Below are 129,560 nucleotides of genomic sequence, written 5' to 3'. Positions count from 1 at the left end.
ATAAACCCCAGATATAAAAATGAAATCTAATTAATAGTAATGAAAACATATTGGATGAAGATGTTAATTAAGTTACGGATCCCAATATAGTACGAATATATGTGAGCGATTGGCCGAGAACACACACGTTGTGATGATTCGATATGCTCGCTTATAAATCCAGTGCATCATCACGTACAAGGTAAACAAATTATTATTTAATATTAATTGCTTATATATTTTGATCTTTTAAAAATGTTTATTATGATGCTAGAAGTGGTTGATACGGATACTGTAATAAGGAGTTAAAACACTAACGTTTATATTTTATCCAATAATTTTTAATCTTTAGAGCCTGTAGAGTGTAAAATATAATATTATCCTTACTTAACTACATATTAATTCCATGATTTGTGTTTATCTATTATGTGCGAAGTTATTTCACGCAGATTACAGAAAACAATAGTGTATTAGACACTCTCGTTATGAAGTGTTATAGGTAGGGAACGGATTCGTATGTATTTACATATTTTTTTCTAGGCAATTCACAGACGTTTTTCAACTAGAAGTATTCATACTGACACTTTTTAAGCCGTTTGAGTCTACTTTTATTTCACATATTTCCACATATTTGGATGTTATCGCATATTTACACATATTTGATTAAAATAAATAAATATTTCTACATATTTAATCAAAATATGTACATATTTTTCATTTTGGGCATATTTTCATAATTGGGAGATGGTTGACAGGAACTGTGAACCACAGATTGTAGGGCCGTGAATCACAGTGGGTACAATGGTTATTGTAATTTACACAGAATGCTGCTATAAACAGTGACGGGCACTTGTTAGTTCTTTGAAGTTGTCTGACGTTGTCTGTTCTTTCTCGTTCGTTGAAGTGTCCAATTCATTCCGTTCGGTCACTTAGTGTATTCTTTTCTGTGTGAAATGCCACGAACATCGGCCTCAAACAAACAACTGGTTGCTAAATATCTTCGCGAGTTTCCAGCAGAACTTTTTCGAAGTGATGGAGACATTTTGTACTGTACAGCTTGTGACAAGCGCGTTTCTTGCTCTCAACGTTCCCAAGTTACCCAACATATTGCCACCGGATCGCACATAGAGAATAAAAACAGAAAGAAAGAGAGGACGACCTATCAAGCCTTCCTTACATCTCCATCATCAAGTAAGTCTACTCTGAGTACAGATCTGTGTCGGGCTTTGGTTAGAGCAGATATCCCTTTCCACAAACTTAAAAATCCACATTTCAAAGGATTTTAGTCGTTACAAGTCCATCTTACGCCCAGATCGTCGTCACTTTACGTTTCAACATTTGAAATTTCATGTGGTTGCAAACAATTTCGAAGAGAGAAGTTTTCAAAATTGAAAATTTAACACATCTTTTTATAAATAGTGAAAATGTTCTTTGTTGTATAAATCATTATAACTTGTAAAAACAAATTATTTTGTTCCTAATAAATTATTATAAATTGTAAAAATGTTCTTTTCTTGTATAAATAATTATAACTTGCCCCCCCCAAAAAAAAATCCATTTTCATAAAAAAAAAGTCCATTTTACTTAAATATTCCAGAAAATATTTTAAGAAAATCACATATTTTCCACATAATTGACGAAAATAAATGCATATTTTAATTAAATATTTGGCATTTTTAAATACATAAAAATCCGTTCCTTAGTTATAGGTATTAAAAGAAAAATATGGGTTTTGCTTTTTATAATAAAAAAATAAAATTGTAGAAAAAAGTATTATCTTGAAAAGATGATAAATAAAATTTCTCATTTAAATTCTGAACATCTTTTCATCGTCTCATTTTTTTAAATCCATTTTTAAACCATTTTAGCTGGGTGATGCTTGCTCGACGTTTCGGTACTCCCTTCGGAGTTGAAGGGTGGCCTTTTTTTTAGGGGAGCTTCCCTTGATGCTTACGATCAATCAGTCAAAGTACTTTTCTGTCAAAGGGAAAGCTTTGGAAATCTGATATTAATGAATATATTACTGAATCGAATTTACGGATTTTGGAACTCTTTCTCCATTTTATTACGCTACCTAATGAACTCCCTTCAACAGAAGGGAAAACTAATCGCAGACACAAATAAGTTGGTGTACCTGAAGGTCCAAAAAAATCTCTTCAACACATAATTTGAATTCGTCCATCAGCGAATAATAATTTAATGCAGGGATCATAATATTGAAGGTTTTATTGAACTTTTAAGTTGCGAAAGATTATTGAAAATGATATTTAAAAACTTGTTTACTAAAGAACTTTATCCTTATAAGATTAATAAAAAGTTTTAAAGGGGGAAAAAAAATTAAGAAGCACAAAAATTAAGGAATAAGGCTAAAAAATAAAGGTAAGACCTTTTGGTCTTTTTAAAAGATAAAATATTTACCCGCGCGGAGATTCCGGCTTTGAATTTAGCTGTCTACCCTTAGATTTGTCTGTAAATTTTATAATCACAATCAAGAGCAAAAAAAAAAACTTTATACTTTATTTTTATTATTAACAAGCTCGGAGTGAACTTAGAACTTATTGAAGAAAAACTTTTCATCATTAAAGTATTAGATTAACTTTTATCGAAAAATATTTTTCTTAATAAGTCCATAAAGAATTTTTTAGAATAAAACTTTGTCACAAAATTTTTAGGAATTTTTCAACCCCTGGTTTAATGCAAAAGATAAATCAGTCATAGCATCAAATAAATACAACCACTTTTACTTTTTTCAGCATATTATTGCTCTATTTCATTTTGTTTCACTGGTATTTCCTCTTTGGTGATCTTCATTTCTGTAGGTAATATATTAAATGTCAAATATAAAGTAAATGCCAAAAATAAGCCACCAATCAAAGCGTAAGCCCAGAAATATATATTGCTATAGCTATCTTTCGGATCTCCCACACTTTTGTCTGACACATCATCAAATCGTTCTGTCATCACCTGTAATCAAGAAATTAATTAGGTAAAATGAACGTCATTCTTTCATTTTAGTCATTAATAATTCTTAATGACTTTTAATGAGTAAACAATGGATGTCACGATGTCAGGTACTAAAAAAAAAGTGCTAAAACAATAGGGCAAAGTTCGTGAATAAAATTTTCACAAAACAATTATCTGTGAAGGTTTATATGATTAGAAAGGTTAAACAAATTAAAGTTATCATGATGGTTGTGACTAAAACAAACACAATAAACCTTTAAAGAGAATTTACTAAAAAAATTAAAATCAATACATGAATTAATGAAAATAAGTTGTTTTTTAAGAGAATGAGGAATGTAATGGTTTTTAATTCTAAAAAATTTTGAAAGTTTTGCCAGTCCAAACTATCAGTCAGCGATACTGATCTTATAAAGGCCTATTGTGGAAATTCTAAGCAAGACTAGGTCTAAGTAAGATCGGCAGGAGCAGCTTCAGTTTGATGTAAAGGCTCAAGTCTTTTAAGGACTGTAGAGTCAATCAGTATGAATGCAAATACCAGTTTACATTTATCAGTTTTACCCAAAATATCATTGAATAGTTTCTTTCCATGATGGATGAGATATTTTAAATTTTCCTCACTAGTTCAGTGCCTTGGTAATCCTCATCATATTCACATTTTTTTATACATCCGCTGTTAATACCTTTTTTAGAAAGAGCTGAATCAAAAAACTAAAGTCATCACAAATAGCGTGATTAGTCGGATAAGAATACAGCATCCCAGTATTGAAATTGTTGTTTATCTGGGTCAAACAGTTTCTTTTCAAAACAGGCTCCCAAAAGAGATTCAGAGGCGTATCGCTCTCTCTTGGAGAAAATATTGGTCCTTGAGGTGCATAATGAAGGCAAACATAGACATTAAATGGAATAGTTATATATTCAACTGCAATATACTTTCTGTGCTGACGTATGGATGCTAAACTTGGTCGACCACAAAAGCAGTAGAAAAGAGAAATTTGGCAAAGAAGCGTTGAGAGAAGCATGCTAAACATAAAGAGAAGAGACAGGATTAGAAGCCAAATTATAAGGGAAAGAACTTCAGTGAGAGACGCCGTTCGGTGCTGTAAGAAGTTAAAGTGGGAGTGGGCTGGACATTTGGCCAGAACGGATACCCACAGATGGACAAGGATGGTTACGGAGTGGTTACCTTTAGAAGGAAAAAGGGAAAAAGGTAGACAGTGCAAAAGATGGTCAGGCGAGATAAGAAAAGAAGACGGAGACAGCTGGCTGAGGAAAGCGGAAGACACAACCTACTGGAATAAGAAGTGCGAACAGATGGAGAAATCAGGGAACTCTCATTCTTAGGTACGGCTGGTTACCGTCAAAGGACCAAAACTCCCTAATAGGAAGGCCTACATATTTTACAGCAAAATGGATCAATGAACAATGATTTATATCAGTGTAGTTTTAATAATTTATTTTTAATTTTTGTCTTATTTAAACTGAGCAATGGATATTTATTTGTGTTATTATTTTCTTTTTCAGTATGTAAATAAAGGATTATTATTATTATTTTTTTTTTTTTTGGCGCATCAACAGTTGAGGTTATTAGCGCCCGGAGCTTTTTCCAGTGCACTGCCGGCCTCCGGACAGTGTTCTCTCGTTACAGACAACACTGTCCATCACCGGACAGTGAGCTGTAAGAAGCTCCTAGGAAGAGAAAATCTAAGGGTCAGCTGCTGGATTCGAACCCGGGACCTCCGCGTGGGAGTCCAGTATGCTAACCTCACAGCTAATCCCTTCCCTTTTATTATAATAAAGGATTATTATTATTATTATTAATACCTTTCAAAAATTGTCAGATATAATAATAATGCAATTACGGAAATTAGAGGATGTGTTCTTCATCGGCTATTTGAAAATCTCCCCTCTGAATGTTCCGATTAATGCTACCTTCCTCATTAGAAACCTTTAAATATAAGTGCCCTCTAGATACAGAAAACAAATTAAGTAATTCTGTTCTTAAGGCAAGTTTTTTTTTTGCGCCGTTTTCTTGAAGAGCACTTTTAACCAATTGTAGACTCAATATACCTATCCAAAAAGAATGTTAGACTTGTTCAAAATCTGTTGATAGTTTACTTACAAAAGTAAATTACTGTGTAATGTTAAATGTACCAATTCAAACAAAAAAATTTTTTGGATAAGGGCGCTCCAGAGAGAGGAGGAGATACAAAGAAAGAAATATTGTTATTAATGCTATTTATTAAATGGTAGACAGATGAGATATAAACTACAGTTGGTAGAGGTTGTTAAATAAAAACCAGTAGCTCTGTTGGAGACTCGTTTTCAAATTAGAAGTACGACCATGAAGAGTGGACGGGAGTAGGACTATGTAGTTGCCACTGTGTACAGTGGGGTCTCGGATTATGTTCGTCGCCCAGTCTAACTATCTCACTTTATCAACCTACAAACATGTATCCTTTGTAAGAAAGACGTAGACAGAGATAGTAGAAAACATAATTACTAAAACAAGATCACCGTGGCACGGACCAAACCTGATCTCTAACCGAATAAAAACCTTCCTGTTAGTTATATTAGCTTGCTACGGCTATTATCCTGGATATCTTCCTAACCAATGTTACTTTGGACTTTTTATATATTCTATATCTAGGAGGGCTTAAGTTATTATTTCTCATTAATTTCATCTAAATATGTTGTGAAACTCTTCAATATCTGCGATTCTCGCAGTACAGTCACATTAGTTTCTTAAAAATAGGAATTTTACATCTGCATTTGTGGGCCAAAAATTGAAGGAAACATATGCCTTCACTTCGTCAGTGGCACAATCAACTTATACCTTCATCTTCAACAGCGCTTCACTTCCCTAATGGGTCTTGGCCTCCACTAAGAGCTTTCGCCAGTTATCCTGGAGTAGTGATTTGACATCTTTAATCCAATTGATCCGGTGAATCTTTGGGCACCCCGTTGGATGAGTGCCAAATGTATGTATGCCTTCTTGTCTTTTTTTTCTTGCATTTCTGCATAGCTTATTCGAACTTCATGATCTGCCCGCCGACTGAATATAGATGTTCTAACGGTATTCGTTTCATTAAACATTGAATAAGCTCAAGGTTGTATCTCCAAACCAAACTTGACCCTACTCTTAAAAGCTCAAGTAAACGCTGGAGTATTTTTCTCTAATACTTTTAGTGGAGTCCACGTTTCGGACCCATTCATGAGCACTGATTGAATCTATAAAATTAATTATAAAGCCTCATCTTGTTTGCTTAGGTAAGGTGCCCACTTTTTTATCAGCCTGTACTGCCTAAAATGCGTTTTTTTAGCAGAAAGAATTCCCTTTTTAATGTGGAAATGTTATCATGGACAGTGACAAGGCTATCAAAAAACTCACCCAGTCAAGCAGGTAAGAGGCAAAGTGGACTTCTTTTACTGTACCAAAGTCCAGTCCTGCACCTTTTTAATGTAGTATTTTACTGTAATAAAGGTTTTAAAACTCTTTCTGGAAAGTCAACGATCTAGTAATTGGTCATGGAGCTATCAACGTTTCTGGCGTCTGGGTGGACTACCAGGAAGATTGATGGTAGAGAGGGTTTTCAACTGTAGATTTGATAGTTGGGAATATGGAATTTTAGATAATAGGATTCTGCTATGCCAGAAAGGTAAGAAAATATAAAGTCATTGTGTATATTTTACTTAGTGATGCAGGAAAGAGCATTTATTAGCATATTTAGGATTCTGGACTAGAGTGATAAGTGCTGGAAAAATCTTAAAGCAACCAGTGTTATCAATGGTGGAGACTGCAAGAGATAACAACTAAAGATTCAGATAAAAGTTTTTAAGAAACTTTGTCAATCACAATTTTAATATGAGAAAATCGTAGTCAAAAAGGTGCGTCAACACCTTTATTTATCGGCATCTGGAGTCTTTGAGAACACTGTTACCTCAAAAGCTGTAAAAGACTCCTACCAAGAAACAAACTAAGGGCAGGGTTAAAAATTGATTACTGTTTAAAGTTGCTAAATGAAGAATTAAAATAAATATCTAGTAATTTAAACTAGCCTGTGCTTCAGCGAATTCACATTCCCCAAGGAAAGCACCTTCATCGATATCCTCCTCTTCTTCCTCGTCCTCTAGATCCTCAGCATCGTAATCTGGATCTAGTTCTTCCTCAACATCATCATCATCATCATCTTCCAAATCTTCAACATCAAAATCTTCGATATTGATGTCTCCATCATTCAAGAGCTGTAAAGATACAAGTGGTTTAAAAATGTTTTTTCATCTTTTCTGAAATCATAAAGATCACAATTTTGCTTATTATTATTTTTTTTTAAGTAGTGTATTATTTAAAAAAAATAAATAAAGAAAATTATATATTGGTAAAATATACAAAAACAAACGATGTAGATCATACTGTAGATCCTTTGCAGATTGTTGATTTTCCAACATTTTGATGCTTTCTAGCTTAGTGCACGAAGATTTTATTTTAAACTAAGTGCTAACTTCATATTTCCTGTCTTCATAAACTCAATTACCTGCAAAATATTTATGGCATAACCTGAGCAATAAGAAAACTTACTAACTCGACTTACTAAACCTCATTTCATATGGTAACTTGAAGTTCTCTCAGAAGATACAAAAGCGAATTCTGCCGGAATGGTGTACAGAATCGATATCCTAGTTTAATAGATAGTTATCAATAGATTAATTATTATTTTAAACGATAAAAATAAAAAAAAATAGAAGAATTAGAATTTAATAGAGATGACCAAACCCAATTTAGCTAAGTTGAGATTTTAATTAACAGAATCAGTTGAAAGGAGCAACTATTTTCAACTTTTGTTTGACTTTTGCCCGTTCCAACCTAATGTAGGCACTTAGGGACTGTAAACATAAAATGGCTTCAATAAATAAATTATAAATGCTTACTTAAGGACAATCCGCTGTGATGTAAACAAATCTAAGTTCACTAAAATTCTAGGGGTAATTTCGAAAAAACAATCAAACAAATAGGTTCATTATTTTGTTATTAAAATTATGTAAATTAATTCTGGTTGTTAATAATTTACATTAATTTCTTACATTACTTTTAGGACCCGAAGATGTTATATTGAGGCAGTCTTCAGCGAATTTTTGATCCTTTCCTTCTTCTTTTTCTTTGTGCTCCTTTCCAACACCCTTATACTTGTAGTATGATGGCTCTTCGAACTCTACTGACCATCGCGATGAACCTTCTTGATCTAATTGCCATTCCTCATATTTGTGTTTTTCTGGTTCAACATCATAAGTCAATCTACTTACTGGTGCATCCCCACATTCATTAAATTTTTCAACGTCCTTTTTTTTGGTTTTATCTGGTTTCCTTGAAGATGCTGCATCATCTCTTCTCGTTCTTCTTTTGTGGCTGCTGCTTTGCATAATTCTTAAATCGTCCTTCTTTTTCTTTTTTGTTTAAAAAAAAGAAAAGATAGTTTTTCTTTATATACTTTTTCCTTTTTAGTTTCTTCAGTACATTCTTAACTCTTATCAGCTTGTATTACCATCTGCAAATGAAAAATTTAGTGTTAAACAAGCAAAGAGTTGATAAAAAATAATCAAAAATTGATTTGAATCAAAACTTTTGATGAGAAAATGTTCATAGAAGCTTGATTAAACATAAATGATGATTGCATTTTACTAAAACTTTTAGTTAAACGACTCCTTTAGACCAAGAAGATGAGCGTTAAGGAATCTCAGAAAAAAAAGGCATTTTGAGACCATTTGTAGGTTAGATTTAAAATTTTGTATTCTTGTATCAACAAAATAACTAAAACAAAAGGAACCACTTCAAAAAGGCCAGAGGCAAACGGATTAACTTAATCAAACTGCACTGAATGCAGTTTTTACTTCTTTGATAAGAAACTTACATTAGTAAAAATGCTTGGAACAGTTGTCTTTTTTGGGAAAGCCCTTTGACTTAGAGTTATAAGCTAGGATTCTCTGTACTTAATTATAATTTAATTGTCAGGTAAACCCTAAGGTTATATTACAATATAACTGCCACTTGACTGTTGCACTATTTTATGGAACTAATTAAATGTACCTGAAGTTACAATCCCTAAACAATGCTAAAGTAGATAAATTGACTCTACCCTGCCTGAAACTAATACTTCTGTGAAAATATTTTTTGTTAGAATAAGGAATGCAGTACAGAGATTTTGAATAAGTGAAGGTGAAAGAATAAAAAGCATCGTTAATTACTAAAGTTATTTCCAAGACAACTTGGTGACTTTAATTTCTGCAAGATAATAAATCTTCTTCATAAAATTCGTTCATCAAATAAATATACTTGTTTTGTAATACCAATAACTTTCATTAAACTCAGGATGGCTAATTGTTGATATAAAAAGCAAGTCTTCTCCTTCCTACTGGTTTAGAACAGCCAGGCGTCCTTCTCAGTTGCCTTCTTTTGCGACGATCTAGTGCTTATAACCTTCAAAACGTCCTCTACATCTTGGAGTCATCTTAAAAGAGACTGTTCTAGTGGCCCCTGCGGACGCTCTTCTAACACAGTTCCACCGCACTGGAAGCACTAACCAGCCCAGATTACTTCACAGCAGATCTTCTTCTGCGTAGCTCTCTATGAATTCCCTGTACTTTGTGCTCCTAACTTTCAGTAACTATTTCCTCGCACCGAATTTGAGACTCTTCTCTTTCCATGCTAACTCTGTTAGGCGTGATCATTCTGCCCAAGTATCTAAATTTATTTACAGCCATTTTTTGCTGCTTCTTAAACAGTCTTTTAGTGCAGTCTACGAGCCTTCGACTTTGCGAAACTATTTTATATTATATAATTTATTTATTATAATGAATAGCTACTTATATTTTATTATCTTATTTTCAGAGGTCTACATTTTTTATAACAATAAAATTGAATCCACACATCCAAGTAGCGCAAGTGTAACGCTGCAAGTGGTGTTAAATGTAACTAACTGATCATATTATCAATTTAACTTCTAGAAAATACTCTTTAATGGATTAAAATCAATAGATTAGCAAATATCCAGTTCAAACAATGCTAGAAAAAAATAGAATAGTAGTAACAGAAAGTCGAATGAGTGTTTAACATCAGATAATTTTGTTGACTGTCATCAGAGAAAGGCTTGTCATCAATGAATTATGCTGTTGAGTTGATCGATCAGTTCAAAATGTAATTAGAAATTCATTGAAATAAATGATTATCTGTATTAAAAAAAATAACCCACACTTTTATCAACAACTTGTTTTCTAAAGAAATTGATTTATAATTGTTGTATAAGTAATGAAGCTTGGTTTAGATATACATAAATTGAACTCTGTATAGTTTGGTGTGACCAAATAATTGTTATAGTATTTAGTTTTGTAACAAAAGCTTTCATAAAAATAATTAAAAAATTTCTCTCACTGAAACCGTTATGGTGATAGTAAAATTAAGAGCATCCTACGAAAAAAAAAAATGAAAGGTCATGTCTTCTAAAACCAAATTCATAGACAATACAACTTACCTATTAGAGAAATTATGTAAGTAATTATACAACTGGATTCAAAGAGATTTGAAAAATCTATTTTACAAATACAAAACATATACTATTGTTTTCATACCTAGTTTTTCAATGAAAATTTTCCTAAATAAATTTGGATAAAATATTAATTTCGTTTTTTATTTAAAAACAAAAAAACATGTGATTTTAAAGTTTAATTTTCATGTCATGTGGTTCTTGTTTGGAAGTTTAGTAGTCATAGAGCTTATTACCTGGATATTCTATGGCTCTGTAGAACTATTAAAAATAGTTTATTTTTATTTTTTGTTAATAATATGTTCTTAAGCAACTTCAGCCTCCTCATTTTTTCTCTTTTTTTTAAGAGACTCTCAATTGAAATAAACTGCTCCTACTTCAATTTGATAGTTTAGTTCCCAATGCTGGATGGCCAGAAAACTCTGCTCTATTTTATGGATGAAAGATTGGTTTCGGCCTCTGTCTGTCAGGATACCTTGATTATAACAAGACTATAGGAGGGTAGTGGCATAGCGGTTGTGAAGTGAAGATTTTTGAGTGGAAGATCCTGAATGAAATGCAGAATAGGATTAGTAGATAACAATTGATAATGTTCGAGTCTTGCGTTTTTGTTTTTTGATTGATTTTTCGGCAGTGTTTGACTATGAGGATGGCAGTCACTTTTATTTAAACTTAGCTTTTTGGAAAATCTTCAAATTATCACAAAAGGCTTAAATAAGGAACTTCTTTCATTATTAGCAATATGTAACTCAATGGCTTTTAACTGTCAAAGAACTCCTAAGTCTGTATTTCTTTGCCTGTTTCCTAACTGATATGCATGACTCGTGTTAGGTTAAGCGACAAATGGATTAGGGTATAATTTTGCTGTTGCTTCATTCTTGACAAATGGTTTGGGACCATTGTCCTAAAATATTTGTGGATTATAAATTTATTTTTTGGATATCTAGGTAAGTGCATATGTTTTTCTATTCTTATTCATTTTTATGGAATATACAAGGATTAAAAAAAAAAAAGAAATGAGAAAGCCAGAAAATTGAATAGTTGAAGCAGTAAATTGATCGTCAGTTGATTATAAAATGCAAAATAATGTAAACAATGGATTAATGTCCTTTTAAAATGTTTCCTTGCCTAGTCAATTCCAATAAGGAAGATAATGAGAAACATTCTCAGTTGGATTCAACTGATAGAAATCTACAGAAGTCGGTTTACACTTGGATCAATTAAATTTAATAATTTCATGACACTATCGCGTTCCAAATATTTTCGAATTGGATAAATAAGGAGCAATAATCAGAAGCGGCAGTAGAACAACTAAAGCCTGTTTCGCCAAGTTGTTAACAATTTGTTTTAAAAAAAAAACAAAAAAAGAAAGAACTAAACTGATAAATGATGGCAATGTATTATGCCGTTTAGTTCATTAGTCAGAAAAGTTCTTTGATTTTTATTGGCCTGTTGAAGGCAGAGTTATTGACTGATTTAGAAAATAATCTTGCTAAACTATTCTCTCTTACCGCGGTCAACCTTTCTTCTTTCGAACCAAATAAATATACCTTGTTACCCCGTATTTCTTAGCCTACTTCTTTTTAAAAACTAATTTTGGAAGTCCTATGATTCACTGAAATAGATTCAGTTTTCAGAGATTTCATGGGAAATTGCTTTAATTGTAAATGTATTTATTAATGGCGGATTAATGAATATTTTATTGCTTTTATCGTGAATTAATCCATATAAATTCTTCAGTTTTTACGAGAAATCGGTCTGTGCAAACATTTAAAGCTAGTAGATCAATTTGCAACACTTGCGTGTTCTTTAAAACTCTTAGGACATAGTTAGTGCATTGCCAGCTCCTGTGTAGTGTTCTTTCTTTACAAACAACTCTTGAAATTTATCAGTAAGTATTGTATAAGTAAAAAAAAAGTAGTAATCTTACAAAAAAAAAAAAAAATCCACAGAGAATAACAAAATAAAAAAAGAGTAAGATACAAACACCCAGCCAATCACAGATTGTGTTGAGTGTGAGAGGATGCTAGGTTTTAGATCTTGATAAGAATAAGTTAATGATGAAAAAGATTATATTGTTTTTCTTAAGGTTTTTGCTAGATTTGTTCAAACTTCGGTGATTCTATAGTGGCACAGTCCTTAATCTGGAATTTTGTCATATTCTCTTGTATGTTGCTATTATTATTCTTCTTTGAGGTGGCTGTCTGGGCCCAGAATGATTTCTGGATACGTATAAAACCCCACTGACAAATAATAATATAACCGTACATCTCAGCCTCTCAATCTGAAATTGGTTTTTTACTGTTCTCTCTCTCTCTTAGCACTATATACTATACTCGTTTATTCAGAGGGTATTTCTTTTTAATTTTTAATTTCATTTTGCATTAAATCATTTCAAATAAAGTTTGAAATAGGATTGGCCACACTTTGGTCTCTATATGCGTACGTAAACGGTAAGTACGGCTGACAGCCATGAATATTAAGTAGCCATGTTCTTTATTTCTTAAGATGGGAACTCAACTTTGGTAGAAGATTAAGAAATCAGAATTATACTTTTAGAACACTATCGATACTTCCTACCCATATTGAGAATATAGCTGATGACTCAGTGTATAAAAGATAAAGTTGATACATAACCTGTATGATAATCAAAGATGGGTTCGTGAAAAAATTTATTTTGACTTTATGATAATTGCTTAATTTTCATTTTTCTTTTATTATCTATTTACTGTGGCGTCTTCGGTCCCAATTGAACTTCTTTCTTTTTTTTCAATAAAAAGATCGCTTCATTTATTTACGAACTGCTAACAAAGTAACAAATAGTGAAGCTTTGGTATAACACAATCGTAATTTAATCAATTTTGTTTTTTGCTTTTTCATTTATTTTTTGTTTTTTTTTTTTGAAAGATTGAACCGATTCAGTCCGAAGGAGTGGGCCATAAAAATAGATAAAATCTGTACGCGTAGCGGCCAAGAGGTCGATAAATCTCTGGCTGTCTGCACAATGCCAAACTCTCTGTAGTTCCAATTAGATGCGAGATAATCTAAATTAACTTTCTAACAGCCACCAATACAGTCACACACTTTTATATATATATATATATATATATATATATAAACATGAATTCACTGGAGCTACCTACGAACCATTTTTTCTTTTATTTTTTGTAACAGCATTTGATGAATTGGTCAACCTTACAGCACGCTGGTGTGCATCCGGCTTAATATTTTACTTGTCCTCTTCTTTTATTTATTTTACATTTAATTAATCCTATTTAAAAATACGAAATAGCTGACAAGTGAGTGGAGTAATTAATGCTTTTTTTATTCTATAAAGGAATGTAAGATATTTAGCGATAGTGTAATTGTTTTGTGAACAAGTAAATTATTATTAAACATTTTTACGCCATTGAAGGCATTTCTGGCATTAAAGCGCACAGCTTAATAATATGGAATTGGATGGAAAAAGAGTTGTCGTGATGGAAAAGGACTTTTTTGTGGGCCAATCGTGGGCGTTTTTCTTGCAGCTCGGTTTTCAAACGGTCCAATAACGATGAATAATATGCACCTGTAATAGTTTTACCCTTTTCCAGATAGTCGATGAGGATTATTCCTTGCGAATCCCAAAAGACAGTCGCCATAATCTTTCCGGCCGAAGGAACGGTCTTCGCCTTTTTTGGCGCAGATTCCCCCTTGGTAACCCATTGTTTAGATTGTTCTTTGGTCTCAGGAGTGTAGTGATGTATCCATGTTTCATCCACAGTGACGAAACGACGCTTAAAGTCCTGAGGATTCTTCTGGAACAGCTGCAAACCGTCCTTGCAACACTTCACACGATTTCGTTTTTTGTCAAGCGTGAGCAATCGCGGCACCCATCTTGCGGATAGCTTTGTCATGTCCAAATGTTGATGCAAAATATTATGTACACGTTCATTCGAGATGCCCATAGCACTAGCAATCTCACGCACCTTCACTCTTCTGTCATCCATCACCATATCATGGATTTTATCAATGATTTCTGGAGTAGTAACCTCAACAGGGCGTCCAGAACGTTCAGCATCACTTGTGCCCATATGGCCACTCCGAAAATTTTGAAACCACTTATAAACTGTTCTAATCGAAGGTGCAGAGTCACCATAATGTTTATCAAGCTTCTCTTTAGTCTCCTGAGGCGTTTTGCCTTTCATAAAGTAGTGTTTAATCAACACACGAAATTCTTTTTCGTCCATTTTTTGAAAATCACTCGACTTCCTCGATTCAAACGAATGCCAAACACAAAGAAATAGACCTATCTGGCTGAAACTTGGTGTGTGTTCTTCCAAGAGATGCTACTAACTAAACATAACCTCGATACGCGCCAGTAGTGCTATCTCTCTGACTTTGCACGGACTTTTCAAACGACCCTCGTAATTGTCTTGAAAATCAGAAATATTTATTCACAAAAGACCTTATTACCATACACTTTACAATAAACGGATACTGAATGGAAAGAGATTATCTCAGTGGTAAGCAACTGTAGATTCCCAACCGGAATTTCCGAGCCTTTACATTTTCTCTTCCTGTGAGCTTTTTACAGCTCACTGACAAGTGGACAACGCTTTTTGAAAAGATAGATCACTTTCTTGAGGTCGGCTTCGAACGCTCATGACCTCAGATGAAAACGCGCCTTTTATTACAGAAAATTAAAAATAAAAAAGGTACAGAATTATTTAATTGTGTTAGACAGTACACCATTCAACTTGTTGTTGAATACGTTGAGTTGTCGTCATAATCAAGATGCAGTTTTGATACGACAAGTCTTTCACAAAAAAAAACCTCTCAAATTCCTGATTTGATTCCTTACTGTGCATGGTGGTTTCACAAAACTCGCCAGTCTTTAGTAACACTCAAGACTCGTTTATTTATAGAGCAAGATACTCAAAATGTCTTCTTTTTTTTTTTTGGTCATCAATGCTAAAATATAGGTAGTTTTATAAGACAAGTAAAAGTAATGTTAAGTCCAGCACTAATAATATATATGTATATGTATACGAGTAACTTTAAATTAAATGAAAAAAAAAAATTAAGTCAAATCTCTGACTTGATTATGTATCAAGGAGGCATGACATCACATCCGGTTAAAGCCAGCTAGCACGAGCCATCTGTCCAACGCCACGCCCACTTCCGCTCACAACTCTCTTCTTGTAACGCGTGCTCTCCTTCTGTTACATACCCCCTTCGATCATTAGCCACATTCCATAACGTTTTTTTTATTTATCTATTTATTTATTTATTTATTGCATTTATTGTGACAAAATAATAAATTACGCCACATTTACTTGAAAGATAATATTGTTCATACTGAACATTTCATTAGGTTAAAACAAAACAAGAAAATAACCATTTCTTTAAGCTTAAGTGAAAATCGCTTATTTAATTTAAATACAAAAAAATATACTATCATTTAACTGAATCTTTGATCTGGATGTCTGAAAAAAGGCACGTTCTGAGGAGAAGAAAGACTACATTATACGAGGTGTGGCTATTAAATAATGAAACTATCACTGTAAAACATTTTATTTTAAATTTAAACATATTTAGTTATTATCACCTTCAATATACACCCCTCCCCTATCCCTACATCGCTCCATGCGAATTTACCATTGTTCAAAACAGTGCTGGAAGTCTTTTTCTGTGAGCTCCTGCATGACGCGTGCTGCTTTTTCTTTCACAGCTTCAACGGACTGAAATTCGTGTTCCTTTTAATGCAGATTTGACTTTGGGGGAACAGATAAAAGTCACATGGGGGCCAGGTCAGGCGAATAAGGCGGATGGCCTAAAACTGGGATGTTTGTACTTGGCTAGAAACGTCTTTACAGACAATGTAGTGTGAGCCGGCGCGTTGACTTGATGGAGAACCCATGACTTGTTCTTCCACAAATCGGGTCGTTTTTTTTTTTTCCTTACTCTTTCACGGAGTTGAGCAAGCACTTCACGGTAGTAATGTTGATTAATTATAATCGATATTTTTCATCCGTTTTGGACGTGGAAGGGCGACCTGGGCGGTCATCATCTCCGACGTCTTCTCGGCCATCTTGGAAACCTCTTGAACCGCTCAAAAACTCGCGCACGTGATAAACATTCATCGCAATAAACTTCTTTTAACAAAAGATAAGTTTCAGTAGCGGTTTTATCAAGTTTTGATGTGAAATTTCACGACAATTCGTTGCTCTACTACATGTGTAGTATCATGTTTTCGGCAAAATGAAACTAACACCTCTTACACAAACGGCGGTTCCGGTCAGACAGATTTCTCTACAAACACTTGAGACGCTGCAATCGAAAGAGAAGGCTTTACGCTGCACAGCTGTCGCTCGTTAGTATTTGGCGCATGCATAGTTCTTCTATAGCAGCATCAGTCTCGTTATTTAATAGCCACACATCGTATTCCTTCTATTGCTATCCCTCCGAGATTTTAGTTATTAACTAAAATAATTGTTAGGCTCAATTTCGTATCTTTTTAAAACTACAAGTTCGTTTAATAATAAGATAAGTGACCGTAAACTACGAATTATCTTCTTTTTTTAGGCACAAGAAGAGTCTTAAGGTACCCAATGGGATCTGGGCCACGAGTGTGCCCATACCTATCCGACTGAAAAACCTAGAAGATACTACTATTACTTCGGTCAGTTCCTGAAGAAAGGAACGACTATTTAGATCAGGAGGTCTGCTGGTCAACAACAAAAACACAATAGGTTTATTATCGTACATATCGTTAGCTTTGTCCTTGGCTTGATAGTAATCGTTTTAAATAAGAATAATTTTGAGAGACTTTAACGCACTTAGAAAAGTAAGCGCAAAAAAGAATGAAATTATTTGAACTGTGATGAATGTTATTGATTAACTCGTTCGTTTCCATCACCAATCATTCTCTGATGAATGTGTATTCTTTTAACTATAATGCCTCAAGAAAAAAAAATAGAAATGTTACTCACTTGACAAAATACAAATTAATAAATTACAAATTTACAATGATTTCCTAGTGTAAATAAGATTACATTAATTTAGTGTTACGAGCTTATTAAATTCGTGCGCCGCCTTCGAAGTTCGACTCCAACTTTATGTTTCCCTAAAATCACTTAAATACAAATAAAAACGCACAATTTACAGATGTAACGAGACTCTGTTGCTGTTTGATTCCTTACTGTGCATTGTGGTTTCACATAACGCGCCAGTCTTTAGTAACACTCAGGACTCGTTTATTTATAGAGCAAGATACACAATTTTTTTTTTTTTTTTGTCATCAATGCTGAAATATAGGTAGTTTTACAAGACAAGTAAAAGTAATGTTAAGTCCAGCACAAATGATATATACGTACGAATAACTTTAAATTAAATTAAAAAAAAAATAAGTCAAATCTCTAACTTGATTATGTATCAAGGAGGCATGATTTTAAAATACCTTATTAATTTGGCACGAAAGAATAATTTATTTAGGCCACGAGAATTAGAAACTAAGTATTTCAGAATATAAACTTTAAAAAACACTTTTACATAACTGATTTGACTAGAATAATGCGAACAACTTACCAATATAAAATACAAAACTAGTTACGACAGTATGATGGCTAGACAAACTGGTATTGATTCTGCATAGTAACGGTTAAATTTAGACTCTTGTTTCTGATGGCAAAGTTCTCCGTATTTATTATAAGTTGCTTTCATTTTTGGGTAACATTTTCATGTTTGGGTAAACCGTTTTGGGGAAAACCACTTGGTTTTTGGGGAAATTTAATAGGTTTGGTTTTTTTGAAACAGCCCAACTTCATTTAACTTCAGTTTTAGTGTTGCACATTTTTTAAAATTTTTGATTTCTTATTTTAAATTCTCAGTTTTTTATTTGATTTTGTTGATAATTGTTTCATTTTTCAAAAAAAATTGTGAGACATCGTAGATAGTTTAATATGCACACACCTTGCAGCCCTCATTCATATGCAAGTGCGTTGAGTGTGCCAGCAAGTGCTAGTCAAATACTCTAGATCAAATTGATGTATTTCTTCCTTGTGAAAGATGAAAATCCGTAAACTGACAGAGTCAGGATAAATGTGTGTACTATTGCGACAAATTATTGTCATTAAATTTCTCATTCTAAATGCTGCTCACTTAAAATATCACTCACTCAAACGCATACGAATAAATTTCAGGCATTCTAGGCCAAGCAGGATGTTGAACTTAACTCTAAAATTTATGTTATTTATAAATTGTAATTGAATTATTTACAATTTAAAAACAGTTGTACAAATACATATATAATATACAAAAGGAGGTTTCAGACTGCAGTGCCTATATACTCTCCACAACTTTAATATTTACATTGGTTAATAAGTCGAACTTAATACTAAGGCAAAAAAAAAACTTTATGTTATATAACTTACACGTAATTTAAGTACACTTTTGTAATAGTTTGGTTTCATTTGTTGTGAAGAACATTTCTATCATGTGATAATATAATACATTTGTTTGAAAGAAGACTAAATACGTACTAAATGTAAGCGTAATGTTATAGCTAAATATTAGCGAATATTCGCGTGATTCTAAAATTGAATTTAAATGGTTTTAAAAATATAAATTTTAACCCAATGGAACAAAATCGCAACACATTAACTCTAAACTTCGGCTTCCGTGGGTTGTTCATAAAAAAGAAATTAAATTAGATTTCACCCAATAGAAAGAAGGATACTACTGAATAATAAAGTATTTTTTCCCTCCAAAATAAAAGATCTTTCATTAAACCAAAAAAAAAACAAAACACATATTTACCTCCATTTTAAAAAACCATCTGAACGTAAAACCTATCTTAGTTTCCCAAACATTTGTGAACATCTGGCACGTTTTCATTTCAAGATCATGATTTCATGAGAGGAGTAAATAAATGGAAAAAAAAATACAGTTACTTGGGCGGGAAAAAAAGAAGCAAATAAATAAATTTGGAAAAGAGTCCTTCAGAAAGGTCGCCCACTTGATTGCAGCTTGTCTGTTGCTGAGAATACCGTTATATACATGTGTAAATAATTTGCTAACATATATAATAGATTAATGTATTGTATAAATACATAAAGGGGGCAGGCGCCCCTCTAATAGCCTTCCATATTTTGTTTTCTTTACTTTCCTTAACATCTGCCCCTTCTTTGTTGCAAGTAGTTTCTCCTCCCTTACTGTAGTACAACAATAACAATACAACTAGGAAACAAGGGAAGCAAGAATACTCAAACGCGCATGAGCAAACCCATTCTAACTCTTCCATTGTTTGCTAATAGGATAGAAAATTATTATTATTACAAATTTTTACTGCATTAATAATTAAGTTTTACAGAGATAAATCATTAAAATAACGTAAAAAATACTGCCACATGTCACAGAACAACAGAGAGAAAAGATATCAATGCTTTAGTCCGTCCTTGTTTTTCCGTCTATTGTTGATTTAAGTATTTACAAGTCTGTATATGAACTCCATAACAAAAACATACTTATATATACATAATTAATATGAATACCCAGGCTAGAATTTACTATCTGTAAAAGATATGCTGTAACGAAACACTGTTATTGTTTCATACAACAAAGAGGATATAATTAATTAAAACTATAAAAACAGCTGTAACATTTTTAATATTGCCTAATAAGTAACATATGTTTAGTTTGAAGTTTCAGTATATTGTCATGGCTGTTACAATTGGGATGGCCGTGACAATAGCTTCTTAGTGAGAGCATTTGCTGGCTGATAAGTTTCAGGACTGTACGAGGGTCGTTTGAAAAGTCCGTGCAAAGTCAGAGAGATAGCACCACTGGCGCGTATCGAGGTTATGTTTAGTTAGTAGCATCTCTTGGAAGAACACACACCAAGTTTCAGCCAGATCGGTCTATTTCTTTGTGTTTGGTATTCGTTTGAATCGAGGAAGTCGAGTTATTTTCAAAAAATGGATGAAAAAGAATTTCGTGTGTTGATTAAACACTACTTTATGAAAGGCAAAACGCCTCAGGAGACTAAAGAGAAGCTTGATAAACATTATGGTGACTCTGCACCTTCGATTAGAACAGTTTATAAGTGGTTTCAAAATTTTCGGAGTGGCCATATGGGCACAAGTGACGCTGAACGTTCTGGACGCCCTGTTGAGGTTACTACTCCAGAAATCATTGATAAAATCCATGATATGGTGATGGATGACAGAAGAGTGATGGTGCGTGAGATTGCTAGTGCTGTGGGCATCTCGAATGAACGGGTACATAATATTTTGCATCAACATTTGGACATGACAAAGCTATCCGCAAAATGGGTGCCGCGATTGCTCACGCTTGACCAAAAACGAAATCGTGTAAGGACGGTTTGCAGCTGTTCCAGAAGAATCCGCAGGACTTTAAGCGTCGTTTCGTCACTTTGGATGAAACATGGATACATCACTACACTCCTGAGACCAAGGGGGAATCTGCGCCAAAAAAGGCGAAGACCGTTCCTTCGGCCGGAAAGATTATGGCGACTGTCTTTTGGGATTCGCAAGGAATAACCCTCATCGACTATCTGGAAAAGGGTAAAACTATTACAGGTGCATATTATTCATCGTTATTGGACCGTTTGAAAACCGAGCTGCAAGAAAAACGCCCACGATTGGCCCACAAAAAAGTCCTTTTCCATCACGACAACGCACCAGCTCACACCTCAGCAGTTGTGGTCGCAAAATTAATGGAAATAGGGTTCCAACTCGTTTCACATCCCCCCTATTCTCCAGACTTGGCTCCCTCGGACTACTATTTGTTCCCCAATATGAAGAAATGGCTGGCGGGAAAAAGATTTTATTCAAACGAGGAGGTGATTGCAGAAAGAAATGGCTATTTTTCAGACTTGGACAAATCCTATTATTCGGAAGGGATCAACAAACTAGAGCAGCGTTGGACGAAGTGTATAAGCCTAAAAGGAGACTATGTTGAAAAATAAAAAAGGTTTACCCCAAAAAATTAAGTAGTTTTTATTTTTGCACGGACTTTTCAAACGACCCTCGTAAAGGTAAAGTTCTCTGTATTTTAGAACGTAATCATTATAATTTTCATCTTAGTAAAACAAAAATCGATCATCAACACCAAACATAATTAAAAATGGATCCCATAAAATCAATCCAAATATATGCTTGCCTCTCAGAACAGACGCTTTGAAAGTATGATCACCGGTGTATCATTTGTGTAGTTGAACGCTTTGCGTAAAAGTGATGAAATGTAAATTATAGAATATAATTTCAGCCCGCTAGGTCATCTGCACAAGTTGAAAGTGTATTACAAACAATGAATAACATGTTGAGGTCTTAAAAAAGAGTTAGGATTGTTAAATTAACAGTAAGGGCTTATGTGAGCATCAAAACAGAATCGTTTCTACGCAATTAAAAATAACAAAAAGAATTTTTCAAGTAAGTTCATCTATTTAGTAAATACATATTTGACTCTTTTTAATAAAATTTCATGTTCAATTTAAGAGCAATTAAAAATTATTACTGCAGTATTTTTATTTAATTCGTAACTTGTCCGCTTTTTGCTTTTGTATGCAGCGTTGATGATGTTACTTCATGTTTTTAATAATCTCTCAACAAAATTGTTAAGATTTGAGGAAAAACTGTGAAAAAAATTAACGTGTGGCTGAGTCATGGACACGGCCGTGTGTTGTACGTGAATACCTTTACGTAACGGGTTATATTTTTTATATAAAATATTTTTATTTATGTATTTAGGATGAAAGCAGCGGTAAGTGTTTTTCTTTTGTTAGCTTCAATGAGCGCAGAAACCATAGACGATCACACACATCACACTTATGTCCGAATGGATTGTTGACAAACGTCGTAGTGAAACGTGCACTAGCTGCTGCCCAATGTGTCTTCATAATCGACGATCGAACACAATCTATGCCTATACAGTCCATTGTCGATTTAGAAGCGATTTCATCATCCACTTGCATAATTTCAACCGGCCCCAGCTGAAGATGTACTGACACCGTCGTTGATCCGCTCGGCCGCATTCATTCTTTTACGTTCCCGGCACACAGCTTGACCTCGGTCATGTGGTGTTTTATTATTACCATTCGATTGTTCTTGAGAAGCCCTTTCCACACCGTATAAGATCTCTGTATTTGGTTTTGGCTTTTCGACGCGTATAGGCCGACATTATATATTTTTGATAATATTTTTTTATTCTAACACCTTATTATATTCATTGTCACTATTTTACACTAATGTTTTATATACAATCGATAGATTGTGACGACAGCTGACGATTAAAACTTAAACGAACATCGTAGCTTCTCCAAGTCAAAAGTTATACTAATTGCAAATCTCGATACGCAGCAAAATGATCTCAAAATGGCGGCGCTTCCCCCTCCCCGTCACAGTCCTCGCTTATCGTAAAGAATTCTTTGATCCTTTAGCTATCCAGTGGTCTAATTTAATTTTGGATGTAGACGATAGATTCGAAACTATAATGCCAAACTGTATCCCCCGATTTTGTTATCATTAGGTTTTTTGAATTGCCTCCATATGATAGCAAATTTAAAGACGTATTCACGTCAAAAAGGAAAAAAATGAGTTAAAAGTTGAGGACACCTACTTAAGATTTAAAAATTTTGAATTATAATTATAGTTACTGAAAAAAAACAAAAAACATTCCGCTATTCAACAGAAGCCACTAAGAAAGTAAAGTATCGCCATCCAATTAAGGATTAAAGATTGACTCTAAACTAAACCTGACAGCAAAAGATGTGAAGAAATTATACCTTAAAACATCAACACTATTTGAACTGGTATGGATGGTAAATCTAAGAAGACATAATTGTGAATGATAACTATCTAGAATCCATTTTTAAGGAGCCAAAAACAATATCTTAGTAGTGCCTTCTGTAACCTAGAATAATCTATGACTATCGACATTATTTATTGTACAATAGTACAATATTTGACTACTTCCGTTCAAGGAACGGTCGCTAAAGAACTCAGTAGTTTTACACGACTTTTTCCAGCTAGATAGTACATTACCAAGATCGCAGCAACTCTCGTTTACTCTCTGTACAAGTGTTTTTAGAATTTCGTAAAAGAATCTTTTTTTTTATAAAGAAATCTTTCTTATTAAAACATCAACAACCACCTTTTCTTAAAAAAATCTTGAATCATTTTCAAGGAAATTTAGTCATTAAAACTAGTTTCATTTAGTTCAACTAGCTGATACAAAATGTGCAGATAAATTTCGGAAATAGCAGAATCATGTGTGGCGAGTGATTGCTAAATATAATTTTTATTATTCACGTTAGTTAGCCACAAGTGAAAATTATTCAAAGATATGAAAAGATCTAAAGAGATGTATGGATTTAGAAAATTAGAACATCGAAATTACTAATATAATGACTAGAATAAAGCGATCAAATAACCAATAGAATAACCTATAAACAAATTATAGTACTATATAAAAAATTATAAAGGGCTAAACAAAATGGCAGCAAAACAGCGTAACCATAAACGGCTCAAAATATATTCTTATTTCTGCTTTAACCTCCTCGAATTGGACAGTTAAACCTTCCCAAAATACCTCACTCTATACTCGGCAAGAATTGGGCACACAGCCAGAAAATGGAGGAATATCTTCTTTAGCTTTCAAGTTGCACATGGTACAATCCCAGTTGGCTTCAGTGGACCATGGCTTATAGTTTAGAGCCAGCATATGACCCCTCGTCCGGAATACTAACCTCATCGTTGATAGCTTCTGCTCATCTGAAATGTATGACACAAAATCTACATATGAGAGCAGCTCTTTATAAAGACTGTAGCGCTCCGAACGGGATGCCCAAAGCCATCATTTCCTCACTATGACCACGACCCATCAGCTCCACAATCCTACCCATTCTCACGGGCAGTTCCTGGACATTACCGCTTACATTTTCTATATCGTTGTCGTACTTCTCACGTCACTTCCTGTACCAATAAAATTTCCTATCCATTACTTTATTGGCTATTTGTTGCGTAATCCTGGTATTCACGTGTTTTTAAAGTCTTTATTATGTATATAAGGTGCAGTCGCAGGGTATGTGCATGCATAGATTTTAATGCCGTTTCCAAAAAAAAGCATTTAATTTGGGATACGCTGGGGCAAGGCGAAAAGCTTCTTTATAAAAATAGCACTGTAATTTTTCCACCGCCGCATACTCATCGAATCCCCATATTTGGGCTCCATAACAAATAACTGACCGTGACACTGCACTAAATAAAGTATACTTTGCCGATATTGGGATATCATTCACACTGATATATTTATTCCACGTACAGTTAATGCCGTATTTAGCAGGTGGACAACTTCTCCTGAAAATGCCGGCCCAATCTAAGCTGCAGAGAGACCCTCCCAAAACCATTTTTTCATTCCTCGCTAATATGCCACCATTTCTAAAAATCATAATTTTTGATTTTTGCAAATTAACTTTTAAATTCCATTTAAAGGAATATGTATATAAATTATTAATCATTTCTTGCAAGGCAGTGGGATCCGAACTGATCAGCACCAGATCGTCCGCGTAAATTAGGCACCTAATATTTAGATCATCAATATTACAGTTCTAGTACCTCGAAAACGCAGTATCTGAAGAAGTTGAAATTTATAAAATTACCTGATGGACAAGTTAGTGAAGGAAACCGCTCAGAATAAGCTTCTCAGTGTTTATTTCTGAGTAATTTTTTGTTTGGTTATGCAAACTGATTGTAATATTACTGAGAATTACATTATTTAAATCATAATTAAATATTCAGATTATTGGAGAAAATTTTGGTGATGGTGTGAAGATATTTTTTTTATATTTTATTCAAAGAGATTATGCCCAATTAATTTCTTTACTTTCGAGTAAACGGTACTCGCTGCAGTTCAGTTGTGCAACACGAGTAGAACTGGAAAATGTTATCGCAACTAAATAGTTTTGTATTTTCAAAAGTTGCTTGCGTACCAGCTTCTGATGAATTCTAGCGGATGTAGCTAGCTAATGAATGGGGATTGTACGGCAGAATGAAGGTGCTGTTCTAGTAGGAACTGTTGCTCCATTCTCTCCCTACTCCTCTGAAACATTTTTATGACGATGAAATCATTCATAAAACAACAAGTAAGAAGAAAAAAATTTATAAGAATGAACATAATAAAATAATTAATGCGTAACTTTGACTGAAATTTATTACCGTTGATGCAAGGTAATATTTTTATATTTATTTTAAATTTTTTTATTAACATAAATCGGTTTAAAGTTTCGTAATACGGGTGTAAGCAGCGTTGCAGTAACGACATACAGACAGTGACGTATCGATGGGGAGGAAGGCCCTCAAGAGGAGAGAGGGTCCTTGTTAACGTGTACTTGCAACACACTTACACCAGGCTCACACTGACGAGCCACCGCACCTCCTTCTCCTTCCACCCATAGTTTATCCTACCTTGGGACACCCCCTTTACCCATTAATTCTTCATACTTGTGTGTGGTGGCTCGTGTTCTATTTTTAGAAAGTCCTTGTACACTAGAGAGCCGGTCTAGAGAGAGAGAGAATGCGAGAGGTTATGACAAGAAGAGTGTGGCGTTCATTCATGCGGCGTTTCGTGGCTCATTCAAAGCGCACGTGCTCCCATTATCGCAAATATCTAGCCGTGCGTCTAAAATATCATTTCAATTGTATTAACTACATTACCAGCTAATTGTAATAAATCCATTGATATCACTTTTTAATGGCTTCCTATTTTGATAAACACCTAAATTTCATTATAAAAGGTTTTAGTTCAGTTTATTTTTTAATATCCTGGATTCTCTTTTTCATCATACTATCTCTTTCTTTCTTTTATGTTTTATTTTTAATTTATCATGTCCAGAGTGTTGGATATAAGACCGGAAACTGGATGTATTTGAGCAGCATATTTCTAAATCTCGCTTGTGTCGTAGAAAATATATACAGCCATAACTAATCAATAAAATGAAAATGAGATGCCTAAGATGTTTTAATTTATTGTTTGTCTTATTTATAATTTACATTTGAGCATGCTAGTGACTACCAGCGATGAACAGCTTCCCAATTGCCAACATAACTGCTCTGGGACATCTTATTTTGTCGCAGAATATTCTGACCAAAAGGATAACTAAGTACAATCGATTTAAGACAAAAAGAAATAAATTAGCGTTTTATTAAAATTCATTTTTCATTATAATCACGCAGAAAATCGATTTTTTAAAACTTGATTATAAATTTGGAAAACACTTCTTATACGACAAGGCAACAGGGCTAGATAATTGTTACAAATTATCTTTTAAAAAAAAGAAAAATTCCAATCATTTTGCAACTAATGTTAACATTTAGATGGCTGTGTTGTTGATTTTATCAAACTTATAAGAATGATCGGTGTAATAATATAGAAGACTTTACCTAACAATAGTTTCGAAAAATAATCATCTCGTTCTACTGGTCAGTAGGTCTGTAAATTAAGTAATGAGACTGATTTTTTAAAAAAAATTTATTCAAAAAAGAATTACAATTCTATATTTTCACCTTCAAAATAACTTCCTTCAGAAGCCACACAGCACTGGAGACGTTTCTTCCATCCCTCATAACAGTGCTCGAACTCCGATACTGGAATAGCCTTCAGCTGGTCGGTTACAGCCGTTTGAATGTTTTCGACTGTCCCAAAATGGCAAGTGGAAGAAAGTAGAAAACTTTAAAAATGAAAGTAAATTGTTATGTATTTTGTATTTAGACAATATTACCGGATAAATTTTTGTAGTAAGAACAATAACTTTTGGTTAAACTGAAAATTCTTTCCATCTTTCTCACTAAACGTTTGAAACATTGTGTTTCTTTTACATACCAATACTGTGGATGAAACATGGATACATCACTACACTCCTGAGACCAAAGAACAATCTAAACAATGGGTTACCAAGGGGGAATCTGCGCCAAAAAAGGCGAAGACCGTTCCTTCGGCAAGGAATAATTCTCATCGACTATCTGGAAAAGGGTAAAACTATTACAGGTGCATATTATTCATCGTTATTGGACCGTTTGAAAACCGAGTTGCAAGAAAAACGCCCACGATTGGCCCACAAAAAAGTCCTTTTCCATCACGACAACACACCAGCTCACACCTCAGCAGTTGTGGTCGCAAAATTAATGGAAATAGGGTTCCAACTCGTTTCACATCCCCCCTATTCTCCAGACTTGGCTCCCTCGGACTACTATTTGTTCCCCAATATGAAGAAATGGCTGGCGGGAAAAAGATTTTATTCAAACGAGGAGGTGATTGCAGAAACGAATGGCTATTTTTCAGACTTGGACAAATCCTATTATTCGGAAGGGATCAACAAACTAGAGCAGCGTTGGACGAAGTGTATAAGCCTAAAAGGAGACTATGTTGAAAAATAAAAAAGGTTTACCCCAAAAAATTAAGTAGTTTTTATTTTTGCACGGACTTTTCAAACGGCCCTCGTAAAACCCTTCTCAGAACTGTTCTAAAACTAATTAACTTTAGAATTGTCTTTTTGAAAAACGATCTGAAATGTTTTTTGCTTTTTGGATCAATGTTTGGCGCTGAATATTTAATTAAAAAAAAAAATTGAACACTAAATACACATTACGTCAGAGATTTATTTTATAAAGACGCTTCAAAAACAAACAAACTGAATTTCAAATTACATAAACTGTTCTCTGTAACAAAATGGCCCAAAGTTACGTAAACTGTTGCCAGCAATATGGCCAAACTGTCATCATGCAAGAAATTCAACCCGTCAGTAAATTTTGAAATACTATAAATACGTCATTCTATTTTATAACTTTAAAATGATTATAATTAAATTGAATAGATTGCAATGATAATCAAGATGCAATTACTTTGAAAGCAATAAAACAAAAATTGTGTGCAGTTACATTATTAGCTTTATTGCATCATCCAATGAATAAATAAAATGCATAATTTTACATATTCCATTAGTTTGTATATTTTATGAATGAGTAAAGGATACGTTTGTGGCGTGCGTAAGTAGAATTTATGTGTCGGTCAGCACAGACGGTAGTCTTCTGTAAAGTGAAAAGAATATTAAAAAATCTTCCAAGGTCTTGAAACTTGCCTTCTATTACACACATCGCACACTTCTACATTGGAAGACAACTTATCTGCCTGGGTGTTCGTTTCATTAATAATTTTCTTATAACATTTTAAAAGTAAACTTTTTTTTTTTTAATGTTTAATTAAACAAGCCCAAAGTCTATTTTTCAATGATTAAGTTTACTTGTTGATATACTGGATAGCTCGACACGCTCACCTTGGCAGTGTTTGTTCCGGTTTTGCTTTAAGTTTCTAATTTATTCTCATCGACAGTCTGGCTAAAGTATGACGATTGGATTTGGAAATATAAACACCGTTTATACATTTTTAGCTACTAACTTGTATGAAACAGAAAGTACTGAAAATGATAGAATTGAGGCGAAATCAGAAAGAACCGCTTGTGACGTTTAAAAAAAGCATTTTGGGCAATCCCTTAAGAAGTCTACTTGCAGATGCAATCTTCAAAGCTAGATCTCACTGGTCTTTTTTGCGACATGTTCTTTCGTCTCAAATTGCAAGAGATCTCATTCCGATGCAATTCCGGCAAACTTATAAGCCATCGAGATCTCTTTCTAACACAATCTGTACAGTCTGCAAAGAGGATCAACTCTTTCCTAGAAAAAGGGGTACTTGTAACGATCTCTTAATGTTCTACAAAGTTGGGTTTCTTGCCAGTCATTTTTGCCGATTCTTTTCTCTGGTCTCCAAGTGCAAGATACTTCACATCATACACTATCGATTTCGATGCAATTTTAAAAGGTTTTTTTAAAAAAAGTTTTCTCTTCTTCTCTCATAGTCTTCATAGTGTCTGAACTCATCTACAGCGAAACTCCGTTAGGAGATGTTTTTCTAACCAATCGTACTAACCAGAAAAGATATAAAGCGAAATTAAGTCTGCCTTGGTATTCGGCTTCATCTTTCGACCAGAGTAACCACTAGAATACCTTCTTGATTTGACATTTTACCAGCAACAGCTAGTGAGATGAACTTGAATGACGCATGCTGGCTCCAACTATCTTTCTAGCCCAAATGCTAGGGTCCACTGCAGTTGGAAGGGCATTTCCTCGCCCAAGGCCTCTAATATCACGAATTATCAAGAAGAAGCGAACAAGGCTCCAACTTTTTAAACTTCTATTTACAATCATAACGTCCTATCAATTTAGGTTCTAGGCATTTTCCTCAGATTATATTTTCTTCTTTGCGAAAACACATTTTTAATGTAACGTTAAGCGAATATAATCTATTCCAACAGTGGAATAATATTAAAACATGACTAAAATCTAAGTTTCGATGAGAATCGTTCAAGAAAAATGCGACTTTTCTAAAGGGATTCTTGAATATACGGAACAATGGTACACAGAGATTGTAACGTTGATTTTATCTAGCTTTGTAGTCCGAACAAACAAAAAACTAAAACCCTTTGAAACATTTTTAGAAGAAATTTTTTTTGTTTTAGAAGACTTTTGGGAATCTGAGAAGTAGTGAGTGAATACTTTAATCTAAAGCCTAGCGATTACTTGAATTTCCAGTTACCTAGACCTACTTTTAACTTAAAATATTTCATCTGTGTGAATTAGTTATAACTTTGTTACGTTTTGTTGAAGGCTCTCCATGCCAAGATTGGCTCGAACGTAATTATATAATAGGTACCAAAATCAACTACGTTTGCCCCAAATTTATAATCAATACAAGCTCAATAATTCAATTAGAAGTTTTGAAATAAATGCATTGGACAGTTGAAAATTACTTACCGTACATTTCTCTTAACCAATTTTTAATTTTTTTAACTTCCTCTGACTGGAATTTGATACAGTAAAAATTAAATGATTTCCAGAAATCGACTGTGTTCGATCGATTTCATTTGCACTTCATGAAACCAAGAGTTCAACAAAAAATAGATCACTTTTATTTAAACAATATTATTCTAGAAAATATTGTTTAAATGGGGAGTTCTGTATTAATAGATTTAATCCTAAATTTGAAATACTTCTTGGGTTTGAAGATGAACCCTAAACTGTAAATAGCGGGCACCATAAATCTGATACATTTACTGTAAAATAAGGCAGGCCTTAATAACTTCCTAAAAAGTTTTCGTTTACTTCAATTAAAATTACAATTAGCGCTTAAAATTAGAAGTTTTTTGTTTTTAGAGAGGTGGCAATTTCTAACTAAAAATATTTTTATAAACAAGAAATAAATTTCAATTTTTTCCTGACATTTAATCAAACCTTATTTTTGTATAACAGGTAAAATTTTTATGAATGAAAGTTTTTAGTGAATGGAACGCCTACGTTGATTTTTTTTTTTTTTTTTTAAGGCTACGGTTTGACGACGACGCGATGTGTTACGAAACTAACGCCTACCTAGAAATGTTATAAACGCTACGACAGTGGTTTACTTACTCTCAAGGAGAAGCGTGTTTGAAAGCGCTCTCTCCCCTCTCTCTGAAGAGCTCTCAACATGAATGAACTGCAGCATCAAGGATACTTGCCTAGATATCTCCATCTCTTACACACGCACACACATGCACATCCTGGCTAATTATTCATTTAATTTTCACCTTCTTAGCCACTATTCATAATAAAAACCATCTGCATTTATCTGTATTTTTTCCTTACCAAAAAAGTTTCTAAATTAGAAAAATGAAAGTTTTATAATCATTCGAGTGAATAACGCAAATTTTCTTGATATTTACTGGCAGAAAGGACCTTTATTGAAGGAAGTACTTAGCTATACGGTGCTGAGGCGCCACGGTAGCCGAGCGGTTAGAGGCGACACCTGTAAAGCTAATATGTATTGAGGTACTGGGTTCGATTCCCGGTCTTAGGTCTTGGATTTTATTTAATGGTTAATAAAAGAAATTTACAGTAAAATATGTTTGCTAGTCGCTTCCGTCCACGGCACCTAATTGCTAGTTGGACGTTAAGCCCGCCTGTAAAAATAGGCAATTACTTTTCTTCTTATTATTATTGTTATTATTATAACCTTTATTTAAATAAATACAATTATAGAAAAGTGACAAGTGCACAAGGTATACCAATGCCGTCTGCTGGAGTAACTGCTTATAGAAAATAAATGAAAAATACATTCAGATAAATGAATTACTAAGATATTTTAAGAATGCTGTGTTAATTCACTAATGAGAACGAAAAGAGAGCGGAAAAAAGACATAATATACAATTATAAAATGAGAAAAAAAAAATAAGAAATGGCTTATACCAAAAGATTTTTAATTCTCCTCTGACAAAGAAAAGAAACTAAATATTTATACTAAATAAAGTTAATAATTGAGGTGCTTTAATAATCTGTAGTTCCAGGGCTAGTTTAGCAAACGTAATGACGGATCTACAATCCGGAAGATTAACTATGTGATAACCTGCAGCACTAGATTTCCCTAAACACTGAGATCGAAGCTCCGTTAATACCGGACTTTACTTTACTTACTTACTATAGAGTTCTAGTAGCTTTAAATCAATCGCCTTTTACCATCGCACAATGAACCTAACTACTTAGTAGCTTACTTTAAAAACTCAGCAAAACACTAAGGCTGGGAAGCTGAGGCACTAAAGGTAAGCAAGCTATTTCCTCCAAAATCTTGTTTAAAAATGAGTACAGATTGATTGCAATTTCTGTCACCATACACTGGGGGCTTGCTTAATAAAGTGCATAATTGCAATTTCTGTCACCATCTACAGAGCTTACTTAACTAGGATGATTGCAGCCTTATAAATTTTGATTCGTGATACCCTATGAAATTGTTAGAGCTACTGTTCTCTAGTATGGGAAGTGAACCAAACTAAATTTAAAACTAAATTAACCCTCCATCGAGCGCATTTAATCTGTGAGATGAAAAGGGCATTTTTCTATTGATAGAAACTCGGGGATTTCTTAGAATGAGCCATGGCCCTCAGTAGCTTCCACTTTTACCTTCTTCTAGCCAAACGTTCTGTCGATGGTGTTACGTCGTCTTATTTAGCGTCCGCGTAACATGTTGCGCCCGATGGGTAGAAAATTTTTTCAGGTTTTCTCATCAAAAACTCTTACAAAGTAAGTACTATCATCTATGAGACAGTTTCCCATTCATTGATTATTTCTGCAATGAATGTTTTTGTAGAATAACATTGAATAGAAGAAAGAGAAGGAGATACAGACTCTGAACAAGAAGCTTCTTCTTTTTTTAGACGAACATGATGCGGATGAATTAGAGTGGGTATGTACAGGATAAAGTAACCAAATTGTTGGATAAGAAAACCTACTTCTTCAGTTAGGCGAGGAAACCATAATATTTTATGGTGTTTGTCAGGTGTAGTTGGTGACAAAGGAATACAGAGTGTACAGAAACTTTCGGAGATGGCTCATGATCATTTTTTTCGCTCTTCTGAACAAAGCGGACACCAATACGTACCGAATTTCTTGGATAATGATGCTAATAAACTATCCAAACTCCAAATTAGGGATTTCTGTGATTTTTCTATTCACATTAATGTTCCATTCTCCTTAACAAGTTTTTTTCTTAAAGAAAAATTGAAATAAACTGACATTTTTCATACCTTTTCAAAACATTTTTAATGAAATTAACAGTTAATTAAATTAATTTGGTCATTAGTTGCGCCCGATGGTGTTTTGCAAAAATATTGCGCCCGATGAAGGGTTAAAACTAAAATTAGTCTTCTAACTTCACACAAACAGTATCTGGGTATCATCTGCACCCTCAACCAAGTCGAATGCACCAGCCATGAGAGCTCAAAGAAAGAGATGAGAGAAAAAGCAAACATTATTCAAGAAGAGGCTTATTGTTTAAGATTCCACAAGAATTTTTAAAATTATCCTCAGTATAAAATACTCGATTTTCTTATAGCCTGTAGCTTTCTAACAGGATTCAAAGTACTGTTCAACAAAATTACCAAAATGGAAACAAGTTAAGCACAAAGTAAAATAATAAATTATAAGATTTTTTAACACAACATTTTATCGACAGATAATTTAGGTTAATTAAAAATAAATAAGAACTCTTGTGCATTGAACAAAGGACAAAACCTTCCAGAAATCCTTTTCCTGGAGACAAAGATAAGGATTAACATCAAAATTAAGAGGATCCATTTGTACCGTGATTTTTTTTACCTTGGTATGTGTATATATTCGTTAATTCTGTTTAAATTATGCCAGTTATATCTGTAGTTATAAATTACACTTTGTGTAAACAAAATTATTTCTATTGAAGATTAATATAATGTATTGTTTGTTTATTTTGATTATAGAAAGCAATATGTAGATATGGATATATATAATCGTAAACTAATAGTTTATTTTACATAGAGTGCGTCTTGTTTAGATTTATATTAGATGTGAGACCCGTTATTCTGATCGTATATTCCGATTAGAAAAATAGATAGTAGAGATATCGATGGTGATATGGATGAGACAAGATGAACAGGGAAGGATCGATCTGAGATTAGAAGAAGAGGTTATGGGGAAGACAGCGTGAGCAAGAGGAATTGATTAAGAGAAGAGTGGGATAAATGAATGCTAATGCCCTACGACCTAACTCACGATCGCTTTAACATTATGAGAGTGTGCATTGCTGTTGTTGTAGTTTAGTTTAATTTTTAACATACACAAACACATCTAAACAGTCTCCTTATGCGAGTTCTATCCATAATTACTAGGTGGACTTTTTTTTTTTTTAAAGCAAGTTTAGGGGGGCTGTAAGTCCACCCTACAATTTACCTATTGTCTCCATCCTTTTTGATTTATAAGCATATCCATGGTATAATGACTCTCCCAATGTTGCACACATTAAATAGTTTTTGTGATGTACGTTTGTATGTTCTCTGGAATAAACTTTACTCTAAGCGAATGCGATTTCATTTTATCCTCTTTTACACATTATCTAATGAAGCAACTTAAAGTGTTTTATAAATATAATACCACCAGATTCTAAGGTTTGTTGATTTATTTCATTTCATATTCTTTCCCAGAAGGCATTCTATCTTAAATTACCTTACTAAACGATATAATTATTAAATACTTAACCCTCTCAAAAATAAACCGTATAATTAAATTATAATATTTAATGATAGTCATTAAGCAGAACTTAGAAATAGTATATAATCAAGTCATCACTATTAATATGTCATTTCTGTAAAATATTGTTTGTTTAAATAAAATCTTAAACTACAGGCCTTTTAGTACGGAGTCTAGGCAAGAGTGTACCCTGTGTAATCTATCTGAGATAGATTGAAGGGATAGATTGAAGACTTTTCCACTTTATTGGGATATGCCCCATCCTGGCTCCTTATAGATTACAATATCTGGGAGGCAAAAAGTTAGCACAGGAAGACGTCATTCTTTTTCTTAATGGGAAAAATTGGGTCTACTTATATAAATATTTAATTTCAGTGAATTTATTTTTTGGTTAATTTTATAAATTACTTTGCTGTAACATACTATCGATGATGTATTATTTTGTTGTATTTCGATGTAGCAACTCGGCAGACGGATTTTTATCCATGCTGAAAAGTGTTCTCTCGTTACAGACAACACTGTCCATCACTGGACAGTGAGCTGTAAGAAGCTCCTAGGAAGAGAAAATCTAAGGGTCAGCACCTGGATTCGAACCCGGGACCTCCGCGTGGGAGTCCAGTATGCTAACCTCATAGCTAATCCCTTCCCATAATATTATTATTTTTTTTTTTTTTTTTTGGCGCATCAACAGCTGAGGTTATTAGCGCCCGGAGCTTTTTCCAGTGCACTGCCGGCCTCCGGACAGTGTTCTCTCGTTACAGACAACACTGTCCATCACCGGACAGTGGGCTGTAAGAAGCTCCTAGGAAGAGAAAATCTAAGGACTAGCAGCTGGATTCGAACCCGGGACCTCCGCGTGGGAGTCCAGTATGCTAACCTCATAGCTAATCCCTTCCCTATTATTATTTTTTTTTTTTTTTTTTTTTTTTGCGCATCAACAGCTGAGGTTATTAGCGCCCGGAGCTTTTTCCAGTGCATTGCCGGCCTCCGGACAGTGTTCTCTCGTTACAGACAACACTGTCCATCACCGGACAGTGAGCTGTAAGAAGCTCCTAGGAAGAGAAAATCTAAGGGTCAGCTGCTGGATTCGAACCCGGTACCTCCGCGTGGGAGTCCAGTATGCTAACCGCATAGCTAATCCCTTCCCTCCCTCCCTATTATTATTATTATTATTATTATTATTATTATTATTATTATTAGATTATTATTATTAAGGCTGCTAAAATGTCAGCAGCATTAAGCCGGCTAATGGCGAATTGCAGCGGGCCGCAACCTTGCAAAAGGAAGCTGCTTATGTCTGTAGTACAGTCCATTATACTACGTATTTGGGGCGGAAGTATGGGCCGACAAGCTAAACACCGCATATTACCGGAAGAGACTGTCTGCAGTGCAACGAAGTGGGGTCCTTCGGATAGCTTCTGCTTTCCGAACAGTTTCGGTAGACGCAATTATGGTGGTGGCCGAGGTTATCCCGATCTACCTCCTCGCTCAAGAGCGAAAGGCCATTTATGAAAGAACAGGAGGAAACCTTTTGGCTGGTTAAAATGGAGGCCAGACGAGACACTCTGAAGAAGTGGCAAGAAGAATGGGAGTCCTGTAGCAAGGCAGCATGGACAAGATTGTTGATTCCCAGGATTGAAGGATGGTATGATAGGAAACATGGTCAAGTAAATTTCTACTTGACCCAGTTTCTAACAGGTCATGGCTGCTTCAGAAAGTATCTGTACACCATTAGAAAAGTAGAAAGTCCTTGCTGTGTGTATTGTAAGGAAGTTCAGGACGATGCACGTCACACATTTTTCGAGTGTAAGAGATGGGGCCCAGAAAGAATGGAACTGGAGTTGGAGATAGGGAGCATTACCCCTGAAAATATCGTGGGCAAAATGTTAGCTGAGAAGTCCAATTGGACTAAGGTGGACAAGACCGTCTGCTATATTTTGAAAAAGAAGAAAGCTGAAGAGGAACACTTCAGCTGAAATGAAGGAAAAATGACGGAGGTTATAGTGTTACTGGTCCAGCCTGAAGTAATGTGATAAATGGTCCCGGGCTGGGTCCATCAAGGAAATCGAGGAAGTGAGGTTTCTTAGTGGGTAGGAATCCCACATAACCGTTCGCATCGGTACCTTTATGAAGGTTTCCCTCACTTATAAAAAAAAAAAATTACTATTATTATTACAAAATCTTAAACATGAGAGTAAAGAAATATATTAACTATTGTTAGTAGTGGAGAAATGCTTTGATAACAATTTCATTATATAAATAAATCTAGGAGATAGTCCAATGAATTTTTCTTATTATAATGTGTCATCATTTTAGTTGTCCATTTATTTAATTTTATTTATTTTATACCTATCCCATGTTCAGATTTTCGCCGCACGAAAATGGTTTTTAAAACAAAATGGAGAATCAAAACCAACGTTTCTCAGACGGAAAATCCTACCTCCTGTCATCTTGAACCAAACTCCTATACCAACTGTGGACAAAGTACGCTACCTTGGACTGAACCTAGACAAACGGTTGACATGGAATCCCCATACTAGACTGAAAAGACAAGAAACTAACCAGCGCTACAAACTTCTCGCCAGACTACTTGACAAACGATCGAAACTTAACCTAGACAACAAAAGACTCTTATATCTAATGTTACTGCGACCCATTTGGTCATACGGCATCGAAGTATGGGGATCGACTAAGCTTTCCAACTCACTACGTCTCCAGACATTACAGTCAAAAATACAATTCGAAAATTTCTTAATGCTCCGTTCTATGTATCTAATCTCACCATCCACAATGATCTCAAAATCCCTTTCATTACAGATCTTGCTAACACTCGTTTCTTCAAATTTCATTCCTCTATAGCAGCTCATCCTAACCCTCTCATAGAACACCTATCTTCTTCCACATTACCAGGTAATCCTCTAAGGAGATTGAAGAGATAGCCTCGTGATCTTCTCTCATCGTGAGAGCAGTGTAGCTGAGCACGTTACTGGAGTGACACCACTGGGTGCCTTCTCCAATCATGATTTCCTGTTATTTCTTTTCTCTTTCACCATATTTGCATGTTGCAACAACTGTTGCAGTGGTAAGTTACAATAAAAGATTAAAAAAAAAAAAAAAAAAAATGCCTTTGACGGAATGAAACAAGGAAAATTTTGAATCATCAAAATTCCAGAAGGTCTACAAGCTTCTATACCTTCAGTTTGACTTTATTCCTTACGAATTCACAAGAACTTAAGAAGTCTCGTATGATGGTGAATGAACGCCAGAACCATCCCTCACATAGTGATCTACCAATTATCTTTTGAAATGTTAACCATAAAAGAAAATTGGGTTTCATAAAGCACAAGAATTTATTGACAATTGAACTGAATTTAAATAAGACTGTTTGGCTGTCAGGAAAAGATAATATAAATAGAGAAAATGTCCGTTAACATAAAAACTGACATATCCTTGAATCCAAAGATCGAAACGTACAAAATTAGTTGTTTTAATACTTAGCAGTAAATTATTAGCATGTGATAGTTCAAGAGACATGCTGAATTTATCAGGCATATTTTGATGCGTATATTGTCTAATTTAATAAAAATATAACCAGAATGGTCTCTACATATTATAAGATATATTTATGAACCATTATACAACATTTATTTCCTTCAACTTACAAGTTCAAACTACGTGTAGGCGCACGCCGTTTTCTACCTCTATCGGCACTTACATTAAACAGTTTAACTGCCCTAAGGTCTCAATTACAGCTGGTCATATATTTAGCTTATTCATAAGTGACATAAATCACCATTGCTAACGAGACACAATACTATACGTACAAAGTACATTTTTACCTTTGTCGTATGTACGCAGGAAAACCATAAGATCCTCATTCTAACCTTCAAGATGAAAAAAATAAGAGACTTATAGTCCTTCCAGTACGTTAATCTTTGATTAAAATTGATTAGATTGGCCTTTTATGAAGGTAATTTACAATCAGTTGTAAGTAAAAGCTAAGATAACATAAGGTAATAAGGCTATTCAACATTTTATGCTTGTTAAATTGACACAAAGTTTCTGTAATCCTTTATTTGAAAGATGGTAATTGTATACAATAACAACAACAATCTTATACAATGTCACTTAAAATAATAACTAGGCAGAAAACCTAAAGCGCCTAGCCTAATGGGACATTCTAAAATAAAGAAATATCGTTTAGCGTCTACTATGTCACTATTAAATATAATCGAACAGCAATGCTGCAACCAAATTACGATTGGTAGATTTCAAATATTTATACATTCGATTGTTACATTCACTGAGTAGATAAGAGAAAATATTTCTGATATATCTCAGGAAGTTTTAAGATAAGTTTAAATGTATCACATGTTTTAACCTGTAGAGATATACGAGTATGTACCTATGAGGTTATTGGCTTTGAAAACCTGTTTTTATGGCATCTCTAACTTTTAAGCCCTGACATTTAAGCCCTTACCCTAAAAACAAAACTCTTCCAACTGGACAATTTTAAAAATTTGTACTTCCTTTGACTTTTTGTTTTGAAACAATCTATACAGTCAAATTATCAGAATATACTCCTCAAAACATAAAATATCTGTTGTCTTGTGAAACCGAAATGACATTAAGGATTCCAACCAAATTCTAGAACCTAAAGAACTCAATCTGGGTGCCCTGAAGGAAATTAGTGACAAAAATAAGGTCTTTCTGGTTTGGGTACCTGGTTATTCAGGACATAAGGGAAACAAAGCGGCAGATTTATTGGCCCGGGAAAGCTCTGCGGGACACTTCGTTGGCCCGTAGCCCTGTTTTGGGGTTTCGAAGTGTGTTAAGTCTGCGGCCACTAAGTTATAGGTGCAGAGTAGGGCTCAAGAGTGGTGGCTTGCCACCACTGGGCAGAGACAGGCGAAGGAGTTCATCAGAGGCTATTCGCCGAGGCTGACCGCAGAATTAATCCGTCAAGGCCGTGGGGCTATAAGGATAATTGTAGGCCTATTAACTGGCCACTGCAGGCTCAGAAAACACATGCATCACATGGGCCTGGCAGATGATAGCCTTTGTAGGTTCTGTCAGGAAGAAGAGGAAACGGCACTGCACGTGTTGTGTCAGTAAGGATGTTATCTCAGACTTGGCCTACCTCTTCTTCTGACGCCTCCGGGCTTTCCATATAAAAAGTGTTTCGGGATTCTATTCTCCACCATCCTCTCCATATGTCCTAACCAACTCAATCTTCCTTTTTTTTTTAATGCATTCAACAATGTCTGCTTCACTATCAAGAATTTGCAGTTTCAAGTTTGTGCGGATTCTCCGTCATTCTCCTTCGTTTACAGGACCATATCTCTTCCTCAATACTTCACTTTCCCATATTCTAAAGGCTAACTTGCTCTCTTGGGTTAAAACCCAGCATTCGCTTCCATAAAACAATACCGGTCTTATCGGGGTCTTAAAACAATTGCGTGTTATATTTAAAAAGGGTATTTATGTCCTTACTAAATAAGTAGATTTTAAGTTTATTAAATGTATTATTTTTTTTATCCACACTCGCAATCTGTGTATTTTGGAGTATCGCCTAGGGAGGCCTGTATATTTCTCATTTTATGTACCCAATTATAAGGGAAAGAAACAAACTCTGTGAGATTTAACAGTTTTAAAAGGGAAAATTTTGGTTACTACTTATCTAGCATAGATTGGTAACTTACCCATCAAATGTAAATTCTTTTGAACATAGAAAATTTTGTACAGTGGGATCTTTACAAATAATTAAAGTCTTTGTGAGTTTTTGTTCTTAACATAAATATTCACAGTACAGTTGGAAGTTTGAAGATTGTTGTTCATTAGACGTCATGGTTACAATGAAAGAAAGTCGTTTAAACGAGCTTTTTGTTTTGTAGTTTGAATGTACAACCAGTTGGACACGTGAAGCAGAAGCCGTTGTCGTGCCAACAGATTGCCTACATTCCTCTAGGTGGGATAGTAAATGCTGAAGGCAACAGAACATCTTAGAATGCTCCTGACCGTGCTACTGGCTACATATTGGCCAAGACAAATGGTTTGTCTGTACAGTGGACACTTCGTGCACTACTCCAACTTATTGCAGCTCACATCTTGCTAAGCACTTATCCCAAACCTTTACCATACCTTCTGGCTTCTTTTCTGCATAATGTGACAAAGTTTACAACAGTCTGGCCTTTTGTTTATTTCTTTAGTATTTTATTGTTCTTTATTTCCTCTGGTGTTCACAAGTTCATAGTTTTTTAATCTTTTTATTTTTTTGTTTTCTTGCAGCTCACGATCTAACAGTGTCAACAAATAGAATTCTATCTTACCTCCATACACTCTTTTACTAAATTTACTCATTATCCAGCGATGGCAATCACTACTTATTTATTGCAAGACCATGTTCCCTCTATTTTTTTATCTGATATTTTTTTACTTTAGAAGAAATAATATCATAATATATAATAATAAAATAAGATCATTCCAAATATGAAACTGTGACATATACTAACAGCGGTATTTCTTATTATTCGTCATAACTCATAAAAAAAAAATAATCTTTTTTTTAGGTTTTCAAATGCCAAATTAAATATATTCAATAGAAGCAACATACTTGCTGTTTAGTTATGGCTAAATTTACCCAAAATATCTTACTTATTACCAAGTTCATGCTGTTGAGCCAACATCGGAGTCTATAATTTGAAGAAGCTTGCGCTAATCGACAACCAAATTCACAAGGAATGCTAAGATTATATTATATTATCTATATTATCAAGATGCACAAAGTAAAGCTATATTGCAATCATTGCTCAGGCATTGCTGAAATTTTATCTATAATAAAAAATTTCTCTTTAAAAACATTTGCTTTATAGTTTGTCCTATATAGTTTGTTTTTACTTTATATAGTAAATTTGCTGCAAGAACTGAAGCTATTGTATATTTGCTCCAAATCATCAGTATTCTTTATTGCCCATATCTAACATGAACTTATCAGTAGAGCTTTAAATATTGACTAAAAGCTTCTTCCTTTTAAAGATTTGTGGCTGCCATAACATTTGAAAAGACATTCTTGACATGATGCAAATTACCTTTACTTATGAAATACTGAAGAGCGGTTCGAAATCTTTTCGTCCTGTTGTGGGGAAATCACAAGTATATATGTTTGATCTATTTCTAAAAGAACTGGCGGAATGTTTTAGGTGGTTCTCTGTTTAAGAAACCCGTTAGTATAGTATTTTGCACATTTAAGGGGGCGTAAATATTTGCCTAAAAGGGTTTAACTAATTTTGGACAGCAAAAAAAGAAGGAAGTTGTTTATAAACCAACAAAAATTTGTGCAGGTAACAAAGAAGTAAATATATTATTCCAAAGAGAAATAAAGTTCATTAACACATGTCTGTTGTCAAAGATATAACTAAATAATAATAATAGTAATAATAACACATATGTTTTAAACAATTTATTTTTAAAAAAGGTGGTACGAGGACAAAGTAATTAATATTCAAAGAGTTGACTTATAAACGCGATAATGTGTACGTTGTTGATGCATTCATTATTGATTAATGGACCAAGTATCCGTTCTTTTTTGTATTTAATACATGATATTTATCGGGGTACTAATTAGTGTTGGTTTGTAATGTCTTTTGTTATAAACAGCCGAGGTTGTTGTTTCTCTGTCCAGTGAAGTGCGTTGTATCAGACCGGATGTAAATGACAGTCTCTAGGCAAGGAATGATGGTATTATAAAGTGTTTAGGAACCGGTCATCTTTAGATTGTTTTATTTTGAAAAGAGAGAGAAAAAAAAATCTTAGATTCTAACACCTACAGAGAGACCTGCTTCCCTGCAATATTGTAAATATCAGGTCAATATTAAATTTGGATTAATTCTTGTAAAGAATCTAACAATATTCTATAAAGTTCATTAAAATTCAACTAATTCTAAACCATTATTTTTTTATTTAAACTTTTTTTTTAAAGCGATTTACGAGGGTCGTTTGAAAAGTCCGTGCAAAGTCAGAGAGATAGCGCCACTGGCGCGTATCGAGGTTATGTTTAGTTAGTAGCATCTCTTGGAAGAACACACACGAAGTTTCAGCCAGATCGGTCTATTTCTTTGTGTTTGGCATTCGTTTGAATAGGAAGTCGAGTGATTTTCAAAAAATGGACGAAAAAGAATTTCGTGTGTTGATTAAACACTACTTTATGAAAGGCAGAATGCCTGAGGAGACTAAAGAGAAGCTTGATAAACATTATGGTGACTCTGCACCTTCGATTAGAACAGTTTATAAGTGGTTTCAAAATTTTCGGAGTGGCCATATGGGCACAAGTGACGCTGAACGTTCTGGACGCCGTGTTGAGGTTACTACTCCAGAAATCATTGATAAAATCCATGATATGGTGATGGATGACAGAAGAGTGAAGGTGCATGAGATTGCTAGTGCTGTGGGCATCTCGAATGAACGGGTACATAATATTTTGCATCAACATTTGGACATGACAAAGCTATCCGCAAGATGGGTGCCGCGATTGCTCACGCTTGACCAAAAACGAAATCGTGCGAAGTGTTGCAAGGACGGTTTGCAGCTGTTCCAGAAGAATCCGCAGGACTTTAAGCGTCGTTTCGTCACTGTGGATGAAACATGGATACATCACTACACTCCTGAGACCAAAGAACAATCTAAACAATGGGTTACCAAGGGGGAATCTGCGCCAAAAAAGGCGAAGACCGTTCTTTCGGCCGGAAAGATTATGGCGACTGTCTTTTGGGATTCGCAAGGAATAATCCTCATCGACTATCTGGAAAAGGGTAAAACTATTACAGGTGCATATTATTCATCGTTATTGGACCGTTTGAAAACTGAGCTGCAAGAAAAACGCCCACGATTGGCCCACAAAAAAGTCCTTTTCCATCACGACAACGCACCAGCTCACACCTCAGCAGTTGTGGTCGCAAAATTAATGGAAATAGGGTTCCAACTCGTTTCACATCCCCCCCATTCTCCAGACTTGGCTCCCTCGGACTACTATTTGTTCCCCAATATGAAGAAATGGCTGGCAGGAAAAAGATTTTATTCAAACGAGGAGGTGATTGCAGAAACGAATGGCTATTTTTCAGACTTGGACAAATCCTATTATTCGGAAGGGATCAACAAACTAGAGCAGCGTTGGACGAAGTGTATAAGCCTAAAAGGAGACTATGTTGAAAAATAAAAAAGGTTTACCCCAAAAAATTAAGTAGTTTTTATTTTTGCACGGACTTTTCAAACGACCCTCGTATTTAAGATAATGCTAAGAAGTGCTAAGTACTTCAGTTTCTTTCTAAACTGTCATTTTGGAATTCAAAGTTACCATACTTTAAGAACATTATGAATACCTGATCTCAGTAGTTTCTCGAAATCCTAGAATTGTTTTTTGAATTACTATAGCTACTCAAATTGAAACTACCTGGATTGCTGGTACCAATGATATTAGATAGAATATTTTTAATCTTACCAAGAATAGAAGACTGCTATAATTAATTACATTCATAATTAGTATATTCAAAGTATTTTTGGAAAACCGTTCTCCAAGATTTTTGGATTTATGGAATTTATTTGGATTAAAGCGGCTTTAAAGTTTTTATTTGAAATTGGTATGTCTAATGTCCAGTGTAAAATCAGTTAAAATCATTTTCCACTGGTCGTCGCCTCTCAGTGAAATTGAAAACCTATTCAGGTAGAGTATTTATTCGCTTGGTAATTCATGATTTTGTTTTTTGTTTTTTTGTAAAATTTCACATTTATTGGATCCAGATCTATGGTTCAGAGTGTTTCCTTAGTTAGAGAGAAAAATTAATTATTTTCTTACAAAATATCAATAGTTGTTCTACACTTAGTTCTACCCAGTACTTATCTGACACTAAAATGCTACCATTCTCAAAGTATTGTGTAACTTAGCCAGTGTTTCTGTAAAATTTGTATTTATAAGGCACGTGTTGGTAACCAAAATAAAGAAAAATAAGCAAATACATGTTAGTGGTGTGGTGCAGAGAGTACAGCGTGGTCGCAGCAAGTAGATGCCACCAGATAGGTAAAATAATAAAAATAAAGACAGAGCACCCAGTACTGGTTAGGCGAACAATGCGTCCTTTAGTTGTTATCAGATGTTGAAGGCAGATGGTATCTTTTGGGGTACACTGACTGGGAGCAAGGAGGACAGTGAAGGAGCAGAGTGAGATCAGTATCAAGATGCTTGGTAACAGTACCATCTATACTGGCACCGTACACAGTGCTACATTGCTCGCTGCTTACATTACCATCTACCTAACAGACACACTCATAACTGAACTCCCACGACAATTATACCCAAACTCTACTACAACTAACGGACATTGAATATAAATCCAAGCCAGAACACCAATTACAGTCCACTCTGTACAATCTATTCCACTTCTTTTTTCACCTCTTCTTTGCCCCATATTGTCTCTTTAATCTTTTCTTTTTTATTTCCTTAGTTCTGTTTTTTTTATTCAATTTCGCAAATTATTTATTTCATTTTTGTGGTTAAGGAACATTAGCTTCTTTTTCTTGGCGGCCGCCATTACTTCTTTAATCAAATCTGCAATATTATATTTCATATAAAGAGTTCCAACACATTCAGTTTTAGAGTTATATTTATTTATTATTATTATTTTATTTATAAATCATAAACGTAGCCAAAATAAATGTACAAAATAAATAAAGCACTGGCAGAGCCGTCTGCTTGAGAAACTGCTTAAATATATTATAAAAGATACAAAATATTCAATAAAATAAACAGTAGGTAAATAACTTAATAATTTCCTTCCCATTTCATCGAGATATAAGATATTTAGAGTTATTATTTATTTATTTATTTATTTACAAGCTTATAGGTAAATAAATACCTTTAGCTGGGAGTTGTAACAACAATTCACAAAAAGTAAAATAAAATTACATTAATAAAGTATTAAAATAAAGGAAAGGAAACTATTCTTTATGAGGTAAAAAAGTGGAAAACTAAAACATAACTCATTGCCATACGTACATAAGTGAAAAATAACTTATTTAGTTAAACATAATTTACTCAACAGTTACCACTCTTAAGAGCAAAGAGCTTCTGAGCTTCAGAGCTTGGTACGAAAAACTGTAAATTTCGTTAATTTGATTCACACTATTTATATCTAACAAGTTCAGAAACTTTTCATTTATAGAATCATTTGAAGACTGATACGAGTTAAGAAAATGACTTCTAATGGGGAAAAGTGAGGTACATTCAAAAAGGAAATGAACAACTGAATCAGGAGAAAAAGAGTTACAAATGAGGCAAAGATTGTTTTCATCAAATTCATAATAGGTGTCATTAATATAGAACCTTGGACAGCCTTAATTGCACTACTATTTAGAGTTATATGAAATCTACTTATTTAATATCCTCCAATGAATGGTTCCAATCCAATAAATATGTTACAACCAATTAGTTACTAGTTATCAGAACCTAGAAAATGATCAGGCTAGAATTAAAGGCAAAAATTGTATAATTAGTCCATAATAATATATTAAAGTTCTTGATTTACTTCTTAAGTTTATTGGATGGCTGACAGGAAATATACCTTAAAATTTAATCGTCTTAAAAAAATGAAGCTGTAAAAACTAATAATTCTAAAACAGCACACACCAGTTTAGTTCAAAGATAGGAAGCATGCTTTTAGAAGTGTCTTAGATTAAATGAATAGTCTAAAGAAATATTCCAAACTTAGATTGTTAGATTTTATATTTTTAATTGTTGTGTTAATCTTTTAAACTGTCTCTGAACAACAACCTGTTGGTATTTTGTTCAGCGTGGGAGAGGATTAGTTCATAGGAAACACAGTAAGCTATGGTTCACGAGCATCATCAACAGGTGGCGCTAACTTCAACTGTTGCTGGGACGGCTAGAGGAAACCTCAATCTGTATCAGCTGGTTTTATGTCACCTCCATTCTCTACTCTACAGCATGTAGCCCTTACAAATCTTCAGCCCACGCACTCTTTGCTTTAGCCCATTTACGGTTTGGAATTACATCATCAGTTGGAAACCCACCTGTTGTTGGTTTCAGACATGAACACGTGGTTTTTTTTCAAGAGGCTTGGCGGTCACGTGATAAGAAACATTTATTAACATCAAGTATCCAAGATAAGTACATTTCATACTAAATTATGGAATAGTTGATCCAATATCTTTTAAAGAAAATAAATTAATGTAACCTAATATGGGAACTTTTGTACTTCAGCCTTTGAGGTAAACTTCCAAAACAGAAGAGCCCCTGTCCAACCTTTTTTTTTAGAAAATATTTGAAAAATGCCCTAATAACTTTATCATTCTCACGTCCCTACATTTGCCCTTAACCCTGAGGCCCTACTAGCCTTTACAACCTTTATGAAAAGCTCAGGAAATCCATACCTTACAGTTAAATTATGTTTGAGGCTGCAAACAAAATGACAATCAGTGTCTTCTCTGTAATTATATTACTAGTTCTTAGACTTACCTTTTCGCCAAAGAACGACAGATCTGAATATCTTGTTTTAAAACAACTTTTAAATACAGGAACTGAGAAACTGGATTTCCAACATAAGGGAAACTTTCCGGTGGAGAGAACGAGAAAGATTAAATAACAGAAAGTTGCTTTCAGATAATGGACAAGACTGAAATTTAATAACAGTATGACTGCGGTTTGTGGACACTTGATGATCACTTGCTCCTTCAAAAGAACATTATTTGCTCTATTCGTGCACTTTTAGATCATCTTGGGCAATTAGTTCCTACCAGGTCAACTCAAGACTGGTTTGGGACTGTCTGGGTGCCCTGAAGGAAATTAGTGACCAGAATAAGGTCTTTCTAGTTTGGGTACCTGGTCATTCAGGACACAAGGGAAACGAAGTGGCAGATTTATTGGCCCGGGAAGGCACTGCGGGACACTTCGTTGGCCCGGAGCCCTGCTTTGGGGTTTCGAAATGTGTTAAGTCTGCGGCCATTAACTTATGGGTGCAGAGTAGGGCTCAGGAGTGGTGGATTGCCACCACTGGGCAGAGACAGGCGAAGGAGTTCATCAGAGGCTATTCGCCGAGGCTGACCGCAGAATTAATCCGTCAAGGCCGCGGGGCTATAAGTATAATTATAGGCCTACTGCAGGCTCAGAAAACACATGCATCACATGGGCCTGGCAGATGATAGCCTTTGTAGGTTCTGTCAGGAAGAAGAGGAAACGGCACTGCACTTGTTGTGTCAGTAAGGATGTTACTTCTCGGGGAGGAAAAACCAAGGCCTCAGAGATTTTTACCCAGGAACCACTTTCCAGAATTAAGAGTGTGATTAAGCGGACGGGTCTGGAGGGTGAGCTCTAAAGTCGGGGAGCCACAATAGATCCATAGGGGTCGCGGTGGCGTAGGCCTTGAGGCCGCCCTAATTTAGTCTATTCTATTCTAGCTTATTGAGTTTAGCTATGACATTAGTGACGACATTAGTACCTTTTGCTCGGAAACTAGATCTAAAAATAGGCATTGAAAGTATTTAGATGAAAAGAAGAAGAAATAAATATTTGTTTTTGCCTTATAATGTAATGTAAACAAAAACTAATACAGACTATATAGTTAGTAAAAGTGTACGATAGTACATCTATATGAGAGATTGTTGTTAAGTTTGTTGAACATCCTATAGCAGTTTCTGTCTTAGTCGTCGGCGGCCTTTTTCCGCCCAAGTCGGTGCAACTCTCCTACTTTATCAGATTCATGAGAAATTTGTTAACTATTTGTGTCCAAAGTCCTTGAATGTGGGTTAGTCAACACCATGTGGGTAGGATTGTCTTGACTTCTTTAATATTCCTCCTTGTTCCAATGACTTTACACGTTTTAATAGAACTGAAAGACCTGCTAAAAATATAAAGTTTGACTGCGCAGTACTTCACTACCTGCAACTTGATCATTTTGGCCTTAATTAGCTACCATCCACATAGTAAAAGTGTAAATCAATAAAAGTTTGAGTTGTTGCCTATAGAAAAACAGGAGCATTGTAGTTTCAGTTGTGTCCGCCGGTTAATTGGGATAGAGCTGCCTGATATGGTAGGCTTGTCTTAATTTCCATGTTATGTGTACAGTAAGATGAAGAGATAATTATTATTATTTTGGTAGCAAACGCCCACAGTCCAGACGCAGAAGGAGTGAGTTCAAACGAAAATTTAGTTTCTTATTTTATTTTAAATAACATGATTTAAAAACAATTTCCAAAATATCTTACTTTCCTCAAAAGCAGTAGGATGTGAATCTAAAAATTTGCAATTTGGATTTGGGTTGGGTTGGTACTTTTTCTTTTGTTTTGTTTTATAATATGCTTAACATGATTTCTGTGCATGCCAGCTTGTAAGAATACAACGATATTTCTTGGCCAGTCAGGAAAGAAGGAGAACAGTTCATCCTAAAAAGGAAATACAAGGGTGCCCCTCCTTGAAAGTACTGGGGAGTGGCTCCGCTGATGTCCAATGAATGGTTAGCCAACCACGCCCAGAAATGGGGTGAACTGCCTAATTTTAAATTAAAATGTAACATTTGTACTCAAAATGAAGAAAAACATACAATGTTAGGCAGCCCCTTTATTATCTAACTGAACACCTTCAGGTGAAACCTCGCCAAGACTGTACAGTTAAAACATTTTAGCTTTCCAATTCTAGCCAAGCATGATATAAGTATAAATAATTTCTCAACTTATATTGCTGAGCTTTTACATAGACTATAATAAACTCCTGCTTATCAACTTCAATGTAAAGTTAGAACACCTCTAGTCTTCAATACTCCTTGTTCCAATAACTAAATGTATTTTGCTCTTATTATTAGCATTTACAGACTTGTATATTATATAAAGTCCGATTTTTATATTCTTTTTATCTCCTTAAAAATATAATTTCTAATATTCTTACTTAAGTAACTGAATAATATCTCACTTTAATTGCTTATTTTTGACCGAATTCGTTATTAAATGCTTTAATATTCTATATTTATTGTGTTTAACTTATGTTTTATAATTCTCTTATTTTATTTTCATTGATCTTTTTTTTTATTTGGTTTTTATATTTTGTAAGATAGTTGTTTACAAGTTTAGATCCTTCTGTATTTCAAGATTAATTATTTTCACTTAGTTTAACCAGCTACTTTATAGTTTTGTAGGCTTTTGCCTTTATTAGTAAATAAATAAATAAAGATTAATCGTACATTTTAGTGATGCTAGTATTCTGAATTTAAAGATTCAATTAATAGATAGTTCAGCATAAAAGAAACTAAGTTATTGAACAAATTGTATAATTTTTTGAAATACAAATATGCATTAAGCATCAATTAATATATATAACTAGTTATGTACTTACATTTCCAAACGTTCAGGTTTAAAAATCAAAATACGAGTAACAACTCTCTTTTAGTAATTGAAAATAATTTGTTTATCAAGTATGCATTTGTAAGTTCAAACTTGGCTAGTATACAAATGCAAGGAAGCAATGTTTTTGTTTGAGTCTAGTCTAGTAGTAGCTACGCTACTGCATATTTTTCCCTACTGGCCCTCTCAGTTGGACATGTGCATCAACTTGCAGACAGATTTGTTTTTCTATATAAATTAGGTATCATTTTGCTGATCGTAATTTTCTCTTCCCATGAACCTCTTACAACAGAGTTGTCTGTAAAGAGAGAACAATGTACTGAAGCCACCAGTGCACTACAGAAAAAACGATTCCAGACTACAATGGTCACAGATTTAGACACATTTAGATTTATTGTAATCGTAATATTGTACACGCCAATGAACTGTATCCATGGACAGTCCCAAATCTTTAGAGTATACAAGAGAAGTTAAGGACACGGTCCTGGAAGCGTTAATATTCGCTGAAATTCATACATTAAATATTATATTTATATTTCACTTTACACCTTGTATCTTGTAACATCTCAAAACTTAGCTGTATTTTATTGACTCCAAACACAAATGTAACCATAAATTATTAATGTTATAAGCGATTTCATAACCGTAGATCTCTCTAATATTTCACTAGAGTAAATGTTGCTTGCCAAAGTGAAACTGTTTTCATCTGCACTTCAGCGTTTAGTCATCCAAAATGGACCGAAAAAAGTAAATGGCCTCGATTTACTAAAAAAAACAAATCTGTTTATTTCCCAATATTGACAAAAGAAGTAATTTAAATAAATAAATAAAAAGTAAATATTTATAATATTGACAATCAACTGTTTATATTTGAATTTTAATACTACAATTTTGTAAAACCAATTAAAAATGTGTTTTAAAAGAAATAATGTCTAGAGTTGATCAAAAAATATATATATACAGGCAGCAAGCTTTGGTTTACCAAAGAATAAGAGGTTATAGTAATTCCGTGAAGATTTTAAAATTGATGATTAGGAAATCTGTTGGGATGGTAGCTTAGTAAATAGGAAAATTAATACTGAGAATAATAGGGAACGAAATGCTTATCATATGTAAATAACTCAATCTAAAATTGGGCGGATCTGCTTTGAAGGTGTCCAAATATTAAAGGGTTAGACCCATTCTCTTTCCAGCCGTTTTTATTGTAATCTAAACTTTTATATATATATTTATATATGTGTTATTTTTCGGCAGCCACTAACTACAAGTTCTTTTTATTATTTCTTGTTCGATTTTGACAAAGTGATAGTTTAAATAAAAATATAATAAGAGAGTTTGGATGTGCTTGTATTTAGTTAACTTGTTTATTGTGATTGGTTTTACCAGGATAGGTGTCCATCGGCATAATGCTAATCACAGGCTTGTCGCCTCATCATGTGTGGCAGGTGTTCTCCTTTATATAACTTTTATTTACATCCTTAAATGGAATATACTCCCACATGTTTTTCTTTCTTCACAAAAAAAAAGTATTTTTTTTATAGTTTTATTTTACCAAATAATTAAAACACAAAAAAAAATTAAAAGAAAAATTAACCAGTAAAAGGAAACAGTAATTTCAAGGTAAGGCAATTAATAGACACCGTATATTATAAATTATATTTTTTACATGAAAGTTTGTAACGTAATAAAATAAATAAAAACAAATGTTGCAGAGAACAAATCTCATATTTTAGAAAAGATATCAGGGACAAAACAATTATTAAATTTATAATATCTTAAAGTATAAAAACGTTTTAAACTCTCTCACACCTTTTTCTTACAACTAACTATTGTATTTTTCTCACAATTAAGGGTACGAATTAGCGTTATATTTGTAAATTAAAACTAAGTCATTATTTAGATAATGATAGAAATATAAAAATGATAAATTTAGATAATTTAAATGATAATTGAACTTGTCAGGCAGCGTCTCTGATTTCTGTTCTCCCAAGTACTTGCACAAAACTTCACCTTAATTTTCAGGATTAATCCAAATGCCCAGAATGATATTCCAGAACTATTCAAAAATATTTTTTTCCGTATAAAGTTTTCAATTAAAAAGTAGAGGTAGCAGCGTTACATGACTGTGGCGTTGTTACGCACTGCTATATTCGTATGTAATCATAAATATTTCTTTTTATGTTTTAGGACGTTAATAATGTTTTTATTGAAATCACAATAGATTAACATCAAAGCTATGTACGCATTCGTATTTTATTCATGTGAGTTTTTTCCTTCCCTGTGATACTTTTTCTTTTTTGGTATCATATCAGTTGTTCCGTGCGTATTGCTAAGGAGTATCTGGCTTCAGTATCAGGTGCCGCCGCTTCAATAGCGTTGGATACCGTGGTGAGGTTCAGTCGGGCTCAGATCAGATTGCCCACTTCCCGGTACAACCGGAATACTCCTTTATTTCGTTAAGAGTCCTAGCCACTTTATTTATTTATTTATTTATTATTTACAAGCTTATAGGTAAATACCTTTAGCTGGGAGTTGTAACAAAAATGTACAAACGGTAAAAATAAAAATAGAAGTAAATAAATGAAAAATACAAAATAGAAAAATAAAATAAAGCAAAATAAATAAATAAAATAGCATTTCATTAATATAGTAATAAAATAAAGGAAACTATTCTTTATGAGGTAAACAAGTGGATAACTAAAACATAACTCATAGACACATGTACATGAGTGAAAATAGCTTAATTAGTTAAACATAAATTACTCAACAGTTATCACTCTAAGAGCAAAGAACTTCTGAGCTTCAGAGCTTGGTGCCTAAAACTGTAAATATCATTAATTTGCTGCACACTATTTATGTCTAACAGCTTGAGAAGGTTATCATTTTTAGATTCATTTGAAGAATGGTACGTGTAGAGAAAGTGACTTCTGACGGGTAACAGTGAGGTACATTCAAAGAGGAAATGAACAATTGAATCTGGAGAAAAAGAGTTACAAATGAGGCAAAGATTCTTTTCATCAAATTCATAACAGGTTTCATTAATATAGAACCTTGCCTTGGACAAATTGCACAGCCTTAATTGCGCTACCACTCTCACTTTTTTAATATTTACTTTCCAATCCAGATATGGCTCTGGTAATGTCCTAGCCACTTAAAAAAGGGCGACACAACCCGAACAGAAGGTGTGATCAAGAGAGAGCGATTGTGCGGGCTGGCCTTACTCTTCTGGCATGCAACGCAGGCACGTACCCTTCATGTAGAGCTACTCGAATGGCAACCATTCGGGCTGGCGCTTTCGGTCCGGTATGTCGTTCAATGCCTTTTTACGCCAACTTACCAACCAACAAATACTTAAAAAACATGGAATTTAAATTATGTAATGTGCACAATAAGAGAAAAAAGTCATTTCACACCAATTTCTCCTTATCAACTATTTCGCGTGCTGATTTTGTAACTAGAATATAAAGAAGCTTACATAAAAATAAATTATGGAATTATGAAAGCAATTAAATGGCGCCGTCTCATTTTAAACAATAATTCTAACAACTTTTCATTCTAATTATTAATACAAAAAAAAAAAAATAGAAAAAAGTTGTTAAACAAAAAAACCTACATGAATGCAGCAGTCAGACCTAGGAAGCTATATCAATGTAAATTAAGAAGCGGAGGACCTATTTGTTGAGAATCGCTGGTAATAATAGGTTTAGAGTAGAACTCATTCAAAGTCTTGCTATCCATTAATTTGACTACCTATCTAATTTGGATGCTACCAGATGGTGTGAGCTGTAATGGAAACAGATACAAACAAATTAAATATTAGTATTTAAAAAAAAATAAGAGGCATTTTTTATTATTATTGTTATTTGAAGCTAGAAATTAGTAATAATTATGTCATGTCAAGTTTATTGTGTCAGATAATTTATTTGAAAAAGAATTACATCATTAAAGAGCTAATGTTTAGGTTTATTTGTAATGACTGTGTGTAAATTAGTTAGAATTTAGTACTTCAACTAACATGGAGTTAGAATTTAGTGCTTCGACTACCGACATTCAATTCTTCTTCTTGAACACATTTAAAACTTCAAAGACATCCTATACACAAATTTACACTACTACATTTTAATTGCACTGAGATTCATTGTCTAATACCAAGCTGCTCCCTGGCAACTTTATCATGCAAAGAATCGTGTATGCAACTAGTTTTAACCCAAAAGCGTTGTACTATCTATTATCTAAATACCTTCAAGTAGCCTCAAGTGATCTGCAGCTGTTTACGCAATAGTTCACATTTCTTTGGTCCCGATCTCAAAAAAAAGAAAGCAGTTAGATTCTAATCCAGTTCTGTCAATCGACTTTCGCAAAAAGTTAGCAAGGGTGAGTTTCCCATATATTTTGTACCTCGGAACCCAATCCAGAGTGTTACATTTTTTTATTTAAATTTCTATGGAATATCATACCGTTTTTTCCTCCTTTGCTTAGCGTAGGAATCACTAGGTCCTCAAGTGTGTAATTTAGGTACAAAGCTTAAGGTAAATCATTGGAGCCACTATCTAAACACTCTTTGGAAAATTTCGAAGAAAAAATTGAGTTCTCTATTGGTAAGAATGCTCTTGTACAATCTTGGTAAGTCGATTACACATTTAAGTTACAATAACACTTTTTTTAATCACATCTGTTAACACTAACCAAGCGAACATTCAAAAACATTTTCATAAACACTTGGTGGAATATAATATAGTGTTAATTATTTAAATTTTTGAGCTAAAATTAAATACTAGAAATGATGTGATGGTAGTTACATGAACAATTTGACTATAGAGTAAGAAATGAGTAACGGTTATGTGGCGATGGGCAAATAAAAGTCTTGATTGCAGAAGATTCCAGACGATTGTTATGTCTGTAGATAGATTAGCTTGTGAAGTTATAAGATTATCTTCCTTCTGTTCAGGAGGTCTCTTATCAAGTTCTTCAGTTTTGTAAAAGGGACAAAAGAGAGTATTTCTACCTCTCCACAGCACCTATTTCATTTTTAACAGCTTTTGTTGCAGATGTAATTACTTAAGGAAGGTAATTTCCATGTTTCTCATCCATTGCAATTTAAAGACACGAATTGGTGGTATCTTTTAAATTCGGTTTAAAATGCTCAGCTGGTATGAATATTCAGTTTCTTTATTAATAATCATCGTTGAAAAGAACAACACTGGATCTTCATTTAAACAGCTTGAGTAGATCTTAACATTTAGAATTCTAGGTTATCTTTCCTCAGCTACAGTACTTTAAAAGTTCACCTTTTTAAGCAATACACGATAATTTATAACCATATGCATTACTCTTATACTATAAATATAACTATGAGTTAAATACTGTTAAGCATATCATCAAAATGTCCCCACCGAAATAAAAGGTACTCTACCTGCTTCTCCCGCCACTGTTCTCTTATAACTACCATCTGGGACACCTGTTACCCTAACGTGGGCAGTGGTTTTCGCCCACTCTTGAGGATGACGTGTTTACATTATCCACCCTGTTGTTTTTGCAAGTGTAACATCCTTTAAAAAACATGTTTGTAGCTTCTAGGACTAGTAACTAATAAAACTTGCTAGTCTGCATTTAGCAAAACTGCATTCTTTCAGGAAAAGAAAAATATTTCGATAAATAGATTTATATTTACTTTCTTTTCCTTTTGTAAAAGAAAATAAAATAAAAGTTGAATTTTCAAGTGAAAAACATGCTGTTCACAAAAAAAACGATCTTTCCCTGTGTCTCTGTTTGAATGGATAATACGCCTTTAAAAAAAAGTAAAATTGCAAAATTAATTTTTTCTAACGAGGGATATGACGTCAAAGTTTTGGCCAAAAATCAGAATTACAACATTTTTCATATTTTAAAAAACGGTTCCCCAAAATTTACTCATCTGCTGTTTTGATTTGGAACAATTATCCACATGGGGCTCGAAGAAAGTGAGGACCCCATACTTTTCTTCAACTCTGTTTATAAAATTACCAAGTATAAATATGCACTAAATGCCTTGCGAAACTGCGAGTAAACTCCTTCATGTGAGGTTCCAATGAATTGCCGATTTCTTTCTTCAGTTAAAGAGTTTGTTGAGAAAACATGGTGCTATTTTGGAAACCTCAGAGAACATTGATTACTCTAACGAGTTGGTTTGATGTGAAAATCGCTTAAAAGTTCACGATTTAGTGGGATATAATTTTTCATCATTCAGTCTTTTATTTAATAATAATAATAGTAATAAATTTATTTACAATAGTTTGTTTATGTTTGTACATTTTTGAAGTAATACTGAGGTTTTAAGCTTGGAACCTACATACGCTCAACTATTATTTAGTACAGATTAAAGAGAACGTATCTGCATATTAGGAAAAAAATTAAATAAAAAACGTTAGCTTGATATAGAACAGTTTACTTTAATTTTAACTCTTTCGCATTTTATTGAAACCGTCACTCATAGCAGTTGTCTACGTATTAATTTCAGAAAATAACTCATTACTTATTTTATTCAAAGAAACAGATAATTTTGATTTCTGACCTGCCGTGCCTAGAAGTTCAAAACGGCGAACAAAACGAGCCAATGTTTACGATTTTAGGTCATAAATAATATAAAATTGGCATTTATTGCCTAGCCTTACAGAAAATCTACAACTCATAACTCAGACCCAGGTGTAAAGCACAGATTAGGAGACTAACTGCACCATAAGGTAGTGAAGTATCGAGAGAGTAAGTAATAGTGCTTAGGGCAATAAGTGTAATAATCTATTTATGTTCGAAGCAAAGGCTGCATTCTAAAATATGGTAAGATGCAAACTGATCGTTTTATTTATATTTTTTAATTTAAAGATGCTTCAAGTTAGCCACTAATGAGGTGGATACCTTGCTATTTACAGAGTCGTTAAAAGTTTTACAAAGAAAAGATTTTGTGTTAAAAAAGAACAATAAAAAGAACAAAAATCTTTTTAGTTTGCCTGGAAGTGTATAAGAGGTAAACTAGATGGAACATGTCAGCAGCAGCGTAAAAAGAAAAAAGAATGATATGCCTGACAAAAGGGTAAATAACAGCTTAGCATCACCACGAGTGAAGACTGGACAATCCGGCTGTTCAACTGAACAAGGTTAGCTGAAGTGTTCCAAACACCTTTTCTCTTCTAGCGATATGCATCATGATGATTTCTCAAAATAGACTTCCATTCTTTCAGTTTATTGCTTGCACTTGATATTCTAAGTGGTAATATTGCGTTTCTGCTAAATATTTGAAAGCGAGAATGTTTTGAAGTATTATTGAATTCGATAATTTTGTTGATAATTTAGCTAATTATCTATTTTTCTAAATAGATAAATAAATAAATGTCTTTCAATGACATTTATTAAACTTTCTGCATACTCGAATTTGACATTACGGTACGAAAATCATAGCAAGTAACTTTTTAAGTATTCAGTAAAAATCCGTCAACCAAAATACAATTTCTCTACTTTTTATTTTTTACTTTAAAGCTCAAACAAATCAATAATCAATAAACATTTCCTAGGTATTGTTTAAATGAGAAAATTGTTCCAGACATGTCACAGAGAAAAATATTCCAAATAAATTAATTACACAAAAATTAAATAAGAAATAAAGTAAGTAACGTATAATTTAAGCGCAATAAAATATTATAATCACGAAATAGAGATTAATATTTGTAAACATATGTGCATATTTAATATTTAACTCACATTACTCAGGTGCTGTAACAACTAGGCTTAAAAGTTGAAAAACAAATGTCATTTCTGAGAATCTCTTAAAACAAGCCCTTGCAAAAGTGAAGAAACAAAGCGCCTGATTCATTTTATTTAGTGAATAATATATGAGTGAATGTATGAATCAACTCGTTCTTATCGCAACATTCAATTTTCATGTGGTTTTGTTGTAATTTTTTTGTTTTAATAACAAATATTGGGATCAACATTTCTGAATTTGAATTTCTCCTGAACCAAACAGCTATCAATCTTCAAATTTGATTCCTAATTTAATTTCTATTTATGATGTTTTCATCCCACAATCAGACGTTAAGTACCAGAAACTATTGGGAATTAAACAATTATTTTTTCTTACCTATCCGAAACACATACAAAACTAATTTAGGAGTAAACTATTTTTCTGGAATGAAAACAGAGCATTCTATATGATTTTTTCAATTTACAATCACCGCATGTATTCATGAATTTGCGCCTCGCTTTCCACAGGTCTTATAGCTAACATTCCAAGGAGCCTTTCAAGAAAAAGAACTCCCATCTGCAGGAGGATGAGACAACAACTAGCCTTCGGGGTGATATTGTAAAAAAAATTATGTTCTAGTCTAGACAAAGGCTGTATGCTGCGAAAATTGATATAAATTCAACAATTTTTTTTTCGGGGAAAAAATTTAGGTTATTCCAAAAGTGAATAATGAAATAATTAAGCTCTTTCAATTTTTAAGTTTTTACATTTTTCTAAATTTCCTCAATAAATGATCAAACTATTAACATTTTCTTTAAATTTTGTACTTTAATTTTGTATGTTTAAAATCTGTTGGAAAATTGGATTTTGGAGACCAGACAGTGTTTCAAGTTACGTTTTTAGGGCAGAAGTATAAAGTGCCGCATTTACATTCTTTTTTACATTTGCTAAGTACTTATCAAAAAGACAATCTGAACACAAAAAAAATCACAAGCCGAATAATTAATTTTACGTATTCGTTTTAAATCAACCAATGGATTAAAATCCAAAACCGATGAGAAACAAAACCAAAAAGTTTTCAGAGATGAATAAAATCAACGATATCAAGTGTGGTTATACTCTTCAATAACAAGTTCTTTTAGAAACTTTATTACAAGAAAACTGATTACCATGATGTAATGAAAATATAGGAAGAAATCACAGCCTATTCACTACCACTACCACTGAACACAGTCCTAAGAAGTGTCTTTCTGATTGTATCAACGGATGGCTTCTCCATCACACATTTGTTATAAAAACCTCACTTTCATACAATTTTGGTAATTGTTCAAAGATGTTACATTTACATTTAAAAAAAAAATACATGTTTCTTTAAATAAATATACTTTTAAAGTAATACTCATTTGAGGGCCATCTTAAATTATTTCACAACGTGGAATTTGAATTTTTGTGTCCTGTTACAGATTTATGGCTGGCTGGAGTCGAACCAACAAGCAACTTCATTTGTTGTAACGCTTTCACACCTTTGAACGTCTGTTTAAATAAAGATGATTATTAATTACAAGGAAAATTTTGGTATAAAATATTCACCAAGAGAATAAGACAGTTCTAAGAACTAAAAGGGAACTTACTTATTTATATAGAATTACGAGGGTCGTTTGAAAAGTCCGTGCAAAGTCAGAGAGATAGCACTACTGGCGCGTAACGAGGTTATGTTTAGTTAGTAGCATCTCTTGGAAGAACACACACCAAGTTTCAGCCAGATCGGTCTATTTCTTTATGTTTGGCATTCGTTTGAATCGAGGAAGTCGAGTGATTTTCAAAAAATAGACGAAAAAGAATTCCGTGTGTTGATTAAACACTACTTTATGAAAGGCAAAACGCCTCAGGAGACTAAAGAGAAGCTTGATAAACTTTATGGTGACTCTGCACCTTCGATTAGAACAGTTTATAAGTGGTTTCTAAATTTTCGGAGTGGCCATATGGGCACAAGTGACGCTGAACGTTCTGGACGCCCTGTTGAGGTTACTACTCCAGAAATCATTGATAAAATCCATGATATGGTGATGGATGACAGAAGAGTGAAGGTGCGTGAGATTGCTAGTGCTGTGGGCATCTCGAATGAACGGGTACATAATATTTTGCATCAACATTTGGACATGACAAAGCTATCCGCAAGATGGGTGCCGCGATTGCTTGACCAAAAACGAAATCGTGTGAAGTGTTGCAAGGACGGTTTGCAGCTGTACCAGAAGAATCTGCAGGACTTTAAGCGTCGTTTCGTCACTGTGGATCACCCTCGGACTACTATTTGTTCCCCAATATGAAGAAATGGCTGGCGGGAAAAAGATTTTATTCAAACGAGGAGGTGATTGCAGAAACGAATGGCTATTTTTCAGACTTGGACAAATCCTATTATTCGGAAGGGATCAACAAACTAGAGCAGCGTTGGACGAAGTGTATAAGCCTAAAAGGAGACTATGTTGAAAAATAAAAAAGGTTTACCCCAAAAAATTAAGTAGTTTTTATTTTTGCACGGACTTTTCAAACGACCCTCGTATTTAAAATCTTTTTTGTTTGTTTTGTTTTCCTACTCTTGTTTCAGAAATGGAAGATACAGCGAATTTATTTTTTAGTTTTCACCGAAGTACACGTTTTGAAATCACCTGAGTGTAAAATTGTTAAAAAAAAAAAAAAAAAAACAGTTCCAAAAACTCTCAAAAACAAAATATAGTGGGAAGTTAAAGTTTACTGTTATGGCTAGATTCCATAATCATCTCATCGAAAGGAACAATTAATAAATTTTTTTTCAAATTTTTAGAATGTTGTCTTTAATTTTCATATTCTCTTTGTTTACATGTTGCTATGTGTATAAGCATTGCTTTGCAAAATTTTTCAAAGTAAATCCTCAAAGAGAGGTTAAAGACTGTTTGGAATTATTCCCTCTATAGCAGTGGTTCCCAAACTTTTTGACCCATGGACCCCTTTTTATAGTCAAAACTTGCCTATGGACCCCTTTTTAAAACTTGCCCACAGACCCAAGTAAAAAAATCTACTTAAATGCATAGTATAAAAATTACAAATTTAAAAAAGCATTTTGTTGAAGAAGTATTTGTTGAAATTATAACTTTTGTTTAAAATAAAATTTAAAACAAATTAATAATTTGGATGAACGTGATGAGATGTTATGAGTGTATTTATATCCGGCTCAATGTTTGTGAGTAGCAACCGCAAATCCCCACGAGTAATCTTTGGTTCAGGTCTGCATGAAAAGCCGTTAGGTGTTCGTCAGTGAGCAACCAAATCTTCATCTCTATTTTGCAATTTCGAAAGATTTGGAAACTGAGAACATTCTCCTCTTCCCCAGTTTTGTTTTTACAGAAAAAGTTTCGCAACAGACGGAGATATAACGCTTTTAGTTTTGATTAAATTTAATTGGTGACCTTGTTAGTTTCTAATTTCCATAATAATAAAAATGGATCGCAGTTTTATTATTTTATATTGAACCTCGCGCGGACCCCCTGACGTTTTTCAGGGACCCTCAAATCAATTTTAATTTTCCATGGACCCCCTGAATGATACCGGGGACCCCTGGGGGTCCGTAGGGACCACTTTGGGAACCACTGCTCTATAGTCTAATGTAAATGCAACGTTAGGCCTCATTACCTGTAAACTAATAATTGAGAATAAACGTATAAGTGAACTTTAAAATTTAAAAAAATATGAATGCTTTCTTGATTGAAAAATGTTTTCCTAACGAATTATTTTGTTATTATTATTTTTAATAAGTAAGGTCCCTTCAAATGAAATATATATATATTTAGATGAACATCCTTACTTCTGTATGGTCTTCAGGAATATACATGGTTAGATGGTCACCAACCGACATAAAATTAGATTCTGAAACGTTCATTAAATTTTTTAATTCACAGGTTGACAGATTTACCATTAAGAGTTTGGCATGACTAATATCAGCTGGATCTTCAACAATTTTAGTTTCTTCTGGTTTTTGTTCACTCTGACCTGTAATATTTACCCCTCTCTAAAAAAATGAATAAATAAATAAATAAAACACAAATGAAATCATTTACAATAAAAATTATATACCAATTTAAACTTTTCTTTCAAAGTAATTTGTACTTTTTCTTTTTTTTTAATGTATTTTGAAAGTTAAAACAGCGCTAGCTGCACAATCTATAATTGAGGGGAAAATTACCCAACGGTAACACTCCCTAAATCATCTCTAGGATTAACTCTCTCTTCAGCAGAGAGAAAATCGCGTGGCCACTGGCGTTTTAATCACCTCGGAGGATGATCTAGAATGCGACGAGATGACAAATAGCTGGCAACAGGATTGGAATGAGACTGTAAGTTCTGATAAACGTTTTTATAGCGATTTCGAGCAACCTGACCTACAAACGGAATTACTAAGTCTATGTGAATGGTTAGATTTGAAACATAAAATGGAGCGTTCATGATAGGGCGAAGAATTTTCGACGGAAGAGATGGCATTCTTTAAAGATTAGAGCGTTTTCATTGAACCCCCATAGTTCAATACCGTTTAATACAGTTCAATAGCGGAGTAAAGAGAGTAAAAATTACAATAAATTCTAAATTCGAATAATTTATTTCAATTGAATAATAATTCTAATTCAATTAATGTTTAAGGAAAACAAGGCTCTCTGGGTGAGACGTCCTAATAAGCATAGGGCGAAGAAATTCTTTAGGACGCCATATAGTGGAGACAAAATTGCAATGGTGGAGTATGGAACTTACCTTGATATGTTTATTTAAAAATAATTCTACATCAGTCAAATTATATAAGAATCTTAGGTATTGGAGATTTTGATGTCTTGGGAACCTGCTCTTTATCTGCAATCGTGAAAATAACAAAATGTAAGTGAAGAAATTGCATGTTAAACACGCTCAATGTATCCATAAAGTCAATGTCCAAAAATGGTTTCATCAATCAAAGAATAAAAAAATTATGTTTACATCGTTACTTTGGTTGGTTTCATTACCACAAGTTCTTGAACTATTACACAGCTCCTTTTTTTTAGGAGCTTTATTACAACAATTTGAATCATCCACAATAATTTCATCACCATCCTTGCCGTCAGGTGTAGGATTTTCCATTACACAGTAAACTTTTCGAACACGTTCGCCAGTTTTATACATACAACCTGAACAAGGCCCCCATTTACTCGCTTTCCAACTGTAAACAAATGGATAAATATTTTTTATTACATTATGCTATATGTTAATTGCGCATAAAGGAAAAGATAATTATAATGCCTCTTACTGGGTTTTACATTGGTGCTTGTTACAATCCCTGACGATCGGTTCTGGTTTAATATTTTTTTCACAAAATTCATCTTTCACTTTACCATCACGTTCTTCTACACAACTAGGTTTACTAATCTATTTAAACAAATTATGAGGTCATTAAACATAGTTTTTCAAGTCATTTAATTACTTAGTCATTATGCTTTTTATTTTTATTTAAAAAGGTGTGTAAACTTCAGAAGTTAATAGCTTATAAGTGCCAACTCAGCACGATAAATGTCCTCCAGTCTGTATCCATAAATTCACGCAGTAAAGAATAAATCATAAATTATAAAATATTTTGCCTTTTAAATTCCTGACGACCATTAAACAATGAGTATTAAAGCATGCCTTTATTCTTGTATAAAGGCTTCGAAAGCTTAATCCAGAGATATTAACAGTAAGGAAACATAAATGGAGCTATGGCTGATTTTATTTAAAGGCGGAAGGACATGAGAGGTGTAAATAAATTCTTTAAAATCACCAATTACTTCAAAAGAAAGAGAAACGGCATTTCCACTCTTTCAAACTTTAATTCTTCGTTACACGTTACAGAAAATGATTAACCTGTAATTAAAAATAATAAAAAAGTTGACATACCTGTGTACCGCTACCACAAACCGCTGAACATTTTCCCCATTCAATGAATTCCCACTGATATTTGGGTTCGTATTCTCGTCCAGCTGTCGGGGTAGCATAAGAATAAGTAACTCCTGGATTCTCTTTTTTAAAATAAGTGTACTGCAATCGTATTTACAAATATTAAATAATTCACTTATTTAAATGAATAGGATATCCGAAGAAAATTACTGTAATGAAGTGACAATAGGGATTTTATACATACATAAAATAACTTTTGATAATTATAATGTTACCTTTGTTAACTAAATAACTTAAAGAGACCTAAATAAATAAATAAAAAACACGCTGAAATCTGAAAAAATAAACATTTTTCATACAGTATACAAGGATGTTTACATATATTTTTCTAAGGTCCTTTTAGAAATCTTATTTCCCATCAAATGTGATGGTAAATTCTATTGAAAATATTACAAAATATATCCACCATTCAGTAATACACATTTTCATTATTCTGTACTACTCCATTTTCAAGGATTCGCTTATTAATTTAAATTTAACAAAAAAAAAAAAAAACAGAAAATATTTGTTTAGCAAAAGTTCAAACTACAAAACAATGCAGTCAGTAAGTGCCTATTTTATGCTGGAATCTTGTACTACTTCACGATACAACTCTTACAAAACCCATCAAAAAATCAGCTGTAACTGAAATGCTGTAACGAATCACTAATTAAAAATCGTTAAACACCAACTGCTCAATTATTATCAATTGGCCATAACATAAATTTTGAAATGCCTGCTATTAAATAACATTTGGTTTGATTTTTGCAGGATTACCTTTTTTGAAACGTAATGATTTATTTTACTCACAAAAACTGTAATATCTTCTGTAATTGGTCCTCTAATAAATAGTTCTTCTCGGTTCTTTTCAGGTTTTGTGTATAAAGCATTAGCACCTCCAATTTTATATTCTCCAGCAACTTGTTCTTTACTAAAATAAAAGAAAAATTAAATAAACTCTTGTGCTGGTAAAAACTATATTATTTTTTTAAAATTGTTTTGTACCTTTTTGTTTCAAAAATCGAGATACCTACTATTCACCATTGAAGTATTGACCACCATCGTCACGACCAACTGCTAACATATTTTCAGATCCTTTCAGTTCTTTAATTTTGATGTTTACACTACCTTTTGGTATTGTAACGATTTTAACATAACCTGGAAAAGAAAAGTAACTAAAGGTATTATACTATTTTTTAAATTTAAACCACTAAACATGATATCTAATAATATTTCGGAACTATACGGATCCATGTAACCCTTTACTTCTAGCAGCAAAAACCTTACTTTTTACAAAGTCCCAGGGTTTTCGCACCAATCGTTTTGTGCCTAATCACCTCTGATATTCTAGTGCTGGAGGACTCTTATTGCAAACTAGCGATTGTAACACAACCAGATTGGATATAAGAGGCTTTTCGAGTAAATGGAATCGCCAAATGCTGGTTGACCAACGAGGTTGCTAGCATGCCTGTCCAAAAACTTAACTCTAATAACTAGGTTTTGCTTAATCTTCGCTATACCAACACGCCACAAAAATGAAGATCATTGTAAAATTAGTTATAAATGAATTTTAAAAAAACCTGCTCCATCTGGATTTTTCATAGTATCTTCTACAATTTTACAATGAGTTCCATCGCCGCCACAAACACCGCAGACATCTTCTGCAGCTGTTGATTCTACCTTCCAGTCACATCCTACAGGCTGTTAAACATTTTTTTTTTTTTTTTAACTAAAATGTAATGAGCTATTATTGAACATTCAATTGCATTTCTCTCATTGAAATGCTAACATTTTGCATTAATCAAATATTTTTCTATCTTGAAATCTTTATGCAACATTAATAGCATTTATCATTATTAATAGAAGGGCATGCGTTTGTTTAGTCCAAAGAAAAGGTAATCTTAATCTTAGCTATGAATTTCAGTAAAGATTTTCATTCGATTTCTAAATATTCTTATTTGATTATACAAAGAACAACTACTTAATTAACTTTTCTTTTTTTTTTTTTAAGAAAAATAAGCAAATATTTGCTTCACTCTGCTCACTATTTTACTTAATTTCACCTTATATATCTAGGTAATTAAACCGCATTTAAGTATAGAAAAATATTCTCTCTCGACGGTCAGTTCTGACCAAGAATAATTTTAAATTCGCCGTTCAAATTAAGAACGATCTGTATAACGTCAAAAAACGGTTCATTCTGAAAATTTAAAGTTCTAAAGCAATATGTGAATAGGAAATTAATGATATTGATTCAATCACATAACTAACAACGTAAATCTCACCACGCATGCACCTTGAATGCAAGTGTCTTTCTTTCCAGGAGAACATCTAGTACCATCTTTAACTCTTGGAGAAAGTTTCACCAAAACATTTTTATCATTCTTGCAATAAAGTGCACAAGGGTTTGCTGCGATAGATGTAGTTTTGTTTTTACATCTTATAGAACTTTTTGAATTAAAAAAAAAACAAAAAACATAGGATGCAAACTTACGATCACTTTCTGGTGCTTTGTGTGCTGTCCATTTGTACAGTTGCCCTCTAAAAGGCTTGTTATTATGTTCCTCACATTGTAACTCCCTAAATCTAGTGCTGTTTTCTGGACACGGCTGAAAACGTAAACTGGAAAGCTAAAAATTTTGCAACCTATTGTACGCCTGCATATTTTTTATAAAGTGCCTATGTGAATTTTAATTTCTTTACACACTACCTCTCACAGCCTGACTGGTCAGATGATTATTTTCACTTATTGTCGACCTTCCACGATTCTAATTTCACAATGTAACTGGAATAATCAGTCTATTACGCCATTGTAGCTTTATTAGCAGATGAATAAAAACTCCAGCATTTCCCTCAAAACAACGTATCAGCCTTACTGTATTCAAAGCTGTTCAAACTTGTCATATCACAATACTGCTTAATCATAGTGATCAAATCATCACAGAGTTCTCATATTTAGGATTACCTTCATGTAGTTTTTTACCTTGTACTATTGAATAACCAAGTCCCAATATAAAAATGTAAGCACCCCAGTCCATTGCTCAGGGCCAAAATGTGGATTTTTCTTTAAAAACCCGAATGTCTTCTGCCAAAGAAGAAAGAGCACTTCCCCCCAAAAAATTACGGAGCAACATTTTAAGATAATATTTATAACTACTTTTCTATTTGTTACTAGTACTCAATTACCTCTGTACTGCAAATGTCCACTTCTTTTCGCAAGCCCACACAGTATTTACCATTGTGCTGAGGCTGTGGATGATCGCATTGTCGTTCCCTCATTTTAACACCACCACCACAGGTGCGTGAACAATCTTTCCAAGGTCCCCAATCCCCCCAACCACCATTTACAGCCGCTGGACGTTCACCAATTTCAACGCACTTACCTTCAAAGCACCACTGTAAAAAAATCAATAAAAATACAGAAAAATCTTCAGTAATGAATCAAAAGTATTACTTCTACATATAATTTATTTTTATTTTGTATCATTTTTATTATTAAGGGCATGGATATCATTGGTTTTTTACTTTTTCTGGACCACAGGATGTCCCATCAGCCATTTTATCTCCTTGAGATGAGCACGTTTTAGCTCCAACCTTTTTACACCATAATTTCTCACATTGTGAGTCCTGCAAACAAAGAAACATCTGTTTTCAATGCAAGGTTAATAATAACTTTTCAACACTTAATTTAAGCTGCACAAGCTCACAAACATTTGATGAAAAAATTCTAGTTTGTGCAAATCTCATTAAGATTAAAAATAGTTCGCACACAAATACCTAACAAGTCACTATAAATGAAGATGAATTTGGTTGTCTATTGAAAAAGGTTAAAGTTCTATCTGAAAGACTAAGATATTGTTTCAAGAAATAAAATATAAATCTTTCGAGAATTCTAAAGAATTTTTTTTTTAAATGTCTCAAAAATTATTTTCTTAGATTGAAGTAGCCTCTTTTCTGGTTTAGTTCAAATGATAACGGTGGGCATTCCATCTATCTGCCTTTTACATTATTACGTTGTTCAATACAATAGGAATTAATAATAAGAAGGATGTTCACGAACGTAAATTTAAACAAAAAATTTGATTACCTAGAATATTTATTTGACATTAAGTTAACTTGAATTAAAATTTCAATGATTTAATAACTCATTATTTTATGTAAAGTATACATTTATGTATCTCATTTTTTCCCCAAGGTGTTGACATTAATAATTGTAATAAATAGAAAGTATTCTGTAAAAAAATTTTTTTTTCTTTGCAAATTAACTTAGTATATTTTACAGAAGAAGTAAAGAATTTTATTCTTCATTCACCACATTTCAAAAATTTTCTTACATTAATTCTACAGCCCAAAATAAGCAATTCACTAGAAACTAGTAAACTGTTTTCCAATCTTCTCCAGGATTATTATGATAAACATGAATGAAAAACGGTGCAATTCACATTCCAAGTAGTTTATACTATACAATATTCCATAAAAATGTACAAGAAAATGTAGTAAAATATTTTAGGTACAACAAGAAAGGTCAAGTTAATCTTTCCTACCAACTTTAAATATTAGAATCTTATCTACTTCAAATAAAATAGGTCATTTTTTTTCTTGACAGTGTGTAAAGAAAGATAAATATACTGATGATTACCCCTCCAATTGGACATTTGACATAATCATTTCCAAAAATAAATTTACACTGTTGATCAGCATCATATATTGCACCGGTCAACATTGGCTCTTTTTTATAACTATGTTCTTGTGGTTCATCGATCAAACATTCTCCCATCTGATTCCTTTAAAAGTGGAAGAACTTTAGAAATTTTAGAAAATTTAGAAAAAAAATTTAATTATTAAATAATTTTTTTTTTAAATTGCAACTTCTTTAGGATTTTAATACAGGAAAAGCTTGCTGCGTATCGAATAAAGGGCCTGCTGAAAAAGGTCTATGCCTGAATTCCTAAGGGAAAAAACAAGACAAAATTTAGTCACGCATTAAATAAAAATTTTGGAACAAAAGAGCATTTTTAAATTACTGAGGAATTCTGTATTCAGAATTCAGGCACTTTAAAATACGTTCAACTATTTTCTGAAGACTTACTGGAAAATACTTGATTAATAATAATAATAAAAAAAACTAGTGAATGTAAGGGTCCAGCTTTTGTCAGAGAGAGAACATTAAATTTAGGTATTTTAATTTTCTGGGTTTGTTTTGTAATTGGGGTTCATTATCTTATTTTAAGAATTAGGACGTGGGAAAAGTGAATAAGCTATTCTCAAGGAGGAAAATCAATAATTAAATTACTAAAGGTGTGGGAACCGCTGAGTCGACTCAGTATCGTATATACTCGTAAAAACTGGACTACTCGCTGGCCCGGGTCTCACTTTTTTCGGAGGGGCCAGTTGTCCAGCGGAGGAGCCAGTTGTCCAGCGGAGGAGCCAGCCGCCCTGCAGAGGAGCCAGTGGTCTTGCAGGGGAGCTCAGTGGTTCCGGCGGAAGGAAGACCCATGCTGTGGAAGAGGTTCGTCGGCTGGCTTGTGGCTGGTGAGTTGTAGCCCAGTAGTAATTTAATAGCGGTATTTGTTTAGCCCCGGTATGGTCGACTCAGTGGTTGCAAAGACTGAATGGGTTACTTGTAGGTGAATGAATGAATTAATTAATTTATTGATGTGTGGGGATACGTATTAGAATGTATTAGAAGCGAGGTTTGATAGATAATTGTATAGTATATTCAATTGGGTTGGTTTATGTAAGGGATGAAGCATAGGATATAATTACTTTGGGTGTTTGTTAATAATGTGTTTGTTGTTTTTCTATTTTAATAAATGCTGTAATTATCTTGAGTTGTGATTGGAGTGGCCACTTCCCGTTTCCTCAAGGTACGCGCGAGTCAGGGGCGGCCGGAGCCCCTTACAGAAGAAATCATGCATATTATGTGTAATAACTACATCCCCTTTTTCTTATAGATTCCTGACCAATGTTTGTTGATATATTCACTTTAGAATGATGTTTTACGTCTTTTTCACGTGGGCTTCCATTAATGAACAGTTTAGCAGTACTCTGGGTACCACCAGTATTGATTCGGAAAATTAACATCATTTCTTGTAATTGAAATGTTGCAAGGAGTTTCACCTAGCATAAAAAGCTATAAAAACACCTCTGTAACAATTTATGTAAATCATAAAGATTAAATAAAGAAGAATGTAATAAAGCGGCCAGCGCCCCTTACATGAACATTAACAGATAGTTTATAAAGATCAAACAATAAAGACCTAAACTTTCCTCTCCCAAAGTCCTTTTATCTAAGTGGAATGCTCAGAAAAATACATCTAAATCTAAGTGTTCGGGATAAAAATGTAACATTGAACAAAAAGCTTACAATAATAAATTATTAATAAATTCTCGACTACAATTTGTCCATCCTGATACATGTTTAGATGCTACTGGTGCCATAATTGAATTCGTACCGTCTGCGAATACAGGTGAACATCCAGATTCTTCTAAAGAATCATGCGAACAACCCATACTGAAATATGAATTTTGGATGTTAGACGGCAATACAATCAATCAATAATCTCACTTATCAATCTCACTCTTAACCATTACATTATTTTGGAATTAAGATTTGTGAATTTTATATTTGAAATGTTTATAAAGTTAAAAAGTATTTGAACTTAAGAACTGTGTTTATGCATTTGTGCAATCTAATGTACAATCATGCCACATAAATTTTTTTTTTTATAATCTTTATTTAGATTTTTACAACTGCACAGAAATCAATGCAACAAGCAAAACAGATGGTCGATAATAGAGTGTGCTGATAGGCTAGGCCAACAAGCACACATTGACATGACTGATATGAACGACGGCCATCCAGCGATAGCAGTCGTAATATGCCATAATAGCAGGAGAATCACGACTGTCACACTAGACAGCCGACGCTACATTCGCAGATGGTCGCGAGGCCACCGACGCCTCAACCGTCGTGGAGGATTAGTTGGGAGGGTAGAGGTTGAGAGGGCTTGGACTAAAGGATTCATGTGAGAGGATAGTTGGGAATGGAATTTTATGTAACGGGATTTGGCGAGGACAGAGACGAAGGGAATTTTAAGGTCATTGTGGATAGTATGGTTAGAGACGTAGAAAGGAGCATTGACAAGGGTACGAAGGATTTTGGATTGAAGGGATTGGATACGATGAAGGTTCGAGTGTTTGGCTGTCCCGTACAGTTCTATTCCATATGTCCATATAGGGGCTAGTAATGTGTAGTACAGCTGTCTTTTGTTACGTAGCGTCAGTTTTGAACGTTTGTCTAGTAATTTTTTTAATAGTTTATATCTGTTATTTAACTCAGTTCGTTTTAGTCGAGTATGAGGATTCCAGGTTAGTCGCTTGTCGAGGTGAAGTCCAAGGTAACGTACTTTTGTAACGGTAGGAAGAGCAATATGGTTGAAATATATGGAAGGGAGGGTTTTCCGGTTTAATGTGAAAACTATATGTTTGGATTTTTGTTGATTTACCTTAATTCTCCACTTTCGTAGCCCGGGTTCTAGGATATTAATATGGGATTGAAGATGGCGAGTTGCCATGACAGGATCATTGTCAGACGATAAAATGGCCGTGTCGTCAGCGAAGGTAAAGGTAGCAGTATTTGGATGCAGTGGAAGGTCAGCAGTGTTAATTGTATAGAGGAGGGGTGCGAGAATACTCCCTTGTGGGACACCGGCAAGAATAGGATATATAGGAGAAAAAGAAGTGCCTTGTACAACCATGAAATATCGATCAGCAAGGTATGATTTTAAGATGAGGTAGTAGGTTGAAGGAAGGATGCCCTTAAGTTTCCACAGAAGACCCGGATGCCATACCCGATCAAATGCTTTAGAAATATCTAGGAAGGCTCCCGGGCAATACTGTCTCCGCTCAAGGGAGTTTGCGACGGTGTCAACAACTCTGTGAGCCTGGTGGATGGAAGAGTGGTAACTACGAAAGCCAAATTGATGGTGAGGAATTAAATTGAGTGGAGTTAAAATAGATTGGAGACGGAATAGTAAAAGTTTCTCGAACATTTTCCCTAGAAGCGGAAGTAGACTAATAGGTCGATAAGAGGAAGGAGAATGAGTTGGTTTGTGGGGTTTATGGATCAGACGGATTGAGGAGAATTTCCAAAGAGTGGGAAAGTGAGTAGTTCTAAGGATAGCATTGTACAAGGATGTTAGGAATACAATGGCCTTGGTTGGGAGCTGGAGAAGGATGCGGGTGGTTATTAGGTCGTATCCAGGACTTTTTTTCCTGGGGAGATTTTGTATAAACCGTTGAACTTCTTTAGGAGTGAATGCTTTGGGTGGCAGTATGGACTAAGCTAACCTCGGACTTATGATCGCCAGAAAGCTCAGGGCGTTAGTAATTATGGTTATTACCCTAGACATAGCAGGTTCAGCAAATGGTAATTTGGATGGAGTACATTATAATGGAACATACTGTAAGCATCTCGACTAAGAACAAAGTAGGCATGTACATAGACTCTGAAATTGGTGGGCTAGTTTTACGAAGAGTAATTCCAGTGGTACTCCTAGAAAATATCACTTGAATAAACAATTCTCAAGAGTACTGTTCACTAAAGGATTGTTGACATTGCTATATGACCCAAATTTCTTGACCTTAGAGTTGTCAAATGTTACGCTGCTACAATTTTTTTATTGGAAACAGAAAAGGAAAATACATACTAAAATTTTAAGTAGAACAAAAAATATATTTATCATATATACTTATGTCCCATTTCATGTGCAACTGTGAGCGCCAAACCTAAACCATTATCTTCATTTATTGCACAATTTTTCTGAGGATTGCATACAGTACCAACAAAGGCCAAGCCTAGCAGGCTGCAAGCAGCTTTAGAAGATGAACATATGTCATACCTAAATCATGTAACCATATTTTTATTTTTAAAAAAAGTATTAATTAATAGCCCGGTAAAATTAGAATTTAGCCTCGGAATAGAAGATAACAAGCTATAAACTAGTATAAATCTTTGTTTTGGCATTTTATAAATAGAACATTGTATTTTTATGACGAGTATATATTAGGTCGACTGATTTTGTTTGTTGAGATTCAGAAAAAAAGCAGAAAATACAAAATCTTTAATAATTTGGCTGGAACTTCCTTAATTTCTGTCTCGAACATTGTATTTTTATGACGAGTATATATTAGGTCGACTGATTTTGTTTGTTGAGATTCAGAAAAAAAGCAGAAAATACAAAATCTTTAATAATTTGGCTGGAACTTCCTTAATTTCTGTCTCGAACATTGTATTTTTATGACGAGTATATATTAGGTCGACTGATTTTGTTTGTTGAGATTCAGAAAAAAAGCAGAAAATACAAAATCTTTAATAATTTGGCTGGAACTTCCTTAATTTCTGTCTCGAACATTGTATTTTTATGACGAGTATATATTAGGTCGACTGATTTTGTTTGTTGAGATTCAGAAAAAAAGCAGAAAATACAAAATCTTTAATAATTTGGCTGGAACTTCCTTAATTTCTGTCTCGAACATTGTATTTTTATGACGAGTATATATTAGGTCGACTGATTTTGTTTGTTGAGATTCAGAAAAAAAGCAGAAAATACAAAATCTTTAATAATTTGGCTGGAACTTCCTTAATTTCTGTCTCGAACATTGTATTTTTATGACGAGTATATATTAGGTCGACTGATTTTGTTTGTTGAGATTCAGAAAAAAAGCAGAAAATACAAAATCTTTAATAATTTGGCTGGAACTTCCTTAATTTCTGTCTCGAACATTGTATTTTTATGCCAAGCGTATATTATACACACTAGGTCGGTCAGTTTTGTTTGTAGCGATTCAGAAAAAAAGTAAAAATCCACATCCAAATTTAATTCTTGCATTGTTTGCCTGCTCTCCTTCATCTACAACAGAGTTACAATATAAACTCACATGGCTGAAGATATTTTCCTCAAATACGCAAGGAAAATTCCAATTTAAGCATGGATTTCACAGGTAAAATCTAGAACGAAGTGATAATGATTGAAAATTTGTATTTAGAAATCACGAACAAAGTTCTCTATCAATCGGGAATGCCATCACCGAATCTATCTACTGCTGCTTCTTTCGATGTAGAATTGCGTTGAGTAACATATACAACACGGGTGATTTTGTGTCGTATGCAATCAAATATACTTAAGCTATCGCTTGAGCAAAAAGGCATTTATGATCAAATAATGCAAATACGGCTAAGCGTCTCCCACTCTTCGAGCTCAAGAACTGTTGATTGTATGAAAAATTGCATAGAACCAAATTTATAGAGAATTTAATGCTCTACAACTTTTGTAATCTTTAAATGTCATTTAGAGCAAAGGAAACAAGATATTAACAAAAAACAATTTTCGAGACCTTTGACCACTGATTTCCGGTGATGCGTATCGAGATTCAATGAGACTTTTGAGCTAACTTATATTATGCCAAAACCATGATTTATGTAAGTTTATAGCTTATTATCTTCCATTAAGAGATTTACCCCTTTGTTTTACCTAATTTGACTGGATTAAAATTGAATTACACGACATGCCTGCATAATGTCTGTAAAAATTTGATGTATCAAATTTGATTATGGATATTTTGAGAAGGTGTGACAAAGCTGACGGTGCTGTGCTAGAGTTTACTACGACCACACAAATCGTAATTGTACAATTCAAATAACTCTAAATGAGAAGATAATGAAAATATGATTTGGCAGAAAGATTTCCAGAGACTCCAAGATCTATAAAAAATAATAATAATAATGTACTTGGTAAGCAAAATTGCTAGATCATGATGACTAGGATGTGACGGATCTTTTGGATTCAGGGGATGTTGCCATTTACAGAAACTGTCCAGAGTAACGGTCGCATTACTACTAATTTCGAGATCTATCTGTAAATAAATAGAATAGAAAGATACAATTATAAAATTTTAGAAGAATAAAGTAAATAAGAAACTTAGTTTACTTCTTCCTCTTCTTTATGCAGATAAATAATTCTGACAACAACTACATCTATCAAGTTACCAATGGTTGCATCTCGGTAATAGTCAGAAACCTGAAAGAAAAACTGTGGGCAAAGAAGATTCTAAAGAATAATATAATGAAAAGAATTATAATTTACATATCTCGTTTACCATGTTCATTATTGTTAATATATATTCTTCCAAGTCTAAATCTTTATGATGTTCGATGAATTTCTTGTCAGCCACTATCATTACTTCAATAAATCTTGGAATACTTTCTCTAATATCAGATCTCTTTGTCACATTAAGTTGGGTTGTAGATTTAGCTAATAAATAACGCATTTTTGCAAAATACATCTCCTCAGCCCATGCATTCCACCAATCATCTTAAATGAAGCGTTAAACGTCATTTCTTGATTAAATAGTAACATATTCTACAATCATATGACAAATACTAACGTCGGCTTTCACAATGTTTTTCATCATGTAACAATGATCTTTTATAAATTACATGTAGGTGTTCTCCTGTTTTTTCTGGTTGTTCTTCAGAAAATGGTTCAAGAAAATATGAATTATTTTGTATTCTTAGCGTGCCCGTCTGTAAGTAGAAGCCACAATAAAGAGCTATGTCAATGAGTTTACTGCTTGGAATATGAAAATATGTTCAAGGTTTGATGAATTCGCTGCTAACACTTTTTTTTAAATACTTGTATAAAACTAAAAAAACTTCATTGCCAACGCCTATGTTTAAAATCTCTAGGGCAACAAGTACCTCTATTTCTAATAAATGAGGCTACTTAAAAGTACACATTCTTAATTAGATAATAATGGATATATTGGACTATATATTTAATTTTTGAAGTTTTGAATCATAATCAGAGTAAAAATATTGGTTTAATGTTAAAGAAGCAATGTTAAAGATATTTAAAGAGAAAATAGAAATAAGATATCTGAGCTAACTCTTTTCTCAACTTAGATACCAGTAGAGGGGAAATCCCGGTTCTGGCACACCTAAAATGTACACCTTTTTTGTGCAAGATGGCCGCCATCCCCACTCCGCCCAACCCTACCCCCACCCATCCTTATTGATTAATCATCAAATTGGACAAAGGTTTGAGCCACGCCCCCCCTTCTTATTGATTAATCATCGAATTGGACGAGGGTTTAAGCCATGCCCCCTACCCCCTCATTATTGACTAATCATCGACACACCTAAAATGTTCAAAATGGCTGCCCTCCCAGGCAATCATCGATTTCGACGACATCACCTTTACCCCCACCCCTTCCTAATCGACCAATCAGCGAATTCGACGACACCACCACCCCTACCCCATCCTTCTTAATCGACCAATCAGGAACGTGGATGAGGGCTTTAAGCCACGCCCCTTCCCCCCTCTTAATCCATTAATCGGCGAATTCAACGACACCACCTTCACCCCCCACCCAGCTCTACTTACATGATACCTACCTTTATCCCACCTCTCAGTCGTCATATTCATTGGCCTATCAATCCTTCTACAAGATGGCTTAACCGCTGTAGTACACAAGATGGCGGACCTCGTATTAGCTGATGACGTCAATATAGCGGGCTTCATACCACCTGTAGTACTCAAGATGGCGGATCACATACCAGCTAATAAAACATAACTCCACCCCCTCGCACACTGATAGATGGGAGGGTGCATTTTTTTTATTTATTTCTTACCTGAGATTCGATCCTACAACCTTCGTGTTGGAAGACACGTCATCTTCACCAGTCGGCTACAGTAGCATACTCGAGTTATGAACGATCTCTTCTTTAACCTCCACCCCCTCACCCGCCGATGGGAAGGTTTTCTCACGTGGGAGTCGATCCTACAACCTTCGTGTTGGATATTACGTCATATTCACCAGTAGACCACATAGTCTCGCTTACTCTAGTTTTGAATGTTCTCTTATGTTTTACCTTGGAATTATTTTTTTTTAAAATCTAACCCCCTTACCAAGAATGTTTTTTTTTAATTTAAATTGCCCCCACTATCACAAAAATATTCAACTTAAATAAAAATGTATAACCTTACTTTAGGTAATAGAAAAATTTATTTACTTACCCCCTTCACCCGGACTGCTTCCTCTGCTGATGCCGCGACCTACACTCACTGAAAATTAAACGCTAACTAACACTTGGGGTATCCTACCAGCTAGCTTCTAGCATTATCCCCCCACCACAATTACGTCACACTCTAACTAGCCAATAGAATTGCGTCTTTTTTTCCAAATGATTACCTCTCTGGACATGCCTCTGTAGCAAGACCCCCTCCAATCAACTACTTTATATTTTCTATTAATTAATACATGTGCCAACAGCTGTTTTTTAAATATGAAAATGATTTACACTGATAACTTAATCAACTGCGCATGTGTAAACTTCAGTTGTGTGAGACCTTAATACAAAAAGCAATTGCACCCCAATATATATGCGCTGCACTTATTAATATTTTTGAAAAATTAAATAACTGAACTTATTATGACGCAACTTGTAGCAACCTTAACTAATTAGCATATATATTATTATTTCTGTGTACTGTGTAGTCCAAATAGAAAAACACATATTCATTCCATTTATATTTAATAGTTAATTTCCTGTACATACCCCAACAAGTCTGGACATGTAGTTAGTTTTTTTTTTTTTGTTATTATGAAGATAAAAGTAAATTGAACATGAAATGGTTTTGCTGCGGAATTACGCCCTTATAACTCCCACAGTAAACAACAGATTATTCGTATGAAATTTTGTGCTCTAACAGACTCTATTTTACAGCGTAGTATGCTGTAGTTTTTTTGAGTAAAGAACCATTAGTTGAGAAGATATTGAGAGTTGAAATTTTTTTGGGTCATGGTTTTGCTGTGAAATGGGGCCCTTGCAACTCCCAAAGTAAACAACAGATTATTCGTATGAAATTTTGTGTTCTTACACACTCTGTTTTACTGAGAAGTATGCTATACTTTTCTTGAGTACAGATCCATTAGTTGAGAAGATATTGAGAGTTGAATTTTTTTTGGGTCATGGTTTTGCTGTGAAATGGAGCCCTTGCAACTCCCAAAGTAAACAACAGATTATTCGTATGAAATTTTGTGCTCTTACACACTTTGTTTCACTGAGAAGTATGCTATACTTTTCTTGAGTACAGATCCATTAGTTGAGAAGATATTGAGAATTAAAATTTTTCTGGGTCATGGTTTTCCTGTGAAATAAGACCCTTGTAACTCCCACAGTAAACAACAGATTATTCGTATGAACATTCGTGCTCTTCCACACTCCGTTTTACTGAGAAGTATGCTATACTTTTCGTGAATACAGAACCATTAGTTGAGAAGATATTGAGAGTTGAAATTTTTATGGGTCATGGTTTTCCTGTGAAATAAGGCCCTTGTAACTCCCACAGTAAACAACAGATTATTCGTATGAACTTTCGTGCTCTTACACACTCTGTTTTACTGAGTAGTAAGCTATAATTTTATTGCGTATAGAACCATTAGTTAAGATGATATTGAGAGTTGAAATTTTTATGCGTCATGGTTTTGCTGTGAAATAAGGCCCTTGTAACTCCCACAGTAAACAACACAGATTATTCGTATGTACTTTCGTGCTCTTACACACTCTGTTTTACTGAGTAGTAAGCTATAATTTTATTGCGTATAGAACCATTAGTTAAGATGATATTGAGAGTTGAAATTTTTATGCGTCATGGTTTTGCTGTGAAATAAGGCCCTTGTAACTCCCACAGTAAACAACACAGATTATTCGTATGTACTTTCTGGCTCTTACACACACTGTTTTACTGAGAAGTATGCTATAGTTTTCTTGCGTACAGAACCATTAGTTGAAAAGATATTGAGAGTTGAAATTTTTATGGGTCATGGTTTTCCTGTGAAATAAGGCCCTTGTAACTCCCACAGTAAACAACAGATTATTCGTATGAACTTTCGTGCTCTTACACACTCTGTTTTACTGAGAAGTATGCTATACATTTCGTGCGTACAGAACCATTAGTTGAGAAGATATTGAGAATTGAAATTTTTCTGGGTCATGGTTTTCCTGTGAAATAAGGCCCTTGTAACTCCCACAGTAAACAACAGATTATTCGTATGAACTTTCGTGCTCTTACACACTCTGTTTTACTGAGAAGTATGCTATACTTTTCGTGAGTACAGAATCATTAGTTGAGAAGATATTGAGAGTTGAAATTTTTATGGGTCATGGTTTTCCTGTGAAATAAGGCCCTTGTAACTCCCACAGTAAACAACAGATTATTCGTATGTACTTTCGTGCTCTTACACACTCTGTTTTACTAAGAAGTATGCTATAGTTTTCTTGCGTACAGATCCATTAGTTGAGAAGATATTGTGAGTTGACATTTTTTTGGGTCATGGTTTTGCTGTGAAATGGGGCCCTTGCAACTCCCAAAGTAAACAACAGATTATTCGTATGTACTTTCGTGCTCTTACACACACTGTTTTACTGAGAAGTATGCTATAGTTTTCTTGCGTACAGAACCATTAGTTGAAAAGATATTAAGAGTTGAAATTTTTTTGGGTCATGGTTTTGCTGTGAAATGGGGCCCTTGCAACCCCCAAAGTAAACAACAGATTATTCGTATGAAATTTTGTGCTCTTACACACTCTGTTTTACTGAGAAGTATGCTATACTTTTCGTGAATACAGAACCATTAGTTGAGAAGATATTGAGAGTTGAAATTTTTATGGGTCATCGTTTTCCTGTGAAATAAGGCCCTTGTAACTCCCACAGTAAACAACAGATTATTCGTATGAACTTTCGTGCTCTTACACACTCTGTTTTACTGAGAAGTACGCTATCCTTTTCGTGAGTACAGAACCATTAGTTGAGAAGATATTGAGAATTGAAATTTTTCTGGGTCATGGTTTTCCTGTGAAATAAGGCCCTTGTAACTCCCACAGTAAACAACAGATTATTCGTATGTACTTTCGTGCTCTTACACACTCTGTTTTACTGAGAAGTATGCTATACTTTTCTTCAGTACAGATCCATTAGTTGAGAAGATGTTGAGAGTTGACATTTTTTTGGGTCATGGTTTTGCTGTGAAATGGGGCCCTTGCAACTCCCAAAGTAAACAACAGATTATTCGTATGTACTTTCGTGCTCTTACACACACTGTTTTACTGAGAAGTGTGCTATAGTTTTCTTGCGTACAGAACCATTAGTTGAAAAGATATTGAGAGTTGAAATTTTTTTGGGTCATGGTTTTGCTGTGAAATGAGGCCCTTGCAACTCCCACAGTAAACAACAGATTATTCGTATGAACTTTCGTGCTCTTACACACTCTGTTTTACTGAGAAGTACGCTATAGTTTTCTTGCGTACAGAACCATTAGTTGAAAAGATATTAAGAGTTGAAATTTTTTTGGGTCATGGTTTTCCTGTGAAATAGGGCCCTTGCAACTCCTAAAGTAAACAACAGATTATTCGTATGTACTTTCGTGCTCTTACACACTCTGTTTTACTGAGAAGTATGCTATACTTTTCTTGAGTACAGAACCATTAGTTGAGAAGATATTGAGAGTTGAAATTTTTATGGGTCATGGTTTTCCTGTGAAATAAGGCCCTTGTAACTCCCACAGTAAACAACAGATTATTCGTATGAACTTTCGTGCTCTTACACACTCTGTTTTACTGAGAAGTATGCTATACTTTTCGTGAATACAGAACCATTAGTTGAGAAGATATTGAGAGTTGAAATTTTTATGGGTCATGGTTTTCCTGTGAAATAAGGCCCTTGTAACTCCCACAGTAAACAACAGATTATTCGTATGAACTTTCGTGCTCTTACACACTCTGTTTTACTGAGAAGTATGCTATACATTTCGTGCGTACAGAACCATTAGTTGAGAAGATATTGAGAGTTGAAATTTTTATTGGTCATGGTTTTCCTGTGAAATAAGGCCCTTGTAACTCCCACAGTAAACAACAGATTATTCGTATGAACTTTCGTGCTCTTACACACTCTGTTTTACTGAGAAGTACGCTATACTTTTCGTGAGTACAGAACCATTAGTTGAGAAGATATTGAGAGTTGAAATTTTTATGGGTCATGGTTTTCCTCTGAAATAAGGCCCTTGTAACTCCCACAGTAAACAACAGATTATTCGTATGTACTTTCGTGCTCTTGCACACTCTGTTTTACTGAGAAGTATGCTATACTTTTCTTGAGTACAGAACCATTAGTTGAGAAGATATTGAGAATTGAAATTTTTCTGGGTCATGGTTTTCCTGTGAAATAAGGCCCTTGTAACTCCCACAGTAAACAACAGATTATTCGTATGAACTTTCGTGCTCTTACACACTCTGTTTTACTGAGAAGTATGCTATACTTTTCGTGAGTACAGAATCATTAGTTGAGAAGATATTGAGAGTTGAAATTTTTATGGGTCATGGTTTTCCTGTGAAATAAGGCCCTTGTAACTCCCACAGTAAACAACAGATTATTCGTATGTACTTTCGTGCTCTTACACACTCTGTTTTACTAAGAAGTATGCTATAGTTTTCTTGCGTACAGATCCATTAGTTGAGAAGATATTGTGAGTTGACATTTTTTTGGGTCATGGTTTTGCTGTGAAATGGGGCCCTTGCAACTCCCAAAGTAAACAACAGATTATTCGTATGTACTTTCGTGCTCTTACACACACTGTTTTACTGAGAAGTATGCTATAGTTTTCTTGCGTACAGAACCATTAGTTGAAAAGATATTAAGAGTTGAAATTTTTTTGGGTCATGGTTATGCTGTGAAATGGGGCCCTTGCAACCCCCAAAGTAAACAACAGATTATTCGTATGAAATTTTGTGCTCTTACACACTCTGTTTTACTGAGAAGTATGCTATACATTTCGTGAGTACAAAACCATTAGTTGAGAAGATATTGAGAATTGAAATTTTTCTGGGTCATGGTTTTCCTGTGAAATAAGGCCCTTGTAACTCCCACAGTAAACAACAGATTATTCGTATCAACTTTCGAGCTCTTACACACTCTGTTTTACTGAGAAGTATGCTATACTTTTCGTGAATACAGAACCATTAGTTGACAAGATATTGAGAGTTGAAATTTTTATGGGTCATGGTTTTCCTGTGAAATAAGGCCCTTGTAACTCCCACAGTAAACAACATATTATTCGTATGAACTTTCGTGCTCTTACACACTCTGTTTTACTGAGAAGTATGCTATACATTTCGTGAGTACACAACCATTAGTTGAGAAGATATTGAGAGTTGAAATTTTTATGGGTCATGGTTTTCCTGTGAAATAAGGCCCTTGTAACTCCCACAGTAAACAACAGATTATTCGTATGAACTTTCGTGCTCTTACACACTCTGTTTTACTGAGAAGTACGCTATACTTTTCGTGAGTACAGAACCATTAGTTGAGAAGATATTGAGAATTGAAATTTTTCTGGGTCATGGTTTTCCTGTGAAATAAGGCCCTTGTAACTCCCACAGTAAACAACAGATTATTCGTATGTACTTTCGTGCTCTTACACACTCTGTTTTACTGAGAAGTATGCTATACTTTTCGTGAGTACAGAACCATTAATTGAGAAGATATTGAGAGTTGAAATTCTTATGGGTCATGGTTTTCCTGTGAAATAAGGCCCTTGTAACTCCCACAGTAAACAACAGATTATTCGTATGTACTTTCGTGCTCTTACACACTCTGTTTTACTGAGAAGTATGCTATACTTTTCTTGAGTACAGATCCATTAGTTGAGAAGATATTGACAGTTGAAATTTTTTTGGGTCATGGTTTTGCTGTGAAATGGGGCCCTTGCAACTCCCAAAGTAAACAACAGATTATTCGTATGTACTTTCGTGCTCTTACACACTCTGTTTTACTGAGAAGTATGCTATACTTTTCGTGAGTACAGAACCATTAGTTGAGAAGATATTGAGAGTTGAAATTTTTATGGGTCATGGTTTTCCTGTGAAATAAGGCCCTTGTAACTCCCACAGTAAACAACAGATTATTCGTATGTACTTTCGTGCTCTTACACACTCTGTTTTACTGAGAAGTATGCTATACTTTTCTTGAGTACAGATCCATTAGTTGAGAAGATAATGAGAGTTGAAATTTTTTTGGGTCATGGTTTTGCTGTGAAATGGGGCCCTTGCAACTCCCAAAGTAAACAACAGATTATTCGTATGTACTTTCGTGCTCTTACACATACTGTTTTACTGAGAAGTATGCTATACTTTTCTTGCGTACAGAACCATTAGTTGAGAAGATATTGAGAGTTGAAATTTTTATGGGTCATGGTTTTCCTGTGAAATAAGGCCCTTGTAACTCCCACAGTAAACAACAGATTATTCGTATGAACTTTCGTGCTCTTACACACTCTGTTTTACTGAGAAGTATGCTATACATTTCGTGAGTACAAAACCATTAGTTGAGAAGATATTGGGAGTTGACATTTTTTTGGGTCATGGTTTTGCTGTGAAATGGGGCCCTTGCAACTCCCAAAGTAAACAACAGATTATTCGTATGTACTTTCGTGCGCTTACACACACTGTTTTACTGAGAAGTGTGCTATAGTTTTCTTGCGTACAGAACCATTAGTTGAAAAGATATTAAGAGTTGAAATTTTTTTGGGTCATGGTTTTGCTGTGAAATAGGGCCCTTGCAACTCCTAAAGTAAACAACAGATTATTCGTATGTACTTTCGTGCTCTTACACACTCTGTTTTACTGAGAAGTATGCTATACTTTTCTTGAGTACAGAACCATTAGTTGAGAAGATATTGAGAGTTGAAATTTTTATGGGTCATGGTTTTCCTGTGAAATAAGGCCCTTGTAACTCCCACAGTAAACAACAGATTATTCGTATGTATTTTCGTGCTCTTACACACTCTGTTTTACTGAGAAGTATGCTATACTTTTCTTGAGTACAGATCCATTAGTTGAGAAGATATTGAGAGTTGAAATTTTTTTGGGCCATGGTTTTGCTGTGAAATGGGGCCCTTGCAACTTCCAAAGTAAACAACAGATTATTCGTATGTACTTTCGTGCTCTTACACACTCTGTTTTACTGAGAAGTATGCTATAATTTTCTTCAGTACAGATCCATTAGTTGAGAAGATATTGAGAGTTGACATTTTTTTGGGTCATGGTTTTGCTGTGAAATGGGGCCCTTGAAACTCCCAAAGTAAACAACAGATTATTCGTATGTACTTTCGTGCTCTTACACACTCTGTTTTACTGAGAAGTATGCTATACTTTTCTTGAGTACAGAACCATTAGTTGAGAAGATATTGAGAGTTGAAATTTTTATGGGTCATGGTTTTCCTGTGAAATAAGGCCCTTGTAACTCCCACAGTAAACAACAGATTATTCGTATGAACTTTCGTGCTCTTACACACTCTGTTTTACTGAGAAGTATGCTATACTTTTCGTGAATACAGAACCATTAGTTGAGAAGATATTGAGAGTTGAAATTTTTATGGGTCATGGTTTTCCTGTGAAATAAGGCCCTTGTAACTCCCACAGTAAACAACAGATTATTCGTATGAACTTTCGTGCTCTTACACACTCTGTTTTACTGAGAAGTATGCTATACATTTAGTGCGTACAGAACCATTAGTTGAGAAGATATTGAGAGTTGAAATTTTTATTGGTCATGGTTTTCCTGTGAAATAAGGCCCTTGTAACTCCCACAGTAAACAACAGATTATTCGTATGAACTTTCGTGCTCTTACACACTCTGTTTTACTGAGAAGTACGCTATACTTTTCGTGAGTACAGAACCATTAGTTGAGAAGATATTGAGAGTTGAAATTTTTATGGGTCATGGTTTTCCTCTGAAATAAGGCCCTTGTAACTCCCACAGTAAACAACAGATTATTCGTATGTACTTTCGTGCTCTTGCACACTCTGTTTTACTGAGAAGTATGCTATACTTTTCTTGAGTACAGAACCATTAGTTGAGAAGATATTGAGAATTGAAATTTTTCTGGGTCATGGTTTTCCTGTGAAATAAGGCCCTTGTAACTCCCACAGTAAACAACAGATTATTCGTATGAACTTTCGTGCTCTTACACACTCTGTTTTACTGAGAAGTATGCTATACTTTTCGTGAGTACAGAATCATTAGTTGAGAAGATATTGAGAGTTGAAATTTTTATGGGTCATGGTTTTCCTGTGAAATAAGGCCCTTGTAACTCCCACAGTAAACAACAGATTATTCGTATGTACTTTCGTGCTCTTACACACTCTGTTTTACTAAGAAGTATGCTATAGTTTTCTTGCGTACAGATCCATTAGTTGAGAAGATATTGTGAGTTGACATTTTTTTGGGTCATGGTTTTGCTGTGAAATGGGGCCCTTGCAACTCCCAAAGTAAACAACAGATTATTCGTATGTACTTTCGTGCTCTTACACACACTGTTTTACTGAGAAGTATGCTATAGTTTTCTTGCGTACAGAACCATTAGTTGAAAAGATATTAAGAGTTGAAATTTTTTTGGGTCATGGTTTTGCTGTGAAATGGGGCCCTTGCAACCCCCAAAGTAAACAACAGATTATTCGTATGAAATTTTGTGCTCTTACACACTCTGTTTTACTGAGAAGTATGCTATACATTTCGTGAGTACAAAACCATTAGTTGAGAAGATATTGAGAATTGAAATTTTTCTGGGTCATGGTTTTCCTGTGAAATAAGGCCCTTGTAACTCCCACAGTAAACAACAGATTATTCGTATGAACTTTCGAGCTCTTACACACTCTGTTTTACTGAGAAGTATGCTATACTTTTCGTGAATACAGAACCATTAGTTGAGAAGATATTGAGAGTTGAAATTTTTATGGGTCATGGTTTTCCTGTGAAATAAGGCCCTTGTAACTCCCACAGTAAACAACATATTATTCGTATGAACTTTCGTGCTCTTACACACTCTGTTTTACTGAGAAGTATGCTATACATTTCGTGAGTACAGAACCATTAGTTGAGAAGATATTGAGAGTTGAAATTTTTATGGGTCATGGTTTTCCTGTGAAATAAGGCCCTTGTAACTCCCACAGTAAACAACAGATTATTCGTATGAACTTTCGTGCTCTTACACACTCTGTTTTACTGAGAAGTACGCTATACTTTTCGTGAGTACAGAACCATTAGTTGAGAAGATATTGAGAATTGAAATTTTTCTGGGTCATGGTTTTCCTGTGAAATAAGGCCCTTGTAACTCCCACAGTAAACAACAGATTATTCGTATGTATTTTCGTGCTATTACACACTCTGTTTTACTGAGAAGTATGCTATACTTTTCTTCAGTACAGATCCATTAGTTGAGAAGATATTGAGAGTTGACATTTTTTTGGGTCATGGTTTTGCTGTGAAATGGGGCCCTTGCAACTCCCACAGTAAACAACAGATTATTCGTATGAACTTTCGTGCTCTTACACACTCTGTTTTACTGAGAAGTATGCTATACTTTTCGTGAGTACAGAACCATTAATTGAGAAGATATTGAGAGTTGAAATTCTTATGGGTCATGGTTTTCCTGTGAAATAAGGCCCTTGTAACTCCCACAGTAAACAACAGATTATTCGTATGTACTTTCGTGCTCTTACACACTCTGTTTTACTGAGAAGTATGCTATACTTTTCTTGAGTACAGATCCATTAGTTGAGAAGATATTGACAGTTGAAATTTTTTTGGGTCATGGTTTTGCTGTGAAATGGGGCCCTTGCAACTCCCAAAGTAAACAACAGATTATTCGTATGTACTTTCGTGCTCTTACACACTCTGTTTTACTGAGCAGTATGCTATACTTTTCGTGAGTACAGAACCATTAGTTGAGAAGATATTGAGAGTTGAAATTTTTATGGGTCATGGTTTTCCTCTGAAATAAGGCCCTTGTAACTCCCACAGTAAACAACAGATTATTCGTATGTACTTTCGTGCTCTTGCACACTCTGTTTTACTGAGAAGTATGCTATACTTTTCTTGAGTACAGAACCATTAGTTGAGAAGATATTGAGAATTGAAATTTTTCTGGGTCATGGTTTTCCTGTGAAATAAGGCCCTTGTAACTCCCACAGTAAACAACAGATTATTCGTATGAACTTTCGTGCTCTTACACACTCTGTTTTACTGAGAAGTATGCTATACTTTTCGTGAGTACAGAATCATTAGTTGAGAAGATATTGAGAGTTGAAATTTTTATGGGTCATGGTTTTCCTGTGAAATAAGGCCCTTGTAACTCCCACAGTAAACAACAGATTATTCGTATGTACTTTCGTGCTCTTACACACTCTGTTTTACTAAGAAGTATGCTATAGTTTTCTTGCGTACAGATCCATTAGTTGAGAAGATATTGTGAGTTGACATTTTTTTGGGTCATGGTTTTGCTGTGAAATGGGGCCCTTGCAACTCCCAAAGTAAACAACAGATTATTCGTATGTACTTTCGTGCTCTTACACACACTGTTTTACTGAGAAGTATGCTATAGTTTTCTTGCGTACAGAACCATTAGTTGAAAAGATATTAAGAGTTGAAATTTTTTTGGGTCATGGTTTTGCTGTGAAATGGGGCCCTTGCAACCCCCAAAGTAAACAACAGATTATTCGTATGAAATTTTGTGCTCTTACACACTCTGTTTTACTGAGAAGTATGCTATACATTTCGTGAGTACAAAACCATTAGTTGAGAAGATATTGAGAATTGAAATTTTTCTGGGTCATGGTTTTCCTGTGAAATAAGGCCCTTGTAACTCCCACAGTAAACAACAGATTATTCGTATGAACTTTCGAGCTCTTACACACTCTGTTTTACTGAGAAGTATGCTATACTTTTCGTGAATACAGAACCATTAGTTGAGAAGATATTGAGAGTTGAAATTTTTATGGGTCATGGTTTTCCTGTGAAATAAGGCCCTTGTAACTCCCACAGTAAACAACATATTATTCGTATGAACTTTCGTGCTCTTACACACTCTGTTTTACTGAGAAGTATGCTATACATTTCGTGAGTACAGAACCATTAGTTGAGAAGATATTGAGAGTTGAAATTTTTATGGGTCATGGTTTTCCTGTGAAATAAGGCCCTTGTAACTCCCACAGTAAACAACAGATTATTCGTATGAACTTTCGTGCTCTTACACACTCTGTTTTACTGAGAAGTACGCTATACTTTTCGTGAGTACAGAACCATTAGTTGAGAAGATATTGAGAATTGAAATTTTTCTGGGTCATGGTTTTCCTGTGAAATAAGGCCCTTGTAACTCCCACAGTAAACAACAGATTATTCGTATGTATTTTCGTGCTATTACACACTCTGTTTTACTGAGAAGTATGCTATACTTTTCTTCAGTACAGATCCATTAGTTGAGAAGATATTGAGAGTTGACATTTTTTTGGGTCATGGTTTTGCTGTGAAATGGGGCCCTTGCAACTCCCACAGTAAACAACAGATTATTCGTATGAACTTTCGTGCTCTTACACACTCTGTTTTACTGAGAAGTATGCTATACTTTTCGTGAGTACAGAACCATTAATTGAGAAGATATTGAGAGTTGAAATTCTTATGGGTCATGGTTTTCCTGTGAAATAAGGCCCTTGTAACTCCCACAGTAAACAACAGATTATTCGTATGTACTTTCGTGCTCTTACACACTCTGTTTTACTGAGAAGTATGCTATACTTTTCTTGAGTACAGATCCATTAGTTGAGAAGATATTGACAGTTGAAATTTTTTTGGGTCATGGTTTTGCTGTGAAATGGGGCCCTTGCAACTCCCAAAGTAAACAACAGATTATTCGTATGTACTTTCGTGCTCTTACACACTCTGTTTTACTGAGCAGTATGCTATACTTTTCGTGAGTACAGAACCATTAGTTGAGAAGATATTGAGAGTTGAAATTTTTATGGGTCATGGTTTTCCTGTGAAATAAGGCCCTTGTAACTCCCACAGTAAACAACAGATTATTCGTATGTACTTTCGTGCTCTTACACACTCTGTTTTACTGAGAAGTATGCTATACTTTTCTTGAGTACAGATCCATTAGTTGAGAAGATATTGAGAGTTGAAATTTTTTTGGGTCATGGTTTTGCTGTGAAATGGGGCCCTTGCAACTCCCAAAGTAAACAACAGATTATTCGTATGTACTTTCGTGCGCTTACACACACTGTTTTACTGAGAAGTGTGCTATAGTTTTCTTGCGTACAGAACCATTAGTTGAAAAGATATTAAGAGTTGAAATTTTTTTGGGTCATGGTTTTGCTGTGAAATAGGGCCCTTGCAACTCCTAAAGTAAACAACAGATTATTCGTATGTACTTTCGTGCTCTTACACACTCTGTTTTACTGAGAAGTATGCTATACTTTTCTTGAGTACAGAACCATTAGTTGAGAAGATATTGAGAGTTGAAATTTTTATGGGTCATGGTTTTCCTGTGAAATAAGGCCCTTGTAACTTCCAAAGTAAACAACAGATTATTCGTATGTACTTTCGTGCTCTTACACACTCTGTTTTACTGAGAAGTATGCTATAATTTTCTTCAGTACAGATCCATTAGTTGAGAAGATATTGAGAGTTGACATTTTTTTGGGTCATGGTTTTGCTGTGAAATGGGGCCCTTGAAACTCCCAAAGTAAACAACAGATTATTCGTATGTACTTTCGTGCTCTTACACACTCTGTTTTACTGAGAAGTATGCTATACTTTTCTTGAGTACAGAACCATTAGTTGAGAAGATATTGAGAGTTGAAATTTTTATGGGTCATGGTTTTCCTGTGAAATAAGGCCCTTGTAACTCCCACAGTAAACAACAGATTATTCGTATGAACTTTCGTGCTCTTACACACTCTGTTTTACTGAGAAGTATGCTATACTTTTCGTGAATACAGAACCATTAGTTGAGAAGATATTGAGAGTTGAAATTTTTATGGGTCATGGTTTTCCTGTGAAATAAGGCCCTTGTAACTCCCACAGTAAACAACAGATTATTCGTATGAACTTTCGTGCTCTTACACACTCTGTTTTACTGAGAAGTACGCTATACTTTTCGTGAGTACAGAACCATTAGTTGAGAAGATATTGAGAATTGAAATTTTTCTGGGTCATGGTTTTCCTGTGAAATAAGGCCCTTGTAACTCCCACAGTAAACAACAGATTATTCGTATGTATTTTCGTGCTATTACACACTCTGTTTTACTGAGAAGTATGCTATACTTTTCTTCAGTACAGATCCATTAGTTGAGAAGATATTGAGAGTTGACATTTTTTTGGGTCATGGTTTTGCTGTGAAATGGGGCCCTTGCAACTCCCACAGTAAACAACAGATTATTCGTATGAACTTTCGTGCTCTTACACACTCTGTTTTACTGAGAAGTATGCTATACTTTTCGTGAGTACAGAACCATTAATTGAGAAGATATTGAGAGTTGAAATTCTTATGGGTCATGGTTTTCCTGTGAAATAAGGCCCTTGTAACTCCCACAGTAAACAACAGATTATTCGTATGTACTTTCGTGCTCTTACACACTCTGTTTTACTGAGAAGTATGCTATACTTTTCTTGAGTACAGATCCATTAGTTGAGAAGATATTGACAGTTGAAATTTTTTTGGGTCATGGTTTTGCTGTGAAATGGGGCCCTTGCAACTCCCAAAGTAAACAACAGATTATTCGTATGTACTTTCGTGCTCTTACACACTCTGTTTTACTGAGCAGTATGCTATACTTTTCGTGAGTACAGAACCATTAGTTGAGAAGATATTGAGAGTTGAAATTTTTATGGGTCATGGTTTTCCTGTGAAATAAGGCCCTTGTAACTCCCACAGTAAACAACAGATTATTCGTATGTACTTTCGTGCTCTTACACACTCTGTTTTACTGAGAAGTATGCTATACTTTTCTTGAGTACAGATCCATTAGTTGAGAAGATATTGAGAGTTGAAATTTTTTTGGGTCATGGTTTTGCTGTGAAATGGGGCCCTTGCAACTCCCAAAGTAAACAACAGATTATTCGTATGTACTTTCGTGCGCTTACACACACTGTTTTACTGAGAAGTGTGCTATAGTTTTCTTGCGTACAGAACCATTAGTTGAAAAGATATTAAGAGTTGAAATTTTTTTGGGTCATGGTTTTGCTGTGAAATAGGGCCCTTGCAACTCCTAAAGTAAACAACAGATTATTCGTATGTACTTTCGTGCTCTTACACACTCTGTTTTACTGAGAAGTATGCTATACTTTTCTTGAGTACAGATCCATTAGTTGAGAAGATATTGAGAGTTGAAATTTTTTTGGGCCATGGTTTTGCTGTGAAATGGGGCCCTTGCAACTTCCAAAGTAAACAACAGATTATTCGTATGTACTTTCGTGCTCTTACACACTCTGTTTTACTGAGAAGTATGCTATAATTTTCTTCAGTACAGATCCATTAGTTGAGAAGATATTGAGAGTTGACATTTTTTTGGGTCATGGTTTTGCTGTGAAATGGGGCCCTTGAAACTCCCAAAGTAAACAACAGATTATTCGTATGTACTTTCGTGCTCTTACACACACTGTTTTACTGAGAAGTATGTTATAGTTTTTTTGCGTACAGAACCATTAGTTGAAAAGATATTAAGAGATGAAATTTTTTTGGGTCATGGTTTTGCTGTGAAATAGGGCCCTTGCAACTCCTATAGTAAAAAACAGATTATTCGTATGTACTTTCGTGCTCTTACACACTCTGTTTTACTGAGAAGTATGCTATACTTTTCTTGAGTACAGAACCATTAGTTGAGAAGTTATTGAGAATTGAAATTTTTCTGGGTCATGGTTTTCCTGTGAAATAAGGCCCTTGTAACTCCCACAGTAAACAACAGATTATTCGTATGTACTTTCGTGCTCTTACCCACTCTGTTTTACTGAGAAGTATGCTATACTTTTCTTGAGTACAGATCCATTAGTTGAGAAGATATTGAGAGTTGACATTTTTTTGGGTCATGGTTTTGCTGTGAAATGGGGCCCTTGCAACTCCCAAAGTAAACAACAGATTATTCGTATGTACTTTCGTGCTCTTACACACACTGTTTTACTGAGAAGTGTGCTATAGTTTTCTTGCGTACAGAACCATTAGTTGAAAAGATATTAAGAGTTGAAATTTTTTTGGGTCATGGTTTTGCTGTGAAATAGGGCCCTTGCAACTCCTAAAGTAAACAACAGATTATTCGTATGTACTTTCGTGCTCTTACACACTCTGTTTTACTGAGAAGTATGCTATACTTTTCTTGAGTACAGAACCATTAGTTGAGAAGATATTGAGAGTTGAAATTTTTATGGGTCATGGTTTTCCTGTGAAATAAGGCCCTTGTAACTCCCACAGTAAACAACAGATTATTCGTATGAACTTTCGTGCTCTTACACACTCTGTTTTACTGAGAAGTATGATATACTTTTCGTGAGTACAGAATCATTAGTTGAGAAGATATTGGGAGTTGAAATTTTTATGGGTCATGGTTTTCCTGTGAAATAAGGCCCTTGTAACTCCCACCGTAAACAACAGATTATTCGTATGTATTTTCGTGCTCTTACACACTCTGTTTTACTGAGAAGTATGCTATACTTTTCTTGAGTACAGATCCATTAGTTGAGAAGATATTGAGAGTTGAAATTTTTTTGGGCCATGGTTTTGCTGTGAAATGGGGCCCTTGCAACTTCCAAAGTAAACAACAGATTATTCGTATGTACTTTCGTGCTCTTACACACTCTGTTTTACTGAGAAGTATGCTATAATTTTCTTCAGTACAGATCCATTAGTTGAGAAGATATTGAGAGTTGACATTTTTTTGGGTCATGGTTTTGCTGTGAAATGGGGCCCTTGAAACTCCCAAAGTAAACAACAGATTATTCGTATGTACTTTCGTGCTCTTACACACTCTGTTTTACTGAGAAGTATGCTATACTTTTCTTGAGTACAGAACCATTAGTTGAGAAGTTATTGAGAATTGAAATTTTTCTGGGTCATGGTTTTCCTGTGAAATAAGGCCCTTGTAACTCCCACAGTAAACAACAGATTATTCGTATGTACTTTCGTGCTCTTACCCACTCTGTTTTACTGAGAAGTATGCTATACTTTTCTTGAGTACAGATCCATTAGTTGAGAAGATATTGAGAGTTGACATTTTTTTGGGTCATGGTTTTGCTGTGAAATGGGGCCCTTGCAACTCCCAAAGTAAACAACAGATTATTCGTATGTACTTTCGTGCTCTTACACACACTGTTTTACTGAGAAGTGTGCTATAGTTTTCTTGCGTACAGAACCATTAGTTGAAAAGATATTAAGAGTTGAAATTTTTTTGGGTCATGGTTTTGCTGTGAAATAGGGCCCTTGCAACTCCTAAAGTAAACAACAGATTATTCGTATGTACTTTCGTGCTCTTACACACTCTGTTTTACTGAGAAGTATGCTATACTTTTCGTGAGTACAGAACCATTAGTTGAGAAGATATTGAAAGTTGAAATTTTTATGGGTCATGGTTTTCCTGTGAAATAAGGCCCTTGTAACTCCCACAGTAAACAACAGATTATTCGTATGAAATTTTGTGCTCTTAAACACTCCGTTTTACTGAGAAGTATGCTATACTTTTCTTGAGTACAGATCCACTAGTTGAGAAGATATTGAGAATTGAAATTTTTCTGGGTCATGGTTCTCCTGCGAAATAAGGCCCTTGTAACTCTCACAGAAAACAACATATTATTCGTATCAACTTTCGTGCTCTTACACACTCTGTTTTACTGAGAAGTATGCTATACTTTTCGTGAGTACAGAACCATTAGTTGAGAAGATATTGAGAGTTGAAATTTTTATGGGTCATGGTTTTCCTGTGAAATCAGGCCCTTGTAACTTCCACAGTAAACAACAGATTATTCGTATGAACTTTCGTGCTCTTACACACTCTGTTTTACTGAGAAGTATGCTATACATTTCGTGAGTACACAACCATTAGTTGAGAAGATATTGAGAGTTGAAATTTTTATGGGTCATGGTTTTCCTGTGAAATAAGCTCTTTGTAACTACCACAGTAAACAACAGATTATTCGTATGAACTTTCGTGCTCTTACACACTCTGTTTTACTGAGAAGTATGCTATACTTTTCGTGGGTACAGAACCATTAGTTGAGAAGATATTGAGAGTTGAAACTTTTTTGGGTCATGGTTTTGCTGTGAAATGGGGCCCTTGCAACTCCCAAAGTAAACAACAGATTATTCGTATGTACTTTCGTGCTCTTACACACACTGTTTTACTGAGAAGTATGCTATAGTTTTCTTGCGTACAGAACCATTAGTTGAGAAGATATTGAGAGTTGAAATTTTTTTGGGTCATGGTTTTGCTGTGAAATGGGGCCCTTGCAACTCCCAAAGTAAATAACAGATTATTCGTATGTACTTTCGTGCTCTTACACACACTGTTTTACTGAGAAGTATGCTATACTTTTCTTGAGTACAGATCCATTAGTTGAGAAGATATTGAGAGTTGAAATTTTTTTGGGTCATAGTATTGCTGTGAAATGGGGCCCTTGCAACCCCCAAAGTAAACAACAGATTATTCGTATGAAATTTTGTGCTCTTACACACTCTGTTTTACTGAGAAGTATGCTACACTTTTCTTGAGTACAGATCCATTAGTTGAGAAGATATTGAAAGTTGAAATTTTTATGGGTCATGGTTTTCCTGTGAAATAAGGCCCTTGTAACTCCCACAGTAAACAACAGATTATTCGTATGAAATTTTGTGCTCTTAAACACTCCGTTTTACTGAGAAGTATGCTATACTTTTCTTGAGTACAGATCCACTAGTTGAGAAGATATTGAGAATTGAAATTTTTCTGGGTCATGGTTCTCCTGTGAAATAAGGCCCTTGTAACTCTCACAGAAAACAACAGATTATTCGTATCAACTTTCGTGCTCTTACACACTCTGTTTTACTGAGAAGTATGCTATACTTTTCGTGAGTACAGAACCATTAGTTGAGAAGATATTGAGAGTTGAAATTTTTATGGGTCATGGTTTTCCTGTGAAATCAGGCCCTTGTAACTTCCACAGTAAACAACAGATTATTCGTATGAACTTTCGTGCTCTTACACACTCTGTTTTACTGAGAAGTATGCTATACATTTCGTGAGTACACAACCATTAGTTGAGAAGATATTGAGAGTTGAAATTTTTATGGGTCATGGTTTTCCTGTGAAATAAGCTCTTTGTAACTACCACAGTAAACAACAGATTATTCGTATGAACTTTCGTGCTCTTACACACTCTGTTTTACTGAGAAGTATGCTATACTTTTCGTGGGTACAGAACCATTAGTTGAGAAGATATTGAGAGTTGAAACTTTTTTGGGTCATGGTTTTGCTGTGAAATGGGGCCCTTGCAACTCCCAAAGTAAACAACAGATTATTCGTATGTACTTTCGTGCTCTTACACACACTGTTTTACTGAGAAGTATGCTATAGTTTTCTTGCGTACAGAACCATTAGTTGAGAAGATATTGAGAGTTGAAATTTTTTTGGGTCATGGTTTTGCTGTGAAATGGGGCCCTTGCAACTCCCAAAGTAAATAACAGATTATTCGTATGTACTTTCGTGCTCTTACACACACTGTTTTACTGAGAAGTATGCTATACTTTTCTTGAGTACAGATCCATTAGTTGAGAAGATATTGAGAGTTGAAATTTTTTTGGGTCATAGTATTGCTGTGAAATGGGGCCCTTGCAACCCCCAAAGTAAACAACAGATTATTCGTATGAAATTTTGTGCTCTTACACACTCTGTTTTACTGAGAAGTATGCTACACTTTTCTTGAGTACAGATCCATTAGTTGAGAAGATATTGAGAATTGAAATTTTTCTGGGTCATGGTTTTGCAGTGACATTGGGCCTTTGTAACTCCCACAGTAAACAACAGATTATTCGTATGAACTTTCGTGCTCTTACATACTCTGTTTTACTGAGAAGTATGCTATACTTTTCGTGAGTACAGAACCATTAGTTGAGAAGATATTGAGAGATGAAATTTTTATGGGTCATGGTTTTGCTGTAAATGGTGCCCTTGTAACTCCCACAGTAAACAACAGATTATTCGAATGAACTTTCGTGCTCTTACACACTCTGTTTTACTGAGAAGTATGCTATACTTTTCTTGAGTACAGATCCATTAGTTGAGAAGATATTAAGAGTTGAAATTTTTTTGCGTCATGGTTTTACTGTGAAATGGGGCCCTTGCAACTCACAAAGTAAACAACAGATTATTCGTATGTACTTTCGTGCTCTTACACACTCTATTTTACTGAGAAGTATGCTATACTTTTCTTGAGTACAGAAGCATTAGTTGAGAAGATTTTAATAGTTGAATTTTTTTTGGGTCATGGTTTTGCTGTGAAATGGAGCCCTTGTAACTCCCACAGTAAACAACAGATTATTCGTATGAAATTTTGTGCTCTTACAGACTCTGTTTTACTGAGTAGCATGCTATAGTTTTTTGCGTACAGAACCATTAGTTGAGAAGATATTGAGAGTTGAAATTTTAATGGGTCATGGTTTTGCTGTGAAATAAGGTCCTTGTACCTCCCACAGTAAACAACAGATTATTCGTATGAACTTTCGTGCCCTTACACACTCTGTTTTACTGAGAAGTATGCTATACTTTTCTTGAGTACAGATCCATTAGTTGAGAAGATATTGAGAGTTGAAATTTTTTTGGGTCATGGTTTTGCTGTGAAATGGGGCCTTTGCAATTCCCAAAGTAAACAACAGATTATTCGTATGTACTTTCGTGCTCTTACACACTCTGTTTTACTGAGAAGTATGCTATACTTTTCTTGAGTACAGAATCATTAGTTGAGAAGATATTGAGAGTTGAATTTTTTTTGGGTCATGGTTTTGCTGTAAAATGGTGCCCTTGTAACACCCACAGTAAACAACAGATTATTCGTATGAAATTTTGTGCTCTTACACCTCTGTTTTACTGAGTAGTATGTTATAGTTTTCTTGCGTACAGAACCATTAGTTGAGAAGATATTGAGAGTTTAAATTTTTATGGGTCATGGTTTTGCAGTGAAAGGGAGCCCTTGTAACTCCCACAGTAAACAACCTATTATTCGTATGAACTTTCGTGCTCTTACACACTCTGTTTTACTGAGAAGTATGCTATACTTTTCTTGCGTACAGAACCATTAGTTGAGAAGATATTGAGAGTTAAATTTTTATGGGTCATGGTTTTCCTGTGAAATAAGCTCCTTGTAACTACCACAGTAAACAACAGATTATTCGTATGAACTTTCGTGCTCTTACACACTCTGTTTTACTGAGAAGTATGCTATAGTTTTCTTGCGTACAGAACCATTAGTTGAGCAGATATTAAGATTGAAATTTTTTTGGGTCATGGTTTTGCTGTGAAATAGGGCCCTTGCTACTCCCAAAGTAAACAACAGATTATTCGTATGTACTTTCGTGCTCATACACACTCTGTTTTACTGAGAAGTATGCTATACTTTTCTTGCGTACAGAACCATTAGTTGAGAAGATATTGCGGGTTGAATTTTTTTTGGGTCATGGTTTTGCTGTGAAATGGTGCCGCCCTTGTAACTCCCACAGTAAACAACAGATTATTCGTATGAAATTTTGTGCTCTTACACACCCTGTTTTACTGAGTAGCATGCTATAGTTTTCTTACGTACAGAACCATTTGTTGAGAAGATATTGAGAGTTGAAATTTTTATGGGTCATGGTTTTGCTGTGAAATGGGGCCCTTGCAACTCCCAAAGTAAACAACAGATTATTCGTATGTACTTTCGTGCTTTTACACACTCTTTTTTACTGAGAAGTATGCTATACTTTTCTTGAGTACAGATCCATTAGTTGAGAAGATATTGAGAGTTGAAATTTTTTTGGGTCATGGTTTTCCTGTGAAATGGGGCCCTTGCAACTCACAAAGTAAACAACAGATTATTCGTATGTACTTTCGTGCTCTTACACACTCTATTTTACTGAGAAGTATGCTATAGTTTTCTTGCGTACAGAACCATTAGTTAAAAAGATATTGGGAGTTGAAATTTTTATGGGTCATAGTTTTGCTGTGAAAAAAGGCCCTTGTAACTCCCACAGTAAACAACCTATTATTTGTATGAACTTTCGTGCTCTTACACACTCTGTTTTACTGAGAAGTATGCTATACGTTTCTTGCGTACAGAACAATTAGTTGAGAAGATATTGAGAGTTGAAATTTTTATGGGTCATGGTTTTGCTGTGAAATGGGGCCCTTGCAACTCCCAAAGTAAATAACAGATTATTCGTATGTACTTTCGTGCTCTTACACACTCTGTTTTACTGAGAAGTATGCTATACTTTTCTTGAGTACAGAAGCATTAGTTGAGAAGATTTTGAAAGTTGAATTTTTTTTGGGTCATGGTTTTGCTGTGAAATGGAGCCCTTGTAACTCCCACAGTAAACAACAGATTATTCGTATGTACTTTCGTGCTTTTACACACTCTTTTTTACTGAGAAGTATGCTATACTTTTCTTGAGTACAGATCCATTAGTTGAGAAGATATTGAGAGTTGAAATTTTTTTGGGTCATGGTTTTCCTGTGAAATAAAGCCCTTGCAACTCCCAAAGTAAACAACAGATTATTCGTATGAAATTTTGTGCTCTTACACATTCTGTTTTACTGAGAAGTATGCTATACTTTTCTTGAGTACAGATCCATTAGTTGAGAAGATATTGAGAGTTGAAATTTTTTTGGGTCATGGTATTGCTGTGAAATGGGGCCCTTCCAACCCCCAAAGTAAACAACAGATTATTCGTATGAACTTTCGTGCTCTTACATACTGTTTTACTGAGAAGTATGCTATACTTTTCGTGAGTACAGAACCATTAGTTGAGAAGATATTGAGAGATGAAATTTTTATGGGTCATGGTTTTGCTGTAAATGGTGCCCTTGTAACTCCCACAGTAAACAACAGATTATTCGAATGAACTTTCGTGCTCTTACACACTCTGTTTTACTGAGAAGTATGCTATACTTTTCTTGAGTACAGATCCATTAGTTGAGAAGATATTAAGAGTTGAAATTTTTTTGCGTCATGGTTTTGCTGTGAAATGGGGCCCTTGCAACTCACAAAGTAAACAACAGATTATTCGTATGTACTTTCGTGCTCTTACACACTCTATTTTACTGAGAAGTATGCTATAGTTTTCTTGCGTACAGAACCATTAGTTAAAAAGATATTGGGAGTTGAAATTTTTATGGGTCATAGTTTTGCTGTGAAAAAAGGCCCTTGTAACTCCCACAGTAAACAACCTATTATTCGTATGAACTTTCGTGCTCTTACACACTCTGTTTTACTGAGAAGTATGCTATACGTTTCTTGCGTACAGAACAATTAGTTGAGAAGTTATTGAGAGTTGAAATTTTTATGGGTCATGGTTTTGCTGTGAAATGGGGCCCTTGTAACTCCCACAGTAAACAACAGATTATTCGTATGAAATTTTGTGCTCTTACAGACTCTGTTTTACTGAGTAGCATGCTATAGTTTTCTTGCGTACAGAACCATTAGTTGAGAAGATATTGAGAGTTGAAATTTTAATGGGTCATGGTTTTGCTGTGAAATAAGGTCCTTGTAACTCCCACAGTAAACAACAGATTATTCGTATGAACTTTCGTGCCCTTACACACTCTGTTTTACTGAGAAGTATGCTATACTTTTCTTGAGTACAGATCCATTAGTTGAGAAGATATTGAGAGTTTAAATTTTTATGGGTCATGGTTTTGCAGTGAAATGGGGCCCTTGTAGCTCCCACAGTAAACAACAGATTATTCGTATGAAATTTTGTGTTCTTACACACTCTGTTTTACTGAGTAGTATGCAATACTTTTCTTGCGTACAGAACCATTAGTTGAGAAAATATTGTGAGTTGAATTTTTTTTTGGTCATGGTTTTGCTGTGAAATGGAGCCCTTGTAACTCCCACAGTTAACAACAGATTATTCGTATGAAATTTTGTGCTCTTACACACTCTGTTTTACTGAGTAGTATGCTATACTTTTCTTGCGTACAGAACCATTAGTTGAGAAAATATTGTGAGTTGAATTTTTTTTTGGTCATGGTTTTGCTGTGAAATGGAGCCCTTGTAACTCCCACAGTAAACAACAGATTATTCGTATGAAATTTTGTGCTTTTACACACTCTGTTTTACTGAGTAGTATGCTATACTTTTCTTGCGTACAGAACCATTAGTTGAGAAAATATTGTGAGTTGAATTTTTTTTGGGTCATGGTTTTGCTGTGAAATGGAGCCCTTGTAACTCCCACAGTAAACAACAGATTATTCGTATGAAATTTTGTGCTCTTACACACTCTGTTTTACTGAGTAGTATGCTATACTTTTCTTGCGTACAGAACCATTAGTTGAGAAGATATTGTGTGTTGAATTTTTTTTGGGTCATGGTTTTGCTGTGAAATGGAGCCCTTGTAACTCCCACAGTAAACAACAGATTATTCGTATGAAATTTTTTTATAAATTTTAATTTTGAAAATATTAATCTTAAGTAATTTTTTAAATTTAGAGAATGCTTGCTGAGCTATCGTTAAAATCATTGCCTAAAGATAAGATGAAAAAAAGAATACAAGGAAATTATTTACTTACCAGTCCAGAGCATAAAGACAATGCAGCTCTACTATTATTTAGTCCTTTGATTTTACCAGAATAATGACATAAATGTTTTGTAGGCGCACTTAGATGTATAGCTGATACATTACGGGCTGCACCAGCTTTTCTGTGCTCTAGTATCATTCGTGGACTAACTAGATGGATATTTGGTGATAATTCAATAAGGTATGCCTTACCATCTATATATAATTTATAATACACCATGTCATTTTCTTCCACATTTCTCTATAAATTATATAATTATTGAAGAATTCGAGTATTATTTTAATGGTCTCAAAAGTTCCAAGCATGCAACAACTTATCTGTAACATATCTTTTTCTACGAATAAAACTTCTTTTTGGAGTATTAAAAGAGCAAATTACAAAAAAACTCAAATAAATAAATAAAATAAATCAAACCTTAATTCTCAACTGTTCCGAATAATAATGAGGTATTTTGAAAGACTGAAAAGCCCCATTTTCTTTTACTTTCCTTGGAAGAATAATTTCATAATTTGTGATGCGCTTTGTATAACGGCCTATTAAAATAAAAGTAAAACAGAAAGAAGTATGAATTTTGCTCAAATAAAATAAGTTTCTCTAAAATTAAATTACCATTAATAATAGCAGAAAATGATCCTGCATAAATTATTAAAAATATTGTAATAGCTATCCAACAATCTAGAAACATATTTTACTTAATCTATTTTTTTTTTTATGCACATTTCACATGTGTAAAATTTTCAAATGGGAAAAGCAAATTCATTCTGATATTTATATAATAATTTAATTTTAAGGTTGACAATTATAATGTGATTTTGAATAAATCAAGTTGGGCTGATGACATCAGAATATTTTACAGTAAATTTCTACAAGATATTTTAATATTTGAAGTACAATTGTATCCGCTTTCCACCTGAAACGAAAAGCTCTGATTGCTCCACAAAACATTACCGAATTAGTTTCCTCATTTGGTTTTAAATTTTAAGAAAAATGGAAAAATTTTAGAAAAAGTATCTTGTGGACTCTGTTTTAAGTATGTTTAAACTTAGTAGAAAAAAATAAGTAATATTTTTCAACTACACTATCAAAGTATCTCAAGTTAGAGTAAAATTTGAGTGGAATGAAATTAACATTAACATAACTCAATACAATATCAAAAAAATAAATAATAAAAACAAATTAGAAAATTAATAATTTATAAATAATAAATTATATTGTAACAATAATAACGAATTATTCATTTAGGAAACGGAAGGGGAAAAAAAGTTAAATTATTAGAGGACTACCGCAGTTATTTTATTAAAAGCTTTAAAAAAGTATTTTTGTAGAAATCACTTATTTTCGGAATTGTGTTTGTTTATATTTCTTCCTTAGCTAGTATTATTATGAATTTTCTTAATTCATTTAAGTTTTTAGTTTGCACTAAAATTATAGAATAAAACGGAAAACCTCTGCGACAAATTTAATCTCTGCAAATAACATTGTAGTTTACTACTAAACTACACACCTAGATAAGTCGAAAATTAATATCAAGTATTAATTTAAACTTAGTAGGAAAAATAAGTAATATTTTAAACCATTATCATTATTCTCTTTCTACCAATCCATACTCCTTGACATTATTCAAGTTAGTTAAACCACAATTTTGCTTGCATTTAAATTAGAAAAATGCTCAACGGAATGTAGACCTGCTAATAATTTAAGGATTACGGCATCTTTTGGGCCTAAAAAAAAAAATCATATTAATACATCTCCAACATTCTCTCAAAACACACAGGGCCTACAAAGGCTCATTTTTATAACTAGGAGAACTTAAAACATTACATAAAGAAAATATATGTATATTAACAAAGAATTATATTCAATTAACATATTAAAATCAACAATATCAACATAGTTGAAGCAGTAAATACTGTCACCATAGAAACAGCTTGGTAAACAATTATTGTTTCTTATCAGTAAAGTTGTACTAGTTGTTACGATTGCATTTTATGAAATATATGTTCAATATTTTAAATGCTCTTGTTTAATGAAAGTAGTTGAAATCATTCGGAGAGAAAAAATGAACACTTTTCCATCAGATGACGATTACAGCTTGGAGTATCTTAAAAAAAATATTGAAATCATCAAACAAGTAATTTATTACATTATTATTTCATCCCATTATATTATTATTATATTATATTTCTTACATCTACTACCAATAAAATGATAAGGTAATTAATTCAATTTTTTTGAAGGAACGAGATTGTGCGGTCGAAATGTGGCATTTAGCTGAACTTGTAATTAATAAAAAAAATGAAGAATTAAAAACATTATCATCTAACAATATTGTAGAAACACTCCAGAAAGAAATTACAGATGTAAGAGTTTCCATGCATATAATTGTTGAAAATATTGTTACAATAATTAAAATGTTGGGGAATAAAATATGATTACCATTCAGGTTCAACAAGATTATTCAGACGCGATTAATCTTCTTCAAACCAAAGTTAACGAACTTCAAAAAGAGCTTCAAATTTGTAAGGAGAAAAAAAATGAAATTTTGGAAGAAAATAAAAAGATGAACTCAAAATGTAAGGAAAAAGAAACTAGAAAATTATATTTACCCATTATTCTCATAAGGAACTATTATATCTTTTAACATGATGTGTTTTTTTCTTTAAAAGTTGATCTTTTCAGTACTTTATGAGGCACAAACCCGTGAAAAGCTGGAGTTTTGCTTGAAGGAAGCTAATGAACAAATCACAGAATTAGATAAAAATATGGAAGAAAAAAAAAATAAATTAAAGGAATCTGAAGAAAGGGAGAAACAAGCAAGAGAGAAAGTACATGAAGCTTTAGAAAGTTTACAAGAAGCTATGGAAAACACTGATGCTATTGAAGGTTATATTTATGTTTTCCCTTGGAACTTATTAAAAATAGGATATTCATAAAAATGTTAAAATAAAATTATCTTTTTGTCAGACGAAAAAGCTAACCTAGAAGAAAAATTAAATCAAATAATTGATGCAGTTAATGAAAAAGCAAAAAACGAAGTGGATTCTGTAAAATCTCGCTTCGCGGTTAGGATCGAATCTCTATCTACAGAATTACATACCGTAAAACTCGTAAGTACTGCTTTCATGTCTCTAAAGATAAAATCTTCTTAATTAATATTCATTATTTACAATTTTTTTCTGCTTATTGGTCGTTGGGACCCACAACGTTCCTTGCAATGCATTTCCACTCAGTGGCAGTTGATGTCGATACACTACTCATGTTAGGGTAACCAAGCAATAACCTCTTAACTCTTTAGCCTGCCACCTGCCTTCAATTGCCGAAGTTGGTCGTACAACTTATAACCTATAAGGGAAATAATAACATATTTACTTTTAGTTTTATATTCGATTCATCTCTGTTAGGAAAAGAATAAACTTAATTTGGAATGTGAAAGTTTGAAAAGTGAATTGAAGTTACAACTGCAAGATTTACAGATGAAAAACAAATCATTAAACCAGGAATTGAAACTCTTAAGAACACAGTGAGTTTATTAACTTAAAACTACTTAATGTAATTATGATTCGTCAATTTACCAGTTATGTATACTCTTCAGTCAGTTGTACATTATTATTAACTACCTCAATTTTGTAGGACATACATTTTTGTATCGTTTTTACAAACCTTAATTTTGTCCGAATTCGGTAAGCTACATATGTATGTCACACTTACTTAATATCTTATTTTAGAAGTCAGAATGAGGCTGCTATGCTGTACAATGAAAGGAATTCTCTAAGGAGACAAGTGAATAACTTACAAACGGAATTAGAAAGTGCTCTGCTTCAGTTAAGGTTTGTAGAAAAGTATTATTATTCAAAGATTAAAATTCATTTTCTTTTTCTCAATAATTTTTTTATTAAATTTGAAAAAGTAATCAGCAAAGCTTTCCATCCAATTAAACTAGGATATTTTAGTAAGCAGACACTACAGTTCTGCTCCGTATAGCAAGCATATTGCTTACACTTGTTCGCGAATCAATTGACGTTTTCAATTATTATTATTATTTGTATGCTACTGTTCTTATATCCGTCATTACTAGTTTAGGATTGCGATCTGGGATGATGGGCCTTTTTAGTGAAGTAATAATGGACCCACAAACGATCAGAATTTTTCAGAAAAAGCATGCTTATGAAGAATAACATCTTTAAAATATTGTCCAGCATTGCATTCCAACCACATATTCCAGCTTTTATGTTTCAATATAAATCGTAATACTGTCATTATGCATTATAATGGAAGTATTTTTGTAAATCTGATAAATGTGATTTATTTTATCTTTGTTGTTTTATTTTAAAGCATGAAAAATATCACTTATGATTTATTTAATTTTTTAAAATTAAAGTTATTGTTTTTGAAAAATTATTAGACTAAAGTTTTAATTTGGTCCTATTTTATCTTGCAGAGATAAGCAGCAATCGCCTTGTCTTGAGTGCATTGAATTGCAGGAGCATGTTGAACGATTCGCCCTACTTTGCAGAAAGTAAAGATAACATTTATCTTTGTTAAGCCGCATGTGGCCCGCCATATTCATACTAATTTACTAAATTTGTTTATCATCTCCTAACTGAACTAATTGAAGTACATTGTAATAATGAACTAAAACACATTTTTGAAACATCAGAATCAAAACTAGCTTTTTGTAACACTTACGTCACAAAGAAAAATTTTCTAATTTGAGAAATCAGGTCAAAAATTGCAGCGCATTTGGATCAACATATATGTACCTTCGAATAGACTTCTTCGAAAATGAAATTTACCAAACATAGACAGTTACACAGGCACCACGGTAGCCGAGCGGTTAGAGGCGAGACCTGCGAAGCTAATATGAATTGTGGTACTGGGTTCGATTCCCAGTCTAGGCCTTGGATTTCATTTAATGGTTAATAAAAGAAATTTACAGTAAAGTATGTTTGCTAGTCGCCTCCGTCTACACCTAATTGGTAGTTGGACGTTAAACCCCGCCTGAAAATATAGGCGATTACTATTAATAATAGAAATTTACAGTAAAGTATGTTTGCTAGTCGCTTCCGTCCACGACACCTAATTGCTAGTTGGACGTAAAGTCCGCCTGAAAAAGTAGGCAATTACTTTACTTTACTTTCAGACACACTATAAACATTCCGAAAACATGTACATTTATAGTACTCATTTATTTACCTCTTTAGTTGTGCACATTACACAAGTATGGGCAATTTTAGTACTCGTTTACCTCTACAATTGTGAAAGATTCCAGCATTGTAGCTGTATTTTTAAAGAAGATATAAGGTGATAAAGTTTGGGAGTTTTACATTTCCTTCATATTTTGAATTGCTTTATCTCCTGTCCAATTGCTGTAATTTACATGTACAAGTGTAGTACTTGTTTACCTCTACAACTGTGAATAATTCCATCCTTCTAGCTGTATTTATGAAGGAGATATAAGGTGTTAATTTTTGGGAAATTTGTATTTCCTTTATATTTCGAATTGCTGTACTACCTGTCCTTTAGTATAATCTCTGCGAAAATATGTAAAATTATATGTACTCATCGTGTATTTCATAAATTGTGGTATTAAATATGAATTAGGCTCTATATAAAACATATATTTTCGTAATAATTTTTAATAATGCTACAAATCGATATCAAAGGCTTTAGAAACAAATTGTAAAATTAGTAACGATTGTTTTAAAAATTTCAGATGGGAAGAAGCAACAACTTCACTCACAATCAACTTTGATAAATATGCTGAAGAAACAAAACAATTTTACCAACTTCAAGAAAAAGCGTTAGATTTACAAACTGATTTACAAAATACTTGAAAAGTAAATATTTTGAGTTAAACTTTCTGGGTTTTTACTAATCAGCCATTCACTGTAAGTTGGTTTAGCCATTAAATTCTGTATAATATATAAAAAAACGAAAATGTTTAATTTTCAATAAGTTTCATTAAAGTATACTTTGCCTTCAAAATGAAATACTTCAGTTTCATTATACTCGAACCATTTCTTTATTAGATTTTTTATTTTGTCAGTTTTTGTTTTTTATTTATTTTCAAACAGTCAGTATTCTTTTATGTGAATGTTTTAGAGTTGGGAAAACTCTATAAATAAATTTTGTTTTCTCCACATTCTGGTTCTTGGTTAAAAATTGAGCGCAATATTCTACTTTAGGGGAACAGATTATAAATTTTTTTATCCAAATTGGGTTCGAGGCCATGACGCTTCAGAATGTTAATTATTGGACCATTACAATTATTACAATATATCCGTTGCCCATAATTTTATTTATCATAAATATAATTATATTAATTTTATCTCTAAATATAAATATTTAATTTTGTAACACAAAAAAAAAGTAGAGATTTTAAATACAAAAATATTCTTTTATTTCTCAAAAGATTTCTAGCAATCTGCTTGTAGTTTTGTAAAAGATAGCTTCTTGCACCTACAATATGCTTTGATTTTCATGATCTAGAACTGAAAATATCTTTTAGCATTTTTAAGAAGTGCAGAATCTTTAAAAACTAATGTGAATATTGGGAAATGTTATAAGTAAAAAATTGGTGTGTGTGTGTTTCACTATTGGGAAGATCTTCAATATTAAAAATCTAATAAAATAAATAAATCTAGCAAATTTTTAGTCATTCAATTTTCTTTTAAAAACCTTTTATTATCGACTGGAATAAAGAGAAAGAAAAGGACAATTCAACTATATTGTACAACTTTGCAGGTGTAATACGTTTCCAACTTTAAGACTTGGTTAAGTTGGAGAGATGTAATTTGTACTTTACAATATGAATTAACGTAATGTAATGCGAAGCCCTAAAAAGCTCAATTGGAAGTAACATGCCCAAATCTTGCATTCATATTTTTTTTAATGAAATTATTATAATTAATAATTCGAAATAATGTTAACGGAAGATAAAATAGCTGCATTCTTCTCATCTCTTTTGTAGTTATAAAAAATAATAGTAATAATAATTTTGTTGAAAGCACTTACCAATAAAACTTAATTAATAAATTAAAAGGGGAAAATAAGGTTGGAAACTATCTTCTAAATCGATAAAAGCATTCTTGTAAATATTTCCTTAATTTTAATAGATGTCGATATATGGTGATTGTTAAAGCCTAACGTTTGGGTTTTATCATTGATATATTTTCTTAAGAGCGTGAAAATAAATATTTTTGTCTTATAGTTAAGTAACTTGCAGGATTAAAAAAGATATGGTTAAACCCTTCTTTGGGGTTATAGAACTTCTTAGAAAACGATTTCCTTAAGCACAGAGAACACTGAAGCTAACTGAAACCTTTCTAATTTGGCAAATTCCCCCTAGAATTGCAAACGGTACATTGATCTCTTGATAAGAATGAATAAGACCATAAACTGAGAAGGTATAAGACCATATACTGAGCAGTATGTGGATTACACATTTTAGGTGGATCATTGTTAATCGAATCTTTTAAAAACAAATATATATATTGGAAATGATGTAAATAAAAATTTTGTAAATGAGTTTTTCAACATTGAAAAACCACAAAGATCCGAGTGACATCTGTGAACGTTTGATCCAACTTTCATTTTTAATTCTTAATGCTGTAGAAGTTTGTAAACTACTATTATTCTTTTCTATTTAGGAATAATGGAGAAGTTGTACAACTTATGCTCAAAAAGTTGTGATCGATAGTGACTAAATAAGAATAAAAAAACTTACAAAAACAATCAGATTAATGATTAGCTGAGTGGTTAGCGAAAAGTGGATTCCAATACGGAAATCACGGTTTCGAAACCAGCTGCCAGCCCTTACATTATTTCTTTCCAGTAGCTTCTTATATGTCACTGTCCAGTGACGACAAAACACTGTCCGGAGGCTGGCAGAGCACTGCACAAGGCTCCGGGTGCCAATAACCTCAGATGTGGATGCGTCTTAAATACAAAATAAATAAATAAAAAACAATCGGATTAAAGCAAAGATTATTTAGTTCTTTTCATTCAGTTGAGTTGAGTGTTTAAAAAATATTATTAATAATAATGCATTTAAAAATTGACGCCTACAACTTACAAAATAAATTACTACTTTAAAAGAAAATAATTTTGATATATTGTATAATATTCATTCAGTTAAAGAAGAAAAAATCGCAAAAGTTACATGTTTAGACCTGAGTATTAAGCCAGCATTGATTATAAACGGGAAGCTTTCGGATTTTAATCTTAAATCTGTTTATCTTTTTATTTAGATATTTTTCCTCCCAACTAAAGTAAATAAATCATTCTAACTCTCTGTTATGCGCGAAGTTAGTGTGGATTCTTGGCAAAAATATGTTGAATATTATAATCATCAATAAATTATAAAAGTAGATGAATACTTATAATGACAATAAACATCTTTCCTTAAAAAAGAAATTTTATAGCTAGAGCAATAATTTACAACTTCTTCCCATTTTGTTTCATATTATGAGTCCTGTAATTTAAGTTAACCACGATTTCCCTCATTTGTTCTCACAGCATATGTTTGTTTCTTAAGTTTTTTTATAGTTTTACTGCTTTGATATTTAGTTCGGTGCAAAGAGAGCATTGATTTAAAACGATAATAACTTCGAATCGTTGAGGTTGTTGAAATAGAAGATTCCTCCTCCTCATCTTTAATTTTGATATTGCGCTTATGGTTCAGTTTATATTCTTTTATTTCTTCAACAACTTTTTTAAATTGTTCCATATTTGATGGTTTTTCACCATATTTCAACCATAGTACTAATACATTTTTAAGAAATCTTTTATCAGTCTTCTTATTAACTTTTTCAAATTTGATACTTCCATGTACAAAGGCTTCATCAAACTTCTTTAATGTATTTATGCAGTATTTAATTTGATTTTCTAACTCATCATTCCATTCTATATCTTTGCCAATAATAAAGTTATTAATGGTTTGTAAAGTTCTGATAAATTTTTTTAATCTAAATTTATTGTCTTTCGCTTGAATTTCACTTGTTTTTTCATTATTTGCATCGTGTATTGAATCAGTTTTTTCTGGAGTTTTTGAGTCAGCAAACAACAATTTTATGACTGAAGATGGCAGACAATGTAAGTATTTACTATTGATGTATCTATGTTTGGGTATACAAGTCCAATCTTCTTTTATAGGCCTCTGTTCCGACCTCAATGGCGGTACAGACAATTTTGAAATCTCTTTTAATTTTAAATAATTCTCACCAAACAAATCTTCTATAATTTCACTCCTTATTTTTTCTCCTCTGAAATAAATGTACCGACATTATAAACCAATTGAATTATCCTAAAGGTAGTGGCGGTTATACCACCACTGTTATAAATGAACAATTATAATTATAGGTTTACATATTTGCATCTACTTGAAGTTTAAAGGAAATCTTTAGACCTGTTTTTGAGAAAATTTTAAAAACTTAAAAATTCCTTCTGAAATGAGATACTCTCGGTTTACCAATTTTGACCTAAAACCTATTCTGGGCCCTAAGCTAGCAGTGCACTGAAAAAAGTTGAGGGTCCCAAAGATCTTGACGCTCCTTAAATGACACTTATGAGCCCAGAGCTTTCTTATGAGAGAGATGTTTAATATCAAATAAAATGTCAGAAGGAATGAAATGTTTCGATAGTAAGGAGAGAGGAAGAGGTACATCGAGATCTGTCAGAAAGGATTCAAGAACTGAAATGATGATCAATCAGTAAGTTTTATCACTTCTCTTCTTTGCAAATTACAAAAAGCTTCGAACAAAACCAAAGGAATCAGGTAAAATTATACATATTTGTTTGAGGTAGCTTAAACAGTTAGAGGCGAGGCCCGCACAACTGAGATGTACATATTGTGGTTGTTAACGCGTATTTTATTATCATACTTGAAATATGTTGTATTAGAAATAACAATGAATTTTTTCTGATCCTAACCATTTTCTAAAGTGGCTATCGCTCAATCAGACGTTTTGTTTAGAATTTGCATGTACCACCATCGGACCATTCAAAGGAGACTGACTGATGTATGTACTTAATGTTCGTAATAAAAAAATTATTCACGCTTTTAATTGCGCCATTAAATCGTATGAGCGTTTATTCATTTTAAATTCTAAATCATAGCCTACACTGTAAAAGTTATGGTCATCAGGATTTCATAATCACAGTACCAGGTATAATGATCAAACTGCCGTTAAATCACCAGTATTTCTTACACTTCACTATTGTGAAAGTGAGAGGATATTAGCAGTAATGTTAGACACCGCTATCTTAGGAGATTTGCCCTCCTAATCGGACATTCAGGATCCGTCCTTGTTTTCCACTTGGCCCTGTAGAAGTAATTCCCAACAGGTAACCAGTATTTTAGACTTGAATACTGTCACTTTTCTAAGGATATTGGCATTAATATTGATTGCATTTTCATCCCCTGGCTATCCATAAGATGAGGGAGTGATAATAGAAGGTGCCTCACTCCACAAAACGACTTTTTTGAATTCACCTCTGAACACTCTTAACTTTCCATCCGACCATCTGAAACTTCATTGGTCATGCTTGTTCACACATACACAAAAACAGAACAGTTAAAAAACATTTCTTCGAAATCAGGAGAACTCATTAACGAATATATGCACGAATATTATTCATACGAATAATAAAAATAATCAAGGCAAAATGATCCCTGAGTATTATTATATAGGTCATCAAATTGAGAATTGTAGGAAGAGGAAACCGCAGATTTAGTTAACATATTCTCAGAAATAATCTCGTAAAGAAAGAGAGTTGTGTTATATCCTAAATGAAAGAATAGTTTTAAAATAAGTAATCAAATATTTACTTCCCAACCAAACTCCACTGAAAAAAGAATTTGGGTGTTTCCCTATACAATATATATAAGTGTAAATAATAGATTATAATATGTGGCAGAACGCTTTCACTTACGCTTCAACAGAGAGATCTGGAAAATGCGTTTTGTACCAATTACAATCCAATTCAATTTCATTGCGATTTAATTGCGAGTCAAATTGAGCTGGAAGATATTCTGTACCAAACGGAACATTTTTATCTATATTACTTCGACAATTCTGGACTATCCATTGAGCTTCATTCCTAGATGGTATTCTGCCATACATAACAATAAAATACAGTACATAATAATAAAATACTGATATTAGGAAAACATTATTTCTATAATACTTATATGTATTAAACCATAACAGTCATTAGAAGCATCCAGTTTCATGGATTCTCTAGATTAAAATAACAAATTTTATCCCATATGATTCATTCATATATGTATATCTTAGTGAAGAAAATAATTAGGGATGGGTGTTTGAATATATCTAAACAATCAAATTAAACAATTGTTTAATTCTATCAATTCAATCTAATTAGATACACACTTCAATTTCGAGGAATATTTTGACAAATAAATATGATTACAAAAGATGTAGTGTATAATGTATTAAAAGACAGTGAACACATTGGATATTTTTTCTGGTCCCTTCAATATAAACAGGTATAAGGGTATCTCCTCTTTTAGTTGAAATCAGTGTTATGTACATATGTTTGATTAATTTTAGTCAAAATTTTTGTTTTTAAAATAGTTCTTTTTTTTAAGTTATTTTAAAGAAGCGAAAAGCTTCCAGTTATACAATATGTCATGAATATTATTACTAGCAAATAACAGCTTGTTGGATCTTCTCTAATAATAGCTCAAATAATTGGTTACTATCCGTTTCCTTTTTCTGTGCTCTTATCTTCAACTTCTAGAGGAAATCTTCTACATTTAACCAACATATTAGCTACAGCAATTCTCTTAACCTTCGTTCTACTGATTCGCAGATGTCTTTTTTAGTTCTAGTTATGGCAATCTGTGCAACTAGCCAAGCCACCAATGCATTAGTTCCAAGTGTCAGTAGCCTTGACAACTCTTTACCACTGCGGGATACTAAAATCTTTTACATTACTGGCCAAAACCTTCTTTAAATGCCTGTGCCAAAAAAAAAGTCAAGAATATCTCGCTCTTCTCTGTTACAACTTCTATACTGAATAACCAACAATTCAAGGAAGAATTAAACAAATCAGGTTTAATGAAATATGATAATTAATAATTGGAAAATCAATTTGTTATGGAAAAATAGAACTATTTTGCAAAACATATTTGTACTTTTTAACGAACAAAATTTAAGAAACCGAGTGATGTAAAAATATTTATTTATTGAAGAAATGTAACTTGATTCACGTACTTTGATTAAATCTCATCGTTGGGAATACCCTTAATAAAAGCTAAATATTTTACAAAATTCCGTTTTATAATTATGCATTCTATAGTACAAGGGCAGAGAAGAGAGAAGAAATTTATAAAAATCAAACCCCGTTTTCCTTTTAACGAACCACCAAACTGCTGATTTCCATTTTGATTTTGTTTCTGATTTATTTTATGAGCATATAAATAAAATTATTCTCTCCAGACTTAAATTGTTTTCTTTTATTTAAACTTCAGGATGCTTAAACCTTTTAGCTTCTTTATTCGACACGAAAATTTAGTCAGTGTCGATTTAAAATTGGTTAGCCTATTTAATAATCATGATTGCTGGCAGAAATCAGGTTTTTATCTCCGCTCACATTTTACCTGATCTAAATTCTTCTGTTTTGATCTTGCCTGCTTTGTACGGCTCTTTCATTTCAAAATATGTAATCTATTTTTTTTTTCTTTTATTTTACTTCTTATTTAGTCAAGCCTTTTTATGGTAGAAATGTTAAAAATTATCATTATTCTCAATCGATAGCAATGTTTACCCTAAGTGAAATGTTTGGCAGAACAACAAGGTATTTCCAATAACCCATCAGTCTTATTAGCCAGACTTATTTGCTTCTAACTGATGTCCAAAATCTTCTTTGCTTAAGTTCTTTAAGGTATACGAAGTATAAAAAATAACTAAACAAAAATAGCATCTTATTTATTGCTCTAAATTTAGTAACGTGACACTATTGTATGTATATTGAATTGTATGTTTTAAAGTTTTACTGCTGGAAGTATGTTGCATTTATATGCAGAAATACAGCTCCAGTTTGGAAAAAATCATATATTCTGGTCCGCTGCACATTTTGGGTTGAGCAACACTGCCCTATATTATACTAACTTTGCAATTCTGAGCCAATCTATTCAACATTTTCACTTTCTCTATTGTTACAAATGCGATATTGAACAGATTTGTTTACTAGTTCCAAAGAACAAGTGTTTAAAGACCTCCAAATAAAAAAGAGATAATTTTATCTCGCAAAGAACTCACCTAATTAAATTGCCAGTTACTGGATGATACAAACATTTGGTTTTTATACTATAGAACCCTTCACCGGTGTCGTAGCACCCTGGAGGCATGGCTCTTGCTGGATGCTCGTTAGATAACTGAGGGTCATTGTCAGGTAACATCCCTCTTGTTTTCTCTGTTGCAAATCTAAATTAATTTATGAAAATGAATTGATAGCATAGAAATTAACTAAGACGGAAGATAAATTATTATTGATTTCAATTTTATTTTGTGTTTGTTTTTAACAAGTTTATGAACTAGCGGCTAGGCCATCTTTAGGGCTGATGGTCATTAACATGTACCCTGCTGTTTAATAAATAATTAATATTCAATTTTTTTTTACTTGGTAGTTTTTTAAAAACTGTGTGATAACCATCAACTGTTGCATGTGTCTATGATTGTGGCGGTTTCGGTAAAGATAAGAGTCAGTTACAAGCCCTGATTATGGTCCAGCGTTAGATCGAAAGCTTGGCAAAAATAAACAAAAAATAAGGCAAAAAATTGTACTTTATCTTTATTGAAAGAATAAATGAAGAATATAAAATAAAAATCATCATAGCACCTTCGATCATCATCCTCAAGATAATCCCAGTTAATTGCATCAAACTCCAAACCATCTGAAAATATTACTGCAGGATTTGTAAGTTCCCCTTGATACCAGATCCCTTCAACAATCGTCTTGTTTGGGTACAAAATTCGCCCAAAGCCGTGAAACATGTTGTCAAAAAAGTGGCCGACATAAACAGCGCCTGCACAAACAACACCGAATCGTAAATAAATATTGATTAATGATATGGAAACATTCAAACGACTTTTTGTTTTTGTAATTGTTAATAATCAGTGATATTGCTTCCAATAAGGCACAAACGCTACCCTTGCACTAAATAATATTTTTTAATCTGATGCATAGATGGAAATTCCTCGCGAATAAATCAAGACCGAACGTTTAGGTCTATACTTGAGGCAGTGTACCGGTTTTTTTTTTTTTTTTTTTACAATTAACTGTTCGAAGAGTGAGTCCTCGAAGATTTAACTTCTGAAAGGCGCGGTGTGCTTTCATTATGTCACGCATACATTTTGAAATGAAAAACCTTAAATAATTGTAAAATATTATTAATAATCATTAGTTTTTATTTTTGTCCGAATATTAGTTTATTAATCATTAAAAAAAAAGTAAAAATAGATTAGTTCAAATTCGATACTTGGATTAAGTGCCATTAGAGCACGTGAACTATAAATTTTGTCAATTCCGTCAACTTGAAGTGTCACTTTGCTGAATCCATTTTAGGATTTTCTCTAAAATGGCTCCAAATTTTTCTTTAAATATAACTCGCTCAAATTATACAAGCGGCCTGTATTATCTAAAATATCGTTAAGAATTAAATATATTAAAATTCTTAATATAGAAAAATTTTAAATTCGAAGAACATCTGTTGATTGAAAGGGAACGATGCCACTTTGCTGGGTAAATTTTGATGCTTTTAACTTTTTTTTTTTTTTGTACGAATTTGAAGTTCAAGGTAATTTCATTACAAAAAATTGCAGTAAGTGAGAGAGAGAGAGAAATAAAGTCTCGTGAGTTTCACATCAGAATTATATTCCAGTGAATTAAGGTTAAAAATGTTCTAAATTTTGTTATTCAATACAATTTTTCATCTATTATTATTGATTACCACAATTATTATTAAAATTACTAATCGCCATTATTTAATTGGTATGAAGTAGTAAAATATTTTGTATAAAACTTACTCGTATTTTCCAATGCAAGAAATATTGTACATTTTTTCAGGCTAAAAAGTTATTATAATTTAAGTAGAAGTTTCAGCGTTAAAACTATAATTAAATGTTAATGAAAAAAACAAATACCAAATACCTAACATAAAATTTGATAACTATTGTTTTACAAGGCTTAATTTTAACTATAATTACAACTAGCTTACTTGGAATATAAACTAATGATAAATCACTTTAAAACAAAATAATAAATATATTTGTAAACTTAATTTTGTTTATTTTACCGTTTGGGAAAACATAAGTGCCATGTCCATTCATGCCCAACACGTTTGCTGTGCCGACGAATAATGATCCTGAATGAAAAACTTCAAGACATTCTTTAGGATCACTGTCACGATGTGGCGAGAATAAAAACACTTGATTGTTCACTTCAGGCAATGAAGTCAAGTCACTTTTAATTCTGTTCTGTAAGGAAATCGTAAATTAGTAATGAAGTTCGCATTACTGTTAGCAAGTGCAGTGCGAGATGGTAATGGAATTGAAGTATACAATAAACTGTTGAATCTACCTGTGATGATAGATAAAAAATCTGAATCTGGTAAAGGATACAAGGAACATAAGTGCTATGATGGGTAAAATCAAATAAGTTGTCGGCTTAACTCGAAATTTAAAATTTGAAATAATTACAATACATTCCTTATCTACAAAAAGAAAATAAATAAAGGATTTGAAATGTTTTTACACCAAAGGGTGTTGCAAGAAATTTGTTCGAGAGAGTTATCCTCTGAATATTTTGGAAATGTGATTGGTAAGTGACACTCTTACTAGTGCTTCACTGAAGATTCTGGTTGAGTACATTCATCATTTGGAGACTGTAGATTGTGTGGTCCATTCAGCATCACCCAGTATCGGCCCGTCCAGGCTGAGTCCCAGACTTAATTAGTTCTTATGCCAGCTTAAAGTGCATATTAGGTTAAGAAAACTATTTCTAAGGGTGAGACAGTTTTTTTAAATTTCACTCATCACAAAAGTATTACATTTTAAAAAATATTCATTATGAGTTCTCATAGCAAATACAGATTTTGACACTTTCCGATCACAGAAAAGTAGGTTTTACAAATTAGATTAATTCTGTGTACATGAATGTGTCCCACCTATCTTGTCTGTGAGGTCAGCGTAACTCAAAAAAGAAAACTTATGTTCAAATTTGAAATTTCGCTTTTACGGGGCCTTATTTTTGAAATTCGACAATAAATTTTTCGACAAACTCAGCATGCAGAAAGTGCAATTTTATTAAAAGAGGCTATTTCCGAATTTTGAAGTTTTCCCAACCAATTCTTTTATGTAAACTTTGTAAACTACGAGGGTCGTTTGAAAAGTCCGTGCAAAATCAGAGAGATAGCACTACTGGCGCGTATCGAGGTTATGTTTAGTTAGTAGCATCTCTTGGAAGAACACACACCAAGTTTCAGCCAGATCGGTCTATTTCTTTGTGTTTGGCATTCGTTTGAATCGAGGAAGTCGAGTGATTTTCAAAAAATGGACGAAAAAGAATTTCGTGTGTTGATTAAACACTACTTTATGAAAGGCAGAACGCCTCAGGAGACTAAAGAGAAGCTTGATAAACATTATGGTGACTCTGCACCTTCGATTAGAACAGTTTATAAGTGGTTTCAAAATTTTCGGAGTGGCCATATGGGCACAAGTGACGCTGAACGTTCTGGACGCCCTGTTGAGGTTACTACACCAGAAATCATTGATAAAATCCATGATATGGTGATGGATGACAGAAGAGTGAAGGTGCGTGAGATTGCTAGTGCTGTGGGCATCTCGAATGAACGGGTACATAATATTTTGCATCAACATTTGGACATGACAAAGCTATCCGCAAGATGGGTGCCGCGATTGCTCACACTTGACCAAAAACGAAATCGTGTGAAGTGTTGCAAGGACGGTTTGCAGCTGTTCCAGAAGAATCCGCAGGACTTTAAGCGTCGTTTTGTCACTGTGGATGAAACATGGATACATCACTACACTCCTGAGACCAAAGAACAATCTAAACAATGGGTTACCAAGGGGGAATCTGCGCCAAAAAAGGCGAAGACCGTTCCTTCGGCCGGAAAGATTATGGCGACTGTCTTTTGGGATTCACAAGGAATAATCCTCATCGACTATCTGGAAAAGGGTAAAACTATTACAGGTGCATATTATTCATCGTTATTGGACCGTATGAAAACCGAGCTGCAAGAAAAACGCCCACGATTGGCCCACAAAAAAGTCTTTTTCCATCACGACAACGCACTAGGTCACACCTCAGCAGTTGTGGTCGCAAAATTAATGGAAATAGGGTTCCAACTCGTTTCACATCCTCCCTATTCTCCATACTTGGCTCCCTCGGACTACTATTTGTTCCCCAATAGGAAGAAATGGCTGGCGGGAAAAAGATTCTATTCAAACGAGGAGGTGATTGCAGAAACGAATGGCTATTTTTCAGACTTGGACAAATCCTATTATTCGGAAGGGATCAACAAACTAGAGTAGCGTTGGACGAAGTGTATAAGCCTAAAAGGAGACTATGTTGAAAAATAAAAAAGGTTTACCCCAAAAAATTAAGTAGCTTTTATTTTTGCACGGACTTTTCAAACGACCCTCGTAATTGTGTGCATATAGTTCTATAACATTTATCTGAAGCGTTTGTACCAGAAAATTCATTTATAAGGTCATTTTAAGGCAGGATTCCCTCTAATGTGCCATTTTAGTGAAATGAACGGCCTCACCACCTAAATAATAATTTTAAAAACAAAATTGAACAAATTTAAAGAAAAATCTGTCAACGTTACAGAAAAGTTGTTTTTTTAATTTAGCATTTTTTATCCGAATATGGTTTCAAAAGTTTTTTTTCAACAGTACCTACACTCTACATTCTGATTGAAAACCTTTTTCCAGAAAACTGTATTAGTTTAGATTTTTGAAACTCTCCTGTTAACTTTTATACAACCATACTGTGAACTGTACAGTCTTTATAAATAGTAAGTATCCAAATTGGGGTAAAATTTCGAGCATAAGATCAATTTATAAAACTGAAAGAATAACTTTATTGAGTCATCTGAAATTGGCTAAGAAATTGCCAAAGGGTTTCAATCGAACTTTGATAAAATATGGTAGCCTATCACTTGGTTGTTTGTGACCTTAGTAATGAAATATTGAATTTATTTAAGTACTAGATTTTAAGGGAGTTGTTGAAATGTAATATCGGTATCAACTCTTATCTTTTCGGTAAAATTCAAGAAAATCCAATTGCTTAATTGCTTTGAGAGAAAATCGTGTGATTGATAACACCAGCTTTTTATTTGTTTTCAATCTTATGTACATTAAGCAATAAGGCGAGAAGCATGAAGAAAACAACCTCTTCTTTTATCCAGTTTGTTATTACTAGAATGTTGAGGTTATAGAAATACAGTATGTAAAGTTAAAAAGTTTTTTCTATAAAGCTTTAAAATTTTGTACGCCTCTTTTGCATTTTTTGGGAAATTGACCCCATCCTGATACTAATAAATTTAATTTATGCGTAAAATTAGTTTTTACGTTTATTAAACATGTTGACGTAACACATAACGTTTCAAATTTATTACAGAATGTTAGATATTAAGGTGAGACAAACGAATTTTCATTGGATGGATCAGAGGGGCCAATCCGTTGGCCTGGTTACTGACAGTTATTCAGATCTACGAAGAAACTTAGCAAAAAAATAAACTAATAATATGATACTAGTTGATTGTGTCTTGTGAACTTAATTCCACCAATGAAGGTTATCCAACAAAAATCCATTTGGATTCAAATAAAACAGATGCTGGACACTTGTGCCCTGACTTGTAATAAAATACTTTATATACTTACAAAGTTTTTTAGATCAAACTTCTTCATATGTTGCCGTAATTCCTCACCAATAAGATTTTGTCTTGTATTTCTTTTCCGTTCAGCGCGTTCATGCTTAGTACCATATCTCTTATGCGCCCAATCCAAAAATTCTTCAAATTCTTCCCTTCTTTCGTTAATTTTATTTAGTGGTGGTGCGCTAGTATGGCACTGTTTGAGTTTTAATTTAACATAAGGACTTGTACGAGCCTTATTGCATTCTAAATGATCATATAAATCGTAACGTTCGCTTTGACGTTTCACCTTATGTTCTTTATTTTCTTCAATCCTTTTTTGGTCAGTCTTAGCTTGATCTATTGATATTTTCTTTTTAAATTTCTTGAGAAATGTATCAAATATTTTTTTTAAATTTTGATCTAAAATTTTATGTGCATGTTGTTGTGGTTTATCAAATTCTCTCACTTTTTTTATGTACTTCAACTTGATAAATAATTTTATCGCCTTTTCTAATTTCTTTCTTTTATCATTTTCTTCGGAAACTTTTTCAGGTACTTCTTTCAAATCTTCTGGTGTTTCTTTTAAATGTTCTTTAGCAGCCGGTACAGTGAGCCGATACTTGTCTTTAATTGCATAATTTTCATATTCATCCAGAAATGTTTTTTCATCTTTCTTTTCATCATCATCAACTAAGGTTATAATAACTTTTTTCCTTTTATCTTCACTTATCATTTCGTCAACATGATATGTCTCAGGAAATGCAATGTCCTGCTTATCGGATTCTTTCTCAACATTTTGTTCCATGATTTCTTCATAATTTTCAGTTGCATCAGTCTCGGAAATAACCACAGCATTCTCCTCAACATCGTATCCCTCCTCAACATAGTTTTCCTCAACAGCATCATATTCCTCCAAAATATTGAATCCCTCATAAACATCGTTTTTCTCATTAACATCGAATAACTCATCAAAATAGTTTTCCTCGTCTTCATCTTCATCTTCTATTATTATCATATTATCTTCCGCGTCTTCATTTTCTGTAAGGTCATTTTCCTCATATATTTCAAATATTTCTTCATCATTTTCTGACATTTTTTTTTTTTAATACAGTTACGAAATTGATAAACAAAAATGGTCACTTTTACATATATTATTAAATAATACAGGATCTATATTGGCTGAGGAATATTCCAAATAAGAAAAAAATGAATTCCAATAAATAAAAGAAGTCGCATATGATATTAGACACATGGTCTAGTTAAATCTTTTAAAAAATTCTGAAATACACGTACTTTGATTAAGGATTCTTAGATAATAATAGTCTTTTTTATTTCCGTTCCCTTTTTTTAGTTTTTTTTTTTTTTTTTACAAGGAAAGAAAATGATGGAAAGAAGTTGTAGACTAGGAAACTAAATTGAAGAGAAATTCAATATCGGTAAGGAAAAAGGTGAAGATGTTTTAAATAATATACAATTCTAATTTACATATTTTCTACTTAAAACGTTATTCTTACTAACGGGCAAAAATTCATAATAAATACATAGGACAGGAATTGTTCTGCAGCCCAAGTTCACACGGAATACTCTACTTTCTCACAGAAATTATATAAATTAGTGAGGCTTCATCCAGAAGCTCTCAGAAACAATCAGAAATTTTTTTGAAATAAAATGTTGTGGTTCTTAACTATGAGCAATCAATAACACAAGATTTAGTTAAATTTGTCGAGCCGTTTCTAAATACATTAAAAATTTTTCAATGGTTTGTAATATCACTTATTTGAATAAATTAGTATCAATTAAAACAGTTAATTTTCCATTTTTTTATTCTTTTAGATGAAACGTTTAACATTATGTAGTTAAAGTCTTATAAGATACCGAAACTTTTCATCTAAAAGAATAAAACAAATAAATATAAACAAATCACTAGCATTACATACATAAACATGTATACCAATAAAATGTAATTTACTTTTACTCAAACATGGGATGAATCTTCAAACATAACAGTCTAAAGAAACTTTTTATTCCGATTCCTTGATGATAAAAAGAAGTAGTCTGGGCTCACAGAATCGTACCTACTCCACATAAATGGTATTTAACAGGATAATCCTTATTCTTTTTTTGTGAAGTCTAAATTTTCCGCCATTTTTTGCGCTACCATCACAAAGGGTAAAAGAATTAAGGCAACTAGCGCTTTCAAGCAGAAGAGACTTTCTGCTTTCTCTTCCAGTCAAAAGGCCCCTGGTTAGATTAGGTCGGCCTGGGCCCTCAGCCTGGTCCAGGTTGCAGTCCGTGGCCAGTTACCCGCGAGTAGCTTGACTGTGTGAATATTCTTGGCAAAAAAAGGTGTTGGGAATGATTAACTATTTAGATGGTGGTAAAGTACCTCCCCGAACAATTTCCAAAATAATCTTAAGAGTTGTTGATTCATTTAATTTATTTAATCTTAGTGACTTTTTTTTTTGTAATTATTAGTTATTATAATTTTCTGTACAAAATTTTAATGGAAACTATCAAAACTTAGAGAGTTATAATTATTTTTCAAATAGTTTTGTTATATCTAACTGTATTATTTCAAAAACTGCTTCTTCATTCATGAAGCTTCTATAAATTGCTCAAGAGATAGCGCGCATATGTTTCGCAATATCACTATTCTTTATTCAGTAGGTTTTATTCAAATTATTATTCAATAACATATACAAATTTTTATAATTAGTTATGCACGACTTTTCTGAAACCATTTATTATTTTTCATCACAGTTGTGTTTATTTGCGGTGGGTTAAAAAAGTGAAATAAGATGATAAAAGCAAGTAATATTAATTTAAGAAAAAATAATTTCTATTCAGAAATGTATTAAGAAATACAAGAATGTACAAATATGTGCAAATAAATTTTTTTAATTCAGGTAAACCTCCCTATTCAACCATAAATAACTTTAATAATTATAGTCTCAAAACTGTATCTTTCTAGTAATAAATTTTATAATTTAGGCAATCGTCTATTAAGAACTAAATTACTTTAATAGTTTCAGTTACAAAACCATGGCTTTCTATTGATTGCACTTAAAAAATACAAGTTTACCAAACAACCCAAAAAAAAATGCGATTACGGAATCTTATTCATTCAACATTTTTATTTTATTTTGAGGTTTCAATAAGAATTAAATTTTCTTCAATGTTAATATATTTATTTCATTTCATGATCACGGTTAACCCCACGAAAGGTAAACTTGCCTAAGTTTAACACGGTATTTCCCCAACAAGGTCGGGAGGCCAATCGGACGATAGTTTTTCAATTTAGTACGTATTGATGTACGTACTGATATATACGTATTCTAAACATCGTTGAACGACAAGAGAATGTGACGCAAACTTGATGAACGAAAAGAATTCTAGAATCAATTGGATTTACAATAATCCTTAAAAAAAAGTTATATGTATGGACCCCACGAAATAAATTCTTATTTCTCAAAATATCTGGAATCTGTTTTTAAACCAATCAGGAAGATCTGAAGGAGGAAAATTTAGTTGTTCTCAGAAAGGAATTCAATGGAATAAGGATGCTAGTTGAAACACCAAGACCAAGGTATGGAATGCTATTGTCCAGAAGGTTTAATGTACGGTTTTATGCAGCCTGAAAGCAACCCTAATGAGTTTCCTTCGAGAAAACATTCAAGTTTCACGAATTGGTTTGTTACTGTTATTTGAAGCTTCTAAGTATAAATAAAGGATAATAAACCGTCTAGTCAACTACAAGAAATGTTACCCACATAAATTTTACTAGTTCAGTTTCATGAAATAAACATTAAATATCTGAGTGAAAATAATTTTTTTTATTAAAAATTAGAATAACACTCATAGTGACACATCTGTTCCTTAGTACACTCGATTATACTTTTTTGGCTTCATAATAATCCAAACTTTGGATTCCAAAAGCATGTGTGAATCTCTATTTCTTTTCCTCAAACGTTGAAAATTCAAATAGTTGAGCAACTGTCTTAAAAAAAAAAAAGAAAAAAGAATCTTATGAAACTGAATGAAATTAAAAACAAATAAATTATAGGTTTTATAAACAAAAGAACAGTAACATAAATCATTAGAGCATGTATAAAAACAGTTAATTAATCAAGTTGAGAACTGAAAGCAAACGATTTTGTTAATATTGCAATTAATACAATTAAAATTACAATAAATAAATAAAAAACCTCAAGTCCTTGCTATAAAAAATATTCATGAGAATCATAAACTAGATTCTCGTTATGGATTACAATTAATATTGTTGTATTCCATGATGAGTGTATTCGGCGAGTGAATTAAGAGAGACTGAGTGAGAAACACGGCATCATGAATCTATAGTTATACAATCAGTAAAGTTTGTTAATTTTTGTATTTCATAACATTCATTTTTTATAGTGGTCACTATTATGGATTCAAAACTATTATTCTTCTTATTTTAAAATAAAATTATACTTCTTTGAACTCCTATTTGGCAATAATATGTAGTAAGTAAAATTTATAAACGATCATTTACAAATACAAATAAAATAAAAATAAATAAATAAAACCGTTGAAATACAGAGTTTAGTTAGGCTCCTTCAGTGAGTAATAACGGTTGTCTGAAATAGAAGAGACTGGAGTGATCAATGTGGATATGGAAAAACTGATTTATCTTATTAATAAATTACAATATGAAAATGAAAAGTAGAGTACAATGAAATAAAAACGAATTGTCTTCCGTTTCATTAAGATTTCCACTTTTTCTATCTCTGACACCTGCTTTTACGTCCAGGGCCAAAATAAACATAAAGGGTAGCCTTCATTTGGAAAATGAACGGTAAAATACAAGGGTTAAATACAAAATTGGTTTTCAGTTCGTCTAGATTTCTTTCTTTTTTTTCTCTGTCACCTAGTTTTGTGGTCAGATCTCAAATAAACATTTGGTTGGTCTTCATTTGGGAAATTAAAGGTAAAATGCAAGGGATTAATACAAAATTGGCTTGTAGTTCGTCTAGATGTCTACTTTTTCAACGTACCCAACCGAAGAGAAAGTTTTGGGATTTCTGTGGCTTACAGACTTGGATAATCCACAGAATGATTATTAAAATGTCCAAGCAGAATAGAGGTCTCTACACAACATCTTGGAGAATCTTAGGTAAGAATCCTAAAGTGAAAGGGATGAAAGTAAATTTAATAATTATTCCGCTTTCAATTAACATTCTAAACTCTAAAGGAAAGAAAATGGAGATCAATCTTACCAATCAATTAAGTTTATTAATATTTTTTAATAGAACGTTTTTAAGCTTGCCTTGATAATTAGTTCTTTTCCACCATTGTTAGAGCTAGCTCGTAGAATCGCCTCTGGCAGGTATTGGGTTGCCAAATTCAAAGCTTAGTAATACAAGCGTAGATACAAGACAGTGCTAAGTTAATTCATGCGCCTAATCGTAGAAATTCACAATATTTCACCTAAGGTGAACATTGAGATTATAAAATTGAGTTGGGATGTTCAAAGGCACCTTACTAGGTTTACTAACTACTGTTCTAATCACCAGACCTGCAATGGAGCCTGTCATATACTGTACATGAAATTAATTGCATTAAACTTAGTGTCAAAATAACATTGAGGAGTTTACAGAGTATATGGTGCCACTAACTTCGGAATATTTGTGCAAGCGTGCTGAAGATTTTTATAACCCAGTTTCTGCAGGATTTGGTAAGGTACCGTTACTAGAACGGCAAGTTTAAAGGTAGCAATGTAAATATCCAGTATAATACCTTAGGTCCTATACCTCGAAAGAAACAAATACTACTCTTAAACCTTACAACAAAACAGCAAGGTAGTAAAGTAAATTAAAGTAACTGCCTATTTTTTCAGGCGGGGCTTAACGTCCAACTACCAATTAGGTGTTGTGGACGGAGGCGACTAGTAAACATACTTTACTGCAAATTTCTTTTATTAACCATTAAATAAAATCCAAGGCCTAAGACCGGGAATCGAACCCAGTACCATAATACATATTAGCTCACAGGTCTATAACGTTAGGGTGCAAGAACCACCATCTGGGCTCAATAAATCGATTAGTTACGATATTACAGCACACCTTTTCATATTAACTATCGGATGCGAAAACTGCCTTTTCACCGAGGACCTAACCAAATGGCAAGATAGATTCAAATTGTATATTAACTAGGAGAGCGATTTGCAAGTATAAAAAATAAAAGTAAAGTAGAGTAACTAGTTATAATTAATAAAATAGTATATATCTACTTATTTTGCATACATAATTAAAAAAATTATATGTTGTCTATTAATTGTCTATTAATTAATAATAAATACGTGATATTTACTTTATGGGAATACTGATGTTCTAATTTTTTATAAACACCTCACATACAATGTAAATTTCTGTTCCATATTCTCAGCAAATTCAATTAAAGAATTAATATTTATTATAATTTTTTTTAAAGTAATTAATTATAACATGGCAATATCTGAATCATCGGTCTGGTTTGTTTACGATTAAGTTTTAGCTTAAGATTAGAGGTCAATAGGTTCAGACATGATTATGTCTAGCATCATCTAAGGAAAATAGTTTTCCCACTTTGATTCATTAACGAGGGCGATGTTTTGAATTAAGGTGTAAAACAAGTTTTTAGTTTTGGCCTAATTTTCAGATTAAAATAATGAAAGAGTATTTATACCGTTATAGATCCATGAACACAACTTGTGGGAGTTCCAGAGAAACAAACAGCTTCTACAATAAGTTATCCTTTCAGAAAATAATATCCAGTAGTTCATTACTCCTATTCTAAGATCATTACCCAGATATAAAATACAAAAAAATGAGAAGCAAAAAAAAGAAATTGTTTTTAAACATTCTAGAAATTCTAAGTTAAGCACTGCTGAAAATCAAATTTTTAAATTGAAACTTCTCGAGGAAATGAATTATGCATTTCCTGAAGCTATGCCTGCAAAAAAAAACAACAAAAATCTTTCAATTATAAACTTGCAGAGGGCTTCAACATGGTATTGCGTTTCAAGAAAAAATAATCGCACTTTAAATTATTCCACTAAAATCCATCTTGTATGGGCACTTTAGTATTCCAATTTTTTATAGTTTGCTATAAAATTATACCAATGAATTTTTCCTAATTTAGGATTACTATAACCATTACTTTCAGTTGAAAGTTTCCTGCAAAAATTTATTCTTGATTATTCTGGCGAAACTGTGCTTAGACTTATCGGTAAGTTGTGATGCTAAAGTGCAGCGAGGGAAGTAAGCAGAGAGGTAATTTTTTTATTTTTAAACCAAGCGAATATTTCTACTGGAAAGTGAGCTTACGTTTTCAAATACTGTTTTAAATTCTCTTTTAATACCCATCATTTATTTAAGTTTAATGTTAGTTATCATTCCTTTATAAGGAACAGGGCTCTATTTACATACCATTGCATTGTAATTATTTTATAATTATAAAAACAATAATCATTGTTGAATACGGGTTTCAGTTTTGGTAAAGTGATTTAACTTTGATGCCACAAAAAAAAAGTGGTATATAAAAAATAGAAGAAGGTTGGAAATGACGTTTAAACATTCGCGCGGGTTTAAAACAAGTTCATTGCCACAGTGTCTTTAATTTTTTATTTTTTTTTCTTCAGCCCTGATAGCTTATCTTTCTGGAACAAAACTTTTTTGCCAAAAATTTTTAACGCTGGGTCAAAAGCATAACATTGACTTGTTCCCAATATGTCCTCTTGCAACACTCTGAACTACATCGTTGACTGTAGTACAACCATTGTCCATCTCAGCATATCACCAGTAAATCCACTACTCGTCACATGTCACTAATCTTTTTTTTAGAAGCACGTAACAGACTTATTTTATTTTATTTTTTTAAAGAAAAGTTAGCAAATGCCTATTCTCTTATTGGAGTAGGTTTAAGATAATACGTCTCTAACATATTTTTTTTGTTTTTGTTTTTGTTGTTAACATTCTACAAGAAAAGAGGGACGACTAGATGTCTTCAAACACTGCAAGCTCTGCAGCAAGTCCATGAACACTTGGGTAGGATTTGGCTCAATTGCTTTCCTGTAATGCCAGATGTTTTTTTTTCATTTTGCACATCTTTTCATTGGACGTAGAGCAGCTAAAACTTTAGCAGCCGTGAAGTATTTTATCCAAAATGACGTAAAGTTTCTAAAATAATATAAGTACAGATAATATTTTCTGAAGAAAGAAAGTATTTACAGTTTGAAGAATAAATAAAGCCATAAGATTCTAAAGACTTGTATAAAATATCGCGTTTGTGGGGATCAGATGTTTTCAGGTTTTGGGGTAAGTCTCTGAAATTCTGAAGTAAAAAATAACTTTTTGCTTAGATTCTTCGTACAAAGCTGAAGAAGATAAATTCCTCCAGTATTTTATACGACCATAAATTTTGCTTCTCAACAGACATAAAGTTACAAAAACAAAAATATGTAATAAAGAGAAAAAAAGCTAAAGTGTTTGGTGACAAAAGTAGAATACAAGCTGAGCCTGATGCTGGAGAGTAAGGATAATGTGCATAAGTGAATGGATATATACAGAAGAAGAGAGGTCAGTATACCCCGTGAGAGACTAAAGTCCGCCGATGGAGACTGTTGTTATGGTAGTGCGGCCATGTAAGGTTCGTCTGTTACCAATTAGATTTGCTCTTTTAAAGTGAGAAGTTTATGTTCGCTTTTTATTCCTTTAGCTTCAACTGACGTCACCCATTGCGACAGGAATCAACTTTACTTTCCTATCAACACTTCCAAACAATCTGTAACTGTTAAAAGCAATGCTGGTATCAATGACCTAGCTAACAGAATACTATGAAGATCGAAATTGTCAAATCACCTTCAACTTGAAGAAGTTATTAAAAATCATTTTTCGGTAATGAAGAGCTTTGTTTGATAAGAGAAATCTGTGGGCTACACATGTTTGTGTCCATTGGACTTGAATGAACACAGAAATTTGGCCTAAATTTGATTCTATCATGGATGGGTACTGCTTTTCAGGCTTTGCAGCCAAAAACTCTTCCATAATAAAGTCTCAATGTAGATCTAATAGAAACCTCTCCTTTTCCCAATACTGGGTACTTCCCAACTACTCTGCTTCTTGTTCAACAGCATTTCTTGTTTATTATTTTTTTTAACAGGAAAAATTAGGATGACTAAGAAGAACCAAAATATCTAGCAGTCAGTCCACATAGCTAATCTTCAGCAAAATAACAAAATGATAAATCAGTCGAAGCTCTAAGATACCTCTAAGTATAAGGAATGAAATCCCATAGAGGAACACTAACATGAATTATAAATTATCAATTGCACATGAGCTAATATCATTGATCACCATTTAAATATCGCAAAACGAATAGTTCCCAAAACTCTTGTAGCCTTTGTTTCAAATATCATCTAAACAACTGATAATATTATCTTTTGTTTGTATTTTGACACAATCAATTGGTAAATCTACAAACGTCATGTTCAACTATCTTTAAATCAGATAGTCCAATTGTTGATGGACAGGAAAACAGGATCCCTTTTTATTTCAAAGTGGTACCGTTTTTCTGCTTTTTATCTATTTCCCTGGGATATTATTAATAATTCATTAAGTTCAAGTAGATATTAAAAGATGGAAACTTTGTATACAATGAAGGAAGAAACAATCATTTTCGAACTGTTATAGAGCAAAAATAAATAATAAATAAAAACTGTATCAGATGACTTATTTTCCAAGATTAAGCTATTTAAGTATTCATTCTTTTGTTTTGATAAAAATAAGAATTATAGGTCATTTAAGTCTTCAGTAATGTGCAAAGAATAATTGGCATTCGTCCAGAGTGGGGACTTTTAAAACACTACTTTGTATTAATCTAACTAACGGTTAATAAAATTTTAGTCCCAACAGATGAACAGCAGAAGTATTTTAATCAGAAATCCATCTTACTACCGTAAGAAGAAGTATCGCGTAAGAAGTTTTATTTTCTTTTGTCAACATCTCTAAATCGAACCTGAAACCTTTTCTTTGCACAGTCCTTCACTGAACAGTGAGCTGTAGGCTTCCAGCAAGAGAAAAAGTAAATAGCAACATCTTGGAATAAAACACTAAACATCCTATTTGCAATTCCTTGCATTTAAAGTGCAATTCTGGTTTGTATATTCTCCGATATCATCTATTTAGTGCTTATTTCTAGACTAATATTAAGATTCGTTCGATTTAGAAGGTTAATATAATAAAGATTAGACCCTTGAAATATATTT

The 129,560-nt window shown here is 33.5% G+C and overlaps 5 protein-coding genes and 2 long non-coding RNA genes across 14 annotated transcripts; 4 read left to right on the top strand and 3 right to left on the bottom strand.

The window, feature by feature from the left end:
- Nucleotides 1-2,644: 2,644 nt before the first annotated feature.
- On the bottom strand, nucleotides 2,645-10,700 carry LOC141460775 (uncharacterized). 2 transcript variants are annotated; one of them, XM_074141078.1, is made up of 4 exons: nucleotides 10,561-10,700; nucleotides 8,023-8,483; nucleotides 7,000-7,185; nucleotides 2,645-2,943 (listed from the first exon to the last, which is right to left on the bottom strand). In XM_074141078.1, the coding sequence occupies exons 2-4, from the start codon at nucleotides 8,356-8,358 to the stop codon at nucleotides 2,737-2,739; spliced, it is 729 nt and encodes a 242-aa protein (XP_073997179.1). In that variant the 5' UTR covers nucleotides 8,359-8,483; nucleotides 10,561-10,700; the 3' UTR covers nucleotides 2,645-2,736. The 2 variants fall into 2 exon arrangements, with proteins under 2 accessions (XP_073997179.1, XP_073997178.1); XM_074141077.1 differs by having other exon boundaries at nucleotides 10,464-10,622.
- A 25,454-nt stretch (nucleotides 10,701-36,154) lies between these two features.
- Nucleotides 36,155-36,586, top strand: LOC141460433 (uncharacterized). The gene has a single exon (XM_074140422.1). It carries the CDS (start codon nucleotides 36,155-36,157, stop codon nucleotides 36,584-36,586), a length of 432 nt encoding a protein of 143 aa, XP_073996523.1.
- Nucleotides 36,587-42,043: 5,457 nt separating this feature from the next.
- Nucleotides 42,044-57,685, top strand: LOC141461476 (uncharacterized). The gene is made up of 3 exons (XR_012462909.1): nucleotides 42,044-42,473; nucleotides 56,985-57,136; nucleotides 57,551-57,685. It is a non-coding gene; the product is annotated as an uncharacterized lncRNA (long non-coding RNA).
- A 1,138-nt stretch (nucleotides 57,686-58,823) lies between these two features.
- On the bottom strand, nucleotides 58,824-101,124 carry LOC141461472 (A disintegrin and metalloproteinase with thrombospondin motifs 12-like). Of its 6 annotated transcripts, none has more exons than XR_012462906.1 (23): nucleotides 100,978-101,124; nucleotides 100,783-100,901; nucleotides 100,360-100,608; nucleotides 75,133-75,271; nucleotides 74,845-75,059; nucleotides 74,676-74,777; nucleotides 74,477-74,601; nucleotides 72,438-72,587; nucleotides 70,052-70,198; nucleotides 68,324-68,468; nucleotides 67,210-67,311; nucleotides 66,871-67,080; nucleotides 66,179-66,293; nucleotides 65,970-66,094; nucleotides 65,265-65,385; nucleotides 64,719-64,842; nucleotides 64,495-64,615; nucleotides 63,646-63,786; nucleotides 63,023-63,141; nucleotides 62,716-62,935; nucleotides 62,497-62,592; nucleotides 61,559-61,743; nucleotides 58,824-59,253 (listed from the first exon to the last, which is right to left on the bottom strand). XR_012462906.1 is itself a non-coding variant. In XM_074142609.1 (23 exons), the coding sequence occupies exons 1-23, from the start codon at nucleotides 101,051-101,053 to the stop codon at nucleotides 59,146-59,148; spliced, it is 3,273 nt and encodes a 1,090-aa protein (XP_073998710.1). In that variant the 5' UTR covers nucleotides 101,054-101,124; the 3' UTR covers nucleotides 58,824-59,145. The 6 variants fall into 6 exon arrangements, 5 of the variants coding, with proteins under 5 accessions (XP_073998710.1, XP_073998711.1, XP_073998712.1 ...); XM_074142609.1 differs by having other exon boundaries at nucleotides 61,559-61,762; XM_074142610.1 differs by having other exon boundaries at nucleotides 61,559-61,762; nucleotides 74,676-74,765.
- A 1,241-nt stretch (nucleotides 101,125-102,365) lies between these two features.
- On the top strand, nucleotides 102,366-106,965 carry LOC141461474 (uncharacterized). The gene is made up of 9 exons (XM_074142616.1): nucleotides 102,366-102,499; nucleotides 102,606-102,728; nucleotides 102,812-102,941; nucleotides 103,048-103,251; nucleotides 103,333-103,475; nucleotides 103,770-103,888; nucleotides 104,094-104,195; nucleotides 104,807-104,884; nucleotides 106,082-106,965. The coding sequence occupies exons 1-9, from the start codon at nucleotides 102,395-102,397 to the stop codon at nucleotides 106,200-106,202; spliced, it is 1,125 nt and encodes a 374-aa protein (XP_073998717.1). The 5' UTR covers nucleotides 102,366-102,394; the 3' UTR covers nucleotides 106,203-106,965.
- Nucleotides 106,966-108,766: 1,801 nt separating this feature from the next.
- LOC141461473 (uncharacterized) lies at nucleotides 108,767-120,497 on the bottom strand. The gene is made up of 6 exons (XM_074142615.1): nucleotides 119,304-120,497; nucleotides 115,691-115,871; nucleotides 114,235-114,421; nucleotides 113,655-113,819; nucleotides 111,301-111,480; nucleotides 108,767-109,631 (listed from the first exon to the last, which is right to left on the bottom strand). The coding sequence occupies exons 1-6, from the start codon at nucleotides 120,369-120,371 to the stop codon at nucleotides 108,854-108,856; spliced, it is 2,559 nt and encodes an 852-aa protein (XP_073998716.1). The 5' UTR covers nucleotides 120,372-120,497; the 3' UTR covers nucleotides 108,767-108,853.
- Nucleotides 120,498-120,544: 47 nt separating this feature from the next.
- Nucleotides 120,545-123,090, top strand: LOC141461475 (uncharacterized). 2 transcript variants are annotated; one of them, XR_012462908.1, is made up of 4 exons: nucleotides 120,545-120,726; nucleotides 120,824-121,037; nucleotides 122,039-122,184; nucleotides 122,311-123,090. It is a non-coding gene; the product is annotated as an uncharacterized lncRNA (long non-coding RNA). The 2 variants fall into 2 exon arrangements; XR_012462907.1 differs by having other exon boundaries at nucleotides 120,547-120,726; nucleotides 122,305-123,090.
- Nucleotides 123,091-129,560: the final 6,470 nt, after the last annotated feature.

The sequence above is a fragment of the Rhodnius prolixus genome, unplaced genomic scaffold, assembly GCF_049639745.1.
Source record: "Rhodnius prolixus isolate KJV_2025 unplaced genomic scaffold, Rpr scaffold_6, whole genome shotgun sequence".
NCBI classification, from domain to species: Eukaryota; Metazoa; Arthropoda; class Insecta; order Hemiptera; family Reduviidae; genus Rhodnius; species Rhodnius prolixus.
The sequence above is the reverse complement of the archived record's forward strand: the minus strand, read 5'-3'. Positions and strand labels throughout refer to the sequence as shown.

Excerpts from the sequence above, each read along its gene's own strand:
- LOC141460775 (XM_074141078.1), bottom strand. The coding sequence starts at position 8,358 with ATGCAAAGCAGCAGCCACAAAAGAAGAACGAGAAGAGATGATGCAGCA. Across the intron at positions 7,186-8,022 it reads CTTCGGGTCCTAAAAGTAAT|CTCTTGAATGATGGAGACAT; the intron begins GTAAGAAATTAA and ends GTATCTTTACAG. Across the intron at positions 2,944-6,999 it reads GTGAATTCGCTGAAGCACAG|GTGATGACAGAACGATTTGA; the intron begins GCTAGTTTAAAT and ends TCTTGATTACAG.
- LOC141460433 (XM_074140422.1), top strand. The coding sequence starts at position 36,155 with ATGGAGGCCAGACGAGACACTCTGAAGAAGTGGCAAGAAGAATGGGAG.
- LOC141461472 (XM_074142609.1), bottom strand. The coding sequence starts at position 101,053 with ATGTTTCTAGATTGTTGGATAGCTATTACAATATTTTTAATAATTTAT. Across the intron at positions 100,609-100,782 it reads CGGAACAGTTGAGAATTAAG|AGAAATGTGGAAGAAAATGA; the intron begins GTTTGATTTATT and ends TATAATTTATAG. Across the intron at positions 61,763-62,496 it reads TTTTAAATAAACATATCAAG|AGAGGGGTAAATATTACAGG; the intron begins GTAAGTTCCATA and ends TCATTTTTTTAG.
- LOC141461474 (XM_074142616.1), top strand. The coding sequence starts at position 102,395 with ATGAAAGTAGTTGAAATCATTCGGAGAGAAAAAATGAACACTTTTCCA. Across the intron at positions 102,500-102,605 it reads ATATTGAAATCATCAAACAA|GAACGAGATTGTGCGGTCGA; the intron begins GTAATTTATTAC and ends ATTTTTTTGAAG. Across the intron at positions 104,885-106,081 it reads TTCGCCCTACTTTGCAGAAA|ATGGGAAGAAGCAACAACTT; the intron begins GTAAAGATAACA and ends TAAAAATTTCAG.
- LOC141461473 (XM_074142615.1), bottom strand. The coding sequence starts at position 120,371 with ATGTCAGAAAATGATGAAGAAATATTTGAAATATATGAGGAAAATGAC. Across the intron at positions 114,422-115,690 it reads CACTTATGTTTTCCCAAACG|GCGCTGTTTATGTCGGCCAC; the intron begins GTAAAATAAACA and ends TTGTTTGTGCAG. Across the intron at positions 111,481-113,654 it reads GTAACTGGCAATTTAATTAG|AATACCATCTAGGAATGAAG; the intron begins GTGAGTTCTTTG and ends TATGTATGGCAG.